Source organism: Trachurus trachurus (assembly GCF_905171665.1).
Source record: "Trachurus trachurus genome assembly, chromosome: 4".
In the NCBI taxonomy this organism is placed as follows: domain Eukaryota; kingdom Metazoa; phylum Chordata; class Actinopteri; order Carangiformes; family Carangidae; genus Trachurus; species Trachurus trachurus.
In genome coordinates this window covers 24,003,357-24,147,535 of record NC_139898.1, presented here as the reverse complement: position 1 = coordinate 24,147,535, position 144,179 = coordinate 24,003,357, and the positions used below count along the sequence as shown (strand labels likewise).

Sequence of the window (144,179 nt, the reverse complement as noted above, 5' to 3'; positions counted from 1 at the left end):
ACTACATTATATAATAAAATATTCATTTACTGCTAACATAGTGCCTCTAAATGCAAACTGTAGGTGGTCGGGCGGGGGGATTAAACTAAAGTGTTACCTGGATGTATATATTTGTTTGGCATGTATGAGTTTAGGCCAAGGAGGGAAAACGGCGGCTGCTGCTGCTGCTGTTATTGTTAATGCTCGAGCTTCACGAACAAAGAGAAGTCAGTAACCACAAAGACAACATCTCCTCTTAAACCTCAGCAGTCGCACACACACGCACGCGCACGCACGCACGCACACACACGACTCAAGAAGAGTATGTCGGGAGAGAAATGAGCTCCAGCTGACAGCAGGGGGAAGGGAACTGGAGTGTTCTGCCGAGAAAGGAGGAGGAGTGTGCGTGTGAAGGAGGAGGAGGAGGAGGAGGAGAGGGAGGGAGGGGGAGGAGGGGAAGTATTGGGTTTGCAAAGGCAGGAGCAATATGATTGCAGGAGGGTGAAGGGGGTGAGGGGGGGTGAAGGGGGTTTGGGGGGTGGGAGGTGCATTCCACAGCTCTGCACAGACTCAAACAAAAAAAGAGATGTGTAGTGAAAATCCTGACTGTAGACAGAGATCAGCTACCCCGGTGCTCCCTCCCTCCCTCCACACCTCCCCATCCTCCTCCTCCTCCTCCTCCTCCCTCCCCAGCGTCACGTGAAGGTGGTGTGTCTTCATGTGTGCTTGTGTTTGTTTGTTTGTTTGTTTGTTCGTTCATGTGTTTCTGTTTGTGTGGTAGTTGTTCGATGGTTCAGTCAGGGCTGCGAGAAACAGCTGCTGCCGACGGGACGCGGCGGCCCAGTCGCCCCCCTGCCTCCTTACAGAGGAGGAGGAGGAGGAGGAGGAGGAGCAGTGACAAAATCTACCTACGCCGCTGCCACCGCCACCGCCGTGTTCGTCGCTGCAGACGTTCCCCGCGTCGCACACCACGCCGCTTTCCACTTCCTGTCACGTGGCCGTCGCCTCCAGGTAGCTCTGTAGTTTGCGGACAGTGGACTCGTCCAGTGAAAAGAGGTCAAAGTCAAAGGTGGTGTTGGTCACGTTGAAGTGGCCCGTCTCCTCGATCAGGTTGACAATCTGACGGACGGAGAGAGAGAGAAGAAGGAAGGTCACTTATCGTCTTTTATCACTCACACTCAACTTCTGTGGTGTCATTAATAAAGTTAAAGGTACTTGTTGTGAACAGAAATGCCAGTTACCATTAGGGATGTCACGATTATAGATTTTCTTGGTACAATTATCGTCAGGGAAATAATCACGGTATGACGATTATCAATATTATTATGCATTAATCAATTTCATAACACTATGAATGTGGAAGATCAAATATATATATAGCCAAATCATAATTACATTATTTATTATATACACAAAATATTTGAAGTATCTATTAACCAATTATTAATCCTCCTGGGGAAATGTTTGAAATATTCAAGTCATTAATTGTCATCTACAACAAATGTTTAAGTTTATTTTAATCTTTTTTAAATTTCTTTTTACAAATGACACGCAAACATTCAAATTCCTACCAATTCAGTGTTACGTTTGCTACTTTTTCGTGCATGTTTTACAGACTGGCGAGCTGTTTTACCATTCGGGCACGTTGTCTCTGTTCTGCAACTCGCACGGAACGAAAACAAAGTTACACATGCGGTTGTTGTGTAACTTTGTTTTCGATCCCTGCGTGTTGCGCTGATCTGCCTGTTTGGTTCCGACATGATCTCTTTTGCAAAGTGACGGTTTTATTACCGCCATTAATTGTGAAAACACGTAATCGTGACATCCCTAGTTACCATTCAATACGACACAATGGGTCATTAAAACAAAAAGGGAGACGTGAACACACACCTGCTGTAGGACGTTGCGCTCTCTTAACGCCATCAGTCTGCGATGGAGGTCCACCAGTTCTTCCGTATAGGCCTGCTGGGATCAGGTAGGAAGTTAGACAGGAAGCACGAACACACTCGGCATGGTGTTAAAGAGCAGAAAAGAGGAGGAGGAGGCGACGTTTGTCAAGATTCAGTGCAGAAAAAAAATGATTGATTTCTAATTATTAGGCTGAAATGATCTGGGTGATTGAATAATAAATTGCCACTTGGCCTTTTGTCGTTTGAGCCTCCTTCAAGCTCGTTTCATGGCGTATAACGGCCTTTTAAAGATCGGGTTTCCTGCTGTGGCTCACCTGGTCTAATCAAAGATCCTCTGCTTTAATGTCAGACATAGTTATGAAATACAATTCTTGTGAGATATAATTTAAGGCTAATTAAGCTCTAAGGAAAACGACCCGCGGAAGAGTGACGCACTGAGGAGCTGTATTGAATGACTCATCTGCCTAAGTACGGCGATAATGAGATGTGGTGCATCAGGATTTGTCCGATTCAGCTCGGCAGACGGCGGAGTGATTGATTGATTACATGGTGTGTTTGCCTCGCAGTGATTAGTCCCAGCAGTGCGTCCCAATGTGACGAGGAAGCTGGGAAAAGCAGAGACGATCATCAGCCCTTTTGGTTAAAAATCCGGAGTCGATGTGGGCAGCACTCAGCGTCTCAGCTAACCAAATTTTTCCAAAGGGAAACTCTGCAGAAGGTTTTCAAACGTCCCCATTTCCAAAGAGCATATATACATTACTGTGCAAATGTGTTAAGTGTACTTTGCCTAAAGGTTTTTTTTCCTTGTACTGTATATGAACTGGTCTGTTCCAAGTGCTGCAGGGAATATCTGAAAGTGAAAAGATAAACTTTACATTTGCAATTTGCAAATAAAATGCAGCACCAGGAAATCCTAGTGGAGGTTTAACTTTTAAACGTTCTTGCTTTTAAAACTACACCCTAAAGTCGACCCCTTTCTTTGCCTTTTGTCACTGTGTAATTTAGCGGCTCAATAAAATCCATTACACCCAGCATATGTTTTAATGTGAAAGAAAGAAACGGGATCAGTTTACCAGAGTTTCGCTTTATCACCACTTAAATCATCTCGTAACTGAGAGGGAAGAGGGGATTTCTTTTCAAAGGGATGACGGGTCGCAGTCTCGTCTGCACATTTGGATCAGTTCACTGTCCATTACCGCATCTTGGACTCATTAATGTTCTCCTTGAACGATGACAAAACGCTGCCTGTGTGCGTGTTGGTGCGAGAGTTAAAAACATAAAAAAGTTTGATTTACCCTTCCTACCTTGTCGTATCCCTTCTTCAACACCTTCTCCGACCGAAACGAGGAATCTGGACTCTTTCTCCCCGACACCTGCAGAGCAGAGATCAGACGGAGACAACGAACAGAGGTAAAGGGGAGGGAGGGAGAGGAGGGGAGAGACGTATATAGAGAGAAAGAGAGGATACAAAGAAAAGAGACAGAGGCAGCGGTGTGAGACCATGAGACTATCTGGGACACCAGTGACAGTGAATGGAGCTGAAATGTAAGTGGAAGCCTGGTGCAGGGCTGAAACGCTGCGGTTTCCACGTCTGCGTGCCAAATGGTTTCAGGCTATTTTGCACAGGGAGGGAACATTAAAAAATATCCATTAAAAATATATCATCTATTAAAAATCCTTAAATGAGTCCTTTCTGTCTAAACAAAAAGAGTTGGAGCGTTTTGTTTTGACAGCATTACTCAGAAATGGCTCTCTCAAACACATGGAACAAATTTCCCCTCGTTATTAGACCATATAATGCTTCAGGAAAATCCTAAGATCGTATTGACAGCTGAAGAATTCATATTACATACAGCATGAAGAAACACTAACACAGTAATACTATTATAGACAAGTAAAACCAGAATTGTAAACAGTAGGTCCCACTCTGACTCAAGACAGTAAATGTTACATGTGTGGGTTTAAACGCTCATTTTCTAGTCAAACTACTCCAGCCGCCGTCGATATGTCAATGAAAATAGGCAGTAAAATGAGAGGTCTGTGTGTGACTCACTTTGTTATTAGACGAGCTGTGTTTCTGTGGGGGCGGGGCGGGGTCTCGACTGGGGCGGTGCGAGCCGTCACTGCTGTCACTCTCACTGTCCAGGCTGAGTCTGAGAGGGGGACAAGGGCAAGGTCGGACTCAGAGGTCAATCACACACAGACTGACGGACAGAAACACATTGTCACACCGGCTCAGCATTGTAGTTGTAGTTTTCATCGACTTGCACATGCGCAACCAACAAAATTTGCTGTTTTTTTGTTTTGTTTTGACACTGGTGAAACATGGAAGGAGCAACTCAAAGGATCTGGTATCTGTCATTACAGGTGTCGGGCTAATGTTTGTGAGGATCATGAAAGAAAAGGAAATGTGAACATTTGCTTTGCAAGTTGATTTACGATGTTTCCCCTAAATTTTCTGTTTGCGCTCCTAAAATTTTAAAGTTAAGGGGCCACTGTGCTCCTGGTAAAAAAAAAAAGTTAGTCTGGAGCCCTGATGTGTCTGAGATTTATGTATGAGATTTATTTGATTTTTAATCCTTTTGAGTTGTGGGCTTCATTTGCATAAATCTTGCAGGGAACGCAGCGCCAGCGGTCTCATAAAACAACAACTCTGCAATATTATACTCAGATTATTTGACGTTCAAGAACTTCTGAGGTTGGCGGAGAAGAATTAAGGCGCCTGCAATCTGACACATTTGCTGCATGAAATCTTAATGATATCAGTTTGGAAGTATGTCAGATGAACGTCAGATGACTTGCAGTGAAACGATTTACTATTAATAAAAAATAAAAACACACACACACACATGAAAGCAGATGGTTTGTTTTCATCCAGCTGTTTTTTTTTTGTGTGTGCCTATTTCAATGTGTGTCCAAAACAAAAACCTGAGTGGAAAACGTTAAAAAATTCAAAATAAGAAGTTGAAACATGACCAAAAAAATGAAAGCAATGAAAACAAACCAGGGAAAATAAATCAGGGCAAAACATAAAACATGTAATTTAAAAGTCCAAGAAGCGAATAAAAATGGCTGCAGATGAAACGGCACATCTGTGTGCGTTGGTACGGACTGTAACATTCCTCACATCGGTGCACGAAATCAACATGTCATATTTCCATCATGGTTTTCGCATTGTTTCTTTTCTCCGCCTGACTGGCGCTCTCTCACAGCGCCCTCCTCTTCCACAGGGGTTTAATGGCTCCAACTGGAGATGAGCGCCTCCGACAGAACAACAGTAAATAACAATAGTGGATGGAAACATGCACCAGTTCATCTTCTCTTATAGAATCAGGATGTTAGCTACAACCACCCATATGCTCTCTTGTATGGAAACGCAGCGAAACAATAAGCTTTGACTATAACACTTGTGTCCAAAAGAAAGAAAATAATCTGATTCTTAAAGCAGAAGTAAGCGATCCGGTCGTTTTGGCTAATGCTGCGTTCCAGGCAGGCTTTTGAAACCGTAAATTACAGCTTCAAGTCACAACTTACGACTTTGTAGCGTTCCAGGCAACCCACTCGTGCCCCTCCGACCTGTTTTACCTGTGAAAGTCACTATAACGGCCACTCGTAACTTCCGACCCGTGAACTCGTACCAGATCGAACCGGTACAACTTCACAGGTCGGAAAAACACGAGTTACGAGTTGCCCTGAACGCACCATAACAGTCCTCGTCCCTACGTCACCACATTCACGGCGTTCCTTGGCTGCACACACAGCCCTGCATGCCGTTCTCTCTCCTCATTGGATAAAAACTGCAGGATACGATAAATGTTTTCTCTTCGGCTCAGAGCAGAGGGACTGACAGATCCGTGTTTCGGTCCAAACACTCTATGTAAGTGATTGCTGTCGGAAGATATAACTATTTAAGACTTATATTAACACAAATATATCACTTACTTCTGCTTTAATAACTGATCTGTGAAAACGGGCAAAAGCAATTGATTTCTGATGTTTTTTATGTGCAGTCTTTGGTTAACAAGGTCTAAATGAGCCGGTGGGTGACAATGATACGATTTCTTTCTAAACTTAGATCACAGCTTCTGCCTGACAACAGCCCCATAATCCCCTCAGTCTCAAAAGGGTCTTAAAGGGGAGAACTGACCGAGAGTCGCGGTTGGGGGGGTTGGTCTTGATGGGGGTCTCCTCCTCTGAGCTGCTGTCGTCATCGTCCGACTCTTCCGACTGGATTTCCTCCACCATGGATCGTAGGGGCCCTGAGGCAGAATCACACACACGATCAATATTGATCTGGGAAATCTCAACCCAAGCTGATTAAGTCTCCGTCACACACAGAGAAGGGGAACAAATACCCTTCTTCTCTTTTCTACACAAATCTTTATGTCATCCTCCTTGCAGCAGTGACAGCTTTTTCTCACAGCATACAGGTCTTAAAGGACAATTCCAGGCAAATTCAACCTGGGGCTTTACTGTAGTTTCGTAATATTTTAGGTCTTTTATCTTAGGTTTTTTTTTTTTTTTAAATAGATATACACTAATCCTTCGGCACCTTTAAATTGATGCTGATGGTGGAGTCCACACATACAAAGGTGCAATTTAGATTTATACCCAGAGACTGTGCAATACTGAGAGGCAAGATGCAATAGGCTATAGGAGAAAGTCCAATAATTATTTTTTACTATAATTATTTATTACTTGTGTTAACCAGGAACTTGTGTGTGTGAGTATGTGATATGGTGTATGGTTTTATAATCTGTATGCAGGATGTACAGCATTGATTGTCCATGACAATTTTCCCTCCGGGGACATTAAAGTTTATTTTGATTGATTGATTGATAAAAGAATGAATCTTAAGATTTTTTTTTTTTATTGATCCTGTTATGCAGTAGTTCTGTCTGTCACCGCTTCGCCACAGCAGCGTATAATGGCAGCAGACGAATCTTAGGCTGTTTGGTATTTACATCCCACAAAACCTGTATTTTTATTTTTTCAGACAGCGTCAGATTCAAACATATACCTACAAAGTCACGCAAAGCCTCGTGCGAGAGTCAACGTGACGGCTCAGTATGTTCACAGGTCGTCTGAAGCTCCCGTTTGTATAGGAATAACGTAGCAGTAATAGTAAGTCTGGGTATTGTTTACTTACTCCGCCTATAAACATACTAAGCCGTCAACTTGACTCTCACGCGAGACTTTGTATTACAGCTCCATTCACAAACATGTCGGCTTTCTTGAAGTAAACAAACCCCTCAGTGTATGTTTGAATATCCATCTGACGTTGTCTATGGGGAAAAAAATTGCTGTTTTGTGGGATGTAAACAGCCTAAACAGCGTAAGATCCGTCCGCTCCCATTATATGCTACTGTGGCGATGTGAGGACAGACAGAGCTACTGCACAACAGGAGACATTAAAAAGAAAATCTTTATATTAATTCTTTTAGACCTAAAATATTAAGAAACTACAGCCCCAGGTTGAATTTGCCCGGAATTGTCCTTTAATTGTCAGGTGTCATTAAATTCGATAACATAACAATTTAAATATTCTTCTCCATTGAACGGATCTGAGTGCGGGCTGACTGTACCTTGCCCTGGTTTCTGTCCCGGCTCGAAGTCCGAGTCTGAACTGGAGTCAGAACTGGAGCTGGAGTTGGAGGGACTGGAAGGCGCCGACTGCTGCGAGACGAGAAGGACGAGAAGCAAATGACCAGTCAAGGAGAGAGGAAGGAGACGGACAGAAGGTTGGTGAGATAAGAAAAAAAAAGACTGATGAGCTTCGTCGGCGTTGAGTTCAAGGTCGAGGTGTTATTGACCTCTGGAGCGAGTGTCACATAAAAAAGGGCCAACACCTGGAATTAAACTGGGATTTTCTTTCCTTTGTCTTGTGTGGTAAGGAAACAAATATATGAAAATGAGCTGATGATTGATATTGTGTACAGCATCTTTGTAATGGAAAGAATTACTTTTAATCTAAGAACACAAAAAGAGGTATTTATTGATAATTGGCAAAAATGGATGTCTCTACCATAAAACCGGATTTCAGGTAATCTCAGATTGGACTATGAGAATACTTTTATGTATTTACTTTTTTTTTTTTTTTTTTCTCACTTTCACGACTGGAGGTGTTTACCAGTCTCCTTATGTACGCTTTTACTTTCCCCTTGATACTTTTGTACTCGTCTATAGGTCTTCATGTTGATTGTTGCAAAATCAAAAACCAATAAAAAGTAAATGACAAAAAAAAAGAAAATGAGCTGCTAATGAGAATAATTATTTGCACCACTAAATGAAATGTAACTATCAAAGATGACACTTTTAAACAACATGGATCTCTGGCTCTTGGTTTTCTGTCTAATTTTAACCAGATTTTTTTTTTCCCATCATCATCATTTTGTTTACTCCCAATTGTTCTTATTGTTTGTGTTGTGTTGTTTTTAACCAATGCACGGTGTCCTTGAGTGTCCAGAAAGGCGCCTATAAATAAAATGTATTACTATTATTATTATTATTATTATTATTATTACCTCTGACTTCGACGATGCTTCGTCTTCTGAATTCGACTCCTCCGACTCTGGCGGTTTCTTCGGCTCCTTCAGCTCCTGCGTGTCATTTTTACTTTTACTGGCCCAGCGACCTTTCTCCTTGGGGGGCTTCTTCTCGGCGTAGGGCTGGCTCGCTGCGGAAGACGAGGAGACGCGAGGGGAAGTCCCCGTGAAGCCGCCGGCGCCGGCGCCGCCGCTCGCCGGCCCCTTCGGCCCCTCGGAGCTGCTGGCCTTCTTCTGCTTCTTGGCGCTGGGTTTGGGAGACTCCACGGTGGAGGGCCGTTTCCCTGGAGCTTTGGACTCTGCAGGACCTCCTCCCCCTCCCCCTCCCCCGCCTCCTCCCCCTCCTCCTCCTCCTCCTCCTCCTCCGCCACCTCCTCCTCCTCCCCCTCCCCCTCCCCCTCCTCCCCCTCCTCCCCCACCGCCCCCTCCGCTCCCAGCCCCCCCTCCTTTTGGGGACATGCCCTCCATCTTCGACTCCTTCAGGGTGAGTTTAGGCTCCTTGAACGCCGCCTTGGGCAGGACCTTCACCTCATCTTTCACTTTGATCTCTGGCGGCTTTTTCGAAGACGAGGATGAGGAAGAGGAAGGATCGCGGCCGCTCTTGCTGCTTCCGTCTCTGTCGTTGTCTCCTTTCGACGTGGTTTTGCTCTCAGAGTCTTTTCGGGGCCGTTCGCGATGTTCCTTGGTCAGCTTGTGTGGTTTGGGTCCTTTGCTGCTGCCACCACTTCCTTCTTTGCTGGGTTCCTGCAGAGAGAAAAACAACAACAACAACTGTCAGTGACACTTTACTCCTCAGACGCCAGACTCAACGCCCCATAAAACGGAAACGGGCCGAGCTGCTCCAGGACTTCGCCAAGGAGTTCAAAGACATCGTTCCTAAATCAGGCCTTGCCAGTCAACCCTGTAATATAATCATTTAGTTGGTGTGAACTTCAAACTGCATCACTTTCTCAAATTAGGTAAAAAATTAAAAGCTGTAAAGAGAAAAACATGAACCTAAACCTTTATTTCTTTCTTTCTCTCTAAATGTTAATACCAGACCGCTGTGACAGGTGAACAGATGCTGCATGAATGTGTATATGATAGGACTGTCAATCTTCCCCCCAAATCAGATTCAAATTTCTAATGCTTCTTATTTTAAATATTCAAATTTTCTAACGTTTTTTCTTTTATCTCATTGTATACACACCTATACCAGCTTATTATTACGTCCCGCGTCCACTAAAGGGCATTCCAACCAAATCTGTTATGTAATATTTGCAACACACTTAAGTTTTACCAACTCAACTCAAAACTTCCACACACGCAAGTGGTCCGTGGATCGATCGATAAAAAAAAGCTTAAAAATAAAGAAGGTGTGTGTGTAGTGTGGGAACACGTAGATGCACCGCCCCAGCTGAATAATAGGGCAATGAACGTCATTTTCCACCTTTGAATATTCTCATTTTATAATAATTTGAATTCTGTTCGAATAGCGAAGTTCGTTCTGACAGCTCTGGTTTATGAACACAAGCAGCATTGATGGATCATTAATACTAGAAGAAAAGCGGAACATAAAATGCAGCACATTTACAGTTAAAACATGCTTACATGCTCCATTATCAGTTATATTGTGTGTAACACTTATTTATCTTTTAGCATGTTTATAGCAAACTGACATTTGCTGATAAGCACGAAACACATGACATTCCCACTGGGATTGTCATTAATTTTGCAGGCGTCTGTGAAGTGTTACAGATCTGACATTTTGACCTGATGGTGACCTAAGATGAAAAGAGAAGGATCAAGGAAGTTATAATAATTCATCCTCCTGACAGGTAAAAAAAAAAACATGAATGTCTGTATCACACTCTACGTGGCAATAATCTGATTATTGTGCAGACATTTCACTCAAAACCTCATGGTGTCACTAGAAGAAGAGTCACTGGGATCAAAGTCATCGGCGTTATTCCTCTGGGGAATGTGAATGAATGTCCGCGCTGCTCAGTGTGGCTAAAAATGTCAACTATATGAACATGTTCAGTTCATTTTCGGTATGAATTTCGGTAAAAAAAGGTATGTAGGGCAATTTTTGAAGGTTACAAATGTTAATGATTTTGTAAATGTTTTTTTCCCCACTCTCTCTTTTTTCTTTCTCTCTGTTATTTAATGATTAATTTTCTACTCCTGTATTTAATTACTGTTAACTTTGTTGGTCGTGGTCTTTTTTTCCGGTTTAGTTTCGCTTTTTATGTTTGTTTGTTTTTCCTATATTGTAAAAATGCTGAAAAGTAGCTTAATTTGCTCAATTTGCTATGTAGGAGAGGGATAAATAAATATAAACATTATGTTTCCTTCTGTGCCCTTTCAGTCACGACCTTGTTGACAATGTTTGAAGTGTTGACAGTTGTTGTGACTGAATAAATACTAAATCAATCAATCAAATCAACATATTGATGTTCTGAGCCACTGTACTCAGTCATTATTATATATTATAGTCATTATTATATTATTAAACATTAATAGGGTCAGTAATTATGGGTCAGACCATTTCCACTACACATCTGTTAAGTTATCAGGCTGTATCTTACACTGATGTAACACAATCACATTCTGGCTATACTAGGCGTCTCCAGCACCACACTACACACACACTGCTGCTGATCATAAAAAGACATTTCATCCCACACCACTTCAGCAGTGACAAAGACACACTACACCTATGTACACACTCATCCTGCTGCCAATTGCCGGCCCGGTCTGGACCGACTACTGAGGAAGTGGCCCGACGGACTAAACTGGTTGAACCTCTGTAGTCATTTGAATCTTTGGCCTGAGAGCAAAAAGCAAACTTAAATTTGCGGTTTAAAAACGGAGGTAAATGTGTAAACAAACCCCGACGAGGCACAGGAGCGGCTGTTATCAGAGGCTTGTATCTGGCACAGCGAGACCGGAGGGAGGGAGGGGATGATAGGATGATGTTTCCACACTGTCCTCCCACGTATCAGTAAACAGTTTAACAGGTTTTTCAAACGGATGCATTAAACTCAATATGCACATGAGAGAGAGACTTTATCAAATTCAGAGACATGGAGAAAGCAGCCATGTGTGTGACCGAGTCTTCACAGGAAGCACTCATTTACTTTTTCTGTCACTAGATGGACACATCAGGATGAAACCAAGTCCTCTATCTACCTGCCTCTAGCAGGAGCTCAGCAAAACACCCACGGGCTGTCGCAGTAATAAGATCGATTCAAGAAACACGTCTTCCTTTGTAATAAAAAAAGAGAAGAAGGATGAAATCTAGTTTACAGTTTCCCATCAGTCCAACCTGAGGCCAGGCACCAATCTGTCTTAAAAGTTTTGTTACTTACCCTAAATCAAACTGCGTCTCAAAACAAAACTGCCTGTCGGACGTCCACGTGAATAAAACAACCAGCGCCATTTCATTTGAGTCACGCACAAAGACGACTGTTCTGGCTTAGGAATGGATGATATAATAACAACAGTGGCAACACTGGAAAATGTAAGCTGGGGATCAGTTTCCTGTTTTCTCCTGATATGTCCCCTCTCCTGGCAGATAAGCAGGGTGAGTAATTCTGCATACATGCATACAGATGCTCAAGAAAACAGCTGGTAATGATTAGAAGCTTGAGTGAGCCAACTCTGACTGTAGACTGATTTTAATGATTTGGTTCAGGATATACAATGTTTATTAAGACATTTACACCCCTGTATTTATTTATTTTTAAATCTAAATGTTAATTAAAAAAGAAAAAATGACTGGAATAATCAATAAAGTTGTGACTTGCTGGTTAAATATTCTCACCAATAAGATGATTGAGACAGGTTATGGCAGCCAGGATCATTTTATGTTTAGTTAAGATAACGAACCTTTGACACATGAGAGGTCTTGGTCTTCTTGGGGTCTGAAAAGGCAGAGAGGGGGATGGTGGGGAGCATCGGGTAATCCGGACTGGGTCTGGACACGGCTTCAGCTCCCTCTGGGACCACCAACACCTGGAAACAAAGAGACGGCAGTTAACACAGTATTGGTGTTAATATAAACAGTACATTTCCATTTAGTGCACAGGAGGACTGTGTGAATTTTGGGCGCCTCCGTTCCCAAGAGTTTGACTCTTTTACATACTTTTTTCTTTTAAAACCATGTATTAACATGTACATAATGCCTGCATATGTGTGTGTGAACGGCTGCTGCAGTATCTAAATGTTTTATTTTCATAAGCGCCTTACACGAGAAGCACTCGTAATAATTTTCGTTGTATATTACTGTGATGCAATGACAATAAAGGCAATCTTATTTCTCCCATAGACTGTGTCATAAAACTGAGAAACAGGTAGAAGCAGGGCTGTGATTTTTTCAAGGGGTTCCTACTTTTTCATAACGGACCAGATCGAGCAATCAGAGAAATAAAACGGACTTGGCCAATAATTGAAATCAATGAAGTACCTTGGGGTCAATTGTCAACTAAAATCCATTAATTTATGACCAGTTTCTCTCTAGGATAAAATCTGAATGTTGTAAAATGAAATCTACTTCTTTTTATGAGTATTACTTCAAGAGTGGATGTGATTCATTAAAATTAATGTACTCCAAAGGTTATTGTATCTGCTGCAGATTCTACCAGTAGGAAGCAACAGATAAATATATGTAGCAAAGGATAAACTTTGCATCAAGAAGAGGGTTAGCTCTGCCCTGTTTGAAGAGTTATTACCAAGCTGCACAAATAAAAATAATAAAAAACACATTTCAATCTGTGCAATCCCTCCTACACAGGAACTGGAGGTAGTGCAACAGATGGCGTTCCTATACAGGCTATAATAGGTGAGAATAAACTAAGAGGAGATGAAACCACGGATGGGAAATATTCCTGACGATTTGAACTGAGACAATTACAAAAAATAGACTGAAAACACATTGTAGGGCTTCATGACACAAATACATACATATGATTCAGAATTTGTACCAAATGAGGCTTAACAGGGCACATGAAGTATATTGGCAACTCTTAACAATACAGAAAATCAAAAACTTTCAATTATTTAAGGATCAACCGATCAGATACTTTTACAATTAGGACATAATTTAGAGAAAAGACTGAGAGAGGAGATTAAATTAAGATGGTACTCTAGCCCCAGAGCAGGCAAGAGACAACATGTGAGACTTTTGTAAATGAAATATAAGACATTAATTACGTTTTATAGCTCATAAATTCAGTGTTTCAGATCTTAAGATGTGCAGACACCGCACGTTTAGGATAATGTTTAGATTGGAACTGGTGAAGAGACAGGTCTGGTATATTTTGAGGAAAATGAATTTATATTTCCATATAGTTTAGTGTAATACCCAGAATTAGGACACTATTGATGATTTATCGTCTCAAATGGACTATTTGTTAGTTAGTTAGTTACTCAGCAATGAGTTGAGTCAACCAGATGGTGTGTTATGTGGCCTCACCCCTCCAGCTTTGATCAGCTTTCTCCTGAATTCTTTGGTGGGGTTGTTGAAGGTGAGCTTCTCACAGCGTAGGTGGTTGACCGGAGGGTTTCCCTCCAAGTTAAGGAACAGGTCGTAGTTGAAACACACCTTTTTTGGCTCCTCCTGCAAAAACATCAACAAAATTAAGTTTATCGCGTGTCATTTTAACATTCCTGTCCATTCAGCCATACAATCTCCTTTTCAATAACCCACACATGACACAACAATAGATAAAAGCTGAACACATGAACTCTCACCTCGGTCAATAGGAAAGACACACTGATAAGACGCAACTTACATTCCTGACATGAGCTGCAGTTGTTGTAGGAGGGAGGGGACGATTATACTACAGCCGAGGAAAAGGTATCAAAATACTCTTCAGAGACTTTATAAAACGAAATATCTTCTTCTAAATGTGGATTAATGGCTGCACACGTACACCCCTCATGCTTCCCTTGGAGTATTGTCTTGATCTTCTTGACAGATTTGTCCACTGTGCACAAGTTAATTGCACACAAAAGGAGGACGTAGCGTTTTAATATGATGAAGACTAGCAGGAGACAATAGTCCACTAATGTGCACAATAACTCTTAAGTGTTGTCTTTATCTTGAAGTGAGGGTAAAGTGTTTTTTTTTTTTCTTTCATGATTCATTTCAATGGCTGACAGACTTAATGGTGCCAGTATAATGGGGTGTGCATGTTTTAATTGTTTCACTTGAAGGGGGAAATGTCCCCCCACACCCAAGAAATGTTTCACTAACATAATCGAACATACTCAGTGGACATGCATCTGTCCCAATGAGAAACCATTCACCAAAAATATTGCTCCCATCAAAGCGCCTCAACCATCGCTGCCCCTGATACGTACTCAAGCAATCGGATTATTCCTGGTAACCTGATTTCAAACACATCAAGTAAAAGGGAGACTCGGTTTTCTTTATCAAATTACAGGATTAAACTGGTTTACATGGGTTGATTCCTGCAGGAAAGTCCTCCTGGATCCTGGGGAATGTCTATTTCAGACTATTTTGTGTAGTGGTTAATATATAAAGTCTGGCACAATGAGTTAAATTACTGAGCAGCGCAGTGAATACTTTATTCTCCCTGTAACATTTATCTCACCCAAATGAGGCTTCAATATGTCCTTTAACTTCAAACTGCAGTCGATGAGTTACGCTCAACATTAGTTCCACTTATTTAAAAGGTTACATATATAAAAGATATGAGCAGAGTGAGTGTGAATGATGAAATCTGCAAAGAGAGGAAGTCACACTCTCTGTCTGCGTGTTGTAATCAGGTTTCTCTGCTTTGGTTTCTGGTCTGGCTGTGTATCCATGTTAGTGCATGTACTTGTTCATGAGCACCTCTGTGTTAAACCAATGGCCTCTGCACGTTCATAAGGAAACAGTGACCGTCCACACTGAGGACGGCACAGTCAAGTAAAAATATAAAATGGTTTTGCCATTTTTCCCCCTTTCTTTTGTGTTTATTTGAGTTTTTATGTATCATACATGATTTCATTATGGCAATCTTCATCTCTATCAATTCCTCACGCCAAAGTTAAAAAGAAAATGGGGTTAGTTGTCTCTGTAAGATGTATAGTTCAGGAGCTGTTTAGATTTAAAGTTTTCATTTTTCACAGTTCACAGAAAAGATGGTCAAAAAACCATACGTGGGAGAATAATTTGCACGGGAATCATCTAAATTAATTTACTAGACACTGAGGAATTAAAAAAGCTAGTTTGTAAAAATATATCTTTGGTGCATGCTTCTTACGAGAAAGCAGCTACACAGGATTTCCTCCAAAGAGAAGAAGAAGCCACGTTTTTTTTTTAAGCTAAGATGGCCAAGATGAGCAAAATGTTACAGGCTCTGACTGTGGTTGGCCGGTGGATCGTCGTCAAAAAACATCCAAGTTTTTACAGTCAATGTCTTAACTGACCATTTCTCTGTCGCTGTCATCCGTGCAGACCGCTTTTAGCAGATAAATCAAAGTCCCTGTTTCTCTCTCAGCCTGACTGCGGAGCCAACACTGGTCTGGCTTCACAAAGAGCTCTGACTTTTCTTCTTATTGATAAGTAAATAACTACACAATGTTACATGTCTGTTTGTTTTCATTAGCAGACTGCATAATAACATTACGTAAGTAAGTAAACTTTGTTTCTATAGCACCTTTTTGCAGAAGGGGTTCACAAAGTGCTTCACAGTAAAATCAGAAAAGAGCAGAATACATAGTATAAAACAAAGACACAGAGTTAAAAACAGGTACATAAGAACATAAAAGCATGAAAGCAAAAACAAGCTGTCATAATAGAAACCCACCCCTAACTAAAAGCCTGTTGAAACTTTTTAAAAGATTCAGTGGAGTTTAAAGTTTGAATGGACAACAAATTAGCAACAAAGACGTGCTGGAGACGTCCTGCTCTTGCTGTCATATATATCATACAACCTACTTGTTTTTTATCAATACATGATCAATAATAAACATGTCAGCAGCCCACAGTTAAAGTATTTGTGTCCAAATGTATCTTACCTTGTTTTTGAAGTAAACCTCAATAGGCATGAGGAAGCCTGCGTAGCCCGACTCCTCCACTTTGTACGGAGGCTCCTTGCATACTGGAGACAGACAAAGACGTGCCAATGGCAATAATCAATCATTACACTGTTCTCACACTCTGATCGCTCTTAAAAATAGAGCTGCAAACTGAAATAATGATCGACCGGTTTAGTTCATCGATTCTGTCAGGACCATGTAAAAAAAACAAAAGAAACCATAATCTCATAGATATAATTAACGATGAAGAATATGAACTTTTATCTTTCACCATCTCTTATTATTATTATGTATTGTGTGTATTGTTGTTGTATTATTTTACTATTACCCGAGTCCGTAGTAAAGTTTAACATAACATAACAATCTGCATTTACTGTGCATGTAGACAAAAACTGCTGTAACACTAACGTAACAAATTATAAAAGTTAAAATGACGGCAAACACTGAATACAATACACTCGAGAATAAAATCAATGTTCAACCATTGGGCCCAACATTAAGCAGCATTACACATAAATATTCTGAGATACTGAGTTGGTATCAAATTAATGTTGACAAGACTGATTTCTTCAAATCCTTTGTTTGGCGTCACAGGAGGAAATATGGAAATCTACTCATGTTTTCAAAGCAGCAGGGAGCCTGCTCCGTTCCTGATGGCCTTAAATGAAAAGGCAGATTTGTGCAGAGGCAGAGCTTCTTTTAGGGATTCGACGAGCTCCCTTCGCGGACGACCTTGAAACGCTCATCATTTAATTAACTAAATTAATTCCAAGAAACTAAAACACTCTAATGTCTCTTGCAAAATGAGACATTATCTGACGACTGTGGCCCTGTCAAACTTTACAATGCACTAACACGAAGGTGATGAACATCACACTGATACAAACTTTTCATTACATGACTTTACACACCTTTGATCCTCTAAAGCTGCATTGATTATGGGATTAATTAATAAACAAATAATTAAATCAGCCACTATTATGAGTCTTCATGTGTAAATTCCAAAATGAATTGGTTAAAACGTAACACATGTGATAATTTGGTGCTTTTGTTTGTCATATCTGATCATTAACTCAGTATTTTGATTTCTGCGCAAAACAAACAGTCTGATTGCAGACAGTTTCACATGAAGCCATTATTTCAACAATGGTACCTGTTGTCATTTTAATATAAAAGTTACCATTAAGAAACATGTCAAAGCTTCGGAAAAGCTTAGATATAAATACACATAGATATGTTCCATCTATACTGGCCACAATTTTCACACTGCATATTAATTAACTGCCTGTGTGCGATGAATGTTAGATGTTGCTGTTGCCATAACTTTGTAGTTTCCTGCACAGGATTATTCAAGTAAGTAAGTATCTATCTATCTATCTATCTATCTATCTATCTATCTATCTATCTATCTATCTATCTATCTATCTATCTGTACTTTGGCAATCATCCACATGACATGTTCATCCTACGCTTTCCTCTATTAGTCTGTGTTTTTTCTTTCTTTTTTCGTTTATTTTGCAAAATGCTGTGAGAAAACTTATAAAGATGTGTCATCGACAATCGACTCATAAAAGGCTGAGTTTGAACGTGGGTGTGGTCGTCTGACCCACGAGTGCTGCGTGCGTGTGTAATAATGTGATAATGACTAATGACTGAGGACTCATGGGTCAACATGTCGACAGGCTTTCAGACCGGTGTGATGATCTCTAGTTCCCTTTGTGAATGAAATACTCTATATTAATAAATGTACCATGATGTGTTGCAAGAAGAGCAAAGAGTGTTCACACGTTATCATCTCCCCGTCTCACCTCTCTTGGGTTTAGGGAAGCTCTCGTGCAGGCGGAAGACAACCTTCTCTACAAAGTGCTGGATGTCGCCGGTCTCTGGCCCTCGGACAAACACCATCCAGTCGTGGGTGAAACCTTCTGATGTCACTTTCTTCCTGAGCTGAGCTCTGTGGCCCAACTCCAGCTTCACCTGCACCGTGCACTGCAAACAGACGAGTAGAAACCAAAGAGTCACAGGCTGTATATTTTATACTGCTATACTTGGGAGGCTGTAGGCGTGAGAGCATATACACGAGCAAAAAATAGGTAAAGTATCAACTTCAAGGGCAAGCTTGAGAAGCAACAGATTTATTCAGATAGTGTAGAAGCAAAATATTTTTCTGCCACTATCAACACTTTGTGGTGAGCAGAAGAAGGTCAAATAAATGCCATAAGTTTTTCTGCTCCTGTTTAAACTGAACATGGTTTTCTTGCTTTCTCGAAATGAAAACGCTAGAGGTAGATTTTCTTTTCTGACTACCGGTAATAACACACACACACAAAAAAAACATATACGAGCAGCTGAGTCAGTTGAAATTCAAATAAATTACATAACAATTGCGGATGCAAAATGACTAATTTTTTCGAGGTTGAATAAATTAATCAACACAAAATATGATTCAACTCTCATTTCCCAGTCATACTGCCCCAAGAAAGATAAAACCCAGTAAGAGGATACGACCTAGAAGTATTTATCAAATGCAATGTGAAATAAAAAATCAATTCATTTACATTTAATTCACGTTTTCCCAATTATTTCCCAGCATAATCCTAAGAATACAAATAATTCATTAATAATTAGACAAACAGACCTGGAGCTGGACAGGCAGCATAAAAGGGATGGATGAATGATTAACTAATTGAGTGATTAATATATTAATATAGTGTTTATGATTGTATTTTTACAACTGTTCGGCACTTTGGTCGACCGAGGTTGTTGTAAATGTGCTTTATAGATAAACTATGACTTGACTAATTATAAAATAACTAAATCTAAGCTCAGATGTCTGTAACATCAGCACTGAGGATCTTTCAGTGAATATTAGCGCCTAAAGCTGGTGAGAAAAAACAGACTGCGAAAAAAAGAAAGAAAAAGTTTTGTGTTCATGAAATTTAAGACTTTTTAATCCAATGCTCTTCAAAACTTTTTTCTAAACGCCCTGAAACATACAAGTGTAAACCAGTGGTGCGATTAATCCAAAGGGCCCCATTATTCATTGGTTTCTGATTCCACCTTAAACAAAAAACCGCCAAATCTCTATTTTGAAGTGTCTGGACTCAACAGTGAAGAGGAAAAGGAGGCCGAACAGACACTTGGCCCTGGACGCAACACAAAGCCGGTCTGGTGTCGGGACGCTCCCTGTGGAACGGGGAGTGATTAGCCGGCCCATGGCGGCCGCCCGGTCGGACAGATCTCAAAAGGTTTGTCCAGAAGAAGAGGGGCAACATTGCTGGGCTACCTCGCTCGCTCGCTCTGCCAAGAACAATGACTGCGACGAGACACGCAGATGAAATGACACCGTGCTGGTTGCAGCGGCGGCGGTGGTGATTGGCATAGCAAGTGAAGAGGCTATGGAGATGGAGCGCAGAAAAAAGGACCGAGGGGTGGGTGGGTGGGTGGGTGGGTGACGAGAGGGGACAGAAAGGCACTTTATGTCCAGGGGAGGACTGAAGAATGTGGGGATTTGGCCCCGGCACTGAGCAGCTCGTGAGCTGGGACTGAGTGGGGGGATTAGAGGGGACAGGATTGAGATGAGCTGGTCTGGCACTCTCCAGCTCGCTCACTTACACACTCACTCACACAGACACACAGACACACACACACACCTCCCCTGCCTGGCACTCTGCCCGGCCATTCTGTGGCAGTAATGCCCTTAAACTCCAGACTCCACCACACCCACAGTGAGCAGCCGTGCAGCCCACCACCACCTCACCAACCCACCCCTCCAATCATCAACACCCCTCTCCCCCTGAGGCGTCTGCAAAAATCAGGAATGTGATAAGGACAACAGAAAAAAATCTGGATGATTGAGCCCCCCCCCCCCCCCATCTCTCCTCCCCAAAAAAGGAAAAAAAGAAACAGGAAAAGTGATTCTGCAATAAAAAAAAAAATAACAGGAACAATAAACTCAAACAAGTCGTTTCCACGCAGGAAACATGAGCATGAGAAAAGCAAATCAAAGAATCAATTAATTGACTAATTGTTTCAGCTCTAGGGAAAATACTAGTGCAGCAGCAAGTTAATGATTATTTTCCCTATTAATCAGTGGTATCTATCAGTGTTTTCTTTTCTCACACAAAATATTGAATTTACCAGAAAAAGGCGAACAAGAGAGCAACATTTGTCATTTTTTAGCAGACAAAGTACAACTTGTGAAATTAGTTGTTGATTAATCCGCAAGCAAATAACTAACCTCAGGCTACAATTAACACTAATTGTTTAATAAAGGCTATCCTAACGATTTTTGATTCATTATTTGATGGCAGAAAATACTGAAATGTGACATCAAAAGTTTCTAATGTGATGTCTTGTCTTCTATTGTCTTGTTTTGTGCAATAACCAAGATGATTTGAATTTAAAACGATATAAACACAAAACAAAGCTCCAACTGAGAAGCTTATTTGTCGACTGATTGCAGCACGAGAGAAACTTGAAGTGAACTGAGTGAAACTGCAAAACGAAGCAAGTGGTCAAACACCTGAGAGGTTCAGTGTAAAAACGGACGACTGAGAGCAACACTGATAGAGATGGATATTAATCGAACTGCCTGAAAAATATATGACACCCTGCAGACACACATCTAGAAAATAACGGCTCTGTTTCCTGTTCATTCAGGTTCACCAGTATCAGACGATCAACATGTCTGGTGGCAGAGCATTTATTTATCCATCCTTGACTAAAGGCAATGCAGACGATACAAAAACAAATCAAACAAAGCCACTAACATTGACATGATGTGTGCATGCATGCCCTCCCTCTCTCTCTCTCTCTTTCTCATACACAGTGCTCTGATTGAGGGGAAATACAAATTTTGGCAGACACAGTGGCTCCCATGAAAACAATGAACTCCCAGCTGCCATGTAAATAACACCCCTCATGACCGTGTTAATCTCTTCCAGCTAATAAATGGGTGAAATGAAAAGTCAGAAAGTTTCCCCAGAAGAAGACACACACACACACACACACACACACACAAAACAAACAATTACAACTGTGACAGCAAAGCAGTTTGGCTTTGATGGATCTGTCGGCTCGGGGCTGAATGCTTCATCGAAACCGAACCTCAAATATCTGAAGGATGACATCAAACGAGAGGAAAGAGTTACTTGTATTGGAGAGCAGTCAATCCTGTCGGAGCCACAGGGAGGTCAAAAATAGCCTATCTGCAGCACCAGAGGAAAACGGTGAGTATTACAAATGGGGTGAGTGAATGACTGTGTGGGGAGTACGAAATGAAGGGTATTGCCTTCACCTTGTATGAGTGAGGGCCGATGAAACACGACCTAGTGGCAGTTCATTTTATACTATCACATAAAATAATACCTAGTACTACTATAAAGCAATACAATACAATGCCATAAACCCTGAAGCTGAATTAACACCTCTCCCAAATTGTTTTAACAAGAACTTAATATTATTACATTCATGAAGGTTAGGGTTAATGCAAGGCTGCTTTCTTAGACTTCATTATTTTTCGCTTTATGTACCAATAAACTGGAAATCGAACATAAGATCTAACGCACATCTTTCACATGCAACACAGGTAACATTCATGACAGAAGTACAACTTGACTAAGGTTTTAACTCGCAGCAGAAGACTTCCTCTGGATGCACATTCAGAGATCTAGTTAAAACTTCAAAGGGACCAACACTGAATGGGGACTAGTTCCAAGAAAGTGGCTGAGCCACTTTCCATGGGTGTGTGTGGCCTACCCATCTGAAATATAGTCCTGAATAACCTCAGGCATTTAGAGTTACCCTTTCTGAAGCCATATCTCCCTTACAGCTTGCAGATATGTAATTCGGTTTACCCACTTTTCAGTTTTCTGCAAAACAAATTATGCAGCCTTTTTACGAAGACATAAATCTTGTGTGTGCAAATTTGTACACATGAAAGAAAAACATGTGAAGGCATGAGCTTGCAACATCAAAGTGGTACATGCTTCTCCTTAAAATTATGCTTTATAAATCTAGGGATCTTTGCTGTGTAATGTAAAATGACCAGCCCAATGCAGGAGCAGGAAGAGGAGGTGGAGGAGGAGTGGTTGGTTGGTTGGTTGGTTGGGTGGTTGGTTGGTCATCATGACTAGATTCAAGTTCAACGTTTGCCACACACACACAGTGAATTTCTCAGCTTTTCCACCATGCTTCATTTTTTTTTTTTTTTTACTCCACAATCACTTGCACTTAACATTAACCAACTGTTGGGGTGGGGAGAGGGGGTGGTGGGGCAAATAATACAGATGTATACATATTAATTACATAAGTTATGTGGCCCTTGCTGGGTTTATTATTAAGTGTAATGTTGAGATTTTGAGAGGGCCGCTGGCAATGGAGACACCACCACCAGCACCACCTCCACCCCCGGCATTACCACCACCACCACGCCGCCTCTGCAGCCCTCCAACCCGGGGAGGACAAATCTTTTCCCCGGCGCCTTGTAGCGGCTCCTTAGCCCCTTAGCCAACGGCTAACAGCTAACATTAGCCATTAGCTATACACAAACCCTCGCTCTTTCTATACTCTTTAATTGAGTGCATGTGCTTTTTTTTAAATAATAAAAACAAACACACACACTCCCACACACAGCACACTGCAGAATAAACAAACACACAAACAAACAAGCAAACACACCGGTGTGGATCTCTTTGTGTAGCTACAGCAGCCCTGGTTCACTGAAGCTAGCTATGCAGCGGTGGTGGTGGTGGTGGTTCATTGAAGCTAGCTAGCTAGCGGTAAATACCGATGTATGAGCGCTGCCCACTTAGCATAGCATAGCTCCGGAGCCAAACAACTACGAGTTCATTAGCAGCAGCAGCAGCAGGAGCAGGAGCGTTTTTTTTTCTTTTTTTTTTTCTTCTGGCGACCAGAACAGAGGATTCATTCCTGCTCCTGCTTCTCCTGCTGCTGCTGCTGCCATTTTTTTTAACCATTATTTAAAAAAAAAAAAGTTCAGATCCCAGAAGGAGACACAAAGCCACTGTACCTGGTTCTCCATGGTGATGTTTCTCCCGGCCTCAGTGATTGTTGTATTTATTTATTTATTTATTTACAGCAGCGGCGGCGTTTGTGGAGCGTCTCCCCAGCCTCGGCTCCTCATTGTGTGTCAATCCAGCCCCAGAAGCGGAAGGCAAGGCAAGGCAAGGCAGACGGCGACGGCTCCCCTCCCCTCCCCTCCCCTTCCAGACGGGGCCGCTGGCAGGCGACCAAAACAGAAAGCTCTCTCGACCAATCAGAGAGCGAGGAATTCAAGCAACTCTTGAAAACGGCCAATCAGAGCGCTCGGGAGGCGGGACAGTCCCCGAGCTGCAAATACAATTAAAGCATTTACTGGAGGTTTTCTCGAGTGACAGCGGACTTGTCCCAATGGCTACAGCTCTGTTTCAATTGTAAAATGCACATGATGCTAATTGATTAATTCAACTCTATGGGATTCACAATTTAACTATTAGCTATAAGTGCTGTACATGCAGCATCATGAACAAGCAAGTTCATAAATAAGTCTTAATATGCAGAGGTGGAAGAAGCAGTCAGTTCCCTTTCTTATGTAGCCTATAAACACCAATACAAGATTATATACAAAAAAATCCAAGTTGTGCATATGAAATGACAGTTAATTTAACACATGTCTCCCCTACAGATTATTTCAATACTTTATTCGCATTTATCTGGTATTTTCTTGGTTTTATGTATCTGGAAAGCTCTCTGTAACTTATTTTTTTATAAGTTGTGTATGAATAAAGTTATTGTTGTTGTTGTTGTTGTTGTTGCTCAAAACCTGCAACACAAGAGTGTCTGAATCACTGAGTCAAACATATCATGGATGTTTGCCAGGCCCAGAAAACAGAGCTGCAGTGGTTCGGCCACATGGGGAGCAATGGATCTGTACAGGCTTGTTCATTTTCTTCTGAAATTTTCATTCAGTATAATATTTATGTAAAGCAACTGTTTCTATTTTCGTAATGGATTTATATTTTCAGCCACTTGTCAAGCAAAAATGTCATGTCAATGTCAATGTTTTTCTCCTTTGTAGTTTTGAGTTTTTGAGTATAAACTTTTTGAAAGCTAAAAGCTTTATTTTTTTTTCATAAAAACATACTGTATAACATATGAAAATGTGACATCCAAAGAAGTTGCATGTGATTTCACCATGCATATTGTGTCACTGTGATAAAGGATCTGTAAAAACCTGTGTCTATGTGGATAAATGAAATATTACGTCCAACTCAACAGGTAGTCGTAATGAGCTTATACGGCCTCAGTCTCAAATGGCCTAGTGCTCTGGTTCAGTTTCAGATTCTCCATGTGGAGAAGAAAGCAGCACATCCTCTGATTGATGATGTCTCTTTTCTACAGAGTCAGGGAGCGAGGGCCCGTTGCAGTCAAGTCTCGGCTGCGCTCAGACTTTGATGTGAGATTATCGGGCCTCAGCTCTGGGACAGAAGGTCACCACTCTCTCACTGGCTTGGTGCCTCCCCCTTCTCCTCCCGCCGCTCAAACTGATTCCAGTCTCCCTCTTAGTCAAAGAAAGTTCCACCTGGTTGTCAGACAGGAGGGTGTCCCACTTGTATTGAGACGTCAACCTTTAAATCCTCCTTTTCTATATGTGTGGAAGAGACAGATATGCAAAATGAAGACATGTTGCACATGGCTTCACACACAAAATATAGTAAAACTGAGACCTAGTGTGTGAAAAATTATAATTATTTGGACCTGAACAAGCCCTTGAGAATCAATTAGAGGAAAAATTCCTCTAAATAAATAAGTGTATAACTGTAGGACAGCTGAGGTGCCATCCCAGCTTTCTTTATCTTTCAATTGATCATCAGTGAGGCTTCGACTTCTGTCTCAAGGTGTCACCTTATAACACAATTAATGCAGTTTGAGTGGGAGAAAGTCTTTGAACTTCACAGGTGAAAACCCTTTCTACCTTTTCTGACATGAAATGAGAAAAAAAAGTGACTTTGTGGTCCTCATTAATGATAGTGATTCACGACAGCTCTGGGAGGGATACAGTTAGATCTCTTTTCACCCTGACACACAGCTCAAACATGTTTGATATTTGCACCTCATCATTGGTCTTTACCATCTAAAAGATAGATATGGGGAACAAGGGACAGGGATTTCTGTGGCCACAGGGGGAGTAGTGGGTCTGCACACTCACATTTTCCTCCAAATGTCCCTCTGGATTTTAGTTATCTGCCCAAACACCTGAGCATTTCTCTGTTAAGGATATATTGATGTTATGAAGGTAAGGTGAATGGAGGCATGCATCTCTTTGCATATGAAATGTTGTGGCTTGGTGTGCACATGTAATTTGGAGACAAAAACAACAACGCTCTCACTTTACCACTGTTGCGGTCATTGTCCCTCTTTCAAGGCACCTTTGTTCACCGTTTCAGAGTCGTTTGCATGGTGGTGCATGCATGGTCATTTTTGTGCAGCTTGGACACTTCCTCCACTTCCTTCTTTGCAAGGTGTAGCTAGAAAAGCATAGTCATGACATAAGAAAACTATCTCAACCCCAGAGCGAAACTGTCTCTTCAATTTTAGTGTGTGATGTAGTTAGTAAGTTGTAAGTCTGTGAAGCACTTTGTGAGTCTTCTCTGTGAGAAGTACTGTATAAATACAATTGTACTTACTTACTTATTTGCTGCTTGCATGAGGTTGACCTTAACCCCAAATTAAACAGACTAAGATCTATTACCTCAATGGAAAACCAAATAGTCTTGAAAAAAAAACATTAGTACTATGACCTTTGATACAGTAAGTTGTATAGCTGGGGTAAATTTAGTTTTTAATATATGATAAAACTCAAAACAAGTTGTCTAATGCATTTTTCAAAAGGAGTTGTGGTGGGGTCAGAACATCACAGTATTTACTGTGTGCTGGGATCATGACAAGAGTTTTGTGGTGGCACGCTGACCGAACCTCTGACACATGAGAGGCCTTGATCTGCCCTGGTCGGGGCACCAGGCCGTCTGAACTCGGCCTTGGCGCCGCCGCCTCAGTCGCCTCCAGGTGGTCGACAGCAGCTTCCCCCCCGTGTGTTGTTGAGCAACAGGTCGATTTGAAACACACTGTTCTTTTGTTGGTTGTTCCTGGAAGAAGTGATTTTAAGCTTCTTTTGACAGCGTTTTTGTATTTTGTCCTTTTGGATTATTCCCCTAGATACAGTCATCATCCGTCCGTACTTGGACATTTCACAAGAAAAGATAAAAAAGCTGAATGAAAGAACGACCACCCAAGTAGTCAGGAGAAGACGTTTCATCCTAGTGTCCTCCTGGCTCCAGATAACAATCCAGCTGCAGCTGCAGAGATGCAGACAAGTACGATGCTCTGGAGAATTTTCATAAATAAAAACGTCTTTTTTTGTGATTTTCTTGAGCATCTTGACAGATTTTGTCGTCTTGCCCTGGAAGGAAACCTAGATAAGCACGAGGAGGCCTGTGTAGCTAAACCCTACACCCCCACACTCCCCAACAAAACTCTTTAAAGGTCCAACATAATCTTTTCTGTGAGAGAGAAAAGCTGTTGCAGCAGTGAAACTTCTGTTTATAATTAAACAAAACTGGAAGAAAATGACCAAAATCAACATCCACAAAACAACAACAGATGGCTGATGATTAACAAACAGAAGTGAAGCCACTCAGACAAACCCACAGAGGGTCATAGCGTCTGGTGACTTCCCTCTAACCTGAACTAACATCAAATGCATTAAACAGTACTGAATTACTGAATCACTAAAACATGACAGGACTGAGCTGTAAATCATTACCTGCTGTAACAACCACTGAGAGCTGGAGGACAGTGTGCTCGTGTCCCCGCTGCAGCCTCTTAATTGGTTTCCCCATCAATCAGACCAGACTAAACACACCTGAGAGAGGGGATAATTGATTAAAGGATTGTTTACACTTCATGACCAGCAGGGGGCGACACTGTAACACCTGCAGACACACACATCTGTCCTGATGGAAACACTTGTGGCTACAGCAGTTTGTGTTTCAACCATGATAATTGAGTTGTAGCTCAACAGTTTAGCTATCATTTAAGTTGTTAATGAAATAGCACTAATACATCTTACTTATGCTGCTTTACCTAAATATATATATATGTATATGTATAATGTACTGTATGTCTTGGCTTTATATGAGTCTTTCCTTTTAATTCACTTCCAGCTGCTGTTTACAAAGCCATAACAAATTAAAGCAAAGTTTAAATATACTTGGTTAAGTGTTTCAAACTGCATGACTGATGTAGTCTATTGTATTGTAACAGAAGAGGGCACTAAATCATGTATGATAGTTTATTTTGTATCAATTCAGTTTTTTTTTCTTTATTTCATATTTAAGTAGACCTGCCCATGAATCTGGAGCATTGCTCATGATTGTTAAGATTTAATGTGGTAGATACTGTTGACACACCAGTCAGAGAGGAATCTGCAGCAGTAGCTATTCTGAAACTTTCCCTGTACTAGTAAATACCAGCGCTATAATTGATAAATATGTTGTTATTCATAACGCCACAGGTTGTCACAGTTGTCTCACTCAGCCACCACTCTCACTGGCTTGGTGCCTCCCCTTCTCCTGCTGCCGCTCACACTCACCCAGCCTGGTGCCCGGATATCTGATTGTTTATCTCCCTCTGGCTGCACATCTGTATGTTAACAAGTTAGGGTTAGTTCCCAGTTCACAAGTATTTGATGTTATACATCTTTTTGGCCACAGCACTGCAGAACAAACACATGATATGTCACTGTAAATAGGGCAATGTACTTAATGTACTAATTTACTCCCCCAAAATATTAACCTGATGACTTATGAAAGTGTTACTTTCTGTGGTCTTCTAACTTCTAATCTTATGCTGTAGTACCAGTAACACAGAAAATTAATCTAGTAACAATAAAGAGTGTTTACCGGTAAATCAAAAATGTGAAACATGTACACTTACAGGAGGCAGCAGCAGAGACCAGTAAAAAAGTCAGTGATATAATTTTATTGATCACTCAAATACTGTACAATGAAAGTTTTATTCACCCATTCACAACAGTTATACCACACAGAGATACAGAGACAAAATGGTGTCCAGGATTTCGCCCAAGAACACTTAGGCAAGGCAGACTGGAGGAGCTTGGGATCGAACCACCGGCCCTCTGATTGTACCTCTGCCTGTTGAGTCACTGCAGTCACAGTAGCATCCACAGACTCTGAGAAGGAAATGAGTCGTGCACCAGAGGTTTCACACACAAAGTAAAACGTTGTTATCATCTTTGCAGCGCTAGAGGAAAAGTCAGGGAGGTCAAGACTGATTCATCATCAGGAGACAATGAATGTCTGTAAAAGATTTTTGTTCCATTTCATCTGGCAGTTGTGGATGTATTTATAGGATAAATGAGTAAAGTTATTATATCTCAACTGTTTTGCCAACTTTCACAGACAGAGAGCGATAGATTGAAAAGTCAGCAGGATTCACTATCTGTGAACCATGAACACCTGAACAGAAATTCACAGCAGCGTATCCAGTATTGACTTATTTCAGTGTACGGCAAAGTGATCTCCAGGTTGGGAAAAAACAGCAACAACTTATCTACACACAGACAGACCAACAGTTTTCTGTAAAGATGTTACTTCAGTAAATCCAAACATCACTGAAAAGTTACAGACATTACACCATTTGAAATCATTTCATTGATTTATGATTTAATAGTCAAACATTATATATTTCCAAGAGCACAGGATTCCTTTGAAAACATCCCCACCCACAGGAGGTCACTGTTGAACACTGCGGAGCAGAGAGAGCCTGTGATTTCCTTTGTGTGACAGATCTTTTGTCTGTGTCTGTTGTATCCTTCCGGAAAGATGACGTGAATGGAGCTCAGCTCACCTGAATATTCTCAAAACATCACCAAAAATCCACAAAACAGGTCATTTTGGTGAATTAGGGGGGGGGGCAGACATACAATAGAAACAGATCTACATGTGACTGCTGTGGGAACTGTCACTCACACAAATGCACTTCAGAGTCAAATTTCAAAAGGTCCTGAATGAGACTACAATATTAGTTTAGGGAGAAAGTGACCAGCAGGTTAAAATGCGTGTTAATGAAATATCTAAATTAAGGACAGAAAATGGATGTCTTAATTTTAACACATTAGACAGACAACTTTGTTATTACTGTGCTTTTATTAGATTCAAATGAGACCAAGCTCAGTTCAGGTTTACAGCTCAAACGAGCCCTAAGGACAGGGTGTATGACAGTGACGCCACCACATGCTGAGGTATTTTAAAACTCGCCTCACTCACTGAGACTGCAGAGGAACAACATTAGCTATTGTTTCATCATCAGGAAACATACAGTACGTCAATACAATCATTTATGTGCAGGATCAAATGTGCATTCATATCTTGAAAATAAATAAAAATGACTGATTCATATTTACAAACACATACACACATATGCTGTCAAACTGGTTGCCTGCAGATATTTTATGAGGTCATTCATAACTTGCAAAACTTGAAGTATTGCACAGTCCAGTTGTTGCCTCGTCGAAACCTGAAAAACGCCAATGAAACCGATTGTTGTTTCACCTATGTCAAAGTTCAAGACAATCCAAACTCACTCACGGATTTCCTGAAAACACAATCATGGCTTGAAAAGAACAACTAGGAACAAAAACAGTAATAGCACTGCATTAAGAGTTATGCATTTGCTACTGTTCTAGAAATATCAGTCTGGTATAAATCATGGACATATTAAAGTATAGATTATAAATTTAATCTGAAATAGATATTTCATTTATGTAAATTTGGCCCATTTGATGATCCATTTATATATATATAAAACTAGAATAACTGATATTTAGTCATTGTTTGGTATAAATTTGTAAATTAAAACATGTGTCAATCCATCTGGGAGTGACATTAGGTCCCCATGTTTTAAATACTAGCAATAGGAAGAAGTTTTTGGATCAAAGATTGTGTGTTTAACATAAGAAGCTGGTGCTGAGGAGCTCTTCATTAATGACGGAGATCACAAGTGCGAAATGTTCTTCCAAAGTTACACCAGAGTTTCTTAGCACCGTTTCCGTGTCTTGGTCGTGCCTTTCAGGACGATGTGAGGTAATCCGATGGCCCACTTATCACAGGGCCAGTACTGCAGTCCAGGCAGCGAGTACGGTATCTCATAGTTAGCGTCCAGGTAAGCAATCAAGGTGCTGCCATAAGCCACCGCCATCACAATGAGAATGTGCCTAGAGGAGACAGAAAATGAAGATTAATACACATCCACTGCTCCTCTGCAGTCTGAATCCACTGTGTGATTATAGGCAACATAGGCAATTTGGTTAAACTTAAAGTGTGGCTTTGATTAAATGTCATATTCATATTACTGTTGACTTTCACACATGTAAGTCCTGACCACAATTTTTTAAAACTATAACCACCTAAACATAAGAATAAAGCATACTGAATTATAAGAGAAAAACATTTTGCAGCAATGCTCAAAGTAAAGAAATACGTTAATAATGATAAGATAATGATTAGATAATAAGTTTAGTTTGGCTGTTGCAAATTAGCAGAGAGAGGAAAGAAGAGAAAGGGAACATATGAGTAAAAGGAAAGGAAAGGAAACAAAACAACAGCGAAGGAAACAAATAAACCAGGACTCACCAGATACCATGAAGGTAGCAGAAGTTTAGCCGCTGCCAGAAGCTGCAGCCAAATCGGTCACTAATCCAGCAGGAGATGGCGAGAACCCACAGGGCGACCGACAGCTTGGCCAGTCGCAAAGCCTTCTGGTCAGTGCAGCTGAGAGAGAGAGAGAAAGAGAGAAAACATTCAGTACAGTAGTCAGTACAGGAAACCAAAACTGCATCAATCAAACAGAGCAACAGCTGCTGGAAAAAAGGAAATAGTTTTCACACCATCTCATCTCGACGGCCAGGGTGTAGAGCAGGTGGAGGCCGAAGCAGTTTAGAGCGTAGGCATTGGCTGTAGGTTTGAGGAACGATGACACTGAGGTGACGACCGTGACCAACAGGACGAGCCTGGAAAACGTTGACCTGAGGTTGAACAGAGAGAAAGAAAAAGCAGCATGATTTTGGTCTCCACCAACTTCTGAGGGAAACGTCTGACTCTTAAAGGGATAGTTCAACATTTTGGCAAATTGACCCATTGAAATAATCCCTATAGTTTTAGGAGTAGGTTCGTTACCTTTAATTGTCGGTGCAAGCTATTTTTAGAACGGTAGAGCAGAGTCACGAGCTGCTCAGAGCTACGCTACGGAGGCCAGTCCGTAGCATAACTCATCAAATACACAATCCAACAACTCCAAAACGCTCTGGTGGACAAGTTGTGACCTGCACATTCACCACGAGTTGTTGGATTGTGTATTTGATGAGTTTGATGAGGGAAACCAAGAAATCCCATAGCGTAGCTCTGAGGAGCTCGCGGCTCTGCTCCACCGTTCTAAAAATATCTTGCACCGACAATTAAAGGTAACAAATCTACTACTAAGACTATAAGGATTATGGCAATGGGCCAATTGGGCCAAAATGTTGAACTATTCCTTTAAACCCCTTATGTTACATGTATATTATATATGTTATATATTATTAGCTCCACACCAGCTAGTGTTAAATGTGTCTGTCTGTTATTTGGTACAGAAGGGGATTTAAGGGCGAGAGAGTAAACCAAAAATGAATGAATGAATGAAATTGTGGCCAGAAACTAAAACACTAAATTGAAATTTACTGTAAATCCCCATAAAGGAGCAGATCCAGATGTTAATAGTTACTTTATGCCAAGGCAGTGGCCAAATAGACTGACCTCTCAGACTGAACACATTATTATCTTGAAACGCTGTGAAAATCAATGTGGGAACTCTTGTCACGGCTGTATAGGACTCTATTCAGGCGCTCATCAAAATTTCATTCATCTTTACCCCTCACCTTGAGATTAAATATTTACACGAGGAGGGTGGAGCTCCCCTCTTTTACAATAGTGACCACCCCCTATCTGTCACATTCAGGTAAAGACAGCAACACCATATTGTGTTTTTGTGGTGATGTCTGGCTGCACAGCTTCAGGTTTCACAGTGGCGTGCCTTACCAACACAATGTCATTGTTTTGTTTGTTTTGTTTTTTGCATGGTCTTATTAAAGGATTATTGAGCTGTGTGTGAGTCCTCAGCAACACATGGAGATACGTATTACAGGCACATTGTAAACACAACAAATTAGTCACCTGTTGTTGGGTTGAATGCTACAACGTTATCTCACCTGTCTTTTATAAAAGAGGGGAACATCCTGCGGGGGAACCAGACAGCGTATCCCATCGCCAGCACCCACAGGATCGACAGCTCGTCCAACATCTGGCCAACAAAACTGAGAGTCATGTGGAAGTACGCTGAGAAGAGGCCTGCAGGGAGAGAGGGCGATTTAATAACATTTAATAATTTTACTTCTACTCGTTTATTCACATAAAAAGTTCAGAAAATTCACCGTACATTAATTTACAGATCATTTTCTCAGTTAGTGGTTTAGTTTATAAAAACCTAAGCGACAGCCACAAGTCCATCAAACGTCTCATTTGGTTTAGCAATTAAGGTCTCAGTCACATAATTGTAAGAAAATAAGAAACTAACCTACATAAAGTTAAGAAGCAGTGCTGTGAGCCATAAAATAATTATTTTGTTTTGTCTTATGGGTTTTTTTTCTTCTTAAAGAGAATAAACCACTTTCCGAGGCCTGTGATTGGCTTTCTTTTCTAACAATGTTGAAGTCCCCCAGGGGTCCATACTGGGACCACTTAGTTTGTCTACTTGTAGCAATGTTTTATCTGTATGAAATGGGCGTACATCAAATAAAATTCACTCATGCACTTTTTAAATGATTACTGAACCAACAACTCATGTCTTAGTGACTTGTGTTCATTTACTATTTACTATTTAAGAAAACATGGTGGACAATAGTAAATCAGATATATGCAAATATTCAAAGAAAGAAATATATGAATAAACTGACCTACAAAAATCATCATAATCCAAACTATGTGGATTGCCAGACTCCTCTCTTTGGCGTAAGGGTGGAGGAGGTAGAGCATGACGGGCGACACGATGAAGAAGAAAAAGCTGCTCACCTGCAGGACAAGAAAAAAAAAGAAAAAAAAAAAGGTTTATAACTCGTAGTTTTGCATGATTATATGATTTTAGATATTAATCAGGAAGATCATAAATATTGCAGTATAGGATACAGAACTTACAGTGTTGAAGTACTCCACTACATGTTCAGAGTGTTTGTAGTTGTCTTCGCACCAGTCAATCTCCGAACTCTCGTAGGCAAAAACTTCCACCATCTTTTCACCAGAGTAGACGCCTGTCAGACACAGAGATGGGAAACAATAACCACTGACTTCTAAACGGTCAATTACACCTCGGTCGGTGCACCTGTGAGTTGTGTGTCGGGTGTGTGTCCTCGCAGAGCCTTTGGTTTATGAAAATCAGTTCTCACTGCCCACTGAGCTGGGTTTCTACTTTTATTCAAACACGGCTTTGCACCTTCTCATAGAGTCATATGATATAAAAACAATTATGACAGAGTAACAAGGGACAAAATGTTCCCTTCTCTATTATACTTTTTCGTCACCATAGTTCATAGGCTAATATTTTACTTTTGATCCCTCTACACTATTAGAATATATAAATTATAGTGTATTGTTACAGGATGAGATAAAACTGTATTGACATGAGAATTAAAATGAGTTCCATCTTTACCATCTTCAACAAGTAACACCAGTAATCATAATGAAAACAACACCAACAATCTGAACGTTATGTGTTATGGTTATCTAAATAACTAATACTTTGAATGCTGAACTTTGATTGTTTGACTGTACATTCCTATTTTTTAACAACGTTTTGCAAAGAGCTCAACAGTCACAACAGGTTTACGCTGTTCGTACGCTGACACCACAATAATGGTCGTAAGAAGCAGTTTATGATTGTACCTATAAATCCAGATGTGCTGCAGCACTTTTCCAAAGAATAAGCTTCCTGTAGAATAATCACACTGGAGGAGGATTTTCCCAACCTGGCAACCCGACTGTTGCTCTAATGACTAATAACTGATCTATAAAAGTTAGATATTTATGATAATTAATTAGAAACAATTAGACAGTAGTGTTGTACTATTGTATTAAATTATAATAGATTGCACAGATGTAAACACGATATGAGATTAGAGATAAGATACATTAGATAATAGAGTGGATAAGACTTGATTCAATACATTGTGCCTTAGTAAATCAAAGAGCCATTGTTATTATTATTATTATAGGAAACTGAAACATCACAGAGACACTGTAGACCCAGTTGCTGCTAATCACCACACATCCACTCTCAGTCCCATGGGGAGAAACAGCAGGAATATTCCAGTGATTTCCTTAGCTTTGACACCTTCACATTAAGTCGGAAAAAAAATTAAAAGCCATAAATAAATAAATAAAGTCTAAGTCTAATTAACATTAAGTAAAAAAGTGTCATTTTATCGGACTATAGAGTATGAGAATGAATGGATCTTCTTACCTCCCATGTTGCTGCTGCTGCTGCTGTCACAGCCTCTCTGGACCGTCTGTGTGGAGCTCATCCAGGTAGAGCAACAGGTGCATTCACGGGGGCGGAACTCTCCCTCACTGTGTCATCGGGGGAAAATGTCCAGAATGGACGGTCCTGTTTTTTTTTTTTTTTTCTTATCCCGTTGTTCAGCCCAATGGGGAAACACACCTGTAAAACCTGAACAAATGAAAACACTTGATTGAAAGATTTTTTAAAAATCAAATCAATCAGTTTGAGGGGGGACAAAGTAAATAAAGGTGCCACTGACAGTTGGACCGAAGTGTCATTACATTTGACAGATGTCTAAAAGGAAAGGCAGAATGATCTTTGTACAGACATAGTGACAGCATTACAAGAGTTTTAAAATTGGCTGTTGTGCGCGACATGTGTAATCTCACGTTGTGTTCAGAGAGATGAGGCTCAACCGGTCCATCTGCTCCGGAGACGCCGGGCCAATACCATGGATGCAGATTTCAAAATAAAAGCACGGGCGCTCTGAGTGGGAGGAAAGAGCATGTATGGAATTTTTTTTGTTTCCCCTCCTCCTCTCTGTATGTGTGGTTATGCAAACCGTCGCTAGGGTTAGGGTTACTGTACAATGATGGAAGAAAAAGCAAACACGTAACTAAACAGCATATTACTGAAGGGGATTGAGATGAAGCGTGAATAATTGTATAAAAGCACATAACACTTTAGAATCTCATTATAGCCTATCTGAATCTGTAAAGTAAGTGGTAACTAAAACTGACTGACTGATGTATAATAGGAGAAAATGCAAAAACTTGTACTGAATTACAGTGCATGTGTTTGTGACATTGTTGAAATTTAAATTAACCTAAATTTGACTGATGCATTTTCACTTTTGGTATGTTGCAATGTTTCTGAAATGCTTTATTCAAGAGGAGGAAAAAAAGAATTTGTAACTAACTTTTAATAACAAAATATTTTCTATTACCTCTGTAAAAAAACAGGTGTACAATTTTCTGTTAATAATAAAACCTCTTTATTGCTTTTACTCTTATACAAAAACAGATATTGATTGATTGCGAGGAATCACATTATTTTACAGAAATAAAAGACAAATAAGACAAACAAAATGCTAATTTGGCAGAAATAAACACAACAAATGATTCAGTCACCTTGTTCTACTTGTACTTCGTTATTCAGAAATCTCTTATAACTTAGCGATGATACAATCTAGACCAGTGCAAAAGTCATTGAGGTAAAATATGAAAACAAATTTGTTTTTCTTTTTTATAGAAACAAAAAACTATGACAAGAAATTAGTAATAATCCATGATTTTTAAAAAGTGAATCAGAAGTATCGTCTATGTAAATACTGATGAGTCATCTGAAGCAGGTTTATTACAGTACAAATGTAACTGTCAAGTTCACTTGTTGCATAATCATCATTGTTTTCATACAGCATCTTCATCACATGATATTGAGCTGGTGACTTAATGGAGAATACTGAGCAGTATCGGCCGATGCTCTGGAGAAAAGCCTCAGATATGAACACTGTAGACACCATAAAGCAATGCAGTATTTTCAGGTCTCTTTTCCCTTAAGGCTGTAACTTTAGCTTTAAGTCATTTTCAGCAAAGTAACGTCTCAAATAAACGAGCTGTAGGGACCGGTATGTGAAGTCAAAGATCTTGTTGCTGGGTCTTTCTGAGCTGGACGGTCCGACATGAAACCTGAGCAGCTGTTTGCAGTGGATGTGTGTTTTCATGGTAATGACCGTAACAGTGAACAGTCTCCTCTGCTCTGCTCTGCTTGTACAGCACGCTGCCAAACAAGTTAGATGTGGCTCAAATGTCAGCGAAGGTCCAACCTCCAACAGTTTCCCCCGTTTGCATTGTGGATGACGACCCAACACGCAACCACGAACAATTCACAGGCGCTTTTTCTTTAGCAAACAGTGTGTGCTGCTTTCAACAAATTACTCATAATTCTCAAACAAACACAGACACGACGACGTCCACCAGGAACCATCAAGGCCTCTCCATCAGATCTTTTCAACATAGTTCCCAGGGAAGAGACCTTCCCGCCCGTGGATCCTGCCCGTCCACCAGCCTGAAGGATCTGCACAGAAAACATTACACATATTGTCAAACAGAATCAAATCTATCAAATCGCTTTAGAGCCTCCTGGTTATTTATTCACACACACCTTCTTTGACCAGGTCGAAGACCTCGTTGATGTCGAAGCTGATCTCGTCCGTGTCCTGGCCGACATACTGGTATATCGCCCGGCAACGAGGCCCCTGGGGTCGAGGCTGCGGTTTAGGAGCAGGGGGAGGTCGATGGCTGATGCTCCTTTTCCTCTGCTTCCTGTGTTAAAGAGAGAGAAACAACAAAGAGATGAAACGAGCTGGAGGTGACAGGAATGTGTAAAGTTTCTTTGAGACAAATGCCACAGGAAAACTGAGGTGGGGCATTACTGTTGCACATATCGTCAACACTTTTTAGATCTTTTGTAACTAGTGTAACTATTGACTTCATAAATGCCCACAAAAATTCTGTATTTATTTATTAGAACCAGTTTTTATAATAGAAATTCTCTTAAAATACATTTTAAAAGATGTGACTTTCTGAGCAAAAAGTTTAAGGTTTGATTTTGTAGAAAAAACAACATTAACATTTATCAAACTCTGACCACACCGACTTCAGAGCACTGAATAATAATGAGACCCACAGTAATGTAATGTCTACTCATAATATCCTTTCTGTAGTACTGACTCAGCCAGTATTAAGCCTATTGAAGGTTTTGTGACATCACATCTATCAACAGAATTAGATTTCAGACTTAATTAATGCTAAATATCAGACATAATTCTAAGGAATAGAGCAAAATTATGCAATTTTATGCAAATTCTTACACAGAGTGGCCACGTTCAGTTATGAGCAAAGAATTAGAGGATATTTTTGGTTTCTAGGCTTAAAAAAAAATCACATTGTCTGGTGCTCATCTTTCCATTTTTGTTATATATCTGTTAACACATACCAGTGAGTTTCTGACTTTCTAATAATCGACAGTCATAAATGTTATCAAATAATTAATAATTGCCTTTTAACACAGCTAGTTAAATGTTAATACATCATAACATTGAATCCATATTTTATGCAGCGCCTCTTCCAGAAGTGGTCAAAAAGATTTTGAAACTTTAGTTAAGAATGTATTGAGGGGCGGTGTTTGGCTCAGTTGGTGGAGCACCCGTCCCATGTGTTGAGGCTATGGTCCTCTGCAGGCGACCCCGGTTCGAGTCCTGTGCCGAGCGGCCCTATCCTGCGTGTCATTCCCCCCCCCTCTGCCTCCCATTTCCTGTCTCTCTCAACTATCCTGTACATTAAAGGCGAAAAAGCCCCTAAAAAATATATATATAAAAAAAAGAATGTATTGAGTATCAAATATTTAGGTGTTGGTTAGTATCAACTATCCTTTTGTTAGCCTGTGCATATTCTCATTTGTCCAGGTCATAGTATCTCAACTGGACTTGGTTATTTGTCTAGGAATTTGTCTAGATTTGTCCTAGACAAATAACCAAGTCCAGCAGTTTTCGATTTAAAATTCCTTTGAGATATCCTTTTGTTAACAGATGTTCGTTTATTGGGTGCGTACCAAAAACATCTGAATGCTACTGTAAATTTTTTTTCCTTTTGTTTCATCCACATGGAAATAAAACAGGTTTATCACTGTCTTGGTATTCGTTTGTCTGGGCTCACTGAACGTTGAGCCTCACCTTGACGTGTCGCGACAGGTCATTTTACCTGTCACTGCACTGACGCTCAGTGACTAATCAGCTCCACCCACACATGCTGCAGTCACTGCTTTCTTGTTTTGTTTTGTTTTGTTTTTGTCATATGTGATGCAGTGATCTCTCTCACCCTGACATGCCCTGGTCGGGCACATTGAGGAAGTCCAGGTTCCCTTGGTTGAACTGGTTCTGTGCCGGGGCTCTCGGGGCCTTGTGGGCGCCGAGCTTGGGCGGGCCGGTGCTGGGTGGCCGGCCTTGTTTGTGCGGGGTGGAATATGTGACGTTTGATTGTTGTCCGGGGGAGGCTCTGGAAAACTGGGCTGCTCCATTTTGATGACCTGAGGAGAGAAAAAGTGGAATAACAGTAAAATTAAACCCTTAAAAGACTTTGCTAAATAAAAATACTACAAAATATTCTACCTTTAAAGTTATTATACTGTGTTGTACTTTGTAGAAATGTTGCAGAAATGATCAGTGGTGGAAGAAGTATTCAGATATTTTATTTTCTGTCATAACTTGAAATTTATTTTTTACTTCTTTATATAATTTAAATATATAACAGTATGAGATATTGCTATAAACCATGGTGTGCCTGCAGCTATGTTGTAGTGTTGTACCATATTTGCCTCTCAAAAGCAATAGAGTTGAAGGTTAAATTACATAAAATGCCTTAAAAACACGATAAAAACTATACCTAAGTGTTGTATTTGAGTGGTATGTATGTATTGTACATAGTTTCTTGTTTTTATCAAGTCTAAAACTGTCATGTACCATCTGTATCTGTCGATGAAAATGAAAGCGTTACCTCTGCTGGGTGCGTGATTTCTCCCTCCACCACCACGAGCCTGTGGGGCGCCCTTCCTGGTCGGCTCTGATAAAACAGAAACTCAGTTAAAACAACATTTGAACTCTTTGTAGTGATCGTTTGTCTTGTATGTGTCATTTTCTACAACATTAGCTTCAACCATCCTGAACATTATTATTTTTTGACTTACTGGAGGACTTGGGGAGACCGTCTCCTACTGTGATGGTGAGGGTCTTCCCTCCAGGTTTGAGCTGGGCCAGGTCTCCTTGCCCCCTCTGGAAGGCCACCACCCTCGAGCCTCCTCCACCCCAGCCCTCCTTCTTCACTCTGAACTCCAGTCTGACACCAAAGAAAAGGTGTTAGTGGTCTGAGCGTGCGAGTGTCAGGGCAAACACAGTTTAAGTGGATGTGAGTACGAGTGTGTTGCTCCACCTGTCAGTGAAGGAGATTGTCAGTTTTCTCTTGGTCACCTCCTCATAGCGTTTAGAGAGCAGGCTGAGGAACTCGGTCTTGAAGTTGGACTCCAGCAGGCTGTCGTATTGAGCCTCGTGCAGGATGAAAAAGTCGTCCTGTCTCGTGCTGCAGAAAAACAAACAAGTATTTATAGCAGAGTTTCACTTTGAGGCTCCTGGTTTGGTGCGTGCTGCTGACCGCATTGTTGCACTCTCACGGTTTTAATAACAACTGTGACTTTTTTCCATTAATGAATCAACTCAATCAACAGCTCGGTGTAATTTTTCTCCTAAACATCCCGATTTGCATTTATTATAAGTGATGGAGGAAAAAAAATCCACAGTTCTCAGTTTTATTTTTCCGGTTTCTCAGTTCTATTTTATTAGATCGAGAGGATCTTTTAATATCCGGCATGAACAGGAGGAACGATTACAGCAAAACTGTCTTCGATGTTCACGTCGGCACCTGATTATTGTTTAATAACAGTACAAAAGTGTGAACCCATAACTGTAATCAGACTTGGAAACAGAAATTCTGGCACAGCACTGTCGAGACACGTCAGTCCATATATGACCCTTTTTGTTTCATGCTATAATTTAAAGTGCTTATAGTAATATGAGCTGTAGCATTAGTTTAGCATGTAGTTTATCATTCTTACTCATTCCTGTTTATGTTCTGTAGTAGTAGTTTACAGCTTTTTATCTACAAGTTTAAAGACACTTATGACTGAAGGATGCACTCTTATCTCAGGGTCAAGGTTATTACCGTATCTAAGTGTTAGAAAAGTGTCTCCAGTGCAAATTGAGAGTGACATCGTTGCAAGACAACATGCAAAGTGATAAAAATAACAACACATTCTGTGAATTCTGACTTCTGAAGAATATGCTCATTTCCTGTCTTTACTGTGGGTGCAACAGCGGCTTCTAATGCAGTGGTTAATGGCAGCAGAGCAGCACACCAGTTCTTGTATTTCCACCCACAAACAGCAACCACGAAAGTTACAGTTACCAGCTTTAGTAGTGTATCGTGTGCGAGCGCCAGACCGACCTGAGAGAGACGCCACTGATGCTTACGAACTCCAGTTTTCGTTTCAGCACCTCCTTTATCAGTCCTTTCTCGGGTCCTTTCTTCACCTTCTCTCGACCAATCAGATAGATGCCTTTGGGGGTCAAGATCAAATCTCTCTTGATGGACTGGGTCGTAAAAACAAAATAGAAAGCAAAAAAAAGGAAGTGAGAAATATAAGCAACGTGAGAAAACAGAAGAGGTATTGCATGACCTTTCTGATGAATCCAGAAAGCAATTGTTCTGATCATTTACTTTAACCCTCCTCTTGTGTTTGGGTCACATTTGTGTTGTTAGAGTTAAAACTGAAATCATACGTGCAAAACCAACCATTTCATGGATAAGGAAGCCAAACAACGTAACAAAGATATAAGAAACAAATGGGATGATAAATTATTGTTTTTAGTGTATTCTACAGCTGATTTAAGACTCAAGTCAAAGCCAACTCTAACACAAGAGATGGTAGATAACAGCTAACAAGAGGAAGATTGAACCGAAGTCAAGGGGGTATACTGACAAAAAAGGCCCAGGGGCCCACATCAAAAATATTAAAACCAACATTTTCATGGATAAAGAAGCCTAACAATGTAACAAAGACATGAAAAACAGATGTGTATTTTACAGCTGATTTAAGACACGGGTCAAAACCAATGAGATGGTAACAGAAACGCTAACACAAGACGTAGGTTAATGTCATAAAACTGGACAAAACTTTGTAATGATAATAACACAGTGCTTCATGAAGCTTCACCTTGAACCTGCGATCAAATTTATTGACCGAATCGGCAAAGTCGACGCGCTCCCTCTTGGCCAGAAACTGCCGCAGCTCCGGCCTCTGCTCCAGACCGAGGTAGTCTCCAACAAAGTTCCTGTTGATGCTGTTCTTCCTCCGCTCCTTGGAGTTGTACAGGATGTCCGAGGCTGAGGGAGGCCACCAGAATCATGTCAGAAACACTTATTATTACGTTATTAGGTGGATACGGTATGGACAGTGTGTTTGCCCTCACTCACCCTCCTCTCTCATTTGCTCATACTTCCTCCTGGCGATGTATCGTCTATAGGCTTTCTGGATGGTCCGGGCAAAAGTGTCGAACTTCCTCTCCCTCATCTCCTCGAGCAGAAACAGCTGAGGAGCGAATTTACATGTGTCATTCATCATTGTTTTTGTCAAGTTTTACATCCAGCAGTTACACAACAACAACAACACTTGCAGCCACACATTCACACATGTTCTCTCTTTTAGTTTTGCTTTTGACCTCTACCACCATCATGAGAAAAATAATACTCGGTGTCTGCTGTTTTCTGCAGAGCAGGTGCACACTAGTTTTCAGTGGTTTGTCAAAACCTGTTACTGAGAACAACTCAGTGAGAAGGTCACAGTGGTAAAGCCATAACCAGCTCATAAACTACAAGCAGAGACTTTAATTCTTTATTCTGCTTCTAAACATATATTTTTTTAAATAGTTACTGCTTTAAATATGTCACTATTTGGAAAAGTGTTTTAATATAATGATTCTTTAGCCTCAGCATTTCATGTGTGATATACTTTCTTCTTTATTTATCTCTGTTTGCGGGCATAGACAGAAAAGTCAGAGGGAGAGTTGAGATGACATACTGCAAAAGGCTGAATAGGATTCGCAGCAGAAAACTGTGACTTCTTTCATACTGTCACACTGTTTTCACGCAGTATCATTTGAAGCACTGCTAATAAGAAGATTGATTTATAGCTAAGTCGTAATATTACACTGCAAAAATACAAAGTTACAGGTCCCACAATGAAAACATTACTTAATATATATATATAAAATATACTTTAACATATTTTTATGAACAAATTATTACTCTTCTTCATATAGTAATAAAATAAAAAGTGACATATACTGGAATTACTCAAATTTGTGAGACCCAGAATGAAATATATAAGCAGTGTGTTACCGATTCAGGGTTCTTGACAAACACTTTGGTGCGCCCCAACTGGTACTGGTCGTTATCCATGTTGACCGACCGGAGGAGGTGAAGGACGCCCTGCTGCTCTGGACCCCTCCAGTGTGGCCACGTTTCTGCCGTCAGAATGGCATACCTGCAATGCACACACACACACACACACCAATCACCACTTTAAACTGTGCTCTTATTTCCAGACAAACATGTGAAATGAAGCATGTGTGGAATCAAACTCACCTCAACAGAAACTTATGAAAGAGTCTGCGATAAGCGAAGCCTGCTCGTCTTACACGTATGTTTTCCCGCAGCCCTAGATACTCGACCTGATGTCTCGCCCTACAAACAGATGGAGTCACACCATTTATTAAGAAGTGTTTGCTAAACGTCCATGTGGATACGTTTGACAAAGACGACACTGACCTGCTCTCCTCCCAGTCTTTAGGCCTTTTTGTCTCGTTGGGTTTGATGCAGCGGATGTAGTGCGGCGTGCACTTCATCAGGGTGTTGACCAGGTCATTAGCTTGTTTCTGTTGGAAGCATCAACGTGAAATCTAAATGTCGTTGAAAAGAAAAGGCAGCTGGAAGGATCACAGCGCCTCAAGTTTTTACCACATGGTTACTCCCAGGTTCAACTCTCACCTTGATCTTGGTGCTGGCTGTGGTCGGCCTGCTTTTCTTATCTGTGTTGAGGTTTTCAGGGAATAAGCTGCGGATGAAATCACTAAAAGAAACAAGTAGAGGAGAAATTACACACTATTCTTTGCAAAATACAACAATAAGTGAAAACCCCTGGTAAGTTAAGGGGACTCACTATTCACTGCTTTGCATGAGCTCTATGAGGTCAGTGAAAAGCACATCCCGGTTCCTCTCACAGAAGCCGTTGACGTCGTATGATACCTGAGATGACAAAAGAAGATTAGCAGTCAGATACAGTAAGAATTGATAATAAAAACAAACAAAAACATTAGCAGTCAGGTTCCCACCTTGCCGGCGTAGTGATGTATGTTGAAGCCGGAGTTCCAGCTGTTGAAATGTTCGTGCGTCCCCACAGTGTTCTGCAGTTTCTGCAGCAGCGTGCCATCTGCACCCTCTCCTTTGGCGTGCATGGTGGCACAAACATCATCCAGCACACTCATTATACCAGTCGGGTTCTGTAAGGAGGGAATTTTATCGTCAAATATCACCATTTATGTCTGAGATTATGTATGACAAAATATATACATATTTTGTTTGTTATTTCTGCTAGAAAACTAATAAACTAACTAACCAACTACATCTACAAATTCACATTGTGTAACAGAGAATGTGACAATGATATTATAAAAGTTTAATGGCTAAGACAACAAGCCATCTTTTCTTGTACATGGTACAATCTGAAATATAAACAATTTCAACACCCCACGGTGAAATAATAAGAGAGGAAGGGGCTTCGACAGTTAAAGAGAGGTAAAAAATGTGCCCCTCATTTTGTAATTTATTTTTATTTCATCTCTTTTTCACTTATATTTCTATGAATTTATTTGGATTACTCTTGCTGAATATCTAATTTTCTCCACACACAGTGTATTAAATATGTTATTATATCATGGAAAAACCATAAACATCCAGAAAGACCACTTATAGATACAGTATCTAGGTTTAACAAACAAAAGCCAGAGTATTTAGATATCTCTCCGTCCCAGAGGATAAATCCTCTGCTGTTTTTGAACTCATTTCTTGTCAGTGTTGACAGAGCCTCTTTTTTTCATAGCAGAGCACCAAATTAATTTAGTGCACCTGTTTCCTCATATATGAGCCACTTCAAATCCATCTCTGTTGGTTAAGGTGAGGTAGTTAAGGACTTACCAATTTATTCTCGATGAGATCGCACACAATCTTGTTGTTGAAGTACTCGATGGGTGTCCACTTGATGCCCTCCTGCACATACTCTTCCTGTGAGGAAATCACAGGACAGAAAAGAAACAAATGCAAAAGGAAAACTCTTAGACATTGATTTTAAACAGTTCAAGTAAGCAGGGCAAGTGAATGTGAATGGGATCTACCTGCTCAGCCTTCAGAGTGAGTTCAATGAAGATCTGTTGCAGTTTCTCGTTGACAAAGTTGATACAAAACTGCTCAAAGCCATTTTTCTGTAGGAGGAGTAGATAATCCAGTCAATGTCAGATTATCACCACAGTACATAAAACAAACCCTGCTGTGATGCATCAACCATAAAACTATCATGGCAATTTAGTGGCTGCCTAATAAATCATGGGTCATTATGTTGTAAGAGGGGCTAACCTTGAATATCTCAAAGCCATAAATGTCAAGTACTCCAATACTGAATTCTTCATACGGTTTCTGGATGGCTTTATTTATGGCCTGGAAAAACAGACAGAGGCAGAGCAGAAGAGAAATATTAAACACAAACACATTTATCTATCTCCATACATGCAGGAATCTCAAGCGGATAAATAGCGAAAGTTATTTCATCTGGTTTTGTCTTGAGTGTACCTCAACCAGATAGTCAAAGAGTCGTGCATAGAGGGCTTTGGCCAGAGCGTCTCTTGTGTAGGTGGCTTGCTCCTTGTTCAGGGTCACGTTGATGGACTCGGACTTCCCTCCCCACTTTGAATCCATCTTCCTGCTGGTCAGCTTGTCCTGAAGACGGGTGGGGTCGATGCCCAGCAGATAGGCAGGGAAGGCGAGCACTGGAGCAAACAAAGGGAAAAGTTGCATTCAAAATTTGATATAAATATGTCAAAATGAGACTTAATATGGAAATAAATCTGCTGTAAATGTGTTTCTGACTTGAAATAATGAGTTTTTCCACCGTGGATGTAAACAATAATCATCAGTGCAGCATGGATTCAGTGGTAAGCGACAATAGGAAAGATAAACAACAACAACCAGTGCTGGTGCACACGGATTCTCTCAATTAGCAGAGTTTCCGCCGTGGGACCGGTTTAGCCGTGGTGAGCTCTTTGACTCCGATCCCTTTGGGAGAAAATGGGCAATTTTATGTGCAAGGTGAGAATGTGCACATGCATGAACGGCTGAGTTAATCCGTGTATGTGTCTGGTGTGAACATGGATGTGTAAGGAGTGTGAAGGTGTGTCTGGATGTGTGTGTGTGTGTGTGTGTGTGTGTGTGTGTGTGTGTGTTTCACTCACAGTCTGTGCTTTCCACTTGGGCATAGTTGCCGGCCTCGATGAAGCTGATGTTTCCCAGGTGGAGGATGCCTCCGATGATCTGCAGCACCTGATTCTGGATGTCGCCTGGGATCCCGATCACCTGCATGGCTTCCTGAAGACCACATTGTAAAAAGGTACGGGCAAAGTAAGGACAAAAAAGTACTTAAAGAAGTAGTGAAAGCAGAAAGATTGCCCCTGAGTTACTACTTTTGTGCCAAAATTAATTTCAGCTGATTGGTTAAATCATATAACCATATAACAAACCTGGGGCCGTGTTTTATAGCGTTCCCCACTTTGCAACCCCCTCATCTACAGATTGATACCCCACCAAACATATTAAACTGTTTAATCTGAATAACTGTTAGAGACAAAAAGAAGAAAAAAAAGTCAGAACAAAAACTTCTGTGGAATAAAAATAGTTCTCTACTTTCCATTGCCTTTAATCATAATGTACTTTGAAACCCCTAAGAGCAGATTTTAACTCAGAGGATCTTTTTTTTTTCTTATTGTGCATCTACAACATGGAACAACTCTAGAATAATTTGAAACCTTATTCACTTTTATCTTCAGAGCACTTTAAATCTGTAATTACATCACAATTTACTTCCAGATGTTCCTGTTTTAGCTGAACTCTCTTATTTCAGTTATTTGGTTGGTTGTTATTTATATTCTTAATGTTTCTGTTTTTTGTTATTGTTTTATTGTTTAATTTCTTGAAATTACTGTATTTGTTTTCAGGATATTTACCATAGTTTCTTCAAAGTCTTTGCTATCGTTGGTCCCATCCACCTTGTAGGTCTCAGACTGGTTGAGGTAGTAGTAGTAGTCCGGGGTCACGAGGCCCAGACTCTCTCTCTGCTGAGCGTTGGCGCCCTCTATCAGCTGGAAGACAACAGTGCAGTGCAAAGTAGGAAAGAAGCTTTTATTTGAATTCCTCTTTTTGCATGCAGCATCTGCAAATGATCTGTAACACATTAGTCTCTGACCTGATAGTAAATGTGGAAGTTCCTCTCGCTCTCATTCTGGCTCACCACCCTCGATTTCTCAAGCAGGAAGTTTGAGATTTTGCCTCCGTCTGGCTCCCCTCCTCTGCTGAACTGAATCTCAAAGTATTTCCCCTGGTAGATTCAAAAATCAACAGTCAACAGCTGGATGCGACAAACACGCTGTCAGAAGATAAATCTGTAAAATCTGATTACACTCAACGGCCGTGCGATCAAAGCATAACAATGTCTAGATCATCAGTCACACACCTCCCTGCACAACTTGCATGGACAGACACACTACTGCAATTTATCTTGCACTACATCAACAGGAAACAAATAGGTGGATTGCACCTAAGATGCACACATGCATGTGGTCTAAAGGTGTGAAATTAGAGCGCTGGGACCCCACAGATGAGAAAGCAGTTTTCTATATATTACATACATCTCTTGTTTATATATTCATTCGTAGGTGGCATGCATTAATACAGTTGTATTGCCATTAGTGCACCTATTTGAACAACTACTTGATTCCTTGAGTCATTTTGAAGAGTATAGTCTACGGGCATGATAGTGGCTCTGTGATGAGGGTCTCTGAGCTCAATGCTAATGTTCACATTGCAACATGCTGATATTTTGAAGGAATCATGTTTACACTGTTGGCGTTTTGCGTTCTGACATTACTAACAGCGCTAAACACAAAGTGAGGCTGATGGGGATGTTATTGTTACGGCAGGTATTAGGTCATGAAATGAAGACAAACTATGATGCAGGCAGGGAAAACAAAAGTTATTTTATTTCATCCTGGGGGGAGGGGTGATGTCAGTGTCTGTATCAAATTTAGCAACAATCAATGCAAAAGCTTTTTTCTCAGCTATTTGGGAGCCGTGAATATTAGCACAAAATTTCATGGCTGACCTGTCCTTGTTGAGATTTGAATCTTGGCAGCTCGCCCTCGCCCCTAGATGGTCCTTATGTTTTGTTAAATTCTTGTTCTTGTTGCTAGAAGTATAAACTTGCTGTATTACTCCTATTTTAACCTCGCTGCACTGGCTCCCCATAAAACAAAGAATTGATTTTAAAGTACTTCTAGTTTTTCAGTCTATGAATGGTTTAGCCCCCTCCGACATGCTCACTGAATAAACGCCTTCTTGTCGTACCTCGCATCTACACTCAGCTAAAAGTGTTTTTAGTTTCCACCTACTATTTGGAATAATTTACCACTAGAGATCAGGTCTGCCGCAACTGTATCTATTAAAAGCAATATTAAAATGTACCTATTTGCATAAGCCTACTGTATAACTAACTCAATGGACACCTTATTAATTTTGTTTCTAATTTTACTTTTTAATCTTGATTGTCCCAATCTGTTTTTATGTATTTCTTTTAATGTCATGTGTGCATCTTTTGTATCTTGAAATGTGCTATATAAATACAATTTGACCTGATTTGACTTGTTATTACTGTAATAAAACGGCTACATGTACATGTCCTAATGAATATTGAACACAGCGGTTAATTGAGATCCATAGAAATGATCTGTAGTTGCTGCAGAGGTAAAGATCTTACTCACAAAACGACTAGAGTTGTTGTTGCGTACAGTCTTGGCATTCCCAAAAGCTTCCAGCAGAGGATTTGACTGTAGGATGATGTCTTTCACATGCTGCAACACACAGAGACAAACTGAATGAGATCGTTTGAGACGCGGCAGAGATACCACACACCACACTGCAGGAAGTTCAAAGGTCTTGAGTCATAGTGAAGCAGCAAGTGCAGCGTCCTGTCTCTATACCTGCACTTTTGATCCTCCTCCTGATACTTTGGAAATGTAACCCATGATGTATTTGGCGGCCACAGTCTTCCCAGCGCCACTCTCACCGCTACAGTACCACAACACCATAAAAGCATGAAAAAGAGGACACAACACACGACAAAGACAAACACATTATTCCACAAACTGCACCAGCACTTGGCAAAGACGTGATGCAGCACCGAGCGGCTCGACACAAGACGAACACACACACCTGATGATGACGCATTGATTTTCTCCATCGATCATCATGTTTCTGTACATGTTGTCTGTCAAGGCGTAGATGTGAGGTGGGTTCTCATATTGGGCCTGTGGAGATAAACAGATCAAGTTAATGCACCACTGAACTAAACACACATGACATGAGTTGGTGATAAAATATTGGAGGGTTGTACTCACAGCTCCTTGATAAAGTTCGATTTCTCTTTCAGTGAAATAGGGCATCTGTTTGAATGGGTTAACTGATATCAACACGGGGCCGATGTAAGTCTGAGCAGTGGAGTTAAGGAACATGAGGAAAAACCCTAACCTTTATCAATACAATACTGTAATACTAAGAATGAGATGAACAGACAAAAATTTGTTGATGAGTGATATTTTGGTGGCGGGGTGACAGACTGTGAGTGTAGGTGTTGGGGAATTACTGGCTTTAGCCCACAGCAACCTCAGTATTTCCTGAAAACCAGACAAATATGACAGTCATGTGGTAAAACTAAGCTGTAGGGGCTCATTCTGATCAGTGATCATGTATATTAGTCATTATAACTTTTTTTTTTATAGCAGTGTGTTTTAACTTGAGGTGATGTCAGCTGCTCTCGCTTGCTGATTTGATGTGCTATTTCTTTCTTTTTTTTGTGCTCTATATATGGGTTTGAAGTAAGTTCAGCTGTGCTCTAAGAAGACGGAAGTGAGCTGTTGAGTCATCGACCAATGCAGAACAGAGAAGAGTAATGTCCTTGTATTGATGCCCTTATATGTTTTTTTTTTTTTTTTTTGGTAATGTCACTTTTAGGTGCTTTGAGGCGTCAAAAAATGAAGGTAGGCGTGTAGCTGCTATCCGATGACAGCTACATTACTGACACATTGAGACCTAACTTCCTGTCCCCCGGTTATTAAAACTTCCTGTCATCATGAATCTAAACAAAGATTTGAATGTGTTTGTTTGTTTACAGACATCTGACATGCAGTAGTGGTAAAAATGTCAAATCAACAATTGAGACAAATGAAAATACATAGAAAAATACAAGCCGTTCACAACCACAATAACACAGCGGTGACGTCAGACTTTAGGATACAAAGATGTAGTCGTCCATGAATCGTTTCTTGAGATTTTCCACAATGGCGTCCTCGGTGATCTTGGACAGCAGGACCATGTCGTCCACCCCACTCTGCTTAACATTTTGACTCTGCCAGTGGTACTTCGCCTAAATCACACAGCAGGAAGACAACAGAGACATTTTAGACGAAGGATGGGAGGCTGCGTTTATCTGCAGTCATACAGGGTGTATACAGGAATCTTGAAGTTAATTCTAATACCTTTTTAAGACTTTTTCAAGACCTTCTCAATATTTTTCAATACCTCACCGCCACTTAAAGCTGCAACCATTTACATGAGTGACACTTTTAACTTAACAGTTTTAGTTTGTGATAAAGACTATAGACCACTATGATACAACAGAATTCAAAATAGGCTAGGATAATAAATCAAAGGCAAAGTTTATATAAAAAAACATTGCTCGACTCTCAAAAAACAAAAACAACAATCTTCTTTTCTTTTTTTATGTACCGGTTCATCTTTGTTTTTTTAATAAAATGGATAAATTCACACACTTTTACAATGTTTTTTAGGACTCAAACTCTTGGACGGCTAATACAGAAAAAATACCTTCAAAATTTAAGACTTTATAATGTCGTGAAAAGACTTTTTAAATACTTTTTAAGGGTCTTAATTTTCCCAAAATTGATTTATCACCATTTAATACTTTTCAAGACCCCGCGGATACCCTGTCATAATTATCTGTAATTTACTGAAATTTTAACCACTTTTAAGTTGAATAATTGATTTTGGTTTAAAGTTTAGAGAAAATGAATTAACGAATGAATGAACGAACGAACGAAAGAAAGAAAGAAAGAAAGAAAGAAAGAAAGAAAGAAAGAACAGAGACTGTGAGAAATACACTTCATTTACGTAGCAACAGACACAGGTCTAGCATCAGTGTTGCTGTACTTTAAAAATGTAACCCTGTGTGGTTGCCATTACAGGAAGCTGAGGCAGGTTGCCAGGCAACAAGTCACAGAGGAGGTGAGCTCATTTTCTAACTTGGACATTTTAGAGAAGAAACACCAAACCTTTTAACCAACAACACAACAACACAACATGTACGGCACCTGATAATAAATACCATGGTGATGAAACAGTACCCACATGTTTTATCTTCATGGTTGTTGTGTTGTGTTGTATTGTGTTATTGATCCCGAGGCCTGATCGGGTTCCAGTTTAAAATGTCATCGACTCTTTTTCAGAGTTGAGCTGAACTCATATCCTGCGTTTTTGGATTTCCCTAACAGATCTCAGTCTGTTTGATGTGTGAAGACTAACTAGTCTTGTATTTACTGTGTCACTGATTGAAGCTTGCAAAAAAAAAAAAAAAAAAAAACATCCAATCACGTCACAAAGTAAAGAGCTGAAGGTCATAACAAACCTCTTCACATCTGTGTTAGTGCAGCACAGATGTTGTTACCACCACAATGTCAATCCATCATTGACAACCATCCATAGTGTCACCAAAGTCGCTTGGCTCACTTCTTGTGGTCAGGTGAGTTCAGGTGTTTTCTGCAACCAATCAGATCTAACCACGATCTCAAACAACAGCCAATCCCGTTCAGTCCCAGTCAAACTTTGAAACACTTTTCTGCCCTCTCCTGCTGTCTAGTCTCATTTCACTTGCGATTAGTTGCAACCCTCCTCCACATCATCCACCTACAGTCGTCACATCAGCTCCCCTCCTCCATTCGCGTTTACTTTTTCCTCTATTGTTTTGTAAATGGCTATAAAGTTTTATTTGTTAACTCAAAACTAAGTCCCTCATGGTTGAATCTGGGTTTATTGTTAAGTTCTGTTGCTTGAATTAAAGTCTTAACACCTACCAGATATATCGGTCACACCAAATTCAAGACGGAAGTCATAAGCTAAAAGCTGCTTAAACCCCACAAAACTAAAAACTGCACAGTTTTTTTTAAACTGTCACACTTATGCAAAAAACAGTCTCATAGATGTTTACATAGATGTAAACTTGTCCTATTCCATCCAAGTACCAAAATCAACAATGAATTAGTCTATCTCTTAGTACTTCGTATAAAATCTGTTGGTTTTTTGTCTTTTCACGGGACTTGTCGACAATAGGGAAAGTCCAATCCGGTGTAGGACCCAAAACAGTCCCATGTCCAGGAACTGTGCCTTGAAACAAACTGTTAGGACTTCTGTTACTTTGTGATGTCACAACAACAGCTGTCTTCTGATTGGTTCAGGCTCTCCTCACCTCTGGCTGAAAATCTATCACTGTATCAGGGCTGAATGTCACAATAAGGCACAATTAACATGATGCAATGTCAAGAAACAGAAAACAACGTTTTGATCTACATCAGTAGATGAAGTTTACCTCAGTCATTGTGGAAATGTAGATGTTAAAAAGTGTACCTGAATTGTTTGTAACCCCAGCTACTACTTTCTTTGTTTGATTAAGTTTTGCTCTGTGAATGAACTGTGACTTTAACGTCACTCAAAAAAACCCACTTCTGCCTGTGGCCATTTTTATTTGTAATACTGCAGTGAAAAAAGTTCCTAATATTTGCAATACTCAGATGACATCACTGGAGCCACTTTTCAATGAGAAACTTCTCAATCTTCTCACACAGTTACTAGAAAGATGTTTAAAATGCAAATGATTGAAGCTTTGAGAAACCACAAACAGAATGCCACCCAACCTCTATTTTATTGTGGTTTCGGCAGAAGTCACTAAAATCCAACATCTCAAACTCTCGCCTTGTTAAACAGGAACTTTCAGCCTGGCGTTGAAAGACCAAAAAAAAGAAAAGTTTACCCTTTTGCACCATGTCAACTCATCAGAAGTTATTTCGGTCAGAGATGCTGTCTGCGTTTCACTCTGCTATTAGCATATTGGCCACATCTTACTGGAGAAGCAGACCCATTTCTTTGACTGCACTTTAACATCAACCACACTGGTGACTCTTACTCTGAAAAGCAAATGGACTGTATGCATATACAACAATTGTAAATCCTCAGAGATAATTGGGGGCACTTTATCTTGCCCAATGACACATTGACAAATGGGTGTGAGGAGCCAGGGATCAAACCACTAAACCTCTGCTTAGTGGAAAACCCAACTGTACCTCCTGAGCCACAGCCTATTTCTAATTTTTTAACTTTACAATATGCATGTTTGGACAGACTTAAGGGCTTTAAAACAGTTCCTGCAGCATGTTGTCACGCATAATAAGGAGGATATCTGCCTGTGTGCAGCAGACTGTGAGATTTTGGATGTGTGAAGACCCTTCTGAGTGTGAGGAGGAAGTGTTGAGGCCGCTCCTGTAGTCCACTTCCCCCTCTCGCACCTCACTGCTGCCTCTTGTGAAACTTATAAACTTTGTACATGCTACCAGTTCTCTTCCTGCATCTGCCCGCGGATCGTTTTTTATCAGAGACCCCCCCGAGTAAAAAAGCACTGAAGCCGTGCGTTGAATCGTGTGAACTGAGATTAAAGTGCAACTCAGTTCATTCAAAGCATTAACATTATTTAACCAATTTCCTCTCACGTGTGGGTTTCTGTGTACGAATCTGTGTTGTTTGACTGTCAGAAATCCACTTAAGTGCTGTTGTCTGAAATGTACTCACAGATCAAACCACACAACAACGTGATAATAATGCATTTTGCTGCCTTGAAGTTGTTTCAATGAAAGGGCTTGTCCTGAAAAAGAGGAAACTCACACTGGTGCTGCTGCTGCTGCTGCTGAGAAGGAGCTCATGTTCCCAGAAGTGAGTTCCCTGAATTGATGGTCTTTTAGGAAACACTACTTAATTCATAATCGCTTCAAAATTGATGATTTAAAACCATTAAATCTACTCTTGTTGCTTTTAATGGGAATCTACCGAGATGACATGAAGTTCATCGTGAGTTAGTTTCACCTTCTCAAATAGAAAATTGTCCAATTTGATTTTAACTTCCTCAGACCTGTGATTGTTAAATTATCAGCAGGCAGATGAAGGACTTAGAAAAGCTGTAGTTTTATGATAATACACATGTTACAGCTGTTAGGGGTGGAAAATGAAGGTGGTACCGTACCATTGTTCCTGTCCTGTGAGCCTCCCCTCTTCCTCCTCCTCAGGTGTCCACTGTCCAGACAGTGCGTTTTTGATGTGGTTGTGTGTCGTTAAAATCCACAAGTTGACCTCTTCAGATTGTAGCCATCACCCGGCAGAACGGTGAGAGCCGACAGCAGCCAGCGACCTGCAAGACATCCAGTGCAACATTCAAAACCTACTTCCTCATACTCCCACAAATGTGTGTGAAACAAGAACTGCTCTGAGATAACAGACACAGACACACACACACACATGCACGCACACCAACACACCTCACACGCAAGCATGCATAGATGCTCAACCATGCAAGTCAGGCCACTACTTCTGTATTTCTATGATATTAAAAAAAGCTGTCGCCCAGAGAATAAAATAATAACTTTACCAGCTGTGGGCAGTTCCTGTGTCAGCTGATCCAAAATGTTAAAGGTGCAATTAATCAATCCATTAAATTTCTACTCAAGTCTTGATGGCAACGACAACAAGAACTGTAAAGTGATAATTACAACAACCTGTTGCCAAATGATGGTGTTTCAGTTGTGAGCTGCCGGCTCCACCCAGGCTGTGGTTACTTCATGTTGTGTTGGTGTCGTCAGAGCAGCTGGTGTATCCAACGCCCGTAATAACTGATGCAGGTTCACACAGGGTGTAGCTACACTGTGCTGACAGGACTTTGTGTGTGTGTGTGTAGGTGTCAAACTGTAAGTGTGTGTCCCATGTTTTATGTCGCTTTGAGTGAGAAATCACCGCAAACCCAAACCAACAAGGAACAGATCTCATAGGGTGGTGTTAACAAGACAGATTTTTTTTTTAGAGGGCACATTTGGTTTGTCAATGTTGTCAAGATTCATATCTAAAACCCTGGCTCTTGAGACTTTGGGACCCAGGATATGTAAAATGTCTCCACCCTATCTAGTCGTTTGTTTGTAGTTTTGTATCTGTTTGCCACCATACAGTATCACATGTTTTTTTGGGTCATTGTGCATATTTCTGTGGTCAATCTGTTCGTATAGTGGTGACTGTACATGTCTGTGTTGGTTTTAATTTTGTTGCTACTCTGAAGTTATTCTATCTCTTTTGAACTGGTATTGTAGTTATGAGGAGATCTACAGCAAGTGCTACCGCGTTGTTACTCTGTGAAAAAGGTGGCAAAGGTGTGAACAGTGTGTGGTATGTGTGGTTTTTATATGTTAGTTGTCTCGGGAATGAAACTCATGTGCCAAAAAACTATACTAGCCTATACTATATGAAAGTCTGCTACTCCTTTAAAGTCCCTCATGAAAAAAAATCCTTCTTGAGTAACTACTGGTTTGGTCCTGCTGACTGGTATATTATTAAGTATGACATCATATTACATGTTAAACACTAAGGCATCAGTGTTTAATCAGCAAATGACTGTTGTAGCTGTTGGACACATACAAACTTTGTCCTGATGTAGCTATAAATAAGTTTTCAATCTTTGGACTGGAAAAAAAAAATTCCCCTAATCTTTGATTTCTAGTGAAATAGCAACTGGATCATATGAACACTTACTAAAATTAAACATTAACAGGTCTTCAGAGAGGGAAATGCAACTTCACACTTCATGAAAATAACTGGATTAAATGTGTTTTACAATCTTGCTCTGTCATTCACCCCATGCACACTGTTCACCATTTTTTAAAACTTAAAATCTTGAAAAAAAAGAAAGAAAGACAAGAAAAACCGTGTGAAAATGACTTTCTCTAATAATGCATTTCAGTGGACGTCCAGGCAGAGTCAGTCAGAGTACGAGTGTATGGTATACGCACTGTGATTGGCTCATTGCGTTTGAGGGCGGGGCTTAGCCAGAGGTCAATGCGTTACCTTGAAAGTAGCATAACTAGTAACGTAAAGTTGTCAATTAAATGTAGTGAGTGGAAGTATAAAGGTAACATAAAATGGAATTACTCAATGTAAGTACGAGTAACTTAAATTTATACTTGAATATTTTTGTACTTTGTTACTTTCAACCACACCAATGCCAGTAATGGTCCCAGCCATGGATGTAGCCTGGTCACAGCATTAATAGCTAACTGAAGGTCTCCATGGAAACAACATGTTTTTAAAACCGTTAGCACCTGACGTCACAGTGCTAGTGTGGGCTAATTCGTGTAGTCGTCCTAGTAGGCCTAGTGAACAATACCAAGCTTAACTGCTTTAATTAAACAAGTAGTTCTTCTTACCTTAAAGGGGACATGTGAAAATATCACTTTTTGAAAGCTCTTAACATATATTTGGGTGTTGGTCTTGACTTCCGGCCACCAACATGTGAGAATTGACAAAAAAATCGGTAGCCTAATGTGCAGGCTCCTAGGTTGAAATCCACTTGGTTTTACGAGCTGTTCCCTCAGTTGTCTTCCAGTGATGTAACTAGACTCGAATTTGCATAATACCACCCCTACCTGGTACCGGTAGAAGGGGCGGGGCAAGCAGTGGTTCATTTGCATTTAAAGGGACAGGCTCTGAAACCAGCCGTTCTGCTGTTTTGAGAGGATGAAAAGAGCTGTGATGTTTGATCCTTGGGGTATTTTGACCAAAACATGTCACAGACAACAAGACACCTGGGAACTATTTTAATTTGTGGAAAGGGGGCATAATATGTCTCTTTGCGGGCCTGCCGGGGCGGGACATCCCATAGAAAGACACTGCACGTACCATCATGCACTGAACTGACGCAAGGTGTTTTCTTCCAGTGACGCAGTCCTTACACTATACTGTATATTTAATGAATATTTCAAAAATGCTCTTTTAGCTCTTCACATATACACTATAGTGTGTTATAAAAGGTTTATGAAATATTTGTCTACTACTTATAAATATGGGTAAATGATTGGTGTTTTTATAATTCAGTTTTTCTTTTTCTTTTGAAGTTTCTAGTCTAGTTTTAGACATTTCTAATCCATTTATGGTAGCCACCATCAACCACCTGTTTCTTTTCCTGTTTCATGTCTGCACACATATTAAATCGCTACTTTTATGACTGGCCCCTTCTTTCACTTTTGGTCTTTGTCATAAGGTCACATGAAAGACGTGTCTCAGCCCCAATGAGACCAAAGGAAGGCATTGTTTCCTCAACTTTTCCACGAAGATTGTCTGGTCCAAAAATAGGAAACCATCACTAATGATCTCAGCACTCCTCGCCACCACCGGATGGATGAGGATATGACGAACTGAGCTATTTCAGTTCAAGTACAGAGAATTGTTTGTAACACTGATACAAATATAACAACGAGGGGTCGACGGGTGTCGAGGACAGAGAGCTAAAATGATCACATCCCATTTCTTCAAATCAACAATGCACCATGTTTAATCAATTTAATATTTCCTTTTAAAAAGATGTACATGGGGGACAAATGGATTCATCTTCTATAGTATTGAACAACATACAGTACATGTCATGTTATAATTAACATGTGGAAAAACAAAACAATAGTTACCGGTACTGTCCCTCTTATTTACTCAGAAAAACAAAACAAAAACAAAACAAGGTTCACCACTCAGTGTGAACCTTTATTCTAGGCCCAGGTAGACACAAAACAAATGACCACTGGCAATTATCCTTTGAGTCTGAAATGTTGTATGTCCGACAGTATGTGCAACTGAAAATGATATAAATAGTATTCCCATCTTTTCATTCCTGAATAATTGCAGGGAGGTGCTAAAATTTCATATTGAATCTATGTTTCTATGCTGGATCAGAAGGGCTGGCCCAAGACAAACATGAGTTAATCATCCCAAAGTTTGTTTCTTGTCCCAATAATTGGTGTTTGTTTTGTTTTTTAATCCATTTTTCTTAGGACATGGAAATCCTTTTGGATTATGAATCATTATTTTATTTTTTTCAGAATATTTGTCATATAATACCAAAATTAGTTTGAAAAGCTGCATTGTAGGAGTACTTTCTGACCCTTTACCAAGTTCAGGTAATGGAAAATATGATAAAAGTTAAAAAGAATGAGCAGCTGCACTCTTACACCTCAGGCCAGCTCTGCAGATTGGTATTATTACAAAAGGCTAAAACTGATTTGTCTGACTGAATGACTAAACTGCTAAAACAAAAATCCAGAAACAACAACAGTGAACTAGTAGCACCAATCCAAACCAGAGCACCACAATAAAAAAAAAAAAAAAAAAGGAACAACAATACTCCCCGTAAAAGACAAACTGTAGCTTCCTCTGTTTACAATGAAATTATGTGACATTTAGTGGAGCTGCTTTCAGCTGTCATCAGTGTGAACGTTTGTGAAGTGTCCGGCCACAGTGGACATCAGAGCACAGTGGATGTCGCAGTGATGCCGTCAGACCTGATGACTAATCAGACGCTGAGGCAGCATTTCTAAAAATATTCTCTGCAGGATCGGAAAAACAAAAAAAAGACAAAACAGCCAAAACTGCATCTTTAAACATGACGTCAATAAAACTCTTAAATGAAATCTGTACTGCACAACTTTGGGTCAGGTGACATCCCTTCCTGCAAATAGCACATATTCATACCACAAAAGGGAATTAGCTAACATGGATTCACACAGGAAAGGACGGTTTTTGTGCAGCGAAGGGAAACATCTGGCCAACGTATCTGTGCATTAATGATTCATCTAAACCGCTGTTCTGTCCTGCTGATGATTTTTTAGATGATGTTTTAGAGAATTCAGCACCCGGCTGTACACTGGGAGTGTTGATCCATTAAAGCAGCAATAATCAATATTTTTCATTGTAGTGGATCAAATGTGAAAACAATGTAGGGTCTTTAGGAAAATTGATAGAGCCTGATACTGAGTTGATTAAGCCATCTGGCCCACAATGTAAGTGTTTTGGTTCGCTCTCACTGCTCACAGACAGTCGTTAATTAGAGAAACATCTGTACACTTCATGTTCAGCACCAAACAGACACAGTCAGCAATTAGCTTGTGAACATAGTGGATGTTTCAGCAGCTAAAAAAGGCCTTATATTTCCTGTAGGAGCTGGTGGAGAACAAAAACAGAGGTACTGTAAAAAAAAAAAAAAAAAGACGCAATACTGGAATTACATTCACCAAACTCCAAATCAATGAACGAGTAGCTCTGTAACTGCTGGATGTGTAATCACAGTTGGCAATGGTTTGCCAGTTTGTTATGAAAGGGTGAAAATGTGTCAGTGTTTCTGTTCACAACTTCTTTTCAAACACCCAAGTGGCAAAAAAAAGAAGAAAAAAAAAGATTGATCGCAGATGTAAAATTAGCACATAGATAAATTTAGTTTTACTTGTGCAGCATAAACGTTCTCACAGTTTGTGTGAATGATGGTTTCACACAGCCATGAATACTGTACACCAGATCTGTGCCACATAGAAACCAGATATTTTATGTGTGTGTATATTTTATATGTGTGTAAATCCATCCTCAGATTAGCGCTCTGACTATAAAACACTTTTTGAAAGCAGCGGAGTCAAAGGTCTTCGCTCCTCTACACTGGGCCTGTTCCTGCTGGCAGAGCTGACTCACTGTGTCTCACTGTGCTGTGAATTTCCACTCACAGTAAAAGTTACTAGCACTGGCGAGTAAGTGGTAACATGTGGCAAGAAGAAGAATAAGAAGAAGAAGGGGAAAAAAAGAAATCAAAATCAAAACAGCAATGCCCACACTGGGGGGTTTTCAGATAATGACAATCAGCTGAGCTATTAGAGTTCATTTTTTAAAGACTTTCTGCCACAGTCTGCAGCCACACAGCACAATACAACATCCCATAATGTAAAGATGTCCTGGTGATGTGAGCCCTGCCTTTTACTCACATTGCTAAAGGCAGCGTGCAACATACAACAAGCACTGTTTTTTACTGCAGAGGCAATAACATGTAAGGCAAACTAACCAAAATGGCAAGACTATGGCAGGTTCACTGCAGTGAGACAATTATAGCTTCCATGGAGACATCAAGTCAAATCACATCAAAACAAACATAAAAGTTAACACAAGTCCTCTGACTGCTGACACTTTGTGCAAATCAAACTCTGCTCATACTTCAGCTGAATAACAGCGAGGACTCAATACAATGATACAGAACAAAGCAATAGCAGGAAACAACATGGTCAAGTAACAAACTATCAGATAACATAGAGACAAAACCTCTCATTTCATTGATATACGATAATCCTTTTCATGGGCAAAGATATCTGGAAAATCATTTTCTTTACAAAGTGGATTTTTTTTCTTATAATTCATACCTAAGCAGATATCACCTGTTGACATACAGGTTTTTAAGAAGAAACAATAGGCCACTAAAGCAAAGGCAAAACTCAAAGAGTACGGCGACCAGTCCTGCGGCCAAAAGTGAAATATAAGTAGCACCAAAAATATTACAACAGAGATTGTTTAGAGAGACAGAGAGAGAGGGTTCATCCCAGTAGGAAAGTTACTCCCTCCCTCTCTCTGCCTCTCCAGGTTTTTCAGCAGCCCTCCCTCCAGTGGAATGTATAAACTCATCTCAGACTGTTTTAGCCTCCGCTCGGCCCGAAGAGGCGTCCGCGTCTGCGTCCTGGCCTGGTCCAGAGTCTGGCTGGAAAAAAAGAAAAAGTCCCTCTGACCAGTGACAGGACCGGGTCAGTCTGACAGCATCCCAGTTAGATCTCACCCTCCTCCGACAGAGGTAGCGTGAGGGCTGCTGTTTACAACGGCTCAGTGGGAGGGTTTCAGGCTTTACTGTGTGTGAAATGTGTAACAGGACCCAAAGGTTGGATGCTGTGTGTGTTTTTTTTTTTTTTTTTTCGTGGTGTCAGTGTCCCTGGCAGGTCTTGCAGCACATTTGTCTGAAATATGGCCGGCTGCAGAACTTGAACCTGAGCACCAGGGGGCAGTAGGCCACAGTGTTCACATCTTTACACTCTGCAGGGGGAGACACACATGCAACAATTTAATTACGGCGTTAGAGTGATGCACTTTTTTTTTTTGCAGATGTTTTATAAAACACTGCAGGATTTCAATCAAAATATCAAGAAATTAGTCACTTTTATCAACCTTTATTGCTCAAAGACTTCCTGAGATCCTCTGACATATGGCCTGTGGATTAAAGAATTTATTAATTAACTTCTTGATGCTTGAGAAAATCAGATATTTCACATATTGTAAAGAAAATGTTCAATGCAATATATAAAAATGTTTAAATATTGGTGTCTTCCTATAAAATATCTGCCATGCTCACCTTTCTAATCATGCTTTCATGTAGCATGTCCTGGTTTTTATTTACACTCACTTCAAGTGTTTCTTTATATTCCTTCTCATCTAGTTTGTATTTACATAATTACACAATCTTTTATTAGGATTGTAGTGCTCTGTCAATGTTTATTGATTTAAAATGTGTTTTATATACACTACATACTATACTATATACTATGTATTATTATCTATACCATTTACACATAATAAATAATATGTACGTATTGATATAGCCTACTAGTAGAAATTCATTGTATGTCTGTTACTGACAAGAAAACTGTACATCTTGGTTATACTGTTTATATTAAAGTGCTTATTATCATCATAACATGTTTATTAGTAACTGTAACCTGTCACTGACTTTATCATCTTTTTTTGGCTCTGATTTTAGATATTTCACAGTTGACTTTCATTTGATGGCATCAGCAATAATTTCACTGACCGCTTCAGAAAGAAACATTTAAGACTAAAAAATGTCAACAATTGATGGCATTTTAAAATCAAAGTCTTAATTTGAGCATGACCATTTCTGTTCCAATGCAACCTGTCTATATTGTTTCTATGAAATATGAGACGACAGTACAAGGACTGATCTGTGACCTCTGACCTTCGGGGTTGTCTGTACTGATGGGCAGACTGAGGTCACATTTGCTCTTGCACTGCTGCATGGCCGCTGGTCTCTGGTGCTCCATACACTCGTTGGCCGGCTGGCCGGTGTGGGTCAGACACTGGACTGAACGCATCTCTTGACCCAGGCCACACTTAGCAGAACACTGAAACACAGAAAGACATTTAAAAAAAAAGGGTTTTGTATACAGTGGCATCATGCAAAGGTTTGGGCACCTCTGGTCCAAATTTCTGTTAATGTGAACAGTTAAAGGGATAGTTCACCCAAAATTCAAATTTCACTCATTATCTACTCACCCTCATGTCGACTAAGGGTTGGGAGAAGTTTCAGAGTCCTCCGTGCCTTCTCGGAGTTACAGCGGGGCTCCGTGCAGCACTGCATGTCCTTATGACGGTAGCGAACGGGGCTCACTTTTTCTTTGTCCAAAAAGACACACCAAAAAACATCCAAATACCTCCATACTGCTCGTCTGTAATGTCCTTCTTGTATTGAAGCCCCGACATGAGAAATTGTTCCGAAAAAAATTAAATAAGTCTATATTTTAAGCTTGTTTGTAGCGGAAGCTCCCGGTGTCTCAGTTCACTGCTTTGCCTGTGTCCGTCCAAATCTCCCATCTCTCACCCAGTTCACGGCTCCGCACATTGTGCGAGATTCCGGCAGAGCAACACTGGGAGCTTCCGCTACAAACAAGCTTAAAATATAGACTTATTTAATTTTTTTCGGAACAATTTCTCACAGACAAGCACTATGGAGGTATTTGGATGTTTTTTGGTGTGTCTTTTTGAACGAAAAAAAGTGAGCTCTGTTCGCAACCGTCATATGGACATGCAGTGCTGCGCCGAGCCCCGCTGTAACGCAGAGAAGGCACGGAGGACTCTGAAACTTCTCCCAGCCCTTAGTCGACATGAGGGTGAGTAGATAATGAGTGCAATTTGAGTTTGGGTGAACTATCCCTTTAAGCAAGTGGAAGATTAAATTATCTCTAAAAGGCATACTGTACAGTATAGTTATGAAATACTGTTTTGCAATACTTTAGGCAATATCAGTGTATCATTTTGGTTTTCTACAATTTTTGAGTGAAAAAGGGAAACAAAGCTAGCCTAGAAATCTAGACGTACCCTAGCGGCAGCAAAAATATTTGCTCCGTAGGTGGGTCTAGAAACGAGCCATAGGAACTTTTTGAGTCTCGAACACCGATTGTGTTCACCAATCACAGCGCTCTATCTGTTTAGAGAGTCGTTGGGTGGGCTTAACGCGATGACGACATACATTTTAATTGGCTTCTCAGGCTAACGTCATCCTGCTCTTTGCTCTGATTGGTCGTAACGCTAGCTAGCGCTACCCTATTGCGTGCAGAGGCAGTTTGAAAGACAGCCTTCATCCCGCCCCCTGGATTGAGCCGAGGTCTAACGGTCGTTGCCAGACTATACATTTTAATGATATAGTCTGGCTTGTCAGACTAAAACAAAGCAGCACTTTGTAAAAGAATGGGAAACCCAGGAGACTTGAGCTCTCAGATAACTTTGACCAAGGTATCAGACAAGATATTTACTATTATATGGGGGGGCTACTAGGTGCTAACTGTGCAGGGTGCCCAAACCTTTGCTGTGGACCCTTTTCCTTTTCTGTCATTTTAAAAATGTAAAAGATGAAAAATGTAAAGGGAATGTGTCATCTGTAACTTTATGCCTTTTCTAAATCATTTCATCTTCCACTTGCTGAACTGTTTAACAGAAATTTTGACCATGGGTGCCCAAACATTTGCATGCTACTGTATAATTACAAAAACAGACACTGATTTGTATCAAATAAGTATTAACACAAACAAGAATAAACCAGAAAGCCTGTCTCACCTCTCCCCAGGGACCTGTCACCCACTGAGGGGGAGGGCAGCGCTGCAGGTTACAGCGCACCCTGGAGGTGGGACGGCCATGCTTGGGGCACTTGGACTCTGGCAGTGTGTCACCACTCTCCCCACTCTTACACAAGACCACACGGTGCCTGTATCCAGGTCCACAACTGGGTGTACACTACAGTACAGACAGAGTGGAAAAAAAGAGAAAGGGGGGGGAAGAAGGAGAAGAAAAAAAAAAAGGAAAAACATCAGGTGGGAGGGCAGGGAGACGGTGGGTGAGGGGAGGGTGCAGCATCGGGTCACTGCGGTCAGAAGCATTTAAAAAGACTGATGTACTTTATCCGCTCAGCAGAGGGCAGCAGTTGTGTAAGAAACAAAGCCGAGAGCTTGCTAAGTTCCTGTAAGTCAGCTGGACATAATTCCTCACAAAGTTGAACACTGCAGCACTTCTGACACCATTTAATTTGCTTTCAATTCATCCTGAACTGTGAGAACAGAGTTTGGTTCCAGGAACAAAACAGAGTCTGCATGAGGCGAAGGACTGCACTTAAAGAACACAAGAAAAGAGTCAAGAAGAGCTTTTAACATTTAGTTTTACCAGGGTATAGCTACACGAGAGGAGTAAAAAAAAAAAAAAACTCCAAACGGCTCAAACGAATGTTCAGAATTAGTGTCTGGGGATTCCCACCTGACAAGTGTAACAGTATGTACTCATGACTGAAACAACATATTCAGTGTGATGTATTTGTCTGCTCCGTGCCTCTGTTGTGTATTTCATGGTGAAGGTACTCTTACTTTCTCCTGGCAGACGTTTGGGTTTGTACGGTTCATCTGGAAAAGAAACTACTGCTTCATCTGAGAGGAATTTTTCAGAAAACTCAAGTATTGGTTCAAGTTTATCCCCAGGTTGACTCAAAACATTGCAGGAGTGCAGAAAGCAGAACACACATGCATGCAGGATATAGGTGACGTGCGCCTACCTCTGACCAGTCCAGGGCCAGCCATTCGGGGGGGCAGCTGTGGTTGCTGCAGGGCTCAGTGAGCGAGGGGCGCAGGGGGGTGCATGCTGAGTCATCCAGGACTTTCTCCTCTGTCCCCGAGATCCTCCTTTTGCATAAAACTTCACGCGTCCGCACGCCTCCGTTACAGCTGCGACTGCACTCTGACCACTCGCCTGACCACCAGCTAGAGGCAGAGAAGAGCTGGAAGCTTTAGTTTCTGTTCAGCTTATTCATTTTAAATGCTTTGTATGTGATATTATAGATGCACCACAGAAGGAAACCATACTGTACAGGGGTCACAGGTTGTAACACAAAATGTGTAACAGTCGTGCCTGCACAGACGGCATGAGAGCTGCAATTAACACATAAGTGCATAGCCACCCTAAACAATAGACCCCGCTGACATTCCTCTCCTCTTTCATGTCTGTCACCATGCCCACCACAGTTAATGTTTGTGATATTTCTGCTTTTGTGTGCAAATTATGTGATGTTCTGTTTTGCTGATAAAGTCTAAGTCTCTGTGCACAAAAAGTAAAACATCAATTCAAAATGAGCAACAGTTTATCTCCTTAAAGATGAAATCAGTCTTTTTTATCTCTTTAGACTGACTTTAAAGACTAACTAAATCATCCTTAGTCAGATATCATTATATATGATGGTGTTTTTTCAGAGGCTACTGCCGACTAACCCTTAAAATGACGATTTAAACTTAGGCCACAACAAATATGACATAAAACACACACTTGCAAGGAACAAAGAAACTCATCAAGAGACACAACATGAAGAAAATGTTATCAGCGACAGGTCACTCACCTTGGGGAGCACGGCTCAGTGTTGCAGGATCTCCGCTTCTCTTTGGGTTTGCTCTTCTTGTCACAGAAGTGGTTGTAGACGACTGAATTATCGGCCTGCTTCTTGCACACCACCTGCTGGGTCTGCACACCTGACAGGAGAGACAAAGGAACAATAGAAAGTTATACAAGGCCACGAGGACACAAGTCTTAGTTATAAAGATTCATTCTTCTTGTCAGTTGTTTTAAATCTGTGACTTGCCACATTGATTGAGTGATTCTGTTCATGCATGTTAATACCCCAACTGCACTAACAAGTTAGCTTGACGGAAATATGAAACAATGGCTGACGTCTGGCTGACACTGCCCCCATATCATTTTCATTGGCGCTCCAAAAGTCAACACACAACACATTAATGTGCATCAGCTCTTCTGAAAAACAGCAGTTTATCACTTGAGCTTCCTGGATCGCCACATTAAAGAAAAACTGCAACTCCACTGCTACTAATGTCTGCACAGTGTGATGCTGCACAGGTGTGATTTAAAACTGTGATAAATTATCATATCACAAAATTTATGTATCGTACTGGGGATTGTAGCTGTGTTTAATTCCACCAGAGCTGTGCCGAGACATTTATGGAAATATAACTAATTCCCAAACTGCTGTAACTTGCGCGCACATGCACGCTCATAGAAACTAAATGAGTCTGTTTCAGTCTGGTCCCTTTTGATTACATGAGAAGTATATTTAAAAAAAAAAAAGAACCAAAAAATAAATAAGAAATAGAAGATCAAATGTTTGCCTGCTCTGAAAAACAGTAAACTAAATATTTATCCTCCCAGTTCACGCCCTCCACTCCACGTAATGGTAAGTGAAAGAATTTATTTCTCAAAGGGGGAAACTGGCTCTTATCAGGTGCAGCCGCATGGATCATTAACTCTCAAAGGCCAGAGAGGAAAAAGGAGATTAGCTATGTGTGATATCTCCAAAACCTCAGAGCCTGTGAGCTGCTCAAACGCCTCTGGCTTCAGCACGGACTCCATAAACACTCTGGTCCCATGGTGGCTTCCCTGGGTCAGTGATAGTTTACAGCAGGGATTTACTGTGTACTGTGCGTTTTTAATGGACCACTGCATGTGTGTGTTCGTGCATCTGTATGTCATTTGTACATCCATGTGAAAGAGAGACAGAAAGGGGGGAGATGATTAATGTGATTCATAACACATATACGAGGCTGTTCTTATAAACATATTTTCAAATATATAAATTAAGTAGATTAGAATATACGATCACTGTGGTTGATGGGGCTTTAAATACATAACTCATTGTGGGAAATGGGCTTGTATTTGTTAGGTGAGGGAAAAAAGGCAGCCTAAATCTGTCTAAAGGTGCAAAAATCTGCCTACCAGCAACTCTAAGCATCACTAATCAGCACATTATATCCCCGTTGTTTCAAAAACCAGGGTGTAAGATTATTAAATTGTGGTTTTATGAGTGTTTATGTCCTACAATCAATCAAGGACACACCCATAATGTTTAATTATACTTCTTGTTTCTTGTACATGCATTCTTTTTGCTTTTGTCTCTGCTCTGTGAAGCACTTGGATGACCGTTACAGGTCTTTTTAATTGTGTTATATAAATAAAAGTGACTAATATGCATGGCAAATCACAAAATTGAGACTAACCCCACATTTCTCTCCACCTCTTAAATTTTTGGGTTGAGACTCAGTTTTTAGCTTAATGTAACAGTTAGATTTGAGGTTAAGTGTGTAGTGGTAATGTTTATGGTTAGAGTGAAATACATGGGGATGTAATTTCCTCTCAAATGACAAGACTTTGTTGGTGTGTGTTTCTACCTCCGGCGCAGAGGGTTGAGCACCGCGACCAGGAGATGTAGTGCCAGGCAAAGCCGTTCAGGAGATCTCTGTTGAGTGGGGGGTTGAAACGATAGTGGATCCCTGGATTCTCCTCCCGCACCAGCACCTGTCGAGCAAAAGGACGAGTAAAAACATTTAACACTGCAAGAAGATGATGATGAAACATTTCTGGACTTATTTATATTTTTGTCTAAACATGTGCTGTACTTTTTATTCTTACCATGACAATAAGGGTTATGTTTGTTGGCCCCAGAGCTTCGAGAGTTTCTGGGCCGTCAGTGGGACGTCTGTAGTGGAAGGTGGTACCAGCAATATCAAACCTGCGCGGTGTGTCAATGGTCAGTTTTCCATTGATAAAATACTGGTCACCTTTACTCTTCAACACTGGGGCACAGAGGAGAAGGAGACTGATTGAAGACAGTGAAGTAGTAGTAAAAAGTTAAAGTTTTCCTAATTCCTCCTATTTGCCTCTGCCTCAGTTCTCTTTCCGAGAGATTACAGATACATAACAGATAAGAGTCATTGGCATTTAACACTCAAGCAACAAGGGTGTTTTACAACACAGACCAACATTTTGCCAAGCTGGGACACTGGAAGCAGAGGAAAACTAGTATCCTGCAGACAATATCCTTATTAATTACATCCCACAACCAGGCAGCAATCTAGCACCACTACATCCAAAAGACAGCGTACACCACTGTGCAAAGACGGCAACATAATCTACCTTGTCATGTAAAATTCACACAAAGTAACACAATCTTTCTCTGGAGTGGTTGTAATGCACTTTGGGTGAGCTAGGCGAGCTTCTTTCCACTACAATGTTTTTGACACCGGTTTGTAGACACTTCTGTAATTCATTTTACCAAGTGGGAAATATTGCAGCTGTTAGAAATTTCTAATATCTCAGACGCGACGTCAACTGTTTTTCCAACTTGGCTGCTCATTATAGATCTTTTTCACGATGGACATTTTGACTTGTCATAGCAGGAAAGGCGCAGGTGAAACAAATCTTTCTCCATCAAACGTCCCTGTAAGCCATTACAGTGAGCCAGCAGCACGCACAACACCACACACATACAGACACACAGACACACACACACACCTGAAACTAGCTCATCTAAATGAAATGCCAATTCCCAGTTATGACGAGCCAAAACGTCTGGTGTGAGAAAGGTCTATTAGCGTCTGACCAACAACCGACATAAATGTAGCAAAATTTATTCATGAGCTGCTTCTGGCAGACTCTTCATCAGGCAGATGTTTAACTTTCAAAAGACTGCTGGCAATGAGAAGTATTGCTGTTTTAAAGGTACAGGGTGGTTGATTTTTTTTTTTTTTTTTACTTTGCATGAAGTAAATAAATTCGTATTTGAGCCAATATTTTTGATTTTCCTCATTGCTCTTAGTTCCCTAAGCCTTTGCACAGCCCTGTATATTTCAGTGATACAGGCCTTTTCCACAGCAGACCTCTGACTTGTCATAGTAGGAAAAGCACAGGTGTTACTAATAACATTGATGATGGCTCTGTTCTATTGTATCCCAGTAAAGTGGGGACGGTGAGCCAGCAAGCACCACCGCAGAAACCTGAAACCGAAGTACTTCTGCACCTGTGCTTTCCCTGCAATAACAAGTCAAAAAGTCTGGTGTGAAAACAAAAAAAAGCCAACTTGAATGCAGAGATTTTAACCGACAAATGATCAATCACCACAACTCTTGGTAAGACAATGCATTTTTCGAGGTGCTGGACTTATTGTCAGACAGGTTAGGACATTCAAACAGACACATTTTATTGCAATATGACATAAAAAAAAGGGCCAATTAGTGCAGTAGGAGTGCAGTTTTGTGGTTCTTGTCATAGTTGATCCCTGACAGACAAACCAAAACTGAGCTTTGAGTATCATCTTACCAAGGTAGTTGAGGGAGATGTTGAGCTCTTGTATGTGGATGAACACTGATCCTTTGGGAATTCGGACCACTTCTTCATAACCTGAGACCCACACAAACGCAAAAAAAAAGAAGAAAGAATAAAAAAATGAAAGCAAGGTGAAGGAGGTTTATTCACTGGGGATCAGGAGAGCCACTCATAAGTAGTGTTTAGCTCTGTGGGACACCAATGGACTAAGCAGAGGCTTCAGATTCCAGTTGCATTCCTGGGCAGCCGGCCTCAGCTGCTCAGCTCGGCTCTTTGCTAGAGAGCGAGAACTTTGCCAAGAAGCCGGCTTCTCCTCTCTTCTTCTCTCCATTCCCTCCATCTGTTTTGGTCTCTTGTCCCTTTTTCTTTTTACGTCCATCTCACCTCCTCCCCGCCCGCCTCGCTCTGCTTTTCTCAGCTCTGCACCCCCTGTAAATAACTTCAACCTCACTGGGCGAAGAGGGAATAAAAAAAAAAAAAAAAAAATAGAGGAATAAAATAATTCCTTCCAGTGCTTTGACCACAAGAGGAAAGGAGAGGCTTGGCTTGTGACCTCTCTGTGGAGCTCTGAGAGGTCAGACTAACCCTGTTCTGGGTTTTTTAGATGGAGGTGTGGAAGATTAGAGGGACAGAGCTTGAGGTTTTTTGGCTTTGGAGACAGACACACACAGAGAGAGACAGAGAGAGAGAGCAAAAGTGTGAGTGTGAGGTTCCTCTGTTAACAATCAGAGGATCTGTGTTGTTAACAGAGCCAAGAAGCTGTAAACCCCTGGCCCATGACACCTCAGTAACCACTCGCTCGCCGCCTCACAGGACCGCAGAGCCGGACAGGAGGAACGAGACTAAAAAAGGGACGTTATTGCATGATCTAAGTTGAAAGCACAGAGCATGAATTGAATAACATTGCATCTTTAACAACCCTCAACTCTCATTTTTGTGGTTGAGATCTTTCCCTAGTGAAGCTTTTGGTTTGTTTGGCTCAGTCATAAAAGCACTCTATGTATGGTGTAAGGAGACTGTTATCAGTCAATTATAGTATCTGAACATCACAGCTGGAGATTAAAGGTTTCTTGGGTGATCCACTTTGGTACTATTTTGTCTTGGTGCACATGTTTTCTTTCTCATATCTGCACTGCCTCCTTCCATGCCAGCATACAGACCATGTTTAAATCACTGCAGCAGAGACAAGAAGAGCTAGATTAAGGCTTTAGGAGTTCAGAGAAAAATGAAAAGCTTGCTGTAGACATGACTGGGCGATCATGGGATCAGAATAAGCCTTCAGTCCAGTCCTGGGCCTACAGTTTGGTTAGTGAAGACACCAGCCTGCACTGTCGGTGTGACCAAGTCAACTGAGTTTATACCTTTCAGGACTTTCGATGGCTAAGCAGGTAGCGAAGTGTCAACTCAAGTGAACTCACTAAACGTTTTATTGGCAAAAAAGGATCTGTGAAATTATACACTAGAGCTGCATCAATTAGACGATTAGAAGACAGAAAATTTAAGCAGTTTTTTTTTACGCAATACCAAACATTTTATGGGTCCAACTTTCCATAGAATTTGCTTCTTTTCTTGGTTTTTCATGCTAGTAGATTGAGTTTTGCATGAGACAAAACAACATTATTTGATATCTAAAACAGCTGGAAGGCCATATATCAGTTTTCTGATGTTTTATAGTTTTGACTGAACAACTAATTGATTTTACACTACTGTATGTGGCCAATAGTATGTGGACACTCCCGTCCTCACACATCGAACAGGCCTGGAAATAGATCCGCAACTTGTCTCCCGATATCAGTGTTCGACCTCACTAATGCTCTGACTGGGAGTAAACGCTGCAAACAGGCTCCACAACCCTGTGGAAACCCTGAGACCAAGGGACTGTTATAGCAGCTCTATAAATGACATCATTGATCTTTGCTTGCAACGGTTGTGACCGACTCCTCCGACACATTCTGGGGTTGCAGCTGATTAAGGGGTACTCCACTATTTTTACATATAAAGATCAGTTTATTTGTCACGAGCTGTACTACTTAAACTCTGAAAACAGATGTAAAATGTTGTCCGCGGCTCAGTCGGGAGGTTTATAAAATCTGAGAAAATAACCCTAACAGTGGTGTCTTGGCTTTGGCTTGGACACGACACATAAGAAACAAAAAGCACAAGTTACAAACTGCGGGTGCGAGTTAAAAGGACATGGGGCCTTTTTCTAGTAAGGGAAAGTCCAATTAAGACAATATCTAGTTGCACACAGGAACCATTTTTTGAATTTCATAGTAGAAAAAAAAACCCTCAGGAAATCTTGACCTCTGTTGCATCTCTCTTTCTGTAGCAATAAATCCTCAGATCACACACACACACAACTGAACAACCTACACTTCAACTCCAGCCTAACTAACTGATTGTTTCCGTCCAGTTGATAATTTCAGATATTTTCAGGGTGGTTGTCGAGACCTCAGCTGGGGTTGACGGACTAAGCCTGGTCGCTGTGGTCCAAAGCATGGCTGCCTGCTCAGGGTGTGTCCCCTCTGAGGAATCCTGAAAGGGGGTGAGTGGTGTTGACAGTTGGGTGAGAGACTCTGGAGTTGGTGTTGTGGTGGGAAATGTAACCCAGAATAGATACGAAAGCAGCTGGACCTCAAGCCACACTGGTTGGACCTCACCTAAATCCGTCTGCCACGTGTCCCTCGTAGGCTGCTAGATAAATATATGCATGCATGCACTTTATGTATGCATGTATGTATATGCACTTTTGGACCCTAGTCTCTCTATTTATGTGCTCTTCATTATGCGCTCTGAGGTTTTTTCAAGGAGTTATGTTCTTAGAGGTCTTGGTTTGGCTCAGGAATAATGTTGTACATCTGTATGTGATCTTGGGCTTCAAATGTTTCACTGTCTTTGTTTGTTTGTTTATGAGGTATTAGTCTTAATTCACAGATACATGGACCTTTGTTTGAAAGTCCAAATGTGATTAATGTATGCAGACGATACACAAGTGTATGTTCTTGATAACCCAATTCAAAGCCTAACAGGGTGTTGCAGAACAAGCCACGGAGTTATTAACCTTGTTAAATAGAAATTAAAACACTGCTTGATGTAAACTTTAAGGTGGACAAGACTAGTGACTGTTTTTATCTCTAATATTTAAAGTTTAAACCTGAGCTGCATCCCCTCTAAACTGCTGAATATACATGCACAGTAAAACAGGTGCTGATACTACTGAGTGTTATGTGGAGTTTTATTGGCGTCATCAATTAAACATCTGTGACGGTACGCTGCTTTGCATGTGAGCAGACAATTATATGATACATTTTGAATATCTGGGGTATCCTAACTCACTCGGCAAGGCTGCTTTCCAAGATGCATTCCCATTCCCAATCCAAAGTATCCGAATCCAAAGCTTGCATGTGCACATTTTTTGGTACAAGAGAACAGTTATGTTGCATAACTTGTCTTGGTGAAGGCCTATTGTTACAGTAGAGGACAGTTTCAATGCTGAGGTCAAAGAGTAAACCATGTTTCCCCTCTGCTAATGACGACAGGACACATCAAAGAGAGGAAACGTCTGTGGCAGCAGTTTCCAAAGTGCTAATCATTGGGATGACTGGGAGAGTGAAAGTGGTACTCGTCGAGTGTTTTATTTCTGTACCTCCTTCAGGCAGCGAGTCGTTGAAGAGTCCCTCCACAGACATGCAGCTGCTCCCGTCACCCCCACAGATCCGGCAGCGGTCCTCACGAACGTCTGAACCGAGGATGCGATCACAGCCTACGTGCTGCGGGAAAGGGAGAAATGAGTGAGCAGCGGGGTCACCCGGGGTCATGGGTGAAGGGGCACAGTCAGTAAGTCGAGAGGTGTCATAGGCCGGGCTGAGGGATTACCTCTAATGTCTTCCAGACCACTTTTCCAAAACACAGAAATATCAGATGGTAAGTCCAGATGTGCTTTCTGATCCTGTGCAGACATAATGCTCTTAGGTTGCTAAACTCATAGCTGTCGACATAAATAAGTTTCATGATGAGCAAAGCAGGTGGTTTTACTCAAACTCTTTAACAGTGAACCAAAGCTAAACAAAGGTGCAGAAAATGAATGGCAACTGCTCTCATTCTCATATATTCATATGACAGTTGCTTATTGTAGAGAGGGATAATGAGGTTTAAGTTTATTATGACTTTAACGTGGATTAGATCACAGTTCAAAACTAAATACAGAGTTCAAAGTGTGATTCACCTCGTCGTTACCTGGTGGATTTGTAACGTGGTGGTTGTGAGTTATTAAAGTTTAAAATGATGAAAGGTCACAACCAGCGGAGACCTGCTGTCTCTGGAGGCAGGCAATGATTACTAAAGCTCATCTGAGTCAACAGGACAACACATAATCCATATTAAAACTACGGTGGTGGCATATGTGACATTCAAAAACTGCATTTCAACGATACCGTCTGTGTATCATCCATTCATTCAGCTCTTTGTGCTCTGTGGAATTGTAATTGACTTTTTTTTAAACTATTTTTGGACATTTTACAGACAAAGTGATTAATCGAGAAAATAAATGATGATGATGATAACAGTTGGTTGGAACCCCATTTCATTTTTATGTTTGAGGTAATCTAAAATGGAAAAATCACATTTGTTATATTAACTATTCTATTTTTGATACACATGAAAAAATAATTGGATGAACAGATGACACACAGGCTCGTCTTAGTCTTAAATGACTTAAAAAACTAACAAGAATGAAAGGTTTTGTGTAAATTAATGGCTCTAAGGATGTGACTGGAGAAATTCAATTCTGAAATTTTATGCGACACTTTGTCGTTCCTGCATGAAACTCTTTTTTACAATGACAGCCCAACAGCAGGAAAAGCTTTTTTTCCAACAAAGTGTGGGTTGCATTTGTGCTTCCTGCTTTACACTACACAGTGGATCCTCGTGAGAGCGAAGCCTTCACCTGGATTTACGTGGTCTGTTCATTTCATGAAAGAACAGGTGTTGTTAATGTTTTGTACACACTATATTTTGTCCAACAGATCCGGGAAAAAGCGTCTCTAGCTGACATGCCTTTCGTCTGCAGCAGCATGTTGTGTTCAACTGGACCATCTGTTCTTAGGCCTTTTTCTGCCTCCCCCACTTCTCCCCGTCTCCCTGTCTTTCCCCTCTCTCTTATTGTCAGACGCCAACTCCTGAACCAACGCCAGCATGAGGCTGCAAACAAGAGATAGAGATTTCTCCACAGTGTTTGAAGTTTTATGCCTGCATAAAATATAAGAGAGGTGAGACGACAGAGGAGAGAGAGAGAGAGAGAGAGAAAGGAAGAGGTGCTGACTGGATAGCAGACAGAAAAATTGTGCAAAAGAAGAAGAGAAAGATAAAGGAAAAAAAATAGAGGAACAATTGAGTAAGAAAATGAGTGGAATGGAGAAATGTAGAGTCAGAGAGGGAATGAGGAAAAGAGAGACAGATAATAAGAGCGCAGTGAGCCAGCCTGCAGTGCAGACAGACTAACAGCTGAGCTGGAGGGTCAGCGAGTTCCTACAGAGCAGAACAGAGCAGAGTACAGGAAAACGAGAGCAGTGAAGGAGGAGGAGAGAACAGAGGGGATGTTGATAAACAAAATCGTCTTTTTGGATGAGTTCAGGATCCTTAGCCTTCCTCAGCCTCTCGGTCTATAAGACACTTCAAATTAAGTGAATGGGGGGAAAAAATGAAAAAAAAAAAAATCTTTGGCTCTCTACAAAACAACAAGCTGTCTGTCTTGGAGTTGCTGCCTCTCATTTTTTTGCTTTTGCCCTCACATCCTTTACTCCATATGCAAAGCTTCAGCTGAGTTTTTAGCCTGGAAGAATATCCAAAAACAACAAATTGGGGATCAACACCAATCATGTAAGCTGTGTGCTGTTACCATTAGTGCTTTTCTTTGTCTTACATCCCTTGACAAATGAGTCATGTGGGTGTCAAAACGGGTTCCAGGGACCTGTGGCAGCACCAGGTGGTCTCCACTTCGTTAATATGAACAGCAGTTAAGATGTTTTGTTTTCATTAACAGCCGGGATTAAAGAGGGAAGCATCAGTAATGGGAATCTACGAGTGCTGCCAAAGTTACGATAATTCTTCAGTCCAGCAGCTGATAGTGATGATCGTCAGCAGCCTGTGTGTAAACTGAACCGTGGCGGCTGTCCAGAGTCTAGACAGCGAGTATAAACAACACTATCTCAGTAGAAGACAGTCTTGTGTTGACTCCTTATTCTGCTGCTTCAGCTTAAACGGGCCGCTCACGTGCAGACGTACAGTGCCCTACAACAGCTTGTTCCTCAATGAAAGCCAGCAATGAGAGAGAATACAATCGCCGTTTCCTAATTGTACGTCTCTGCCAACCAGGCAAATTGCATGATATGTGGTCTGAATCTCCCTTTCTGTTCACAGAAAGCCACAGTGTTGAACAGCTGACCTTTGACCATTGGGATTTAATAAGTTCTTCTCACCTTTATCCTCTTACACCTTTGTGTTAAAGGGGAACTTTGCAAGTCCGGCCACTTTTCCGCTGTTCTACTAACCCTCCTCTCGGCCATGTGCATTTGTTTACGAAGATACCGGCGAGAAATCAATCGATAGAGCGGTAGATAACGTTATTTATCATATACGATGTTACGACGTGTATATTTGTGTAGTCTTCTCTGTCATAAACAAGAGGTTACAGGTTACGGAGGCGTGTTTGTGTTGCAGTGCCGCAGAGACGAGAGCTGGGACACCGGGGTGGTGGTGCTGATCTTGTAAGGTTGGTCTTTAGCCAAGAGACGCTACGAGGAAGGCAGAGAGCCTCCGTTCTCCCTGTAACAAGTTACTATTCATTTATTAAACCATCACAATTACTCCAGATCTGTTTAATTCAGGTGAAAAATGTAGCATAGTTAAGCTACAAATCCTGCATAGTTCCTCTTTAAATTGTGTCCTCCTAAGTATATAGTTGTTAGAGTTATAGCCTAAACATCTTTTTGGGGTAAATTTGCTTGACCTTTGTGCACCAAAATCTGATCAGTTCATCCTTAAGTCCAAATAAAATTCCCTCGAAATGTTTCTGAGATATCGTGTTCACAAGAACGGGATGAGTGGACGGAGGACAACCTGAAAACACATAATGTTTCTGGGCCGCAGCTGTTGCCATCACAGCCATACAAACACATTTAGAAGCTTCTGGTGGTCTCACCTTGCACTCTCCGTTTACACACACGTCCAGGGAGTCGTCTCGGCAAGGTGTGCCGTCCACTACAGCCGGAGCACGCTCCGTGTAGAAGTTGTAACCTTCTGCCAGACAGTTAAGGGAGCAGGGCTTCACACCACCTGGACACACGGACACAATTTAATGAAGTATGTAATTTAAAACAACAACAACAGGAAAAAGAAAAGGCTCGGTCAAGTCTTTGTTCTGCTGAATGTATCACGTCCTAATGACGGGTGTAGAGTGACAAGGCGGAATTAAAGAGAGAGAGAAAGTTCACAGGGGACTGGGAAATGTTTTTCAGTGCTGACAACCAGAGAACAAGCAGCTGAATGTGATTAAGTCTTTGCTTCCTTTGGAATATATAACCACAGACACAAGACTACTGTTCTGCCTCAATAAATGCATACAAACATACACACCAGTAGCACACACCAACACAGTGGCTTGACTCCCAGACAGACCTGACAAAGAAGATGAATGAATGCCTGATCCTGAAGCTGAACTAGCAGAAATATTAAATTCAGACTAAAACAACAACAACTCATGTGCACACACTCCAGAAATGGCAGTATTACCTTTGTGCTGTAGCGGATAAATACTGTAACTGCTAATTATGTAATCAGGTAATAAACTCAGTCATTAGTCTTTTATTCATCTTCTCTCCAATCCAAGTTAAGGTTAATTTAATGTAAGGATATGTTATGGTAGTGATAAATCTATTGATCAATCCATTACTTCGTCACAAAAATATTCGTCAAAAGTAGAAAATGGCATCAACATAATTTATTTTCTATCAATTAAAAGCTTCATCATTTCAACGCTGGTTTACTTCTTGATCATTTATTAAGTGTGCAAGTATCTAAGCAGGTCCACGCCACACTGAAATATATATTTGTAAGATGTTGCATGTTAACATTCAGGCATTAATGCACCACACAGCCCGAGTACCTATTGCAGCAGAGATGAAACAAAATGTCTAACTCTTTTATTTGGTTAATTCTCCAACAGTCAATTAGTGGACGGGCCAAAGGCTGCCAAACAACATTATCAATAATCAATTCTAATATCCTAACTCTCTCATTGCTACTTGAACAGACTTCATCTAATATCAGACTTCATCCATGCACTGCTTGAAAACCAAGAACATAAACCACACACATATGAAGACAGAAGATAACCGTGTTGCAATGCAGATGTTACAGGACAAGTCAAGAGAGACATTAAACCATCCTGGCATCACACAATACCCTTTATTAGCAGATAGATAGATAGATAGATAGATAGATAGATAGATAGATAGATAGATAGATAGATAGATAGATAGATAGATAGATAGATAGATAGATAGATAGATAGATAGATAGATAGATAGTCATTGTACACACAACTTTGTTTGTAGCACCACATCAAATCAAAAAGCAGCATAAAAAGGCATAAGTGCAGTTATAATATGGGCAGCTGATTCTAGGTGGTACCAAGAGGTGCACATGCATGACTCTATGCTTTAATCCTTTCAGACTCTACACACACACACATGCACACACACTTGGTAGAGATGTTTCCTCTAGCCAAGTGGTATATATCCTTCATTCATCTGTACAGCTTGCCAACAGCTCCACTATTTGAGTGGCTGTTGACATCAGTCTGGGCCGTGTTTGTTTGTGCTGGCAGCGCTGAAGCAGGTACAGTATGTACTGGGAAGGAGAGAGAGAGAGAGAGAGAGAGAGAGAGAGAGAGAGAGAGAAAGAAAGAAAGAAAGAAAGAAAGAAAGAAAGAAAGAAAGAAAGAAAAAGTGAAAGAGAGAAAGAGAGTATGCACTGGCAGGGCTTCCAGACGATAAAGTGGTCAGACCACGGAAAACTACAATTCCCATGGTGCCTAGCTTTGGCAGGGTAGTTGTGTGTGTATGTGTGTGTGTGTGTGTATTATAGCTTGCAGGGTGTGTTGTATGGAGTGTGAAGGTTGAATGTGAAGGTTGCTGCTGGACTGAGAACAGCAATGTGAAGAAGTTTGAAAAAGAACTGCCTTAAAAACGACAGAACCTTTTTTAATGAACTGTCCTTGGCTGTCTGAGCGGAGAGAGGGCCGTATGTGTTACTCAATGTCTCCGGACAGAGAGACAAGAGAGAGGGGGAAAGATTGCATAATGGTGAACTAAATAAAATCAGAGGAGGCATCCAGAGCAGACAAGACAAAGAATGAATAGCGAGGAAGCAGCTCTTCCTTGAGTGAGTGAGAGGGTGAAAGTGGAAAGTGGAAAAGCTGAAATGAGGACTTGAGGAGAGAGGACGGAGAAGGGGCTGGGCGGTGTGATCTGGCCTTAACGCAGGGCAGAGTCTATGGCACTGTTCCTATTTTAACAGCTGCAAGGGATTTCCATTGTAAAATCAGCTGACTTGATGAAAGGAGCACTTGTTGCCTGAAGTTGGAATTGGCTGGCCGGCCATCTCTGTAAGCCATTATGTTATTGGAGGGCTAGATTAAAGGCAGTTATGTCGTTGAAACTATTTATCTTTCACGTCCAGTGTAGTGTTCATCAGGAGCAAGGAATTCTTGCAAAGCATTGTGGGATGCGTGGCTCTCGGCAGCCAGCATCTGCGATCCAGACTGGAGGGAGAGAGAGTCTGCAGCTTCGATTCACTTTCTCCTTCACTCCACACACACACACACACGCATGCACACACACACACACACACACACACACACCCTTTCTGTCTCCAGACTTCTGTTCATCTCATGTCATCAACTTATTTATTATCGCAGAGTCATTCAAGACTTAAATTTGTCTTTAGAGGAAAAAACACGTTCCTTTGACTGACTGTGTGAGGTTTAAGTTGCAAATTAATATAAAATGATTCCACAATAAGTATAAATGTCCTACAATCAAATGTCAAGTGTATTTATAATAACTGTCACATTTTTTTATACATGGAGTTTTATTACAAAAACAGATTTTTGAAATCTAAAAGCACACATTATACCAACGATTCTGTGATTGGATTATTATTAATCGCGTATTAGCATATATATCTGGTCTATGTGGTCTAATTTTAACTAGATTATACAGCACATGTTTAGGCAATTAACTCTGAAGTGACTAGAGCGATGGCGGACAGACTGCTGTGCTCATAACGGCCTGTTAATAGCTGCTATAGCTTTGAGACTTGGTGTTTTATTAAGGTAAACTAGACGTAGAAAACAAATCTTTTATCGGTACCACCTGTGCTATGTATCGCACTACAATAAAGTTGGTCATGCAGGTTGTAAATAAAACTACCAGGCTGAACAAACAGCACATTTTACAACTCACAGTGTCAGTTTGACTTCCTGGTTTTGGTTTATTTACGTCCAAAATGAAGCTATTTTATGTATTTGTATCTGATCGCCACCTGTTTGGTTACCCATTAGACATCGCAACAATTACTACTTTACAACATCGTCACAGAACCGAACTGTAACAACTGCTGGTTGGTGAAAGAGGCCATCTGCAGTCGAGATCGCAATGCAGCAAATATAAATTCACACACACACAGGTTTTACTCACTCACCCCCTCTGTATGGCTTCCAGCTGTAAAATTTTCCCCGGAAAGGAACGCTGTCGAAGTTGGAGCATTGAATCTCCCTGAAATCCCGAGAGCCTGCAGGGCACTCCTAAAACACACACACACAAACACAAACATACATGCATATATATATATTATACACACTTTATACATACACAAATACTCCTGTGCAACAAATGAAGTCAAGCTAAGGATGCAGTGTTGCTGACGACGATGATGATGTTGATGTTGATGAAGAGCAGCGATACTCACATCAATATTGCAGGACCTGAAGCGCTTTCTCTCCCCCAGACAGTACTTTCCACCAATGGTTGGCCTGCGACCAAACAGAGAGAATCAGGCCAGTCAGTCACATCTGAGTACAATTTAACAAGATCTAACCTCCATCACATCACCACACAGCGCTGGCTCCCGATCGCTGCTTTGTCTGCATTCATCAGGGTGTTTTCAATCTTGCCGTCTGTCTCTTTTATTGCTTCATTGTTTATCATAGACCATCACGACAACACCTCCGTATTTTAAAAAAGGAGCTGAAAAGGAAGTCGGAGCCAGCCACCATCAAATGGCTGCTTCTGCTTAACTTTCAACAAATTTAAACATGATGGAGCCAAAGCAAATGTGCAAGATGATGCTCAGAAATAATAGGAGACAACACTGTTGGCCGCAGATTTGGGTCAATTCATTCCCCATTTTAATCAATTCAAGATGATGGATCTGGTGACTGTGATTCAAAGCAAGTCTGCTAGTTGTTTTCAGATGACTCCGACTGAGAATTATTTCATACCCGATTAAAGAGGTATGTTAGATATTTGAATATGTGTTATTATATACTGTATATCTGGAAAGCGTTTGGAATTGGGTTTCATAAGACCGACCGGTAAAACCAGTATTTAACGTGGATCAGTCGCTTCTGTTACATATTTGAAGCCTGTTAAAAATGCCCCAATTTGCCAGTTTTTCTTCATATTTAAAAAACAATAACAGAGGATCACGTTCCCATTGTGTCCTTTTCAAGCCTGCAGAAAAGTCACCAAAGTATAGGTTTGAAATCCTAATCGGAAAAGAAATGCATGAAACTATCGGTTTAACTGATGTTGATATGAGGCTTCTGCTGGCTGAGTTTGCAACATCATGCAGGTATCTGCAATATATCACTATCACCGCAATATAAATTATTGATTCTAATAATTATTCTCGTGATAGTCATTATCATGATACAGTATATTGGCTTACATTAGTTTATGTTTGGGTGTATGTGTATATATATGTATATATGACACTCCATATGATCTTATAATATGCTATTATATATTATATTGTGCTATATTACACTTGGCTATATTATATTATAATGTCTTGTACTGCCCTATATTATATTACTATAGCTCACACTACCCTGTCACATTATATTAGGTTAAATCATAACGCACATCATATTATATGTGTTGTATTCCCCTGTATAACCTTATCTTATCTCGCATTATCTTGTCACATTATATTAGTTTAAATTATATTGCACGATACTATGTGTGAATAGTACGTATATAAACACATAGATAAACACTGGATTTGTTCTTGATTGTCAAAGCACTGAAGCCTCATATTAACTCCAGCTGAATTTGGAAATGTATTTTGTGACCATATGGGTATGGGATTATCGTTTTGCCAAATATATATATATATATATATATATATATATATATATTTCTTTAAATCAACACATCCTGCAATGAAATGTATTGTATTTGGCACAATCATACAATTCACCTGCAACCCATTCTACGTAGCTAACTAGAAAGAAATTAGCCAGGTACTTTCACTGTTGCATTCAAACGCCCAGGCTAGTTGCCGATTCTGAGGGTGCCAGTCAATTTTAAGCTATAGAAGTTTGAAGTCAGCTTTAGTATGAATCAATTACAGTAGGTTTCACCAGACACAACACTGATCCAGCTGAGAGCTGTACCTGGGGCTGTCACAGTGTCTGATGGAAGAGGAGACTCCACCTCCACACGTCCTGCTGCACTCCTCCCAGGGCGACCACAACCCCCAGCCTCCGTCCACGCCCTCCGGACGAGTCCCATAGGCCACACACACCCTCTTGTAGCACCACTGTGCAGGAAGCGTCAAAAAAAGATTCATTATGATTCCTATGATAGCTACAACTGTGGGATGGTATATTGTAAAAAAAAAAAAGAAAAGAAAAGAAAAGAAAAAAAGCTAACCAACAGGCCGTAGGGAGCAAATATCATCATATCAATCACAACCTCAAATGGAAAGCAAAATAAACCAAGAGTACAAGATATCACAGGCCCAGAAAGAGATTTTTCTAAAAAAAAAAAATCAGAGAGGTTTTTTTTCCCTTTTAAAACAGTTCCTCTTATAAATATTTTTATTGGAAAACATGTCAGAGAAGATGAGTCAACATGAGAATAAGTGCTGCTTTTTTAGTCCTGCTGCAAAAAATCAGGACTGGTCCCAGATGAACAAAACCAACTCCCAACCCAAACTCTGTCCCATCTACACCAGCAGCATCCTTATATGTCCAACTTTTAAAAAGGAATAACGTAAGAAAAAAAGAGTGTCTTTTCAGTGTTTATTTACCCCTTTCTCTATCGTGTTGGTCTGACAGATGGTTCCTTCTGCAGCAGGGATACTGCTAGTGATGCAACGGTTGCTCTTACTCATGCACCAGAGTTCACTGCAGACTTCCTGTGTGTGTCAATGAAAGGAGAAGAAATACAGGGAAAAGAAAAACGAAAAGTCAAGAGTGTTTCTATAGAAACTCATTACAGAGACACGCGGTGGATTTGCTGACTCCTCTCTACAGTGATGTCTATAACACATGGGGCTACATTTTATTGTGTACATATGCTCTGACCACATAGTATCGATAATAATGAGTCTATAAAGCAGTGCGCTCCTCCAGATGTCCATTCGCTCTGAGCCTGGCCCTGTAAAAGTTGACCATGCAATAAAGTGGATGCTATTCAGCGATGGTATTGCAAGATGTTTCACGTCATCACTGAGACATGGACTTGGACGGGAGAGCCAGAGGAACACAAATCGGAGAGATAATTATCTGATACAAAGAGAGGAGCTTTATTTATAATGTTTACAGAGACCGCACTCAATAAAATCCATTTTAAGCTACCTGCTGCCGACAACATCTGAACAATAATGCAGTGTGCCGTGTCAAATACGCATGAGAACTTGAAGGGATAGTTCAACATTTTGGCAAATTCGCCCACTGCCATAATCCCTATAGTCATAGCAGTAGGTTCGTTACCTTTAATTGTCGGTGCAAGCTATTTTTAGAACGGCGGAGCAGAGCCGTGAGCTGCTCAGAGCTACGCTACGGAGGCTCATGGGATTTCTTGGTTTCCCTCATCAAACTCATCAAATACACAATCCAACAACTCCAAAACGCTCTGGTGGACAAGTTGTGACCTGCACATTCACCACGCTATGAGATAATAACGTTACGTTACGAGACAGAGTTGTTTTCAAGGCAAATTCATGCAAAACAGCTGATGTGTGATCCCGCTGGGGGCAGTTTTTCAGCAAGCAGTCTCTGAATTTACCTCATAAACAACTCTGTCTTGTAACGTTCTGTTATTATCTCATAGCGTGGTGAATGTGCAGGTCACAACTTGTCCACGGGAGCATTTTGGAGTTGTTGGATTGTGTATTTGATGAGTTTGATGAAGGAAACCAAGAAATCCCATGCGCCTCCGACCGTAGCGTAGCTCTGAGCAGCTCGCGGCTCTGCTCCGCCGTTCTAAAAATAGTTTGCAAAACGCGATGTACCACAAAAAGATAATAAATTCCAATCTAATCTAAGCTGTGATGAAGGATTTAATGAATTTCTCTATGTATAAGGGGGGAAAAACAGTAAGAAAAGTAAACTGAGACATGAATGAGGAGCAACTCACCGCGTATTTACATTGTCGAGATCTGACGCCGTACTGGAAGCGGCACTGTTCGTCTGCGTCGTAGGCCTGACCAGGGGCTGTGGTGGGATACACGAACTCCTGCTTGGGAGGTACGTTGTTCAGACAGGATCCCATACCTGAGCTAAAGCGCAGCAAACAAGAGGATGGAGATTAAAATACATGGTAACTACTGTTTTAATTGTTTGTTTTGAGGACATCCAAAGTTAAGCTGTTTTCACTGAGGCTCTGAACAGGCAGACAATAATTAAACTGAATCGCCCACAGTCAGGACCCATCTGTAACTTCGATGTTTCTCTGACCATCAAAAACGTTACATTGACATCCAAAGTGATTTTTTCTTATCTGAAACCTATAATTACCAAATTATTTGTGGTGTTGCAGATATCTGATAGGCTGACTCACTCCAGGAAGCTGGTGATGTAATCCCGGCTACAGGCGGACCAGATGAACGGGTTTGTCTTCATGGTAATGTGGTCTGCCATCAGCTTGGCGGTATCCTGGCTGCGAGGGCCGCAGGCGTTTCCCATACCGTCATGGTTCATGCCAAACCTAAAGCCCATGATGATACAGTGACAACACTTTGAGGCTGTGTGGATGGGGACAGTGGAAAAAAGATCACTGTGGATAACCAAGCGGGATCTAAAGAACAGACATGTGAAAGTCCACAGCTGTCACAAGTGTTCACCTTCATCCATTGAAATATATATATGACCAAGTGCTTCATTATTAGGACGATATTCCTCTAGTACCTGCAGTTTTTCTGATTTAGAGCCTACTTGTTTTCTAACTGACCTTTTACAAACAAGAAGACGACTATGTGGTCAAGTTTAAACGTCACAAAGTTGTTCCACTATAAATAAAATATTTTGTTGTTCAGACAACACAAAGACATTAGATTAGATCAATCAGGCGAAGAACATTTCTCACACCAACTAATGCACCCAGGGAGGAGATATAAGGTTCCTCTAAGGTACAAACACTCATTTGTCCCTCTTTCAGTCAAGCTCATTAACGAGCAAACATAAACATGTATTGCAACTTTGCACAGCTCAGGATGAGCCAGTGTTTTTTGCACATCGTTTTTCTGTATGTTTTTATTGTGTTTGCACTGTCTCATGTGTATTTATTGTCTTGTGGCTGTTTTTTATTGTCTATGCAGCAGCACCCTGCATCCAAATTAAATTTCTCCCAAGGGAGACAAATAAAGAAACTTGACTTGACTTGGCTTGAGATCATGTCATCAAAGTCACTGTAAGATTAATTTCTGATATATATCAAATCAAATAAATCAAAATCAAATAAACTTTATTTGTCCCACAAAGGGAAATTTGTCTTGGTCCATCTACAACATGGCATGATATATTAATGACACAACATCCTGATATATAACCAAATAGTCGAAAGTTTCGCACTGTTACTCATCTATTTTGTGTTTTTCTTCACTGAACAATCATGATACCCTCACAGAAGCCGTGTTTGAGCCTGAAATATAAATGTTTTATCCCTCAGCCGAGTCATTACTCTCATGGTCTGTCTCGTCTTTTCATGTGGGTGCCCTCAACCACAGACAGGCCTGTGTTTAATCTAATGTGCACTGTGATGTTTAAATAATTTATATGGCAATTAAAAACAACTGTTGATAGTGTTGGGGCTGGGGAAGCTGACTGATTACACACACACACTCACACAAACACACATGTAAACACAAATCAGCACACCATGTCCAGTCATGTTGGATAGAGACAGCCTTGGGGTCTGAGTACTCGAAAGCTACCTGTGTTAATCATTAGGGAGGCAGGACCTCAATGGATTTACCATCTGCTGTAAAACTTCTAAGTGTTGTGTGTGCACCCAGAGTGAAACTGAGTAATACTCATTACTCTCTGAGCAAGAAAAATACTCCCCCAAAACAAACCAACTTAACGGTTTCTCAGAAAAACTGAGAAATGAATAGTAATCTCTGCTGATTTACTGCATTCATGACAGGAATAAGGCTTATAGGCAGATACAATTACTAGTTACTAAGTGGTCCAGAACAGCTGGTCTTGTAAATCACAGTCTCCAAGTCACCCAGAGGATCTAGATATAAAAAAATTAGGCTTCTCCAAGCGCCGTACTAAACCCACATGTTATAAATTCCACTGGAAAGTAAATAGTGTTGCTGAAAGAAAATACACAACTATTAACACATTCTCAGAAGATTGCAAAAACTTTGGAGATGTATTCTGAGGACAGGCTCTCTGTGGAGGGAGATACATGAGACACCTCAGGGAACCCTACATAGATATTTTCTGTGTCAGGCTCAGCTAAAAAACAGCAACCTTAGACCTGGTAGGGATTCTGTGTTTTTCCACACGCAGGGTTATGAACTTCTCATACAGACGCAGTGGGTCATAGCTTCACGAGCATGAACTCTACATGAAAAATTGTGAGGTTTAAATACACCCTAAGAGACTTCTAACATGTCACTGCCATTGCATTCTGTTTAAGAAAATTAATAACCTTTCTGGACTGCAAATGTATGATGTATGATGCAGGTCTGCAGACCAGGCATTCAGCCTGGTTATCAGGGTCAGGCGGCTTCCATCCCCGTCACTGATAGATGCAGATCTGTTCAATATTTCTACAGATAGTTCACTCTGAACCAAAGTCGTAAACCACCCATCTGACCAACTAACTGAGGATAAGGCAATGTACTCCGATGCCATCAAGAAGGAGGCTTAGAGTTCCCTTTGCCAAAAATACAGGGTGCAAGAAGTCATAGCATCTTTAAGTGAACTTTGAGCTATAGACCCTTTCAGAGAGTATAAACAAAGACAGGTGTGGCTCATTAGAAAATGCTCTGGTACACTAAATAGAATGGAGCCTTAATTAGTATCCTTGGTAACACCTGTCTTTGTTTATACTCTCTGAAAGGGTCTATAGTGAAACCACAGCTGCTGTATGATATTGTATTGTTGTACTTCATGTGATTATTTATTTATTTGTTATTGTGCTGGTTGTTTCCAGCTGTTGTAGTTGGCTGACTACCAAGATGCCAAAGGCAAATTTCCACTGTGTTTTTAAACCATTGGACAATAAAGTTTTCTTATCTTATCTTATCTTAGGTAACTTTTGTGGTGTCTGAAGACCTTAAAGGGACAACGAGGAGTTTTGGAAAAGCGAAGCGTTTTCACACTACATTTATGAGCCTCCGCGCGCACCGTGAAATTCTTTGACCGGCGTAAGACAGACTCATGTTTTCATTCATCAAGAATTAAAGTCAGAGGTTCGAAGACGATCACATACCGTCGTAGTTCCGACCATAAACAGCGATTCGGCTGCGTTATTCTCATGACTCACCACAAAACCGAAAGTAAAGAAATGCTGGTCGACTCGACCAGCATTTCCACCACCACTAATAATAACAAAATAACGATAGAGACAAAACGATATATTTATCGAAAATGGGCCCATTAACAAGTGTGGGTAGCGTAGATTCATCCACATTAACGTGAGACTTTTTTATAACCAAATAGAAACTCCTCGTTGTCCCTTTAACAATGCATAAATCTTGCTGCAAAAATAAAATAATGAAGTGAAGATAAATTGGTTTATGAGCAGTCCACTTGCAAAATAAAGTTATGAACCATTAACATTTTGATTTTTAACCCAAGTGGCCTTTCATTGAGCCGGGAAATAATAAATAATTGACAGAAGAGGCAGTTTGACAAGTATACTGAACAACATAAAATGTATAGTGTGTGTGTGTGTGTGTATATTACTCACGTGTGTCCTATCTCGTGGGCGATAGTAAAGGCTGTTCCCAGACCAATGTCCTCATTGATGCTGCAGCTTCTCTCTGGCTCACACATCCCTCCTACAGGAGCCAGACCTGTTACACACAGTGTATGAATATAAAACCTGACTGAACTATAGACCACATCTTTAAATCTCAACTTCAGTGAACCTTGTGTGTGTGTGAGAGAGAGAGAGAGACAGAGAGAGAGTTGGGACTACTTGTGAGTTTAGATCTTGAAAATTAGGACATTTGGGCAGGTCCTTAGTTCAGACAGTCGCTTCAAATGGCTTTTTGAGTGTTAGGACTTTGTTTTATGGTTAATAGTGTCATAATAAGGTTTGGGATCAGTGTTTTGGGTGCATTTGGGTTCAGACACAGAGAGGAGTGTGTGTAAATGCGTGAGAGAGGGTGTTACCTAGGGTTTCACAGGGCTTGTTTTTTTGGATGCAGATGTCGTACCTGCAGGTGGGAAAGAAAAATAAACACGGGTGTTTAAAACTAACTCTTACACATACGCAAAAGCAGCATAATTTAACAGAATGTGTGCGTGTGTGCATGTTAAAATCCACTTGCATGTGCGTTCACACACGTTCAGATATACTTGAGATGGGCATGCACTGCAGTACATTCAAAATATACACAGAGACATTTGAGGACAGGCCGTGGACAGCAGTGATAGCAGACAGATATAGTTTTAAAAGAACAATAGCAGGAAGTCTTGCACGGTCACTGTGGTGTCATCTGTCTGGAGCGCTTCCATCCTCCGCTTGATAAGTGGCATCGTAAAAAAAAATCAAAATGTTCCCACAAAGCCACCACCACAACCATAACTAACAGATCAGTAATGACATTTCTGTTAACCTCCTGCAACATGAGCTTATAACACATCCTGTTTGGGAGAATAGGGAAGCATTTATGGCCGCATCGAATGACTAACCAAACTGTGGTCGGACTGTTTGCTGATGCACATTCCTCAGTCAATAGCATCAGTGTTTAATATGCGCCTACCAAGGTTGTGGCTGTTTTCCTGCTACAGTATCAGTAACAGAGCGGAGTTAGAGAAATGAAATGACAACTGAGAGAAAGCAGCGCTGTCACATTAAGAGACAACTTTTCTCATTCTCATGTGTCTCGGGGCGTCGCACCATTTTATTTAGGCATTTAAAAAATCTCTCATGGTTTCTTGCAAACTCCTCAGATCTCACTTTTTTTCTCCAGATGCTGAGCCGGGCACGGCGACCTCGGCTATCGTCACCCCAGAGACAGAACAAGACATAAGCCAATTCTCTTGGACTTGACTTAATGAACGTCTATGAGGAGAGGGGCTGGGAATGTGAGAAATCAGTGCAGAGATAACACTGTCGTAGGCTTATACGAACAGGAAAACAGACTTTAACGTTTTCTTATTTACCAAAAGTTGTTTCAGGAGGCAAGAGTTGTATAAATAAACCTTTTACAGAGCTCCTTGCTGCAGTAACACTTTGCCAATGCGATATAAATGGTAACATTTTATTTTATAAGTCTGCAATTTCCTAATAATTTCCTGGAAAGTTTCAAGGAAGGAGTTATGTAATTTGGTGTGTTACTGAGAGAATGGACACAAAGGTCTGAGAAAGTTATTTGAGTTCATTTATTGTATCACTGGAAACTTATTGCTCCGTTGAACCGAGTGCTTGCTAGTAGACAAAATACATGTTATTCATTATCAGCAGCCCCTGTTGTGTAATTTGGTGGCCTAACCTGGTGATAAGCACAGCAGTGTCGTGGTGAGCGATCCCATTGTCTGGTATGGCGTTCCCATAGCTGCTCCTGTGTTGGATGGTTTTCTGCCACTTACAGAAGCTGTCTAAAGACTTCCCTGCATGGTGGTTGATCTCTAGTGTTGGCTGAAAGAGAGTTGAGAAAGGAAACATAGACTCAAAAATCGCAAATTAGGAAAACAAAAACTAATTTTACAACTACACAACTCTTAATGTTTTTGCAAAGTTACTAGATTAATGTTAAGTTACTCTAGTGTCAACAAAGAGGTGATCTCAACAATCAGATTATAGACCAATAATGCTGATAACCCAGCCCGACTCTTCCTGTATTTGTGTTTCAGGCTGCACCAGTGTGTCCTGTAAAAAAAGATGCATCTCAAAAAGAAAAAAGAAAAGAAGAAGCTGTGTTTTCAGCTGTGTAACTCATCATTTTCCAGGTAATCCAGTGGGCTTTTAATAGTTTATTTAACATAAAAAGTAAGAGATTTTTCTCATTGCTCATACATTTTCTCATTTCATACCATTGCACACAAGTCTCTACTTCATCTTTGCAATAAAAATCCCCATATTTGGAAATTCAGTGGACAGTGACTATACTTAGTGCGACCACACTTAAACCTGGGATTTTAGCCTTGAGAAGATTAAAAAACTTCCCTCCCCTGTATCAAAGGAAGCTAATGCGGAGGTAGGATTAGAGCGAAGGTGCTTTCTAGTATTATGAGAGTGCAGAGAGGAGAAGAAGGGAGTGCACTGCTGGCCACAGCTGGCGAGAACTCGTAACCCAGGAATGCATGTGGTGACATAACTAGTAATTGCCTCATCCCACAGTCCCTCATTTCTGGGCCCACTGCTGGCCTGGTTTTCCTTTCCAGGGGCAGCTTGCCGTTTTCAGACCTGGAAACCAGCAACAGAACCACTCGACTCAGACTACTCTCAGTCCTGTCCCCGACCTCAACCTCAATGGTCCATGGAGTAAGAATAACAACACTAATACTGCACACCGCTAATGATCCTAACATTTACTTCTTTAATCTCTCGGATGACGAACACATCCGAACGGTAAATTATGGAGCTAATTTAAAGGCAGTATGAAAAGTATGAATCATAAATGTTCCCTAATAAGACATCTATAGAGGAAACCGCAAAGCCACACTGTAATGCACCTTTTATTCACTTTGATTCATCCGTCAGATCGCAAGAAGGTCAACATCAAGATGGAGCTGGCCGCACTGTCTCGCCACATGCTGTTAATGGCAGGCTAATAAGGCCATTTACTGGGTAGCCTGAGGGCTCCGTCGTCTCCGGAGCTATGCTGGTAAGGTCATGCACTTTTTATGAGCCGAACTCCTGCCTTGTGGTCAGGGGTGGATTCTCACTCTGTGTCCTTTCTAACCTCCTTTCACTAACTCGTATTATACAGAAATAGGAACAGGACATAAGGGTGCGCAGCCATACGAGCTGCTCTGTGTTTAGATACAGTGGTGCATAAAATACTCACAATGACAAAGTTTCAATGATCTCCAAGATCATCTGCTGATGGGCATCAAACACAAAGTGCAGCTGAGGCTGGTGGACATGTAATTTGTTTTGCAGATATTATTAGGCCAAAGACCTACGTAAGTACTGGATAATTTAAAAAAAAAAGTAACCCAAGAGGTCACTGAGTTGTTAAGATTAATCCTGAGGGGAACATGACTTTGAATGAACCTTGACCTGCTGGTGGCATTAGAGGTTAAATCAGGTCATCAACGATCTCATAGCGATAAATATTTTGTGGCCATCACCATTAAAGGGATAGCTCAACATTTTGGCAAATTGACCCATTGCCATAATCCCTATAGTCTTAGAAGTAGGTTTGTTACCTTTAATTGTCGGTGCAAGGTATTTTTAGAACGGCGGAGCAGAGCCGTGAGCTGCTCAGAGCTACGCTACGGAGGCTCATGGGATTTCTTGGTTTCCCTCATCTAACTCATCAAATACACAATCCAACAACTCCAAAACGCTCTGGTGGACAAGTTGTGACCTGCATATTCACCACGCTATGAGATAATAACACAACGTTACGAGACAGAGTTGTTTTCAAGGAAAATACGGAGACTGCTTGTCGAAAAACTGCCCCTGACGGAAATGTGCATCAGCGGTTTTGCATGAATTTACCTTGAAAACAACTCAGTCTCGTAACGTTCTGTTATTATCTCATAGTGTGGTGAATGTGCAGGTCACAACTTGTCCACGAGACCATATTGGAGTTGTTGGATTGTGTATTTGATGAGTTTGATGAGGGAAACCAAGAAATCCCTTGAGCCTCCGTAGCGTAGCTCTGAGCAGCTCGCGGCTCTACACGGCTGTACTAAAAACATCTTACACCGACAATTAAAGGTAACAAACCTACTGCTAAAACTATAGGGATTATGGCAATGGGCCAATTTGCCAAAATGTTGAACTATCCGCTTAATGTCAGAAGAAAAGGCAAGATAATAACCAACACTAGTTGGATTCATACACCAAGGACCATGAATGCATGTCTGTACAAACATCTGTGTCAGTCCAAGTCCACTCATTCTAGACAAAAGTGGTCGACCACCTAAAGTGAGTGTAGCTTGAAAAGACCTCACCTTGAGGAATCTAATGAATACAAAGTCTGTTCTCTTGCGCGTTTAATCCAAAACATTTGGTTTTGTGCATCTAAATCCATCAGCATCTAAATCTAACTTTGAGATTTTCTACACCCTGGAAGTGCGTCAGTGGTCTGAGAGGTCCCTGTTCAGCGCAGTAACAAGCCTGACGGTTACAAAGCAGTTCTGTCTGACAGGTACAAAACTCCCCTCATTCCTTGAACCGTTTCTTTCCTCACCCATCACCCACTTCTACGCCTCCCTCCCTACATCCTCTTGTCCCTTTCATTACAGCCACTATTCACTAGACACATTTACACACAGTCCACCGGGAGTGGTGCAGGAAAAGACGCTTAAGCCAATAATTTGACACACAAACAAGGAGTGCATAGACGCTGCTCGCTTGGGGAAGGGGTTTTTGTGCAGCCAGGACAGAGACGGGGGGGGGAAAGAGGACAAGGAGGACACATAGAGGCATACAAAGACGAGGGGTATTTACCTGATCTTCCATGAGCAGGATGAGCCGTGTCACCACAATGTTGACTGCATTCCCCAGGCTAGAATCCTGGAACAGTTTGGCAACCTGACCTCCAGGGAAACAAGAAAAGACCAGTCTTAAAAACAGCTGATACACCAGACGAGCAGCACAGACACTGGAGTAATCCACTGTAAATAAATAAACATTCGTAAAGGCTCAGAAAGTCGTCACAGAAAAGAAAAAAAAAAGCTCAGTCTTGAAAACGAACGGAAAACTACCACTATTTGAGAAATAAAAACAGTCTGATTCAGCTACGATTTTCCTGTTAAGAAAGCAAACAGATGTGGATTAACAGGGCATCTGTATCTTATGCAGCCTACTGAGATTAATTTAAAGTTATGACCAAACACTCTACTAAATAGACAAATATGAGTCTCATAAGAGCTGTAAAGTCAGTGCATCATAACATCACAAGTGCCAGAGATTATTAAAGAGAGCCAACTGTAAACAGCACAGAGACTGGAGCGAAACCAGCAACCAGCACCACATAAAGCTGCACTGTGACACTTGTCATTATTGGTGTCTGGTGCAATTTCGCCCACTTTGCTTCACGCCTCTTAAAGAGACGCTTGTTGGTTTCTTTCTACTATGATTCTGTAACACTCCAGATGCAACCTGGTTTGTAACAATAGCAGCTGACCGACTATTCATTAAGTGCATTCCTAACAAGTGTGTGTAGTGTATGTGTGTTAGTTTGTAAGCGATTACCTGTGTGTGAAGTGATCCTCTGTGACAGAAATAGTGCAGATGATGACATACAACCTGAGCCTGTCTGACTAAAACGTGTGGCATCATCCACTCGGACAAATCAACACTACAATCCACATGTTTGTTTTTCTTTCTTTCTTCACTGCAAAAACTCAAAATCTTTCCAAGAATATTTGTCTTATTTCTAGTCAAAACAAATCTCATTATACGTAAAATCACATAAAAGGTAGCTTGTTTTTAGACACATTTTACTTCTTTCAAGCATTTTTTTTACTTGAAATAAGTAGAACAATCTGATAGTTTCTTATTACAAGCACAAAAAACGTGCTTTCACTGGCAGATTTTTCTACTTATTTCAAGTGAAAATGTGTTGAAACAAGTGAAATTATCTAAAAACAAGTTAATTTTTTAGGTGACAAGTCTTATTTTAAGTGGAAAGAGATTAATTTTGACTAGAAATTAGACATTTTGACAAGAAATATGACAAATATACTTGGAAAGATTTTGAGTTTTTGCAGTGTTTCTTTCTTTCTTTCTTTCTTTCTTTCTTTCTTTCTTTCTTTCTTTCTTTCTTTCTTTCTTTCTTTCTCTTGGGCATTATTCATGAAATAAATCTGGTTTGCTTTATTTTCTGACACTTTCATGCATCAACAAGTTTATGTGTGATTAATATTTGGCAACATAGATGCAGGGAAACTTGTGAACTGTCTTTTGAAAATAAATGCTTTCTTAGTTGACTCCAAGTTGTTCATCTGTTTTGTACAAATGACAAGTAACCGAACCACGACCGGCTGCTGAAACCACCGCATCCTCGTGATCTTACTATGTTTTATCGTCAAACTGGGAATAACTTTGAAATAATCCCCTTTCATTCATGTGCTCCAGTAACAAAAGTGCATTGTGTACTATTCACGTCATTTGTGTTGTGAAACTTACAATATTCATGACGGCCAGGATGTACTGCTCGATGTCTCGGCGACCGTGGTAACCCACCATCATCTTGTCGGCCACGACCAGTGTCTCCACGTAGCGCTCCCGGCTAACCGAGCGCTTCAGAGGTAGCTGGCCGCGGCCGACGTGATGTGGCGGCGTCTTCAGTGTGCGCTGCCACCATGATGCTCCCTTCATCGGCTTTTCATCTGAGAGAAATCACACACACACACACACACACACACACACACACACACACTCAGATTTTTGAACACATGTAGACAGAAAGACGGCAGAGACAATAACTCAGCAGCATTCCAGCTGAATCGCTCACTGCATCAGATTAATGATCATCTGAAACACTTTTCTGAACAACCAGAATGATTCCTGAACGCAGCCCAACATCACAAAGTCGAATGTTTTTCTTTTAACTTTTATTTGTCAAAACATGGTTTTCCGAACATTCTTTTGCTTTTTCAACAACGCCCTGTAACGCAGACTCTCGGTCACACCCAATCACAACTGGGAACGCAGACACAACCACGCAACGATCTTCGGCTGCTGGCTGTTATGCAAATCAGCCTGTGGAAATTTTCAATTCCCATCTGGACATTACCGCTGCTACTAAAAAGATCAGTAAATCCCACCTTCCCCCCACTCTCTCACCAATGACTCCACAGGATAGGCCCTTGTACTGATGGCGAAGCGATGACCGCTTGTAAACCACATGGGGGCGCCCCTCTGCTCTCTCCCCCCTCTCCGTCCTGGTCTGGTTATCTGCTGAGACAAGGGGTTCAATCAGGTACTCCTCTCCCCCTGCAACAATCACCCCCTGCTGCAGAGAGACAGATTTGTAGAGCAGAGTAGAGCAGAATAGAGCAGAATAGAATAGAATAACAGGGACAATTGCCATCATGACACAAATATAACAAAATTTGCAATACAAAGATATCTCAAAGGAATTTTAAAATCGAAAGCGACTGGACTTGGTTATTTGTCTAGGAATAGTCCAGTTGCTTTTGATTTAAAATTCCTTTGAGATACTATGACCTGGACAAATGAGAATATGCACAGGCTGAATACAAAGATACATTATAATCCCTAACTTATTATCATTTGCTGCCTAATAAGCATTACAAAACAAACTCAGTACAGCAATAAATACATATCAATCCACCGATGAATTGACTTGAACCTGTTTTCAATCACCTTTACTCTTAATATTGACAGAGAAACGAGAAACAAAACAGCAGTTTAAGGTTCAATGCATTGCTGTCGTGTATATTTCTGAACAATAAGAGAACTCATAATGTGAGGTGAAGGACCGACATTCATCCTATAACTGGAGACGCTTTCATATTAGCGATACAAGCCGATCATGATCATGTTGCTCTGTGTTCCCACTGTCTCATCACTACAAAGACTGTCCCTCTTATAGAGTCCTCTGGTGATGAACTGCAGACCCATCTGGGAAAAGGATCAGGACCCCACAGCACACACACACACACGCACACACAAGAGAGACAGACAAACACACGTGAGAGAGCATGAAAGAGTGAATGAGAGCGAGAAAAATGAAAGAGTGAGACAGAGACGGGATACACTAACACTTCCTTTGATTCTGCTCAGATGTGTTGGCCTCAGCCGGAGCGAGTGTGTCTCCCCTCGACTCACTGCGGCAGCTTTCAAAGTGCCTTTAATCCCTTAATAAAGTTAGTGATGCTCCTCTGGACACACAGCCTGCTCACTGGTGAAATGTGCTCATGCTGGTTTGACCAACAGTAATTACGTGTGCTGCTTATTAACGCTTAGTGAACACATCTAATCCTCGACTGTGTATACAACTGTTATTGTGGGACCTGGCTGTTTGGAGTGAGAGGGATACACAGTTACACCGTGCTGCTGTGCAGGAAAAAAATCATGCATCAACCATAAATGATGCACTGCAGTTCATAACAGCATCAACATACAGCTGCCAGTCTTCTGTTGTGGTGTGCTGAGACGATGACCCCTGCGAGAACGAGAGGTAAATGAGCTGGAGCTGACGCTGCACTAAAAGCTAAACTAAAAGTCCACTTTGGAAAGCTGCTGAAATTTCCACACAAGTTCAAAAACCAGACACTCGGTTCATATCTTTGCTCAGTGCCTGCCTGCCTGCCTCCTGTTACATGATTGCTGACTTCAGTTAATAATCTCCTACATTTCCCAGTCTGCCTTTGAACACCCTCAAGAAAACATGCCAGAACCTGATACATTGTGTGTTAACAGGCAAATGTTAAAGGACTCATTATGCTTCAAAGGAAGTGGTTGTTGGATCCCCCCCATCTTTCCGACATCAGAACTGAAAAGGGCTGCGTCCCTGAAACTTTCCAAAACAGGCAAACCCGACAAGAACGGCACCTTCACGCAATGTTAGGACTTCTCTCTTCTCTTCTCTTCTCTGGTTCACACGTTGTTAGACGATCTGAACAAGCACTTCTTATAGAGTAAACTGTTCCCTTTCAATTCAAGCACACTGATGCCGCTTTCATGTCGCATTAGAGTCAGCAAAGGTAGTTAGTCATATCAGTTGGTTCAAGGTGATTAAACCCAAATCTAGAGGTCATAGTGTTCAGTTTTGTCAAAGCAAACTCTCAGACAACCAACTATACTGTTCCACATCCACCTTGAGCTGTGTGGTGAATTAAACACTCACAAGCTACATACATTGGGATATTCCCAGCTCTGCTTCCATCCATTTCATGCCATGAGTCTGGCAATAGTATATTTATACTTGCTGAGTTGTATTCTGTACAATCGTGGCTACAGTCAGTAGATAAAATGTACATCCCTTTCTCTTCCTCAACGGATACAGCTTAGTAACCATTAAAAAACTTGTGCAACTTGACCTGTTCAGAATAGGAATATGGAAAATTCATGAAAAAAGAGATGAAAGGTGAATGTTTCTTTTGAGATTAGGGTTTAGATTAGATATACCTGAGGTTTCATTCTAGGTCATTTCACTCAGAGGATCACGCTCGTTGATTACGGCCGGCTTTAAGACTTTAAGGTTTGTTAAAATGTCACGCTTGATGTTGGAATCATGCGTATCTGATCCCTTATTGGCTGAGCCAGCACTGCCGCCGCTGCTGCTGACCTCACTCACTGTATTAGCTGTGGATTAGACTGGGAGGGTGCAGGTCTTACCAGGCCGTTACAGTTGCTCAGAGCCACTTTGCTGGAATGCGGCTGGTCTTGGAGGTGTCCGATGTAGTGGCAGTGGGGAGAGTAAGGGTGGCTCCAGGCTAATCGACCCCTTTTCCAGTACTCCACCCTGAACTGTCTGGACAGCAGGCCTCCCTGCAGCGTCAGGTTAAGCAGGAAGTTGTTACGTGACGTGGACAGCTGGTAGAAGAGCTTGGGACAAAAAAACAAAGAAAAGGAGAGTTTAGTTTATGAATGCCACTTAAAGGGATAGTTCAACATTTTGGCAAATTGACCCATTGCCAGAATCCCTATTGTCATAGCAGTAGGTTCGTTACAAGCTATTTTTAGAATGGCCGAGCCGAGCGGCAAGCTGCTCAGAGCTACGCTACGGAGACTAATGGGATTTCTTGGTTTCCCTCATCACACTCATCAAATACACAATCCAACAATTCCAAAACGCTCTTGTGGACAAGTTGTGACCTGCACATTCACCACGCTATGAGATAATAACAGAACGTTACGAGACAGAGTTGTTTTCGAGGCAAATGCAGAGACTGCTTGCTGAAAAACTGCCAACAACGGGAACGCGCATCAGCGATTTTGCATGAATTTACCTCTAAAACAACTCCGTCTCACAACGTTCTGTTATTATCTCATAGCGTGGTGAATGTGCAGGTCACAACTTGTCCACCAGAGCGTTTTGGAGCTGTTGGATTGTGTATTTGATGAGTTTGATGAGGGAAACCAAGAAATCCCAGTAGCCTCCGTAGCGTAGCTCTGAGCAGCTCACGGCTCTGCTCCGCCGTTCTAAAAATAGCTTGCACCGACAATTAAAGGTAACGAACCTACTGCTAAAACTATTGGGATTATGGCAATGGGCCAATTTGCCAAAATGTTGAACTATCCCTTCAAGAAGTTGAAAGAATTTCAACAATATGAGAAAAACAGAAAGAAAAGAAGAATGATATTATGGTCAGCAAATAAAAAAATAAAAAAGCATAATACAGAGTCAGGCAGCTGGTCTTCAGTGCTGCGTCGTCTTCTCCTGTGGTGTTGTTGTGGCATTTCTGCATCCAGCGTCTCGCCATTTGGTCCTACACGTACTGGGATGGCGATCTCGTACTGGTCTAGACTGGACAGGAAGGCAGCTAGGGAGAAAGAGAAAGAGAAATAAAGAGGGCATAAAAAACACATTAACAATTTAACTTAAAAAAGCCAAATTCAACTTAATCTAATTGACTCTAATTAAAAACAGATGAAGACAAAGGGGGGGGGGGTTGCTTATTTTTAACAAAGCTGTAAGGGCTTTTATTGAGAGAGTAACCCAGTTGGCATAGAGAAACTTGCTGACTTTTCGGCCCAATCCTGACAAGGCCCCTCCGCTCCAAGTACCCTCATCTTCGTGAGGCCAAAGGGATGTTGCCATAGTTACCCTGAAACTGTATACTTCCTGTCTGTCCCAGTCTGTGCCGGGGCCCGGTGGAGATTTATTGTCCAAACACACATAGCCTCCAAACAGCTAACTAACGGGGAAAGGTCACCGGCAAATGAGCCCAGATTTTCTTTTTTCTTTTTTAAATCAAACCTTTGGCCTCGCTCGGTGGAGAAGCAGCCCATTCCCACACAGAGTAAATACCCAGAGATCAGAGTTCCTTGGTACAGACTTGGAGAGCTCTGTACTGGGGAAAACCACTCTGTAGGCAGCGGATAGGTCTGGCTTGAATAAACAGCAAGCACAATTACAAATGCTGCCTTCACATGGAACTCATGAGGTTGTACTGTATTTTCGACATGGGAAGTTTAGTACAAAATATGCTCTGTGTTCAAGTGGTTTCAATCATGAGAACAAAAATGGATGATGCCTGCTCTCTTTTCAGACATGGTAAATGAGTGTCTGGGTTTTCTTTCCCTCCACTGTATAGGTGCACAACTATGAAGCGAGCTAAACCAGCTTCCAGTAAAGGGGTTCAAGAAGGCAGGATGGCCGGTGTAGTTTTTACTGGAAGCAGCGCAGTTTTTCCAAACTGTGAGAACACAGTATTGGACAAACACAGCAAATTCAATGATAGTGGTTACAAACTGGAAAAACATGCAATACATTTAACAAGATTTGGACTGAAGATACTCCCACTTACTGTTACAGTTATACAGAATGTGGAAAGCAATGTTTCACTCCTACTGTCATTCACAAGCAGCAACATTTCTACTGTCCGACACACACCAACACTTTTATCATTACAGAGCTGTGTTTTCACTCGTGTTGTAGAAATTTTCAAGGTGTTGGTCTTGTCTCAGAATCGCCATCATTTTTACTCGGTCCTGTCTCGGGCTCGGCCGAGCTGAATGGTCAAGACGACAGCTGCTGTGACACCTTTTTTTTTTTAACTGCAAATGTCTCTCTCTGTCACTCGCTCACTTAGGTTTATGTAATGTAATTCAATAACAATAAAGGGATAGTTCAGCATTTTGGCACATTGGCCTATTGCCATAATCCCTATAGTCATAGCAGTAGGTTCATTACCTTTAATTATCGGTGCATGTTGTTTTGAGATCCACAGGGCAGACGCAATCTGCTCAGCTAACACAATGGAGGTGAATGGTACAAGATCCCCTGTCCCTCAAAACTCATCAAATACACAATCCAACAACTGCAAAACGCTCTTGTGGAGAAGTTGTGACCTTCACATTCACCAAGCTATGAAATAATAGACAGAGACAGAGTTGTTTTGGAGGCAAATGCGTAGCCGGAAACTACATTACAGACACGGCTGCTTGGCGGAGTGATCTCAAAAGCGCAGGTAGTTCGGAGTATTTGCTTCATGTGTTGTAATGTTACATAATTATACATGATTATTTCATAGCGTGGTGAATGTGCAGGTGTGCAGAGCGTTTTGGAGTTGTTGGATTGTGTATTTGATGAGTTTGATGAGGGAAAGGCGAAAGTACCGTTCACCTCTGTTGTGTTCACTGAGCAGCTCACGTCTCTGCCCCACGGATCTCAAAACAACATGCACCGACAATTAAAGGTAATGATGAACCTACTCCTATGACTATAGGAATTGTGGCAATTGGCGAATTTGCCAAAATGTTGAACTATCCTTTTAAGCTAAGCACTAGGCTAGCAGCAGTTGAAAATAGCAACAGGATGTTCAACAACTGCAATATTGACTGTACTGATAGGCACCAAAATCCCATCAAATTCCCCAAATGCATCACCTTTCTGAAAGGTCTGAGCTTCTTTTTTTTCCCACAACACTTCCGTCCTGCTCTGACAGGACCACAGCCACTGATCAGGCAGGTGGTATAACCATTACCTTTGAAGCACAGGAAAAGCTCCTGGAGAGAAAATGAAGGGAGGGTAATAAAGTAGATATGGAAGAAATTAATCAGACCTCACACAGAATAAACTGCTGCACTAATGAAAACCAGGGGGAAAAATTAGTCTGCACTTTGAGCTTTATGTTTGAACGGAAGTGTTTTTTTTTTTTTAAGCCACTTGAACCTCCTCTCTCTGCAGGATTGTTGTGTGTGTTGGCTCCCACAGTCTGCTTCACAGAGTTAAAAAAAAAAGAGATGCAAACAGTCCTTAATATAGATTTTCTTAATCTAAAAATACAACAAAAACAGTGGCTGAACTACTAGAAGAAGATAAAATCATTATCATGCTTCTGTTCCTGATAGTTTATGTTGCTTCTCACAGTAACAGACACACACCAGATGTCAGGACATCTGCATTGAAAGCAGCAATGTAATGTTGACAGAATCAAACATCACATAAAACTGCTGTGCTAATCACAATTGGGTGTGTACAGTTTACAATACCCTTACTTTTTATTTTCACATATAAAATGTAATCACAAATTAATCTTTTAGCAGTTTAGTTGAATGACTTTCAAGTGAGAAACGCATTTAAAGGGTTTTTCCAAATGCTTTCTGTCAAGACGCCTGTTTCGCCCATTCATGACAAATTAATTGTGTACATGGCATGAGGACTCCAGCTTTATGGATAGTAAACATCACATGACAACATGCGTTAAGGTTTGCATCACATTTTCTCAGTGCAAAATACACCGTGTTCATTTAGCATTTGAAAATGTTCAGTAGACGTACAGTATCATGCAGCATAACAGAGATTGAGAATGGAAACACACTTGCTAAATTTAACAGGAGACACTCCCTGGCTAAAAGAGAGAGATACAGAGGCCTCCGTGCTGATAAATATACACATCCACCCATGAGCGGGGCATCACCCTGCTCCTGTTATCACCAAATGCAAATAGTGGAAGGAAATATTCTGGATGGAAAAGTGTCCCTCCCTCCATCCCAGCAGGCACACCTTCATGGCACCTTGGACCAAACGCTGCTGCTCTGCTTCTTTTAAAACTATGCCACAAGGAATTTACAACCAGTGCAAACAATAAAGAGTGAGAAAAAATCCCAGTAAAGTGATTTTAAATGAGGCATAGTTTGTTGCATATCACAAATATCACCTTAGATAACTCTCATTTTATCCACCTGACTGTGTCTGTGTCTTTTAAAAGTATGTGGACATCACTGTCAAAATACTTTGTGTTTCTGGTTTTGCTCTTTAGTTCTTAAACCTGCAGTAACTGATATTTATGGTCACTTGGGTCCAGTACACTCTAGTTTTCACCACCGCACTGACAAATCATCACATATTAGTTTGATGTGGAAAACCTGTTAGCAAGCAGCTGGTTATTTACACATTTAGGAGTTATGGAGCAACAACACGGCTGATTTGAAGTCAAATTTTACGGCCATTGAATTAAAGCCTCATTTTCATTTTTGTTCTATTTTAGCCCATGTTACAAGTTTGTGTTCCTGGACTCTACTCCCCAAATACATGAACTGTGCCACGCAAGATAATGGAAATCTTATTGCTACAACATACAATGATATTTCAGACAATGGTGCACTTCCAAGTTTGTTGCAACAGTTTGGATTGGTTCCTTTCCTGTTTAAAACCGTGCACAAAGCCAGGTCCATAAACAAGTAATCTTCCCCCCTGGAACAGTGACTGGGAGCCAGGTCTTATCACCCAGCATCAGTGTTGGACCTCACCACTGCTCTTCTGGCTGAATGGGAGCAAAAGCTCTGCAGCCAGAGTCCAAAATATTATTGAAAGCTTTGCCCACGGTTTCCAAAGAGACATTGGACAATCAGATATGGGGGTTAAGTTCCAGCGTCTGCGGCCATGTAGGTTATAGGCGCTGTAATAGTCCACTAAAAACTGGGTCTCAAAGTAGTTTCAACCATACCTGCCTCCCTTTCCTTTATCACAGCGGAGATAAGTGGCTGTATAATGACTGTATAAACTACTGTATGATGAAATGTGTATCAAAGTATAAATCAACCAAAATGCGAAAATGAGCACAGTCCTTCACTGAATTTGTGGGTTCTGTCAAAACAGAACAAGCGGGTCACTCTTTTTAAATAAGCACACACACTGGCTAATGGACCAGAAAAAGGGATTTTCATGCTTCTAGCACTTTTTCCCACATTTTCGTTTGCTGTTGTAAGAGTTTTAATCAAAAATGACTCAAAGGGGTTATCATCGGTGTTAAGATACAAGCCAAAGCTTGGACAAGAGTCTAGTCCAGAGGTTAGAGAGGACGGGGAAAATAAAACACTTTATTGCTAAGATGTTTCTTGTTTTGTAAATATTGAACCAATCCTGACAACCGAATAAAAATACAGATTTACAAAAAACTCAGATTTTTTGACATTATACTTGCACCTTCAGATAGATTAGCACATGGCAACGTAGAGTTGTTGCGTTTGTTATGGATGATAGAGAAACTCTGAACCAAAAAAACAGTTCAGAGTTGAATAAATCATCATTTTGATAGCGGCACACACCTACATTTTCATTTCTGTGTGGAAACAAGGACGTTTAAGTCTTAAGGATCATACATTTCTACTTAAACTGCATTAATAACTGAAAGCTGAGGACAAAGCATTACCACCTGATAAGAGATGTTCTGGTGAACTTGACAGGGTTGCAGATTTACACAGCCAGCAGCACACATGTATTCAGAGTGATGCTGATGCTTCAGTAGGTTCTTCGTTAGACTCAGCCTCTTGTTTGGTGCGTGTCTTGTGTGTGCAACTAGAATAACGCTGGAACTAAAATTGATGCAGGCCCGAAAATCAAAACAGTGACCCTACCAAACTGCAGTGTTGGGTGATAATTCCCTGTGGTTTCACCGTTGCAAGCAAGTAATTTACATTAGACATAGTCACTGGATCCATTTTTAAAATCAAAATATCAGTTAGTTCAGCTTTTAAGGCCAAGATGTCTGTACAAAGTGTCCTTGGGTCTCTGAGGGATTGAGCCACGTCAGTGTTTGAGTAGTGGGTTATTTAAAGGAAGCAGCATGGCAGACTATTGGAGACAGATGGCGGTGAGGGGTCAGAGGTTAAGTTTAGGAAATACACAATCACAGCCTTGTTCAGGGTAACGAGACACGGACACTCAGGGAATTTATGTCTTTTGCCTTCAGGAGATTTCAGTCGCCTCAGCTTCAGCATGCATTTGAGAGACAGAGGGACTGTGTGGCGAGAGGTGCGGAGGGGGCAGGCGCGTGGCTGTGCCGCAGCAACATGATTTGTGGAAGCAAGAGTTCAAGTTCAGCAGCCCCAGACCTGCAGGCCTGGAGCGTGCCTCCGCCCGGTCAGGCAGCCGGGTGGGTCAGATCCTGAACCTGATTTGGGCAAAGTTTTTTCCTCATCGGTGCACTGTGCATGTGAATTACAAATAAAAACAATTACAGCAACCATGGGACACGTGGTTATCCTTAAAACAAAAATAAATCCTTATCACTCATTCACATTTAATACAAATAAAAAAAACAAAAACAGGTTTTATTCAGGATTTCTTAACATGGGTAGCACCGAAAAGGTTTTTTTTCTCCTTCCTGAAATGAAGAACAGATTTCACTCTGGGAACCTCGACCGTAAAATACATTAAAGTGCTATTGTGCTCGAAAAGACTGAAAATAATTAGAACAAACCACATTATAAAATCAGGATCACAGACAGTAAACCACTGATGTTTCCCCACTATTTATAGAGACCTAAGAGAATAAGGTTAATAGTGTGTTTTATTCTAGGGTCTCTAAAACTCTTTTCACACATCATAGTGATGAGAAATTAAACTTGAATTGTGTTATCCGCCGTGGCTTCAGACTCAGACTATAAAGTTGTGATGGGAAATTTACAGTAGATAGGCCGTTGTTTATGCCAATTACTCTCTGTGACAGAGTTTAAGTTGTTGCATGTTGCTTGTTGTTTTGTTAACATTTCTATGTTTCCCATATTCTGTGTTATAAACTGTTTTTTTGTCTGTATACAGTACAACTTCTATTGCACGTCTGCCCGTCCTGGGTGAGGGATCCCTACTCTGTTGCTCACCCTGAGGTTTCTCCAATTTTTCCCTGTTAAAACGGTTTTCCATGGAGTTTTTCCTCAGTCGATGTGAGGGTCTAAGGGCAGAGGATGATGTTATGATGCCATGTAAAGCCCTTTGAGACAAACTGTAAAAATGGGCTATACAAATAAAATTGCATTGCATTGCCTTGCCTTCCCTTGCTTAGGGAAACCAAAAAGACATTTTTACAAAATGAAAAACTGTTCTGACTGGCTGCCATGCTTTGTCTTCAGTTTAAAACACAACAGGTATAATGGAAAAGTTGTTACAGGTGGCGTTGGGTTGGGTAACTTCAAACAGTGATCTTGTTTCCCCAATATTTAATCTATTGTCGTGTATGTGGTTTTTGCAACAACAAAAAAAAACCTCAACAGCTGCTCGTATAAGAAAACACCCAACACTTCGGGGGTCGGTAGGTGCCACTGGACCGGGTTGGTCATTGTGTCCAACCTGCGCTGGTTCCCTGAGCTGGAGACTGGAGTGAAGTCTCTGCAGGGTCTATTGTTTCTGTTTGCTTGTACCTGAATCACTGTGATTTGGACATTTGATCCAACTCCTGAGGCTTTGTTTGTGCTTTCAGATACCTGTCTTGTTTTATTCTGTATTGATCTCTTGCAGCTGTATTGGAAAATATGTGAACTGGAAGGATGCTTTTTATTGTGTTAAGTTATTCTGGTGTTTGTCGGAAAGGTACAGATACAAGTAAACAGGAAACACACACACACACAAAGTGAAAAACCCAATGTGTAAGATATAATCGCCTCCTCTCACCTTGTGATTGAGCAAACTCATCTCTGTGACCTCCTGCGACCTCGGTGGCAACCATGACGATGACGATGACAGTGCAGACCAGACCAGTCCTCCGTAGCGTTTCCATGGTTACTACAGTAGTTGCCATAGTAACTGAATTCAGTGCAGTGGTTTCCAGGCCTCTGTCCCAACATGTCTCCTGCCCTTCTCGGATGCCCCGTCGCCTAGCAGTGGGACAGCTCAGCGCTCTGTCGGGCCATGGCTGCAGGAGGAGCGGGGAGAGTTCAGACGGACATAGCAGCCTCTACAGTGTGTCGGTCAGTGAGTGAGTGAGTGAGTGGTGATGGATCCTGGAGAAGTCCTCATAGGAGTAGGGGAAAAACAAACAACCCTGGACAGATCTCCCCAAGGCGCTCAGTAGCAATGGCAGGTTCAGACTCCACTGTGTTGCCCTGTGGAGGAGAAACTGTTTAGTGACTACAAGAGGAAAGCCAGGAAAGGGAGTGAAAGGGAGGGGAGAGACGGATTTAGGCTCAAAGAGGAGGGAGGAACAAGGGAGACATAGTAGAGCTCAGACAGAGAGAGCATGAGATCCCATTGACCCATGCAGTTCCCAGTCTAACAAGACAAATCTACCCAGTTCATATTCAGCATCCAGTGAAGGGCCGCCCAGTCCTGCATTGTTCCCTCAGCTAATCAATCTTGGCTTTGGCGAAGGGCAAACACCCTGTCTTTCACTCTGATGACCAGAGACAACAGCAGGTCCCAACCTGGGGCCCCCTGAGGCCCCACTCTTTAAGCTGCCTGCCCACCGGAAAGAGTTCAAACACAAAGGAAGCCATTGATCTTGTAAAAAGCTGCGCTTAATGCCCAAACACGGCTTGAAGTGAGTATTATGTCAGAGGCTCTGGGGGTAAAATGAGCCAATTTGAGAGGAGCAGCAGGTTGCCATCACCGCTACGCTGGCTGACTGTGGTGGTTGGTTGTATGGCTGAGTGACTTGCTGGCTGGCTGCCTGACTGTACAGCTTACTAATTGGCTGGTGTCCTGGCCAGCAGACGGATGGTATGAGTGTCCATATGAAGTTTGTTTACATCTGTGACAAAAGGTAGAGCACTGTAATAATTAGAGGCAGAGTTTTTTTAAAGGCAGATGCTCATTAATATTTGTGAGTTTTTGCAAAGCAGTAAATGCAAGAGCTCTTGGCCATAATGACATAGTAACTTAATTTATATGAAACATTTGAAAGAAAAGGCGCCTTACAGTAAAACACAGATTTAAAGGAGTAAGTAAAACCCAAAAAACACAAAAGTCAATGAGATAAACAACAAAAACAGATTACAGTCAGTTCTTCAGACTCTATCAGTGGTGCCTGATGCAAGGCCACAACAATGAGCAGTGAAATCTTAAAATGAATTTCAAAAGGACAGGTGTAATAAAGTAACTTCCCTAAGGATGTGTTGGGAACCTGCCAGTGGTGTCTTTAAATAAACTGTATTGTGCAACAAACAAGAGGCTCTCCAATGAAGAGAATGACTCGCGTTCACAATGCAAGTACTGGGACAGTTTAATAGGAACACATTACTAAAAGTGGCCTTAATTTAAGTTGAAGGAAAACTTGTGGCATAAGGAAATACATAATACAGGACACGTTGGTGGTATCTAAATTATTTTGGTTAAGACAGCGGCGCATCATCTGCATAAAACTGCAAAATGCCATTGAAATTTGTCACAATCAAATGTTTAAATCTTGTGCAGACTCATTTTTCACACTTCTTATGTGACTGTCTTCTACTATAGATAAACCATAACTTCAATATCAATTGAGCGCTATTCCATTTGATCTTTTTACTTAGAGACATTGAGCATGTTTGCGCTATAATAACAAGTGAAAATGACTTCCTTAGACCCACAGTCCCGGTGACAAAAACAAACCTGAGCCAGGATCAGGAGTCACATTTTCATGGGTGCCTTTCTCTTTGACTTGAGTTTCCTGCAGTGTCAGCTAAAACCCAACCATTGCGCTATCCACCAGTAAAGTCTGCCCACCCAGTTCACTCATGTCCCTGCCCCGCACCCCCCCACCACCAGCACCACCACCACCACCACCGCGGCCCCCCACCCTCAGAGCAGTCTGGGGAGAGAGGAGCGAGCAAGAGACGCCACACTGGCCCAGATGGCTGGCGGCTAACCAACTGCAGCCAAAGGTAATCGGAAGCAGATGGGAAACTTTTTGGTGACGAGAGCAGGGGGAACAAGTTGCCTCCTGAAAAGAGGAGGAAAGAGAAAAAAAACGAGTGCAAAGCCCGAGGGGAATGAAAGAGAGACAGTAAGAGTGTAAGCTGCTCGAGCCAGCTGGGACAACCATTCTTGAGTGTTAATACCCCGAACTGAGAGTGGAGGAATGAGTTGAAGAAAAAAAAAAAGCACTAATGTGCCTCTCATTTCATTTCAAACAGCAATGGGAAGGTACAGAAAAAGGAGAACTAGCTTAAAAAACACTGAGGGGTCTTTGTACTGTTGCAGCTCATACGTGGAACAACTGAAAGTCTTTCTCTTTTCCCCTCCCTCAGGCTTTCTCCCAGTCATTTCCTGCACAAGCCAAACTCCCCTCCATTTTCATTACTTCTGCTCCCGCTCTCGATTTATTGTGAGGTTATTAAACTTGCAGCTTGATATCAAGTGCTTTTCATTACCACTAACTCTCCCCTTGTTTGTTTAAACAAGAGAGGGAGGGAGAGACCGGACCCCCCAACGCTGTCCCTTGATGCTTTTCAAGTAAAGCTGCTTAAAAAGATTTGTGGACAGCGTTCAAAAGATCCCCCACAACAACACGCATTGCACTGCCTTCCCTCCGTAAATTATTGCTCCATTATGAACTGCACAGAAAATGCAGCTAAATTAAGAGTGAGCTGTCTCGCAGAGGTGATGGTGTCGTACATCTTCCATGGTGTGTTGTGCAAAACTTTCCCTCTGGGCTGTATCACTTCTGGCGAAATAAAAAACGTATGTTTGTCAGCAGGCCAAGTGAGCACATACACTGACTCTCTCTCTCTCTCTCCTCGCTCTGTGTTTTGCTTGGATGAACTATGATTATCGAGCATATAGCTGCAATCACGGCCAAGACAGAAAGTGGTCCGAGCTGCAGACAGGCCACACAATTTCCAACGCAATCACAATTTGACAAAAAAGAAAGAAAAAAAAAAGAAAGAAAGAAAGAAAAGAAGGAGGGGGGGAGAAGAAAGGGGTCGTTGTTATAACAAGAGAGAGAAAAATTGGACCGCTCAGGATAATTAGGTGGGAATTTAAGGGTGGGCCAAATTTGCAATGTAATCAAGCCAGTGGACGCAGAAGCGTTTTGACACATCATTTTTTCATCTTGTCATCCACTAGTGAGCACTGACTGGTGCTTTTCATGTGGTGAAAAGGATGTACAGTGAGTGTTTTTTTTTTTTCCTCTTTTAAGACTGGAGCTAACTATGCTGTCCTTGTCTCTAACTGTTGCCAGGGAGAGCGGAGCTATCCGAAAACTAGCACACTAATCAAACCCATATGACCGGCTCAAAGTAAAGTCTGTGCAGAGCAAACAGATGCTAAATGTCCCTCAGCTTAGCTTCAAGTCTAGCACCCCCCCTTCTCTCTCTCTCTCTCTCTCTCTCTAACACACACACACTCTCTCTCTCGCTTTCTGCACTTTGATCAGGGAGTAGCTCATGAATCAGCTTTAGGTTCAGTTTATTATTTCATTAAAGCAGCTGTGTGTCTTCTCGTTCCTAATAAGACCATGAGGCTGTGGGATCAAATGGCCCATGAGTCGAATGTCACAAGTCAGATGCAGCGTTTCTGCTGCAGCAGCATTTCCTCCCCTCATTGAAGAAAAAGAAGAAAGACGACGAAGTGAAGATTCACACTGGTCTCCAGGTGAAAACAGGTGATGGAAATGACTTGGGGGAACTTGGGGGAACTTGGGGGGATACATCTCAGACTAAACTCTCTGTCTGGTACGAATGCAGGGAAGAGAAAGAGGCAGGCATTCCTTTCTCAATTTCCCCAAATAAACAGTGTGCAGATGAAAAGTGGGAACATAAACAGGCCGGAGAACCTCGGATGTGCTCCCCTAACTCCGAAAATGTGCCTCTCAAGTCTGAAACAATATTTAGTGAGAGAGAGAGCTGACTCGACACGAAGTGAGTCAGCCAGCAGCAGCAGCACTGGGAACAGAGCACAGATGGTAGTGGAAGCTTTTCTCTTTCTGTCTTTTATCATATTCATTTCTGTGCAGTTTTTATCTGCTTTAAAGCTGCCAACAACCCCAAACACTAAAAATACCCTTTTTTACTACCACATAAGACAAAGAAGAGTAGAAAATACTCACATTTGAAAAGCTACAGCTATGAATTAAGGGGTTTGCCGCTTGGCAAACTTCTTGAGTGATGCATAATTATCAAAATAATGTTTTATCAACCCACCTCAGATCACAAAAGAGACAACGATGCAGTCAAAAGGTGTGTTTTCTTTTTGCCAATATGGCAAAATCGCTGTAGGATCGACCATGACACCATCGGTCCAGGATAAATACAGACTCTTTGTTGATGTGCCACAGAAATGCCGAGCATACATGAAAATGATCCAGATGACACAAATGACAGCGTGTGCAACTACAGCATGCGCTAAATCTTGTTAATGATGTTTGGTGTCTCCCTAAATTATGCATTTAACAAACTTTTAAATCCAAAGTGAAATAAAAAATCAAAAACATAATGGTGCTGCTGCACAAAGACCGTGAATGCAACACATGCACCTGCAGATTTCTGCCAAGTCAGCAGATGAATCGACTCATCTATCATTCCATGATCCATGTCCATACATGCACATATTGTACATGTCTTGGTGCTAATTACAGCATGTCCATCAGCCTAAAAAAGTGACCTTTAACATCATGTATGGTGACTGTAATCCCTATAAGATGTTAATTATAGTCATGTTTGTTATGCTAATAGTGCAATATCTTCTCCTGCAGCCAGTCATGGTGTTAGGACTGTAGCCTACTCCTTCTCTTACATCAGGGAGAAACTGCAAGCTGCTCCCCCAGCCGGTGAACGACACAATGCCACCCTTCTACCTGATGTCTGCAGTCGGCCACATCATCCACACACACACGCATACAGTACACACACACAGACACTGACTGCCCTGTCATCAGGCACTGAGGACATCCATAGATCCATGCAGCTCAGTGCTTGAGCAAGCAGCATGATCCAGTGGTGGATTTTTCTTTTTTTTAGATATTGCACAAAAAAAACCACAAGACAACTTAAAGTCCATACAGGTGCAAGTTACGACCTTATGTTACAACTATGACAAAACTCTTAGGTCTTAAACTGAAGGCAACACACTTCAAGTGTCTGCAGGGATATTTTCTCGAGAAATGAGGCTGCAGGAGCTCTGAGAAACCGCCGCTTTTTGACAGCATCATTGTCAGCGCCGTTTAGTTTTTTTTCTCCCCTCCGGAGCTGTGCACGGAAAAGCAGAGAGACTGTGGTCGGTTCTCGGTGACCTACCTTCCCGCGTCCCCAGAAGTTTTCCGCTGTGTGAGTTTGTCCTCAGCAGCGGAGAGGAGAGGAGAGGAGGCGGCGCCGGCGGATCACTGAGGAGACTCAACTTCTTCCACTTCCACAACCAGAGAGACACAGGCAGCCTGGCGTGAAGGGGGCCGCACTGCGACGACAGTATGTCCGGTTATAGCTTTCAGAATAAAAGTGGTTCACTTGTATTCAAACTCTTTCTTTCTTTTTGGTTGGTTGGTTCTTTCTTTCTTTCTTTCTTTCTTTCTTTCTTTCTTTCTTTCTTTCTTTCTTTCTTTCTTTCTTTCTTTCCTATTACACCAATACAAAGGTCAAAGGTCATCATGTAAGGCCAGGCCAAGATGTGGACATATCTACATGATGGTTCTAATCATGCTGATTAAACATGTCTGAATAAAATACTTCCTCCTAAGTCCCCTAATCAGCCACATTTTCATTGCTGTCCATACTGTATTGACACTTTTTTTCTGTCAAGTTGCAAATCACTTTATGTGTAAGACGAAGGACATAATTTCATAACACATTCATCAACCTAATGTTTCACAAAGGTGTCTTATTTAAGAACAAATGCATCCGTACAGCAGTTTAAATTTCTTCATATAGACACAATGGATCTTAAATAAAAATGCACCTAAATTAAGATTCTTCAAATACAATCACAGCAACAGAAAATGGGGAAGACTGCGCAGTGGGCTTCACAAATTCAAACAGTTTGAACTGCGTACACACTTTTGCTTCAGGAAGAAGCTAACATTCAAATAAAGTGCAGAATGAAGTTTACTAACAAAACACGAGAGAAACACATGATGATTTGTCGACATAAATGCTGCTTTTATTTTTAGTTTTATTTTGAAGGCGCACCATTTCTTCTCCAGTTGTGTTTGGTCTGATTTTATCTGACTTGATTCGGCTAGATCCTGATGATTGGCTGCCAGATCTACGACTCCAAGGAAGCAGCTACAGCCGGTGTGTGTGTGTGTGTGTGTGTGTGTGTGTGTGTGTGTGTGTGTGTGTGTGTGTGTGGGAGGGGAGGGGAGGTTACTCAAAGTATCTCTGTCATCGGTTTGCTGCTGTGTTTGCTGCACAGGTGTTGGAGTAAAGATGTGTGTAGGCCTACATGTCAGAGTGGTTTATGAAACACAGCTGAAACAAACAAGTGATTGATTAGTTCACTGGAAGACAATAACCATGTGAATTTAAAGAAAAGAAGTCAAACATTTCATGGTAACAGTGTGATAATTTGACATGTCATTCGATTACGTGTCAAATAGAATGAAAAATCTCTTTGAAGAAAGTTAGTTCAATGTCTCTAATTAAAAGAAAAAGTCAAGTTTTTAAATTCTGTAACCTATCGGAGCATTTGTTCATTTTTTTAGCACAAACACTAGAAACCAGGGGAAAGTGTTAGCCTGGCTCAGCCTGGCTCTGTGCAAGGGTGAAGTAAAAAACTAACAAATGAAATACAAGGTTGTGGTGGATGGTTTGATCTTTGGACAGAGCCAAGCTTAATAGTTTCCTGTGTTTCTGGTCTTTGTGCTGAGTGAAGCCATAGTGTCTGCTCCTCGTTTTTCTTTATATTTAACCAAAACCAAGAGAATAAAGTTATTTTTGGGAAAGTGTTGAACTGTTCCTTTAATGTTGTGTGATCTACTTTTTTGTTTTAGTCCAGTCAGTATGGAGGGAAAAGTACAAAATGTAGATTAAACAGGTGGCAGTCAAGCTGATTTCAGAGCTCTGGGTATACGTTAGCTTTGGTGTGTGTGTGTGTGTGTGTGTGTGTGTGTGTGTGTGTGTGTGTGTGTGTGTGTGTGTGTGTGTGTGTGTGTGTGTGTGTGTGTGTGTGTGTGTGGTTCCTTATAACACCGGTTTGTAGGCAGCACTTCACCCTGCTGTCAGATCAACAGATATACTTTTATCTTTGAAGCAGCAGCATCGCTCTGTTGAGCAGTGAAGCAGTGACACGTAAGTAGATTGTTATATCTGTTTTAAGAGCATAAAACAACTATGCATCGCTAGATTTCACTTGTTTCCTTTGTGAAAAACACAAAAATAATGCAGCAGGTGATAAGAGAAGTAAGTTAAAACTCAGCAGTCTGAGGAAACCTTCAAATAATTCAACAAAAATCAACAGCGCTGAAGACAGTCTCTCTTTCTCTGTTAAACACAAGCCTAGACAACTAAACAGGGATTCATGTTGAACAGTTTAATAGTGGGTTGTTTCTCATCAAGCTACTTGTTCATTGTGTGTTTTAACATTTTAATTTAACATCCTCAAGAGGGAAACTTAAACTGCACCACGTCTCTAATTTAATCTGAACTGAGCCTGTTAACATGCACTGATCTGTGAGCTTTATTTATAGTCCCACTGTTCTGTTCAATCCAAAATCTTCAATTAAAGTAAAAGAAAAAAAAATCATTTCCACAGCTGTTTCCGAGCTGTAAAAAAAAGACTAGAATAAAAAAGTGTGTGCACCGCAGCCGGGCCGAGGCATTGTTGCTGTGGCTCACTAAAGTAGAGATTACATGTGCAAAATGCAACAAAAAAAGGAGCTGCTTTTCATTGTGCCTTGGAATAGAAAACCAAAAATGGGTCGGTTTTAACACACCCAAGAGGTCTGTGTGTATGTGTCTTTTATCGCTTGTAACCTTTCTTGAAATTACTGGATGTATTTTGGGGGCCTGGACTGAAGCATGGCCTATCTGCGAAAATGTTCCAGCCACAGTCACAGAGTAATATTGGTCTGGACAAAAGAAATACTTTTTATTTATTTTTTTTATGGACAAACTGCGCTTGTTAATTTTCGGTGTAACGTTTAGAGTCTTCACACACACACACACACACACACAGGCGGTTTTAATATTACATAGTTGTTTTAACCACAAGCGACACAGGGGGCCTCTTTATAGGTAGATGGCAGTGACAGTTGCAGATGTTGTTTTTCTTATTAATAGAAGTGAAAGAACTAGGCTACTGCTAATGTTACTGTAAGATGCCGTATTGAGCCATTCAAATGTCCATAAAAGTGACATTTAACTTCCCTCCTTTGACTCTATATTTACATCTCAGGTTGAGTTTGGAACATGATACAATGTGAATCATAACAGAGAGAGACAACTGTTTCCATCACTGCAGGAAATTATGCTTCAATTTGGGGCATTTTAGGCCCCTGATGTGATATTCAGGTCAAGCCCTCCTACGCCTTCACTTGTTTTTAAAGACCAGTTTGGGGAAAAATCAGCTCATGCGCGACGGCTCAAGGACACACTATCTGTCGGTGGATGCCTACACAAACTCGAAAAGTTGATGCACGTATCAAGGAATGTTTTTGCGTAACATTTCACGGCACTCACTTCCTGATAGCACAACCCAACATTATCACGACCTAAAATAAACTCTATAATAGCTCGTATACTACTAGCTGTTTCTGGAATGAGCTTGATATGGTGTGAATCACATAATCTACAGAAAAAACATATGAACACACACAGAGCTGGTGTTATAGCCAGAGAGATAAATTAAATCGCTGACCTCATGGTGGAGTTCACGCGTATGATTCAGGAGAGTGAAATGAGGCGACGAGGTTGAGCGACGCTTCAAGGGCTGATTTAGCTTTTTGTGATTTCCCTTCAAATCCCTTCTGCCCAATATTTTACCCCCATCCCCCCCAAACCCACACATACATGATACACGACACCCACCCATGATCAATCAACTGATCAGTTGGCTTTGATTTGGCAACAATTTAAGAAAACAGCTAAAATGTTGTATGTTTTTTTGTCGATTCTGAGCAGAAACAACAAAAAGTCCTTGAAAACAGATTCTCAGTTGTGAAGATTGGAGAATTTCCTATGACAGTGGACTCGACATGTTTGTGTTGGAGACATGTCCGAACATGATACCTGTGATGTCATGATAACAAGGGGAGTTTTCGCTGTTTTTTGGATAATTTTATACACTGAGTAATCAATCAGTTGTCAAGGAAAGAACTGTGAGGTGGATTAGTAATGAAAACACTTGTTGGTTGCAGCTTCACAGTGAAGTAGAGTACGACTTGATCAGAGGTTTTCTGTGTGTTGTTGATTACTTACAAAATGATCAACAAATAAAACAATGCAACTAGTTTGTGGGGACACAGTGGGACGAGACAGTGGCTCATCACGATGTCATAGTGTCCTTGGGCAATGTGCATGAAGATTTGGTGGTGGTCGGAGGGGCCGTTAGGCAACATAATTATGTAGTTTACCAGCACTGGTGTGAATGTGGTATTGGTTTCTGTGAAGCAGTTTGGGTGCCATGAAAAGCGCTATATACATTTAAGCCGTTATTATTATTCAAAAATGAAATATGTCGTATCCATTGTGTTGATATACATAACTGTAAACTATCATTTTCAGACATGCGTGCTCCCCAGAGGATGAATCTGGCTGAATCTTGGTGATCCCCTGACCTTTCCTCTAACGGCACCATGAAGTTGTGACAGCTTTGGCTTTGAGTGAAAGCTATTTTTCATGAGCTATTTGATAGATTACTATGAAATTTTGTACAGACATTCAAAGGATGAATTTCACTTAGTTTAGGCCAAAATGTCAAATTTTCCCACGTGCTTTGGTTTTGATATTCTGCTTGAACTAATGACACTCCAAACAGGTGCAGCCTTTTGCTGTAATACAACCTGAAAATAGTTTTTTTTACTTCTTTACACTGATGTGGCTGTGCTGAGAGACAGCTGATGTGAACAACTAAGAGGAAACACAGCTCAGGGCACCTCGCGGTGGAGCTACGTGTCTGAGCTTTTACTGTCACTTGCAGAGAGTTCGTCATCATTAAGGTCAGGATTGCATGATCTCCTCTCTGTGTTTGTGTACATCCCCATCGCTGACACTAAACACCGATAACCCTGAACAGCCTGTTCTCTCCAAAAACACACAGAGAGAAAGTGCTTTTTTGCTTTGTACTCAAGTACAAATTTCTTTACTCAGAGGAGCTGAATCCAGCCAGAATAAAATCACCTCCTCGCAGTGGAAAACGAGCTGTCTGACCCTGTGGATTTTTGGCATGTGTCACTTATTTACTCCTCCGCTTGTTGAAAACACAGTGACTCACATTGACTGTTTCCACTGCTCGTCCGGTCACTATCTGCTAACTCTGCAACACCTCATTTACAAAAGCATCTTTTTCTCACACTGTGTTCTGCCAGTTTCTGTCGTTTTATGTAACTTTTGATGAGAACAGTCCCGGACCTGGTGTGAGAGATAGGCTACAGTATACCACACAGCATCGTGGGTTCAAAGCTGGCTCAGTAACTGTGTCATGTGTCACCTCATCGCTCTTCGCGCTTTGGTTCACGACATACAGTGAAGTACAAATGCTCTAAAAGCTTTATTTTGAAAAGAACATGGTCTGAGACAATACTTGGCTGTTGTTGTTGCTGTTGTTGGAGGAGAAGCGTTTCGAGAAAGCGTTTTTGGTTCGTTTCGGTCGTGTCATAAACGTCCTACAGCATCATGGCTAATTCTCTTTACATAGTGCGTTAGCAGCGTTGGTTGGTTTGTTAAACTCACTTTCTCTTTCAGTTTAAATTAAATGTCAGAGAGTTTAGAAAGTTCATCACTGTGGTGTCTGCGATCCATCCTCAGTGTCTCCTGGGAATTTAAACAAATCAAAAAAGAGAAATAATGGAAAAGTGAGTCAAAGAGTTCAGTTCACATCTGTTCATATTACATTTACTTTATTATATCACGATTTTATCTTTCATAATATTGTCTTGATACCTCAATATACAGGAACAGTTTTTAATGTTGACTGCGTTGTTGTTGATATGTTTAAGTTGTTTAGTCTTTGAAATGTTTTTTACAGTGTATAAAAAGGCCAATCACAGTGCAACCACCTGAAATATATTCAACTGAAAATCTATCAATGACTTTAACGACTAATCAATCACCAAAGTATTGTTATTTGTAAATGAATTATCTGCAAGGCAACTAATTGATTAAACAGTGACTCATTTCAGTACAACCGGAAATATCTGAGACCACTGTGTTCAAAAAGGATGAAAACCACAGCGCACTTTAATATGTGTTCTACTTAATAGTGAACATTATGAAAAGATCAATGAAAATGTGTCAGGGGTTTTATGGGTATATGACGTGAGCGACATGATCACAGGAGAGGAAGTAGTCAGATTTTTTCACATCACAGTCTGTTTACAGGTCTTGGGAGGAGGCGACTGCTGCTGCTACTGCTACAATGAGTTTCAGTCATTGTCATTCCCCCCCCTCTCTCTCCCTCCATTTCCTGTCTCTCTCTGACCATCCTATCAATTACAGGCATAACAAAAGCAGTTCAGTTTTTCATTCAGTTTATGTGCAAATGAAAATCTCCTGTAAATGTCCCATGTTCTCTGAAAAAGAACCATAATTATGGGTCAAATAGAAGTTGATCAGATTCTGTAGTCAACAACACTTGACACACAAAACAGAGATAGCTTATCATGCATTGCTTTGGATGCATGCATAATGGAAATAACCATAATGTTTCCGTTAGCATGGTCATGACTCATGAGATGGTCATATCATTCTTATCATGTCAATGGGGTGAGAAAAAACAAGATACAAAAAAGCCTTCAAATAAATCGTAATAATAATAATAACAAGCGTCTAAAATACAAAATATTAATGACTCATCAGAGAAGATAAAGTCTTGGCATCTCCTTCACAATTATTCAACATGGGAGGAGGATAACCTTGGAGAGGTCGCCAGATATCATAAAATAAACTTGTGACTTTTATTGAGAGAATAACAGGTGGACAATAAGAAGAAAATGTGAATCATGTTACCCACAATTCAGCTTAAATGAATAATAACATTTCAAATATTGAATAATAAGGAGTAATAAACATTCATTAGCGTCAATTCTTTCATGGAAGTTCATGAGTCGGCCAAAAACACAAAGTCAACTGAACTTTCAATAGTAACAGACTCAGATGGGAAACTTTCAAGAAATTACAGTGAAATAATGGACATGAAAAATAAAATATTACAAAGGAAGTAACTGGATAACTGGATTTTATGGTCTTCATGTGTTTTTTTTATGTGAAATCATGTCAAATAAACATCATTATGTCTCATCCTGGGGTGAGACTTCCTTGGTGGCCTGCAATCTGATTGGCCACCCTGTGTGCCTGCTGTGTAGTAAATGGTGCAAGATTGTTATTGTTCTCATTTCACCATTTGAGTGATGCTTGTTGTGGTTATTCTGCATAATTGACTGTTACACAAAACACTGAGATGTTTATTGTACAGAGTTGAGTTGTGCTCTAACGACTGGGTAGGAGTATACCTATAAGATATTGCTGTGTTCACTGTGAGAATATATTGTGTTGCTTATTCTGCTAAGACCTTTTATTTACAACATAAAGTCGATTATTGATTGATTGCAACACTGACAGTGGAAAATGAAAAGGTCATAAGCATCTTCCTTACATAGCGAAAGATTGAATGCAGCCAATAAAAGCAAGATGAAGACATAAACAGTGTGTAACTGTACAATATACGTATATATTGAATAGAGCGATCAGTGGCAGCCTTCATTTTTGTTACTTTTGGTGTGGCACCTTCAGATTCACTGCGCCCCCCCACCAGAAAATACTCTGGATACGCCCCTGGTTTCATCTAGACTAACCTGTGCTGAGTAAAATGTCGTGAGGAAACACCAAACAGAGGTTTTGCTGCAGGTGTAAATCGTTCCTGCAGCAGTGGTGTTGTCTCGTGGCTCCTCTCTCTGTCTCTGTCTCTCTGTAGGTGTGCAGGTATGAGTTTGTCCACAGGGTCGGGTCTGCAGGTATTTGATGTGGTGAGATGGGGGTCAACCCACAATGGAGTCTCACTTCTTGTGGCAACTCTGAGTCTCTGCTCGGCTGTCCACTGTGGATGTGGGCAGCAGCGCGTGTTTAGCCAGGAAACTGAGGTTTTCGCACTTTCGCACAGGAAAATTTTTTCTTTTAACTTTAAAAAAAAAATGTGTCTGACTTTATGTTGGGTTGTTGTGAACCTGAGATGAGGAAATTAAAACCACTACGACTCCTTCTTGCATCGAGTGCATTTTCCATTCACACAGAGACTGAAAACTGAACAGGAAGACAAAGTCAGGATCAACAACATTTTATTTTACTTATTTTACTTTTTTTTTACCAGGCAGATTGCTTGAGATAAAAAAAAATCTCTTTTATGAGCAAATTGACTGTTGTTCATATTTACTTGTATATACTTGTATACTTGTTCATATTTATTATTGATCTCAAAACCAACAGGCCAATCTTGGACTTGATTTAGATTTGTTTCCCCCCTAGTAGTTCTTTGTAATTCATTTTTATTATTACTAAATCCCAATCACAAGTGCACCTGCTTGTTATTTTCTCTTCTCTGTGAGCTGTGAGCCGACAGTTTATCACCACTGTCTGTCAGCTTGACAGGCATTTTCCACCAGCTACCACCTAATTGTTCCACACTGCTTGATTTGAATCTTATCTTTACATCCTCACTTCAGTTAAGACACTTTTCTTTTCTTTTCTTTTTTACTAAAGTCAGACACATACATCACATTTTGTATTGAGTAGTTAACTCGAGCAACACAGGAGCAATAAAAATTCCCCCTTAAAATGTTTTCCCTGCGTAAAAGGAAATTGTCGAGACTTGTGTTTGTGAAGCAGAGGGAATGATCGAGAACCAAAAAAGCACCTGTTTAACGGAAGAGTGAGATGTTGGAGAAAGGAGGCTGTGAGGGCGGACTGCGACTTCCTGTTGTGGCTTTTGTCACCAGTGTGTCAATCTGCAATCTTCATGCAGTCTCAGAGTGTGGGTGCCTCTGCCTCTTGCTTGCTTGTCTCATCCAGACACATTTCAGCTCATCTGTGCAGAACTGTAGAACAAAAACACCATCCTGTACGTTGCAGAGTTTGAAGCTTGGAGGAAAAGAAAAGGAGGTGAGGGTCTGATAATGATGATGATGGGTCGTTCCCTTTTTTGTATTTGTAGATTTGTAGCACTGATTTTGACTTTGTCCAGTTTTCCTCAATTGTTTTTTTTATTTTGGTACATTGGTAATTAGGCTGGGATGGAGCAGACAGTGTAGAAGGTATAGGTGCTAAAAGGCTGAAAGGTCAAAGGTTAATCCATTGTCTGTCTCTCTGTTTCTCCAGTTTCTCTTCACCATCCCACATCCAGGAGCCAAAGTCCAGTCTGAGGTCTCACCATGTTCGTAGACCCTGCGGCCGAGCTGCCCTTCTACTACGGCAGCATCAGTCGCTCGGACGCCGAGCAGCACCTGAAGCTGGCCGGGATGGCCGACGGCCTCTTCCTGCTCCGGCAGTGTCTCCGCAGTCTGGGTGGATACGTCCTGTCCATCGTGTGGAGCCTGGAGTTTCACCACTACTCTGTCGAGAAGCAGCTGAACGGGACTTTCTGCATCACGGGCGGGAAGCCTCACTGTGGGCCTGCAGAGCTCTGTGAGTTTTACAGCAAAGACTCTGATGGGCTGGTGTGCACCCTGAAGAAACCCTGCCTGCGCTCCCCGGACACGCCGATCCAGCCCGGCGTGTTCGACAACCTGAGGGAGAACATGCTGAGAGAGTACGTGAAGCAGACCTGGAACCTGGAGGTGAGGATCTGCTCATACACCTGGTTTCTCCACAACTGCTATCGCTCAATGTTTCATCAGTTTACAGCCTTTAAGAACCAGTGAGCTCCAGTTTTTCAGCACAGGTAGAAAAATAGTGAGCACATTTACTCACATACTGCACTGAAGTACAGGTTTACACAGGAATACCTCAAATACCTCCAATTTATACTTTTACTCTTGTACATTTCAGAGGGAAATATTGTACTCAAACTCCAGAAAATGTGTTCAACAACTATTTTCTTGAAGATATTAAACAAAGATCACACAATCAGTTCATAAAATGTTTTGAATAACTATCCAACAGTATATGATGAAAATATATCAGTCAGAAGTTGTTAAAATCAGCTTCCGCTCACATGCATGTATGCATCCATATATGGTTTTATATAAGAGCATTTTGAATACTAACTTTAAATGTTGTTAGTACAGTTTGTTGTCAACACTTCATTTCTATTTAGGTAAAAAATGAAACTTAATGGAATATTTTATATTTCATAGGCCTTTATTATTGATAATATTTCTTTTTTTTTTTTTTACAAGTCACAGCTGAAGTTACAGCATATTTCACCACAGCTAAAAATGTAAAAGCGCAAGATGTTAACTTGTTGATTCGCCCGCACCGCAGGTATATCTATCTTTCCCAACATACAGTGAGTGTCTTTTGAGAGGTTACCCAGAAACATGACTCTCCGTGTCGCTCTTGTTCAGAATACAGTGGAAAACCCTGTATGTAAAAGTGCTTTGGGTGAAATTATCCTTTAATTGGAAAAGCGCTTGTACCAATAGCAATATCAGAGCTGTTGCACTGACATCTGACCATAATGTTCCTCTATCGGAGACGCCAACAGAGTGACCTCAGTGTCACCTCGAGGCCTGAGCTGAAAAAGTCCCAGAGAGACACTGACAGAGAAATGTGTAGAATCTCCATTTGATGATGGAGATCAAATGGATGGAGATATCGTTGTACAATCTGCCTCCTGCTGCAACCATTCACGTCATGAGAGAACTAAACGTTCATCACTTGCATTTTCAGTTGAATAACTAGGACCAGCACTACATAATCTGCTGTATGCAAACTTTGTGGCCTGAAACTCTTTGCAGTAGCACCTCTCAGCAGCAATAGAAAGTATAACTGAGAACATTCACTGCAACTTCACTTGAATTATTCCAGTTTATGCTGCTTAACATATCTATTTAACCACATTTTAGCAGGAAATACTGCATTTACTACTGCACTTAGTAATATAGTCAGTGACTAAAATATAGTCACTGACTTCTTTGTAAGTTTAAATTTGACATGGAAAGCACATTAAAAACAAATTAAAGGGAAAGTTTATCGTCTCCACCTAAATTAGCTACAACAGGAAAATGCTGTGCATGCATTTTTGCATCATGGTACGTATTATAATACTTAATTCACACGACTGACTGCTACCTTTGCTTTTTATTTTTTGTGTACATTACAGAAGTATGGTGACTTTTACCTACCACTGTTTACTGTGGTCGCAACTTTATTTTAACTGACATTTGACTGTGACACCTCTGCCCCTCTGCTTCACTGCGCAACATCTGACACCCAAAGTGGTTGAGAAACGTCTGAAAGATGAACCACAGTTGCAAGATGTGATATGATGTGATCTTATATTTCACACCTATTTAATTTTTTATATATATGCATAAGTAGGATCATTCACACACATGCATATGCCGCATTTTCTTTTCAAAACGCTTGTGTCCTGAATGTTTCTGTGTCTGTGCATCCGTCCAGGGCGAAGCCATGGAGCAGGCCATCATCAGTCAAGCCCCTCAGCTGGAGAAGCTGATCGCCACCGCGGCCCATGAGAAGATGCCTTGGTATCACAACAAAATTAGCCGCCAGGAAGGTGAGAGGCGGCTTTACTCTGGAGCACAGCCAGACGGCAAGTTTCTGTAAGTTACTTACTCAGGGCCACGTTGTTTCCACCTTTTTCTGCCTCTTTGTCGACTAACCTCTGAAGATTTGGTGTGTGTGAGAGCTCCTTGATGTTGGTTTAAAGCGACCTGTGTTGTGTTTCACAGAGTGAGGGACAGAGAGGAGTCTGGTACCTTTGCTCTCTCCATGATGTACGGGAAAACAGTTTACCACTATCAGATTCTCCAAGACAAATCAGGGAAATTCTCCATGCCAGAGGGAACGAAGTTTGACACAATCTGGCAGGTAGAGCCTCAAAAAATGTTTTTTTTCCTTAATTTTCCTATCTGTTATTTCTGTTGGAGCCGATGGGCCTGTTCCTGAGGTATAATTCAACTTTATCTCAATCCCACCAGCTGGTTGAGTACCTGAAGATGAAACCTGACGGCCTGGTCACTGTTCTCGGGGAGGCGTGCCTTAACAGCAAAGCAGCTGCAAGTATGAACATCTTATATCATTACTCCTTTTTTTGTCAGTTGTACAGATATTTGTAACATTCAACCATCAAACTCATATCACCGTTTTGACTCTACTGACTCTAATCTAATCTCGACCTTTGCAGAGACACCCAGTCTTCCTGCAACAGTGAGTATTAACAAAACCCTGCACTTTTTTAACTCAGCAAAAATGTTCATGGTGTGACGTTCACTTTTCCTGTCACTTCCTCAGAGGCGAACGGGACAAAATGGATACACACCGCCCCCTCGAGGTCAGTTCCCTGAAGTACAAGCAACCAAAACTACTATTTTTATTTATTTATTTATCTATTTATTTATTTATTGCATATCTGATATATTGTTAGTGTAACTTTAGTGTAAGATCAGGTGGGGTTGAATTAAGTGGCTAAATACCAAGAGGATGCATCATATGCTTTTTTATACACATTATATTTGTATGTAAAATGGAAATAATCAGGTAAAGTACAAGAGCCTCAAAATTAGGTGCAGAGCTTGATTACATGTTCTCAGTTATATTTCAAACCTGGATGCAGTTAAATTACCATAAAAGTCAACAAGAGGCACTCAAGGTTTTATGTCTACTTGGCTCATCTCTCTTTGAAATCTCTTAAAGACGATCATTTACATGATGACAGAGGTGTTTCAAAGACTTATTCTGTAAATAAATAAACAAAAAAAACACCCTCAACATCTGTAAGAAAAAAAGAAAGAAAAAAAAACCCTCAGCATTTAATCACCCCAAATTAAATGGGGCTTAAAAAGACCTTAAACCTGATAGAGACCAGCTGTTCAGCAGTGTGAACAGAAGTGCATGTGAAAACCAGCAGATGAATATCAGAACATGCTGAATCGCTGAAATCTACCTCATGTGGCTCGTACCTTCACTTCACAGCTGTTGCAGCGGCCTCTGACCTTCTGCCCATGGACTGCAACGGCTTCAACCCGTACCACAACCCCAATGATGTGAAGAGATTTAACATCAAGAGAAGCCAGCTGCTGATGGACGAGGTGGAGCTCGGCTCTGGGAACTTTGGCTGCGTCAAGAAGGGAACCCTCAAGAGTGACTCGTAAGAAGAGCTGGGATGTTATATACAACAATACTTATATATACAATACTAACCCTATTATATACAATACTGTTTGTATGGATGAAAAAGATGAAACATGTAACACAAACCACAACATGTTTGTTTCAGGGGTCAGGTAGACGTGGCCATCAAAGTGCTGAAGAGTGAAAACGAGAAGCTGGTGAAAGAGGAGATGATGAGGGAGGCGGAGATCATGCACCAGCTGAGCAACCCCTTCATCGTCCGCATGCTCGGCCTCTGCAACGCCGAGAACCTGATGCTGGTCATGGAGATGGCCGCCGCTGGGCCTCTCAACAAATTCCTCAGTAACAATAAGTGAGTTTTTGGACTCAACATATGTGATGAAAATATTTACATCCATTTGAATGCAATTCCAGTTAACTTGATTTTCAGAGTCACAGCATGGATGTGTTTGTGAATGGCTCTACTGTGCCTTGGCTCCAGCTGGGCCACACAGCCTCCGTATTTATGTACATTTCTCATTGGAGAGTTAGAAGCAAAGAAACGGCAAAGACAAGACAAACAAGAGACAAGACACAGAGATAAGAAAGACAAAGAAACACACAAAACAGCAAAAGGAAAAAAAAAGAAGAAGAAAAATCACCCATTTGAAGATCTGGATGCTTGAAGTGATAAAAATACATTGGATATCACAAGGAAACAACCTTTAGATATTTACTGTAATGTTTTTTGTTGGTGCTTTTTTTTTGCTAAGTCATCTTGTGACTCCTCAGATTTATGTCAGCTGCATGGGAGCCCAACACAACCCCCCACACAACATCCTGAGAGGCATGATTTGGAAAAAGATATTTAAAAAAAAACAAACATTTGTCTTGTTTTTGTCCCACAGGGATACCGTAAGCCCGGAGAACATCGTCATGCTGATGCATCAGGTGTCAATGGGGATGAAGTATCTGGAGGAGAAGAACTTTGTGCACAGAGATTTAGCAGCTCGTAACGTCCTGCTGGTCAACCAGCAGTTCGCCAAAATCAGTGACTTTGGTCTCTCCAAGGCCCTGGGAGCAGACGACAACTACTATAAGGTACTTGTAGCCAAATTATCTTAAAAGCAGTTGCACTCCAGGACAAATGTAGAGTAACTACAGGGTGTGGGTGTGAAGGTTATCATTGTTGCAGCAAACACAAATAGATAGTTTATCTAAAACTGATTGCTCTTCTGGGAATTACTGACCTCACGTTGCACAAATACCTTAAACTCAACATTATCACCCCAAAGCTGTCACATGCCGCGTGCAAACAAGAGTAAACACTGAATCAATTTCTTTCTTTCTTTTTTGGACTGGTTTACTGACCCACATCTGGAAGGAATGTAGTTATCAGACAGTCATATGAATCCCAACTTCCAAGGACACGATGATACAAAACACAAAAGCTGGAACAAACTTTGTAATTCAACATATCAGACGGTTATTCTGTGAGCAATATCTGTCCCACATCAGTCAGTCTCAGATGTTTTTTAAACCACAGCAAATTTTCCAAGTAATCATTTTCTCACTGGGTTATAAACGTCTACGTGATATGCATGAAGTAACATCACAGAGCTACTCTGTGTCCCTTAGGCTTTGTTGCTGCACAGATTTACTTATTACACTTAAAAAGCACATTACAAATATGTATGGTTTTTTTTATGGGATTGAAAATTAATATGAAAATCTAGACAAAGTAAATGTCAACTCATTTTGCTCTAATGTATCGAACAGTAATTCAAATTTGTCTTTGAAATAGAATCGAGGCATCCACAATGTGCCATCCAATCATCCCCTTTCCCCCTTTTAAATACAATATGTTGTCTCTAATTATGAATAGTGAACCAGTTTTGGATATTCTCATATTCTTTTATTTGGATCCACATTAGCTGCCAGCAATGCAGCAGCTACTCTTCCAGGGTCAAAACACAACTGTATACTATATAAAATACAACAAACATAAACATACACAGTGTTGCCCATTAAAGTTGGAATAAAATATGTTTTTACCTATTCTCATGAAATGATCGTGACAATGTGATTTATTCCTGGTAGATAAAGTTTTTATCTTCTCAAAACTGGTGATTACTGACTGTGTATAAATAGGAATAAAAAGAGGATTGTGTCTGAAATAAAAAAAATATTCCAACTTTATGGACAACAGTGTATAATATACATTGAATACAACAAAGACAACCTACATTACTCATTGACAAGTTTCTTATTGTGATTTATTTTGTGTTGTGCAGGCTCGCACTGCAGGTAAATGGCCGCTGAAGTGGTACGCTCCTGAATGTATAAACTACCACAAGTTCTCCAGTAAAAGTGACGTGTGGAGTTTTGGTATCACCATGTGGGAGGCCTTTTCCTTCGGAGGGAAACCTTATAAGGTACAGTATCAATGTCAGCTATCAACTTTTAGATGGTACAGGAACAGGATTTGGAACATGATTGGTCCTGAACGTTGCTTTTACAGCTTATGTCTGCTCTCTCAACTGTGTCCAGAAAATGAAAGGACCGGAGGTGATTCGCTTCATTGACAGTGGGAGTCGCATGGACGCTCCAGCAGTCTGTCCAGACAGAATGTATGCAGTGATGAAGGAGTGCTGGACATACAAGTAAGACTCAATACTGCCCATGTGTTTGTTTGTTTGTTTGTTTGTTTGTTGGTGAATTAAGTTTAGGTATCTAAGTGGACTCAGAGGCGAACTCTGTCAGTACTCAGATTAAATGCGATTGTGATGAGTAGTAGAAATTTAAAGGTCACCAAAAGCATGTTGTAACCTGGAGGAGGGCTGGTTTGGAGCACAGCCAATGTTGACGTACAAGATGCTGTCGTCAGCATAGAAAGAGACAAAGCAGTTATAATTAGAAAATTCAACTGTTACCTTTGTAAGGAGGAGAGCCTGCACGTGTCCTATACGTATCCAGTGACCACAGTGCTGATAGAAATGTTGATTTACTTGTCTGACTTGCCTTTAATTATAAAGGTACAGTGAAAGTAATTACTATAATGAGCGTTAGGCTGTTTCATTCTCATGTTGAATAGTGGCTGCCATATTTTTTTGGTAACAAGAAATATGTGTAGTTATTTCCTCAAACCTTTTTTTTTTTATTGAAGAAAACTATGTTTCTCTTTATTTCTAATAACCCGACACCAGTCAAATATACAACAGTAAAGCACAATCATCAGTGATACAGCGATATCTATTGGAAGGTTTGTGCATATGCATGGTTACATCACATTTCGATATATATACAGTATTTATGTTTTTAAATCTCATGTTTATACTGGTGAGTACTTCTTTTTACTCCACTGTGTCACCCCCACTTCTGAAAGCAAAGCTAAATACAGTGTTGACAGTATCACCCACAGCAGCGGAGGCAGCACTATGATCAGCCTCATGTAGAGCCACTGTGGTGTTCTTTAACTTTGAAGATCTTGTGACATTTCTTTCCACTGACCACAACACCTCCTCCTCTCCCGTCTCTCATCAGGCATGAGGACCGTCCAGACTTCAAGAAGGTTGAGGAGTCCATGAGGTTGTACTATTACTCCATATCGAACAAGGCCAAGCCTGAGGAAGCTGCAGCCGCTGCTGGGCCTGACAAGTAGACAGAAACAAGGCACATTCTGTCCCAGTGCTGCACAAAGCATCCTTTCAACTGGCCATTAAACAAGCAAAACAAAGAGCTTTTTATGAATGGTGCACGCTGAGCAGCTTCAACTACAGCAGCACTGATACAGCTAAACAGGCCTCAGTGACAATAAATGTGCATTTTGTAAATTGAACTTCAGTGTGTCAGCCATGAAGGAGGATCTCTGTTTCTGTCGGTTGTGGTTTGAATGTTAAGCATCAACGTCTTCATATTAATGGACTAACTAATTTTATATTCTGGTATTTTGGAGTTCAGAGGGAATATATCGTACGTCTTCAACTTGTTTTTCTGCGTAATCTGCCGTCATCTCAGAGCAGTTTATTGTTTTTCATGCCAAAGTAGAATAAAACTGTTAGAACTGCATGTGGCTTCAATGTTTGTGCAAAGTCAGTTTTTATTTACATTTACACTGTTCACCTATCTGAAAAGAAATAATTCCCCATCTAGTAAAAATGACTGTATATACTGTAACAATGCAATGATATGATGTAGCCTATCACTTCAATATGGGTTGCCTGTTAACATTTCTCACTGTAAAGTCAAATGATTAGAGAGATGGAGGGAAAACAGAAATGCAAAATGATTAGAACGAACAGAAAATAACCATAAAGAGATAAAAACTCCAACACTGTCAAGTATACAGATATAGGCTACAGTATGAACCATGTACAAACAACATTTTCTGTTTCTTGTCTGCTTCTCCTGTGTGGCGGGGGGTTGGGGGGTCTTCTACATGTCTGTGCCCAGAGGCCTGCTGTCTCGTTGGTCCATGGTAACATCCCAGAAACATGCAGCATACACATGTATAGAGGCGTTTTTAGGCGGGTAATCTGCCATGAAAAAGTCTGCATACTGCCCAGGGAGAACATGAAAGAGACTTTATGAGGCCTTGCCTAAACTATTCTTACACAATAAAAGACTTACATGGGGAAACTAGCAGTTCTCAGAGTTGTAAAGGGGATTACAGCCATTTATGATGTTTTGTTTTGTACAGCATTAGGTTTACAAATGTATATATCCAGTCGTCTAAAATGGCTTTATGTGTTAAAATGCATTATATGTGAAAGGGCTATAAATAACTTAATTGGCAAAATATTGAATGTAAACTTTAAACCAGATGTTGCCTTTTGTTTTCCTATCAGTAACTCAAACACCATGTATCCTGGCTGACAATGACTGTGTTACAAAATAAGTGGGATTAGTCAGGGTGCCCCCTGCCAAAGGAAGTACTTCTGAGCTACCCAGGCAACACTGAAGGCCACACAACACCGGAAGTTGGTGAATTTGTCTTCAAAATAAGGGCCTAAAGTTTTTACATGTTGAATATGTGAGCAGTGTTAAGGAATAAGATTGCAAATACTCTGGCAACTGGAAAAACCAAGATGAAAAGTAATAAAGTAAGTGAAATGTTGTGAAATGAATGAGCAAACAAAATGGCTAGAATGCTTGTGTCAATATGGGAAAACCTTTCTACAATACTCAAGTAACTTTTCATCTCCTTTGATAAGAACATTACTGAAGTGACATTTTCCTAGATGGAAAGTAGGTGATGCAAAATGACCACAATGACTGAGATGTAAAACAGCTACAGGTAGGTGTGTGGAGACATGCAAAACTATCACAGCAATGCAAAACAGCACAAGGATTTAAGAATCAAATAACACAAATTCACCTAAACACAAACACACATAACATCAACAAATACATGAAATTAGTATAAAGAAGCACCAAAGACCCTCTGAATCACAAGGTGATCTCAAAGGGACACAAAATGACAATTAACAGAAAAAACTAGCACAGACACAATCATGACAAAAAAAGGACCAGAAACAGGCTAAAAATGACATGAAACAAACATAGACCAACTACAGAGAGACTTAAAAAAAATTAAAGTGATTAAAAAAAAATAAAAAAAAATCACTACAAATGTTACTTTCAACGCGGATGTCTTTCCACTGCGTTTGGGATTTCTTAACCCATCGTTGGAGTGTTATTCCTATGAAAGAGTAAGTAAATTTGTTGTTTATAGCAAATTTGTACAACTAATATGTTGCATTACGTTAAACCGGGGTTTTATTTTGAAGGTCATCACCGGAAGTGGCTCGCAGCGCCTCTGACTTGACTCTGGTATACTTTTCGTTTCGTAGGGAGGAGTCTGTCGTTAGTTTCTTTATTAAAGCATAAAGTGGCACGTTTATTGATTTATCAGTAAATCTACAACACGTACGGCGTCATGTATCCATAATGTAGTCTCTGTGTGCCGTTGCCGTAAAGCTATCGATCAAGTAAGTTGATAATTTTCGATAAAACATCGAAGGAAACTGACGGAACAGGAAGGCGGAACAAGTAAGTTCAGGGGGGGATGAAAGTGGCTTTGAACGGTGCGATTTCATCACCGTTTGATCAACACAGTCTGCGACAACCACTGTGTTTTAGACGGTGTTTTATGTATTTCACATGTGAAGTGAAGTGAGCGTTGAATAAAAGACGAATTAATGGCGATTTGTTTGTGGGGTTTTTTTTTTTGAGGAAAGCAACAAGTCTGTGACCGAGTTAGCTCGCGGTAGTCACGTCACGAATAAACTTCTTCCTGTCGTCGCACGCCCTGCTGTTTTAATCTCTGGGCTTTTTTTTTTTGTTGCTTTTTTCTAATGTCGGAAAATGTGACAACAAACAAACGACACGAATATTGTGTTAATGTGAATACTACGGTGCAGAAATGCAGATGGTTTGCCCCTAAATGATGCTTTTTTATTTATTTATGGTGGCACCCGGGCGGTCAGACTTGGTTTTTATTGTCATTCCGCGGATTCTTTGGTTTTACGGCGAATTAGTGTCTGAAATAGGAAGTGACTCAGGTCGACGATGTTTCATCTTTTACTGCAGGCCCTTTTGTGATGTTGACACAGTGACACTGTCCTGACTTGTCTTTTCTTACCTGAGGTGATGAGGCTTAAAGGTGAATTCTGGTAATAAATGTGAATCAGCCCCTTCACACCATTTATTACAAGATAAAAAATAATGAAATGCACTGTATTTTATCATCAGTGCACCTCATGAGTCACACATTTTTTTCATTCATGCTCTTTCACTTGAGATTTATACAGTGATATTCACATGATCTCTATATTTTTTAAGCCAGTTTTCAAGATAAACACTCGCGAGTTTGAGATTTGTATCAGCTCAAGAAGGTGGATAAGGGGCTTAAAAGTTTGCTACACACGTGAATGTAAGTTTAGACCCAGGGCAACACAAAAACCTGGACCAAATATGCTGCTGTAACTGTAGCTAATGAATACTCTCATTATCAGATAATAATCTGCATGATTGTTTGCCCTAATTGGTTAGTTGTTTGATCAGAAAATGGCGTTAAACTGCTCTTCACATTTTTTCTTTTAGATGAAGTCTGACAAAAAAATTAAAATATTTTGTAGGTAATTATATAAATTAGAGAAAACTGATGGATTTGGAACAAGAACATTTCTTTTACAGCATTTGATCTTTATAAGTTGCTCCAATCAGTAATCAAAATAGTTCAGAAGAAAAGTTAGTTTCAACTATTTCATCATTTATCAACTTCTTAATTCTGAGGGTTAGTTAGTTATAATGACCTACATGTATTTGGGGTTTGGATGCTGAGAAATTGTGATGATGAGCGTTTTATAACTATTTATTTTATATTAAAAAACCTTAAATAATGAATTGATTGTTCAATGAATAATCAGAATATGAAAGGATATTGAAAAACATAATTATTTGCAGCTCCTGAATAAGAATAAGAGGCACCTTTAACATGAGTTTTGATGGAAACCATGTCGTTATATGTAAATGAGCATTCATTAACCGAACCATCCCTTTTGTCTCTCCTCTCTTATCATACGCAGGTTTACAGAAGTACAGACTGAGTCCAAACAAACACGACGGCCCAGCAGGAAAACTCTGCTCAACCTTTTTGACTCTCAACAGTAAATAATTCACCAGAAGCGTTCACAACAAATCGCCAGCCGCTGCCACCACATGCCACCATGTCCCTGGCTCTGAAACAAGTCTTCAACAAAGATAGGACATTCCGGCCCAAGCGCAAGTTTGAGCCCGGGACGCAGCGCTTCGACCTGCACAAGAAGGCCCAGGCGTCTCTGAATGCCGGGCTGGACCTGAAGCAGGCCGTGCAGCTGCCCCACGGCGAGGACCTCAACGACTGGGTGGCCGTCCATGTGGTCGACTTCTTCAACCGCATCAACCTCATCTACGGCACCATCAGCGACTCCTGCACCGATCAAACCTGCCCCGTCATGTCCGGCGGGCCCAAGTACGAATACCGCTGGCAAGACGAGCACAAGTACAAGAGGCCGACGGCGCTGTCGGCCCCCAAATACATGAGCCTGCTCATGGACTGGATTGAGGTACAGATCAACAACGAGAACATCTTCCCCACCAACATCGGTAAGTGTTCGGATCAGCTGCAGGAGGCGTGCGCGAGGACTGAGGCTCCTTAAAAGAATAGTTCACCCAAAATTCAAATTGCACTCATTATCTACTCACCCTCATGTCGACTAAGGGCTGGGAGAAGTTTCAGAGTCCTCCGTGGCTTCTCTGAGTTACAGGGGGTCTCGGCGTAGCAGTGCATGTCCATATGACGGTTGCAAATGGATACCAACTGTCTTCGTAACAAAAAGACACACCAAAAAACATCCAAATACCTCCATGCTGCTCGTATGTAATGTCTGTCTTGTATTGAAGCCCCGAAATGCGAAATTTTCCATTTGCATCCATTTGCAACCGTTATATGGACATGCACTGCTACGCTGAGACCCCCTGTAACTCAGAGAAGGCACGAGGGACTCTGAAACTTCTCCCAGCCCTTAGTCGACATGAGGGTGAGTAGATAATGAGTGCAATTTGAATTTTGAGTGAACTATTCCTTCAACGATTCAGAGTTCGATCAGAAACCTTTTTGGTTTTTAATGATTCTCTCTCTGCTTGGGCGAAAGCTTAAGCAATCCTGCTGTTAAAGATCCAAGCCTTTAAAATGAGTCAGGGAGTCAACTCCACATGTTTGTAAACCAAGCCTCCACCCATTCACAACCTCCACAGATTCCTGACGAAACAAGTGACCAGTCACTACTTTAATTATTAATAAAGGCCGTTTTAGTCTGGTCCATAAAATGCCATGAATCAACAATCCATGAACCCCATAAGCCACAAGAGCTCAAAGTGAACACTTTAGCTTTTTATATCTTATCTGAACCTTTACTCGGGGTCGATTAATAATTGTAGGAAGCAGCAGATTTTCACAAGTTGAGATGTTTTAATCAGTAATTCCCAGTGTCGAGGTTTGGGATCCACAGAGTGGGCTGCGAGATAAATTATTACAGAATTACGAACAGCTGAGTGAAGCAGATTAGAAGAGCATTAATACCGTACACAGATTTACCTCTAATGTTTGCTCTCTGATTTTTCTTTTTAGGGTATTACTCCAATGACGAATCTCTAACAAATCTCTCTGATCAAAACTAGTCGACATTCAATAGATGATTATGGTTTACACCTGGAGCGGGTCACTAAAGTACTTTTTATTCAATGAATGACTTGAATGAGTAATCCTTCTGCTCTTTCAGCATGAGTCACACGAAAGCCCCAAGAATACACATAAATAATTAACATGCAAATAACGTGATTAAGGAACAATGAAAGTTAAAATGAAATTAAGATAAAAAATCCTGGTGAGAGACGGCGGCGAAGATCTGACACAGATAAAGTTCATATGATGGACATCAGTGTTTCAGATTAAATCTGCAAGGCCACGTTGATTGAATTACCTTCCGTGTGTGCACAGTGTTTATCTTCTGCTGCTGTGGCATTCTCACTTCTCTATCTCCGCCCCCCCTCACCTTCCCCCCTTGCACTGTGCGTGTGTGAACTGTGTTGCCATGTGCTTTGGTCTGGCATCTGACTAACTACAGAAACATCCAAGCAATGGATTTAAAAATGGGTCACACAATATACAGCGGGGCTATGAATAGAAACGACCTCTGACGCGTCTGTCCTCTGGAACAGATTCCTGAAATTTTATTGAATTAGTCAAAGCAAAACGACATACTAAATTAATCAGTTGGTTGGAGCTGAGGCTTAATGCCCCCCCAGCCCAAGTCGTGTTAGTTTCCCAGTCACGAAAGAAGTGATGCTGGCCGCGTCCTTGAGCATGCTGCTGACCAACCAACACAAGTCGTAACACTTTATAAGAAGTACTGTACACACTGTTAAGCAGTAGTTAAGCAGGAATAAATACTGAATTCTTCATTTATAATGCATGAATACTCATTAGTATGTAGTTTATAAATACAGTTAGTGCTTATCGATGATGAGTAAAACATTTTTAACTGTTTATAAACTACATACTAATGAGTATTCATGTGTTATAAATGATGAATTCGGTAGTTGATGCTTAACTAATGCTTAATAGTGTGCACTTATTATAAATTGCTACCCAAATGTCACTTAATAGAGTTTTTAACCTTTACTGCAAAGACGCAAGTATTTCAAATGTGTTGCTTTCTGTGGTCTGGTGTGGAGAGTGAAAGGTCACCAGGATTGACCGCCGTCTTCTCCTGTCTCCCATCTGTTTGACTCCCAGGTACTCCCTTCCCTAAGACCTTCATGCAGGTGGCTAAGAAGATTTTGTCTCGTCTGTTCCGGGTGTTCGTCCACGTCTACATCCACCACTTTGACCGCGTGAGCCAGATGGGGGCCGAGGCTCACGTCAATACCTGCTACAAGCATTTCTACTATTTCGTGACTGAGTTCAACCTGACGGACCACAAAGAGCTGGAGCCTCTGGTGAGTGAAAAAGAGCGGAGTGGAGCTGGGTATGAAAATCAGTGCAGTTAATATTGAATGACCATGAATAAAAGCTTATATGTTATAAAGTAAGGGAATTACAAAGGCTTTAGATTAAAGTAGCTGCAGCAGTGTTGTAGTTATCTGAAGTGGCAAACTGAGGCATTGCATTAAAGTGCTTGGACGACTATGTGCTTGGTTTTATTTGATGAAATGTATTTTATTTTTGCAAAATGATCTTTCCTTGTGATATTACAAATATCTTTACGGTACTGTATTCTTCACTGCAGTAACTGACTGTACTGTGTGTGTGCGTGTTGTGCTGCAGAAAGAGATGACCTCTCGGATGTGCCACTGAGGGAGCTCCAGGGACCTGTGGACACACCGGACGAACACATCCCGTCCACCTAGACGACTGCAGCAGAGAACTAAAAAGAACAAACAAATTCAGAAAAAAGAGTCTATTTTTATATTTAAGTACTGTAATCTATTTTAGCCACATACTGTAGGTTTTAACCAAGAACCTCCTCGTGTTGAGGCATTCTGTTTCCTTTAAAAAAAAAAAAAGTTTCCAAACCTTTTATCAGAGCACAGTATTAAGAGGTGTATGTTTGTGTTGTGGATGTTTTTGTTTTTCTATTTTATTTGAATTTCAATCATTCCAGGATGCTTCTGTCTTTCTCTCTGTTAAAATGATCTAAAATTAGTACGATTTCTTACTGTAAATCTAAAAAAATTGCTATGTTGTTACATTAAAATGATTCTCTACTCTCTTATAATCTGGGATCATTGATCACTTTTTTGATTTAAATTCCTTTCCCACCTGAAAATTACAGCCCTGGGATGCATCTTAACTTAATTTATGGGTTTTAATTTCTGGCTTAGCAAAGATAATTGAATGTAAAGCAGTAATTAATTTTTTTCAGGCCAGAGAGGCAGTACAAAATCAATACAGTAAAGTACAAACAGTCCTACAGAGTCAAATCACAGCGAGACAGTAGTTTCCTGTCTTTCTGAAAGTTTTTATTTTTTACAATTTTTTACAATTTTTCAAAAAATAGTTCTGGGTTCGGTTACATTCATTTCATTTTTATATTGTATATCTATATTTATATGCACATGTGGAAAAGAGCTAAATACAGTAAGGGCTGGCTGGTGACTCAGACATGATCAACTCTGTGTTATTGTATACTTTGGGCCTCGCGCCACCAGGCAGGTTCTCAGATGTCAAACCTGCAGGTGTTTGTTGCAGATACACTTGGCAGCTGAAGGTCACACGAGACTCGTACCTCACATGACAAAACCCTGGTGGCAGCAGCAGCGCATGGTCGAAAAAGAAAGGTCCAGTTTAAAACCGTCCACTGGGTGGCGTCAGACACCAAAATCAATCTGCCTTTGAGGAAATAACTGTAATCCTAGAGTTGATATTGTGTGGCCCTTATGAAATCTGCAGAGTGTCCCAGATATAACCATGAAGAGGGGAGGCGAGGACCTGAATCTGGTTAATGATCCGACTAAGCTGGTTATGTAAGAAACAGGCCAGACTGTCCTGTGATGAATACAGAGAGATTTTTGTGTTGAATGGGCCGAGCTTTGCGTGATTGGGTCAACAACGGTCGTGAATAGGCCTGATAACGGTGTTTCTGCTCGGATTTAGACACAGTCATCAGTCACAGTAGTTTAGATTATGCAGCTAATGGGCGCTAACCACTCACACAGGTCACAACAAGATAAATCATGTCACAAGTCAAGAAACAGTTCCTGTTCATTCATCTGTTGCCCTCAGGGCCTGAAGGCTGTGATTATCTGCAGGGGTGGAAGAAAGCATGATCAGCAATTTATTTTTAAAGTTAGTGTACGTATGTAGAAGTATGATTATCATCAGACTGCTGTGTTTACAATCTAATGCAACCAATACAGAACAATGTTTTCCAAATAAGAAGATACTATCATTGAATTAATGCATTGTTTTATAGGGGAAATGACAGAAGGACATTTGAAAAATGTCAAGAGGCTCCAGCTACACTTATGATGTCAAACCAAAGTGATATTGATAGGGATGTTTTGTATTTCCTGAGATTGTGTTCAAACTTCATTTTAAAAGTACTTCTGTCATTTAAATGCAGTGGAGTAAAAAGTTAAATATTTACAGCAGAATGAAATGTTTTATACTTGAATAGCCTACTAAGTTATATGTACTCACATTTCACCCTTGATTTCATTAGATTTTTTATTTGTCTCAAACAAGCACAGCATAAAAACAAACAGTATACTGGTATGTAAAATACTAAAACAATAATGACAATGATACACTGTTCAAGTTTGAGAAGGGGCTGAAGGAAGCAAAGCTTATCAAGTTCAGCCCCCCCTTACATTGTCATACTGTCATACATCTATAATTCCATACAATTTAAAAGATTAAAACATATAACTTTAATATGAAAGAGCCATGATTATAAACATACTAACTAAAATCCTTTCTAAAAAGAAGTATAAAATTAGCTGTCCAGTTTTTTATAGCTGACCAAGACTGTTTGTTTGTACTTACTTTTAAATTGTTTTAAGTTAATGCACATTTTTATATCCTCATCTAGTCTATTCCACATTTTTACACCACAAACAGAGATGCTCGTACTTTTCAGAGTAGAATGGATGGTAGGCTGTTACAGTTCCCTCTTAGATCATATTATGTGCCCTCTCTGACCATACTTGAATGACTTGGGGGTTATTATGTGTAGTGGTATGTCAGTCACGTCAGTCATCCTCCACCTGGATGATTGTTTATGTATGGAAATTACTTGTTTATTAGCATATTAACATCTAATACAGATTATTTCCAGATCCTCTCGTTCATTCAAGCTGTAAAAACATCACATTCAGACTTTTTTTTTTTTAATGAACACAACCTGATGTAACAATCTGCCCCAATAACAACGACCGACTGAAATGACCTCATTGCCTGCTGCAACCTGATCCTCTTACAGGATTGTCCCTCCTCTCTGCCGTCAGTGGAGTCACTTCCTGCGCGCGCTGTTCTCTGGCAACATGCGCTACGCCTGTTACGTGTGAGATAAGCTGTGTCCGCCTTGTGCTCTTCCCTCCCTCTCCTCCCTCTGCTGTGTTTTTCCTCCTCTGGAATGTATCAGACGACCCCGAAGGGCTGTGTGCAGTTGCAAGACATGAGGGGGAAGTACTGGAAAGAGGCCACGGACAAGGGGGAAGAATTTCAGGCTGCAGCCAATCAGACCAAAGCTTTAGTCCAACTCTGTCAGGGTTTACACAGCAGTGTCTGGCTGTTGTTTTGATGGTACAGTGTGATTATTTACACGTAGACAGAGAGAGAGAAAAGGGGGTTTGGGGAGATAATGTGACTCAGCAGCTGTTGGAATGACACACCCTTAACGGTTTCTGTGGTTTGCAAGGGAGTTGCATGTGTGGTGTGGCCAGTGGGAATGACAAAGTGAAGATTTTTTAAGGGCCTGCAGCTGAAGGGGGCCCACAGAAGTTTTAAATAAAATGACAAATCATTCAAGAAGCAGCCCAGAGAGAAGTTATTTATAATCGGTCCGACCTGCTCTGCTCTTCAGAATTTCCAGATTCTTTCTGATTTAACTCGATAGTGACTTGAAAATCTGAAAGTTGGACAAAACACTTTGAAGATGCTGCCTTCAGCTTTCAGAGGGTCGGGTGGATGTTTAACACACTTAGCCATTTATTAGTCAACATATATCCATTTAGATAATAATCAACAGATTGATTGACAGCCAAAAGAATTGTCACAAGGCTCCGCTGAACAATAGAAAGCATACCACAGTGTATTATGCTCAGTGCATACAGAGAAATGTTTACATCTGCTGTTGCGAAATCTACATTGAAAACAAGCTGAGCTCAAACTTCCACCTTGTTCTTGAAATCAAGTATTGACACATCCAGTACTGCTGAGTGTTGAAGAGCCCACGGATATGACTAAACCCTCCAGCTGTGCACAGACTACGAAAGAACCCACTGCAGTTTCTGCTTTATTGCCCAATCTGAGAGGGAGAGTCTTAAGAATTTAAAAAACATGATTATTTTTCAAAATACTTTGTTTCACATTGTTTGTTATGTAATGAGAGCAAAGTGCAGGAAAAGAATACAAGGTTTTTGGTTTCAGAGAACAACTGGAACCAAGTTGGAACAAAACAAAGTCTGTTGCAAAATCCTTTGGTAACTCTTTCTGTGTTAGAGGGATTTTCTTGAATATTTGGATTAATCCCAGTGAAGATGTCTGACTCCTGTCCTGTAATACCTAAAGCACTTACTCCATTTATTTATTTATTTCTGCCAGAGGTTACATTGGAGGCTCGTCCTGTACTGGAGGCTACTTTCTTCCTCGAAGTTTTCTCTGGAAAGGTTTCTTAGAAAAGGAGCAACCAGCACCCTGGGGCACTGCGACCTTGGCACTTGAGAAAAGTATGCAACTTATTGCAACAGTGTACGACTACTGGCTCACTCCACCAAACTTATCTCCTCCGCCTTTGACAGTTTTATTTGGGCTTGGTGGGCATGTGCCTCGTGTATACATTTACATATCCGTTTGTCGTCGTCTGCACAGATGCATACAGTGTGGGAGGCCTGTACTGTTTATACCAGATAGGGCAGGAATGTTTTTGCAACATATCCTGCTGGTTCACACAAACTGTACATGAAGACACTTTCAAAACATTGATCAAAATGTCTTGTTCTGGCCATTGATGAAGTGAATATAACCTTATGCTTTTTGTTCAGGGTTTATTTTTATTGCAATGCAGCATATTTCAACAAGGGACTATGCTAAAGCATGATTATCACATATACACTGTTGTCTCAGTGCAGCTTATTTAAAATGACATGATGTTCATGTTGAGTGAAATATTCAAATTCAAGGTTATGATGTACTATTTGTTTTAAAAGGCAGCACCATTGATAAAATACACATATCTAATCAATATATTCATTTCCCGCAGATTAAATATGGTATCCTTGGACAAGAGCTCCACTAGAATATAAAGTTGTATTAGACTGAATCATTTTTAAGTGCAAGGGCCAGTAATAAGAGAATGCATGCCTTGCAACAGTTGTGAAGACATTTTTTGTGTCAAAGTTGCAGGGCGGTTACTCTATTGACCATCTGATACTAGGGCAATGGTGCAAGACCAACACAGTATACGGTCCCTGCCCTACATGAACAACTACACTGCAACAGGATATTGTAGAAGAATCTGTGCTGCAGTTGTCATCATGCGACACAACGACGACAACAATAACAAAAACAACAGAGACACACCTCTGTTATATCATATTTCAGGCTGGAATAACCTGCAGCCTGAGATGAAGAAGAACCCCCCCCCCCCTCCTTTTGCATCAGAAATGAGCTTGTTGCCACCTGAAGTTATTTATGATGGCCTAACCCTCTTCCTTTTGACCTGTAGTGACATAGACCCACCCCCTGCACTTCGACGTGTGATCTTGTTTTCCTACTAAAAGGTTCAACTACGCCATGTGCTCTGGGCTCGGCGCAGTCTGCCAACAGCTTGCGTAATGTTTGCTACCTTTGGGCTTATGTTTGAGGGGCAGAAGGTGAAAGGAGGAGGAGGAGAGGCAGAAAGCTTCCAGTCACAAGACAGCCGACTCCTGAAAACAAACCTTACATGGTTTTATCGAAGACACCCTTGATAAACAATACATTAATGCTTATATAAAGCAGGTCTATACACTATGGGATTGTACGCAGTGATAAATAGCCAGTAACAGAACAAGTTGCAGAGGACATACAGTTCGACAAGAGAGCACATGGCATAATAAAGCATGTAGACCTTGTGTTTAACCCAACACAACATCCATTCCATTACTAATATCTGGCCTTAATAAAAGGATGCATGTAAAATATCAATAATATAAGATAACAAAGGGATCCAACGCCCCTCTCATGTGCCTCTGTCAAAAATACCTTGGCTTTAAATCTGTGAATTTGTCATGTCTGTGGCATCTCACAATTAGCAGATGGGCTGACAGAGCACACATTTCTATATAATCAGAGTTCTTGGATTTCTTTCATTATCACAACCATGAGACTGCGTCTCCACCCGTGTCTGAAAAGCCGCCTCATCAGGCTCCAAAACGTGCTGCGTAAACGTGCGGCATACATCACAAAAGGAGGGGGCTGCAACCAGACATTGCACACGCCCTTCCCTGTCAATTATGATATCTCATATGCATATACTTGTGTGAATGACTCTGTCTTCTTTGAATAGATAATGCATCTGTGTATTTTAAGTTCAAAAATCTATTTAGGTTGAATTAAAAGTTAATTTTAAAAAGTATCAAAATTGCTGACTTTCCTAAAACCTAAATGGATTTTAAGTCTATCAAAGTTAGTCCAATAAAAATCCAATTATGGATTTTCTATCCAGTGTTAAAAAGTAACTGGGTGCATTAACCCCAAATATCAGATTAAGTGTGGTTCTGAGGCATTTGTGCATTTATGCTGCTTTAGACTCCACAACAGGCAGTAGTATATGCTTAACTGTAGTTACTGGTTTATTTTGAGACCACAGTTTCATACACAAAACAATATAACATAAAAACAAAGATATTAATCCAACCAGCCTTTAAAAAAAATGCTGCTTACACAATCAATGAATGAACAATAATAATCCTGTAATATTATATAAAACTTGCAGGACTGGGTCTACCTGCAGTTTAAATCCTGATACCTGTATTTTGATGATCACACCTCTTCACCTCAACTCAGTTTTTTTTTTTTTTTGTGAGAGGTGGACTTTTACATGACATGCTGTAATTTTCCAGCATTACATTGCAGATTGCTTCCGTCCGTGTGTTTGTTTATGTTCCTTGAAATGCCGCAGCAGCTGAAGTCATGTCACGTCCACTGAGTGACAAAAGCTTGCATGCAGTGACTCAGACTCAGACGGGGATTTCTTTGAACACCCATCTGGCCACAGTCATTCATGCGCTGGGTGTGAGGGTAAAGTTTAGGGCATCATTGTAAATGCAAATGTTCCCATCTCAGAGACAACATAAAAGACAGAACGGAGTGGAGTTATGCCTGCGTATACGCTCTCTGTTTATTTAGCACAAAGCTGACTAATTTTTCCCTTCCATGGCTCTTTTTTCCTTTCTTTTTTTTTTCTATAATGCGGCAGTGACATGTGGTGACAGCAGCAGCTCTTGTTTTGATTCCTCCACCGTCATGCTGTAAACTGGTATATCTGGTCTGTCTTCCTCTCGTACATATCTCCCTCCGTCTCTGATGAGATCCACCATGCACCTTTCTCGTCAGAGCAGTTTGCAGGTGCTGATTGTGCCGACATGCACGTACTCGCCATTTCCACTTCTCCACACTCAGTCCCAATGCAATGCGGGGCCTCTGTAACAAAACAGTGCAGGGGGCCGCGTACCATTTCGATCCTCTACCCATTTTGTTTCATTGGGCTTCTTTAAAAAAAAAAAGTTATAATATCCAAAGGGCGATATCAAACTGTGTTTTGTCACGTTTTCCCTTATTTATTTCTTATTTCAAATTCTTTGTTTTTATTTTGAGTGTTTGTGGAGTTTATCCTGAGAAGTGGTGAAGAAGTGTGTGGTCGAAAGACGAAACGGAACCTTGCCACCACGTCTCTCTCTAGAAAGCACATGACCCTTCCAGTCTGTTAGAGGAGGAGGAGGGACTGAGAGGAAGAGGAGGAGGAGGAGGGAGGAGGCCGAGTGGGGCGGAGTCATTCAGGAGGTTATAAAACCACCCACGCCGTTGCTTCTTCGCCACCTTCCACGCACTTACTATCAGGCGTTTACCCCCCCTCGACCGTCCTCTGCGGCTGTTGAAGCAGTGGGTCAAACAACGACGCTAACACTGGAGCTGTAAAATCAACAACGGGGTGAGTACAAACAAAAAAAATACATTTGGATAGCAAAGTGGATATATATTTATATTTATTTTATTCACAACAGCATCGAAATGGGTGGATATAACCCGCATCTTGTGTACTCTAATCTGTCGCAACAATAACAATACATACAGCCAGGAATGCTAATGCACTGATTTCAGCTAAACGATGTTAAACGTTAAAACTATGGCAACTAGAATGATGTTCAGCTCGCGATTTAAAGTGCTCGCGCTTTGACCGTTATGCCTGTGGAGCATTTGAATATGAGCTAAACAAACGTTAGCCTCCCTGCTCTCATTGAAAATCTTCTCTGCTGCGTGGCTGTCCGACATATTTGCCTATCCCACCCAACCAACCTGTGGTATTGTAATGACTTTCTCTCGGTTGTATCCCCCTGAATTGGCTTTTTACTTATGTATTTATTTTTAAAGATGGCTACAAATAATCATACCGTTAAGCTGGAGGTGTGTGGCGTTGTGGTTTAGCTGTGGGTAAAAATGACAATAAGAATGACTCGTAGCACTGTGAGCTGTTGGTGAAGTCAACAACAGGGGTTGGTAAAACAAAAAACAAAAGTACATTTGGATTGTAAGGCGGATATGCATTTATTTTTTACAACAATATACTAACAGGTGAATTTAACCGCACGTTTCTAGTCTGTTGCAACACTGCTGTAGAGTTACAGCGTTAACTGTACAGTAGCTAACTGGCTAAACAAGGCATGATGAGCCGATAAATCACACCCAGTCTGAAGTAACGTTATTGTAATGACTTTCGCTAGGTTGTATTATCTAGATTG

General features: G+C 40.9%; 7 protein-coding genes across 12 annotated transcripts in view; 3 read left to right on the top strand and 4 right to left on the bottom strand.

Annotated features, from left to right (window-relative positions):
* Positions 1–355: 355 nt before the first annotated feature.
* On the bottom strand, positions 356–23,640 carry mllt1a (MLLT1 super elongation complex subunit a). 4 transcript variants are annotated; one of them, XM_083969970.1, is made up of 12 exons: positions 23,502–23,640; positions 18,277–18,457; positions 16,448–16,530; positions 13,893–14,036; positions 12,308–12,433; positions 8,414–9,178; positions 7,475–7,565; positions 6,037–6,148; positions 3,943–4,042; positions 3,185–3,262; positions 1,870–1,944; positions 356–1,098 (listed from the first exon to the last, which is right to left on the bottom strand). In XM_083969970.1, exons 1-12 carry the CDS (start codon positions 23,511–23,513, stop codon positions 970–972), a joined length of 1,896 nt encoding a protein of 631 aa, XP_083826096.1. In that variant the 5' UTR covers positions 23,514–23,640; the 3' UTR covers positions 356–969. The 4 variants fall into 4 exon arrangements, with proteins under 4 accessions (XP_083826096.1, XP_083826097.1, XP_083826098.1 ...); XM_083969971.1 differs by having other exon boundaries at positions 1,870–1,941; XM_083969972.1 differs by having other exon boundaries at positions 3,194–3,262.
* A 6,946-nt stretch (positions 23,641–30,586) lies between these two features.
* acer1 (alkaline ceramidase 1) lies at positions 30,587–33,882 on the bottom strand (the record flags this gene model as incomplete). The annotated part of the gene is made up of 6 exons (XM_083969416.1): positions 33,775–33,882; positions 33,537–33,651; positions 32,793–32,931; positions 31,437–31,574; positions 31,183–31,320; positions 30,587–30,764 (listed from the first exon to the last, which is right to left on the bottom strand). The coding sequence occupies exons 1-6, from the start codon at positions 33,865–33,867 to the stop codon at positions 30,587–30,589; spliced, it is 801 nt and encodes a 266-aa protein (XP_083825542.1). The 5' UTR covers positions 33,868–33,882.
* Positions 33,883–36,245: 2,363 nt separating this feature from the next.
* On the bottom strand, positions 36,246–55,044 carry myo1f (myosin IF). The gene is made up of 29 exons (XM_083970972.1): positions 54,878–55,044; positions 54,476–54,640; positions 50,411–50,539; positions 49,515–49,604; positions 49,330–49,424; positions 49,098–49,185; positions 48,879–48,968; positions 47,309–47,440; positions 47,070–47,204; positions 46,302–46,434; positions 45,643–45,839; positions 45,430–45,510; positions 45,192–45,278; positions 44,995–45,081; positions 44,133–44,300; positions 43,961–44,046; positions 43,789–43,870; positions 43,570–43,676; positions 43,387–43,485; positions 43,141–43,285; positions 42,217–42,331; positions 41,957–42,126; positions 41,188–41,333; positions 40,120–40,266; positions 39,878–40,026; positions 39,688–39,753; positions 39,013–39,220; positions 37,298–37,458; positions 36,246–37,210 (listed from the first exon to the last, which is right to left on the bottom strand). The coding sequence occupies exons 2-29, from the start codon at positions 54,476–54,478 to the stop codon at positions 37,134–37,136; spliced, it is 3,273 nt and encodes a 1,090-aa protein (XP_083827098.1). The 5' UTR covers positions 54,479–54,640; positions 54,878–55,044; the 3' UTR covers positions 36,246–37,133.
* Positions 55,045–58,054: 3,010 nt separating this feature from the next.
* On the bottom strand, positions 58,055–106,339 carry adamts10 (ADAM metallopeptidase with thrombospondin type 1 motif, 10; the record flags this gene model as incomplete). Its single annotated transcript, XM_083970830.1, has 26 exons — positions 58,055–61,368; positions 61,501–61,542; positions 62,306–62,471; positions 64,180–64,356; positions 65,162–65,366; positions 65,996–66,125; positions 67,833–67,959; positions 68,074–68,237; positions 69,760–69,840; positions 73,412–73,535; positions 76,964–77,097; positions 80,527–80,629; positions 80,794–80,857; positions 82,505–82,650; positions 83,143–83,250; positions 84,474–84,615; positions 84,897–85,043; positions 88,263–88,368; positions 88,691–88,734; positions 90,016–90,161; positions 93,150–93,233; positions 94,833–95,035; positions 95,493–95,661; positions 98,013–98,222; positions 99,018–99,160; positions 106,234–106,339. 26 exons carry the CDS (start codon positions 106,337–106,339, stop codon positions 61,259–61,261), a joined length of 3,381 nt encoding a protein of 1,126 aa, XP_083826956.1. The 3' UTR covers positions 58,055–61,258.
* A 7,369-nt stretch (positions 106,340–113,708) lies between these two features.
* On the top strand, positions 113,709–129,009 carry zap70 (zeta chain of T cell receptor associated protein kinase 70). Of its 2 annotated transcripts, none has more exons than XM_083969826.1 (13): positions 113,709–113,759; positions 120,996–121,453; positions 123,243–123,403; positions 123,533–123,671; positions 123,782–123,863; positions 123,988–124,010; positions 124,095–124,134; positions 124,776–124,950; positions 125,080–125,286; positions 125,822–126,014; positions 127,208–127,348; positions 127,464–127,576; positions 128,457–129,009. In XM_083969826.1, exons 2-13 carry the CDS (start codon positions 121,049–121,051, stop codon positions 128,572–128,574), a joined length of 1,797 nt encoding a protein of 598 aa, XP_083825952.1. In that variant the 5' UTR covers positions 113,709–113,759; positions 120,996–121,048; the 3' UTR covers positions 128,575–129,009. The 2 variants fall into 2 exon arrangements, with proteins under 2 accessions (XP_083825952.1, XP_083825951.1); XM_083969825.1 differs by lacking the exon at positions 113,709–113,759 and adding an exon at positions 120,661–120,779.
* Positions 129,010–130,723: 1,714 nt separating this feature from the next.
* mob3a (MOB kinase activator 3A) lies at positions 130,724–137,561 on the top strand. The gene is made up of 4 exons (XM_083970213.1): positions 130,724–130,964; positions 132,503–133,061; positions 135,253–135,455; positions 135,784–137,561. Exons 2-4 carry the CDS (start codon positions 132,644–132,646, stop codon positions 135,811–135,813), a joined length of 651 nt encoding a protein of 216 aa, XP_083826339.1. The 5' UTR covers positions 130,724–130,964; positions 132,503–132,643; the 3' UTR covers positions 135,814–137,561.
* Positions 137,562–143,264: 5,703 nt separating this feature from the next.
* The window catches only part of mknk2b (MAPK interacting serine/threonine kinase 2b), a 13,880-nt gene continuing 12,965 nt past the window's right edge, over positions 143,265–144,179 (top strand). For both annotated transcript variants that reach the window (XM_083970769.1, XM_083970768.1), the window contains exon 1: positions 143,265–143,371. The gene's annotated coding sequence lies outside the window, so the exon portion shown is untranslated. The remainder of the gene's footprint in view (positions 143,372–144,179) is intronic.

What these genes read in the sequence shown, in the direction of transcription:
- mllt1a (XM_083969970.1), bottom strand. An exon ending in AGGTTTACTTCAAAAACAAG is followed by an intron (nt 14,037 to 16,447) that starts GTAAGATACATT and finishes ATGTTTTTGCAG; the next exon opens with GAGGAGCCAAAAAAGGTGTG. An exon ending in AAGCATCGTCGAAGTCAGAG is followed by an intron (nt 7,566 to 8,413) that starts GTAATAATAATA and finishes CTCGTCTCGCAG; the next exon opens with CAGTCGGCGCCTTCCAGTCC.
- zap70 (XM_083969826.1), top strand. Translation starts at nt 121,049, where the DNA reads ATGTTCGTAGACCCTGCGGCCGAGCTGCCCTTCTACTACGGCAGCATC. An exon ending in TAACAGCAAAGCAGCTGCAA is followed by an intron (nt 123,864 to 123,987) that starts GTATGAACATCT and finishes CGACCTTTGCAG; the next exon opens with AGACACCCAGTCTTCCTGCA. An exon ending in AAATTCCTCAGTAACAATAA is followed by an intron (nt 125,287 to 125,821) that starts GTGAGTTTTTGG and finishes TTTGTCCCACAG; the next exon opens with GGATACCGTAAGCCCGGAGA.
- myo1f (XM_083970972.1), bottom strand. An exon ending in TACATCACTACGCCGGCAAG is followed by an intron (nt 44,047 to 44,132) that starts GTGGGAACCTGA and finishes TTGTCATCTCAG; the next exon opens with GTATCATACGACGTCAACGG. An exon ending in AAAGACTGGGAGGAGAGCAG is followed by an intron (nt 43,486 to 43,569) that starts GTCAGTGTCGTC and finishes ATCTGTTTGTAG; the next exon opens with GGCGAGACATCAGGTCGAGT.
- mob3a (XM_083970213.1), top strand. Translation starts at nt 132,644, where the DNA reads ATGTCCCTGGCTCTGAAACAAGTCTTCAACAAAGATAGGACATTCCGG. An exon ending in CATCTTCCCCACCAACATCG is followed by an intron (nt 133,062 to 135,252) that starts GTAAGTGTTCGG and finishes TTTGACTCCCAG; the next exon opens with GTACTCCCTTCCCTAAGACC. An exon ending in ACAAAGAGCTGGAGCCTCTG is followed by an intron (nt 135,456 to 135,783) that starts GTGAGTGAAAAA and finishes GTTGTGCTGCAG; the next exon opens with AAAGAGATGACCTCTCGGAT.